Raw genomic sequence first — 121,896 nt, 5'->3', positions numbered from 1 at the left:
AAATTATGAGCCATGCTGTGTAGGGCCACCCAAGACAGACGGGTCATGGTGGAGAGTTCTGGAAAAACGTGGTCCACTGGAGGAGGGAATGGCAAACCACTTCAGTATTCTTGCTTTGATAACTCCATGAACAGTATGAAAAGTTCAATTCATGTTGTGGCATATATCAGAATTTCATTCCTTCTTAAGATCGAATAATATTCCTTTGCATGTATAGACCACATTTGTTTATCCATTCATCTGCCAATGGACACTTGGCTTCTTTCCACATTTTGGCTATTATGAATAATGCTGCTATGAGCTTTGGTATACAAGTATCATTCTCTACATAAAAGCCAGAAAAAATTTTCTAAAATGTAAATTTACTCAGTCCCTTCCTTCATAAAAACCTTCTCTGGTAACGGTGAATTGAACCACAATGAGATACCACAGAATAACTACAGATAGCTAAAACGAAAAAGATTGACCATTCCCAGTGTTGGCAAGGATGCAGAAAGTAAGAAACTCATATGGTGTTGGTGGGAGTGTAAAAAGTTACACTTTGAAAACAAGTCTGTTTTCACCAAAGTTACTCCATGACTCAGAAATTCCATTCCTAGATACTTACCAAGAAAAATTAATGCATTTATTCACAAAAAGATTTATACAAAGGCATCCATAGCAGCTTTATAATAGGCAAAGGGAAAAAATTAAAATGTCCATCAGCAGATGAATGGATAAATAAACTGTACTGTGTTCATACAACTGCACACTGTTGTTAAAGAATAATTTTAAAAATCTAGTTTAATCAAGCTCTCACATAGATATAAAATGAATGTATCAAAGGTTTTTATTAATATTTAAGTCATTAATTATTGAGACCCAGGAAGATATTAATACAAAGTTCAAAGAAAAGTTCAAAGTACTGCAGGCAGGCACATAATAAATGAGGAATAATGAAATGTTTTACAAATAGATGCAAAACCTGGCAGAACTGATCGAACCCACAGTGCAGTAATAAAATACATTGCACTGAACACAATTTGCATTTCTATACACAATAATAGATCTTTAAAAACACTAAGTTATTTCCATGATGATGAAAGGTATGGAACACTCAAGTCAAATATCAAGTCAGGTATCCCAGAAGGGTGTGCTAGCAGCACCATGGTTTCACTGGATACTCAATTTTTAAACCATTTCAGAGCTCATGTTTTTAGACCATTTCAAAATTTTTCAGTTTTCCTCTACATTACACAGTAATAAAAGAGAATGAACTACTGGTACACAGACAGGTGAAGCTTGAAGATACTATGTTCAGGGAGAAAAAGGGTAGAAATTAACTCCGCAATGGAAGTTCCACAAGAGAATCTTATGGGGTGCTGGAAATGGTATATAACTTGAGTGGTGAAGATACATTTATTTATATATATGTATAAAGTGATATACATATATATAAAATCATTGATTTTACCTAAGAGTAGTACACAAACGTCTCCCTATCTCTCTTGCCCCCAAAACCAACAATTGTTATTTGTCTTCAGAGTGAAGTCCAAACTGAGGTGTGTCATCTGTTTCCTCTAATGTGTAATTTCTATTTTCCCCTTTTCTGATAGTTTCTTAAAGCTACCTTACATAGTTTTTCATCTCCTGGCCTCTGCCTACAGATCATACATGCTATTTATCACTCAGCTATCAGCACACCTTTTGAAATCCTCACCTAACCTGACAAATCTGCCCTCCTAGGTACCTCTGTAACATAGGTCAGCATTGTTAGCGCTTGTGTTGTTGTCATAAAGTGTACAAGTGTCTGCCTCCTCAAAAGATGTCTAAAAGAATGTATGCTCCTCAAGGACACTCTCCAGGGCCTGGCACAATGCCTCGCACTGGAAAAGAGCACAAAGTTGAAAGACAGTGAAGAAAAAAGCGAAGGAGAATTCAGGCAGTGTGTGGTTTAGGTGATTTCAGCTGAGGGTCAAACTTTATTGAATTCTGAGAGAGGATCCTACTTGTGGTACCCTTTGAATTTAAAAGTTAACGCTTTATTCTTTTGGTAAATTATTCACTCTTTGTTCTTTATCCCTATCCTGCTTCCTGTTTGATCATTTTGCTATTAAAAGTCTGCTTAGCTGACTCTGCTTTTGCATTTTTTTCCTAGAGTAATTCAACAGTGATGTGTTCTGATTGTCCCATTAGGCTTTGTTTCTGAACATTTGAAAAACAGATTTAGATAGCTAAAGGGAAGCTGCTGTATCGCATAGTGAGCTCAACTCTGTTCTCTGTGATGACCTAGAGGGGTGCAGTGGGGGTGGTGATGAAGGAGGGAGATTCAAGAGAGAGGGGATATATGTATACATCCAGCTGATTCACTTCTGTTGTACAGCAGAAACACAACATTGTAAAGCAATTATACTCTAATTTTAGAAAATGGAAAAAAACCTAGCAGATTTCAATCACAAAATAGGACTGAAACAGATTTTTCAGTTTTTTTTTTAAAGGACAAATAAATTCATTTCTTTAGGGAGTAAAGAAAATCTGGCATCAGAAGGCCCACAGTTTCCTGATGAAAAAAATCACTTGGAACCTCAGCATGGGTTTTCACTCAGCTACTGCACATATCCCTGCATGCATCTGAGTTTGACACCCTTTTCTCCATCAATAACAATTTCCAGTTGCTCACTTAGAACATACTGTGTGGGGTAGAGGCCAGCGTTACCAAGCAGGTGGAGAGGACAGGAGTTCAAGACTCAGAGACAGAACCAAAAAGACCGGGGCGCAGAGCCTTGGCGGGGCCTATGGGAACTCAAAAATCTCAGGCTCCCCTTAAACGCGGGGGTTTTCAATTCAGCCACAGTCGTGTTCCAGGAGCCTTTCTCACTGACAGCCTTTTGCAACACACTTTTTAACTCACTAAAAACAAAGGACTCTGCCAAGGCCGGAAGCCCGGGGGATTAACTGTAGTCACCTGACCTCGAATTCCGGGCTTTGATTGGGCTTTGCGAATACGTGCCCCTCTCGGCCCTGTACGCGTATCCTGCCCCAGCAGCCCATGGGGCGGGGGACAGGTGCCACCGAGGGACAGTATTGGTCGGCTTCTTCGGGACGCAGCCAATCGGAATCTGTCGGCTTCCGGCGCGAAATGAGCTGGCGCGCGGCCCCGGGGCTGTGGCAGCGACGCGGGTAGTTTAGATCCTGGTTCCACCCGCTTCCAGACTGTAGGAGAGGTGAGTTCCCGCACACGCCGACTTACGGGTTGTCCGCCTGGCCCAGCTCCGTTCCTGGCCATCCGGCCCAGGGATGGAGAGGGAGGCCTCTCCGGTTCCTTCCGTTGTCTCCCTCGGTTCGGCTAGGCCAGAGTCCGGAGTCCTCCAGTCCCGCGAGCGGCATGAGAGAAGATCCTCAGATGCGGAAACAGAGGCCCGGGGGCGGGGGCTAACTTTACCAGGCTGTCCCAGGGCGTCGGGGGCAGAGCCGGCCTGGCACCCACTATGTTCTTGTTCGTGTGCTCCAGTGCCTGCCCTGATGCCTGGCACAGAACAGTCAACTGTCTAGATTCCTGGCACTACCCCGTTTCTCTACCGAGGGAAAACCAAAACACTGTACGTTTCTAAATGGCCTTCCACAATCATGAGCCAGGCAGTGGTGTTTTGAGTGCTGTGTACCACGTGCCCGGCACCCCTTTATCTTAACTGTAGCTTACCTCCAGCAAAGGGAAATGGTTAAGGGCACAGACTGTATCAGATTTCCTGAGTTCAGATGCCAGCCTCTGCACATACTAGGACTGTGGCTCTCCAACTCATAAAGTACCTCAGTTTCCTTCTTACATGAAGGAGATGACCTATTTTACGTCTTGGAGTTTTTGTTAGTATTGAACCGACTTAATGCTGTATATGCCAGTAAATGCTTCATAGAGTACTTACTACTTAGTAAGGATTCTTTTATCACCACCCAGAGAACTAGGTAGGATTGTTCTCACTTTAGCCATTGAGACTAGAGCACAAACACGTGTCTTTGTGAAAGGGCATTTGTAAATGCTAGAGATAGGATTTTAATTAAGAACTGCCAGACCCCAAAACACCTTGTACAACCGGGGGATTCTTCATGTACCCCTTACTTGCCCTTAGGTCACTTGCAACTTTGGATGTCTAGTGGCCTGAAATGGTACCTGACAGCTTGGGCTTCCCTCGTGGTAAAGAATCTTCCTGCCAATGCAGGAGATGTGGATTTGATCCCAAGATTGGGAAGATCCCCTGGAGAAGGAAATGGCAACCCACTCCAGTATTCTTGCTTGGGAAATCCCACGGATGGAGGGGCTTAGCTTGGCGGGCTACAGTCCATGGGTTTGCAAAAGTCAGCCACAAGTTATGGAGAAAAACAACAGCCAGCTCCTGGTGCCACCAACATGGATAAATAGCACTCCTGTGCCCCTGTCAAGAGTAAGGAGCAATTTATGTAACTGATTCACTTTATTGTACAGCAGAAACTAACTCAACATTGTAAAGCAATTAGACTTCAATTTAAAAAAAAAGGTTAAGGGACATAGTGAGAAAGCCAAAATTGGAGAAGGGAGAGGCAGAGTATTCTGTGTGAAATAATAAGTAGAATTAAATTGAAACAACATTTAGTTAGCCAGGTTGCTAACTGTCAAAAAGTAACTTATAGTCTAGTAGGAGGAAAGGAAATTTCTGGATCTTGAATCATTTTCAGCATCAGTCCCCATGATAACCACTTTATGCATAATATTTCTCATCCTCCCAGCAACCGGAAGCTATTGCCTTCATTTTACTGATGAGGAAACCCAGGATTTAAAAATTGGAAAAAGACTGTAGTGTTAGATGTGCAGTAAAAGAATAATGTGCAGGGAAATTATACACATCCACTTTAGGATAGTCACAGTCTCTGGAGAGGAAGATAGGGGAAGTGAATAGGATTTTAAATATATCTGAAACGTTTTATGCCTTTAAAAGAGAAATAGGATAGAGTTTGGACTTTCTTGGTGGCTCTGTGGTAAAGAATTCGCCTGCTAATACAGGAAATGCAGGTTTGATCCCTGATTCTGGAATATTCCCCTGGAGATACCTACTCCAGTATTGCCTGGGAAATCTCATGGACAGAGGAGCTTGGCGGGCTACAGTCCATGGCTTCTAAACAACAACAGGACAGAACTTAGAAATTCTTAAATTTGGTTGGTGGGTACATGGGAATTGTTCTATTTTCTGTACTTTTCTGTATGTTTGAAATATTTTAAAAAAGTTTTTAAAGGAAATATATAGTACAAAATTAAATATAAACACTATATTAAATATAGTAGTACTAGTTGGAGAAGGAAATGGCAACCCATTCCAATACTCTTGCCTGGAAAATCCCACGGATGGAGGAGCCTAGTAGGCTACAGTCCATGGGGTCGCAAAGAGTTGGACACGACTGAGCGACTTCACTTTCACTTTCCTACAAGGAAAGTGCAGAGTCTTAACCACTGGACCAGCAGGGAGTAGACCTGTTTGTCTTTCTCTCCAAGCAATAATTTATTATTTTTCTTGCATATGTTAGTAATGCCCTAATTTACTTCTAAGGTTAGGAGAGAGACCTTTGATGTAGATAGTAGGTATTTTGGAGAAGGCAATGGCAACCCACTCCAGTATTCTTGCCTGGAGAATCCCAGGGACGGCGGAGCCTGGTGGGCTGCCGTCTGTGGGGTCCCACAGAGTCGAACACGACTGAAGCAACTTAGTAGTAGCACTAGTTAACTATATATTTTAACATGTAACATTTTCCTTTGAAGTATAGGTGATTTACAGTATTGTATTTGTGTCAGGTATACAGCACAGCAATTCGGTATTTTTGCAGATTATACTCCATTAAGTGTTACTGCAGGATAATGGTCGGAGTCCACTGATATCGCTACAAATGGTGGAATTTCATGTTTTTTATGGCTGAGTATTATTTATTTGTGTGTGTGTGTACACACCACATCTTTTTTATTCATTCATCTGCTGATGCATTACTTTGATGTTTTGGCTGCTGTAAATAGTGCTGCTATGAACATTGGGATGAATGTATCTTTTTGAATTAGTATTTTCATTTTTCTTAGATATATGCCCAGAAGTAGAATTGCTGGATCATATGGTAGTTCAGTTTTTGAGGACCCTCCATATTGCTTTGCTTGCTGGCTGCACCATTCCCATCAATAGTATACAAGGGTTCTCTTTTCTCCACTTTCTCTCCTATATTTATCGTCTGTAGGCTTTTTGATGACAGCCATTCTGACTGATATCTTGAGTCAGATATCACTAATATTATGAGGTGTTATCTCATTGTTTTGACCTGCATTTTCTCTCACAATTAGCAGTTTTGAGCATCTTTTCATGTACTTGTTAGCCATCTGTATGTCTTTGAAAAATGTCTGTTTAAGTCTTCTGCCCATTTTTTGATTGGCTTTTTGTTTACTCAGCACACTTGTTGAGGAGACTCTTCTCCGTTGTATATTGTTGCCTTCTTTATTATCAATTAATTGATCACAGGTGTGTGGGTTTATTTCTGCGCCCTCTATCCTGATGCACTGATCTATGTGTCTGTGCTTATGCCAGTACTGTGCTGTTTTGATTTCTGTGGCTTTGTAGTATAGTCAGAAGTCTCAGAGAGCAATACCTCCAGCTTTGTTCTTTTTTCTCACAATTGCTTTGGCAGTTTGGGGTCTTTTATGATTCTGTATGAATTTTAGAATTATTTGTTCTAATTCTGTGAAAAATTTCATGGGATTGCATTACAGCTGTATGTTACTTGGGTTGTATTTTGTATTTATTCTGTTTAAGGGAAGAAAGGATAGAAAAAGAGGTCCATGGGTAACTGCAGAGTATTTTGGGGAGCAAAATGGGAAAAGCCATTGTGGGTCTCCATTGCTTGTAGCTTGATACATGAGGCCTTTGAACAGTCTCTTCTAACCCTTGCTAGTCCACACCAGTCTTTGCACAAATAGTGCATTGACTACTCTTCACAACTTCCACCCTGTCTGAAAGGTTCCAGTTGTCCTTCAAGATCCAATTCAGTATTCTTTGGAAAGCTGCTCTGTGATTTTCCTGAATTTTACCTTCATCTGGGAAGTCATAAGACTTGTAAGAAAAGACTTTACAAGGACTTTGTAGGACTTACCCCATTCCATTATAATTATTTATTGGCATGGCTATTTCCTACTCATCTAGAAGCTCATTGAGGGTAATAATTATGTCTTGCCTATCTCTGTCCTCTAGTGCTTCCTACAATCTCTGGCACAGAGTGAAAATACAAGTTAAAAGCAGCTAGTGGAAGTTCTTGGCATTATGACATAGGGACTTTGTTCTTAAAGAATAGCAAGGAACTATTGAGTTTACTTTATCTAAAAAGTCCTATATCTTAATGAACCATGTTCTCAATATCAAGAAAAAAATTTTGCAGTCATAATCTGTCTTTCACTCACTTCAGCTGTTTTTATTTTCTCATGAAATTTAAATTTTAAAATTTCTAAATAACCTTTGTGTATTCATAATTTACTGTTTTTTTCCCCAGTTTTAAGTTATTCCACGTAGCTTCTCAGTCTTTGTGGTTGTCATTTATCTTGTAAATTATCACAGTATTCCATTCTTCTTCTTGTTTTAATAGGTGTGAAATGTCTCATGGTATTAATTATTAGAAAAGTTGAACATTTTTCCATAAGATTATTTTGTATGTGTATATTCTGGTTAACTGTGTATTTATACTCCCTGATCATTTGTTCTTTGGAGCTTTATGTGTTTTTAATATTAATGCTTTATTTGTTATTTGTTGCTGTTTTTGCAAAAAAAATTTGTGTGTGAAAGTAGATACATTTTTTAAGTACATTGTGTGTGTATATATACAATAAAGAATATAGAGTTTAACTTTATATTAAAATTATGTAAATGTAAAGAATAATTATAAAACTGTAATTACATGTAACTGTCACCCAGATGAAGAAATATAACATTATCAGTACCCCCAGTACCCCCTGTCTGCACGTGTAAGTAATGCAGTTAATTCAGTTTTGCCTGGTTTTGAACTCAGTAAATGGCTTGATGGTTTGTTTCTACTTTGTCTTTCTTCTTCGATTCAATGTTACGTTTGTGAGACTCTTCCATATTGTAGATACAAGTTTTCCTTTTCTTCTTTAATTTTTTGGCCATGCCCTGTGGCATGGGGGATATTAGTTCCCCCAGGGATAACTAATAGGAACCCTTTAGCCCCAAAACGTCAGCTTCTCAGAATAAAAGCAAGTGTTAGTGCCCCACATAGGCAGAAGGACCTTATTAGCTTAAGGGATCGCACCTGTGCCCTCTGCAGTGAACACATTGAGTCTTTACCATTCGCCCACCAGGGAAGGCGCAGATATAGGTTTTCTAATTTTTTAAATAATTTAATGATTTAGAATAAAAGCTTATTTTGTTGCCATAGAATATCCTGTTGTCTGATTGTGCCTCAGTTTATCCACCCTGCTTTTGATGGCGTTTGGGCTGGTTTCAGATTTTGGCTATTAATGTTGCTCTGAATGATCTTGTATATACTCCTGCTGCAAACGTTCTTTAGTTTGTATATAACTAGGAGTAGAAGCACTGGGTCTAAGGGTATGTTTAGGTTTTACTTTTTGATCTGAAGCCAGATGGTCTTCAAAAGTGGTTGCACTCCTACGTGTATTAGACTTTTCATTACCCCACATCCTTTCTAATATTTGATACTGTGATTTTGTTTTTTGCCTGTCAAGTACGTGTATGTGTTTTCTTATGGTTTTAGTTCCTGGATTACTAATGAAGTTGAGCACCTTGTATTTATGGACTGTTTCCTCTTTTTTAAAGTGACTCTTCAAGTATTCTGTCTTTTCTGTGCAGTTGTCTTTCTTGTTTTGTAGGAGATATTTTTACATTCCACATAGTTTTTATTTGTTATACATATTGCTGATATCTTCTCGTCTGTGGCTCTTAAAAGTGGATTTAATATAATTTTAGTCAATTATTTTTAAACATTTTTATTATGAAAATTTTTTGACTTTTTATTTTACATTGGAGTATAGTTGATTAACAGTGTTGTGATAGTTTTAGTTGTTCAGTGAAGTGATTTAGTTATACACACATGTATCTATTCTTTCTCAAATTCTTTCCCCGTTTAGGTTGTTACTTAACATTGAGCAGAGTTCCCTGTGTTATACAGTTTGTCCTTGATGGTTATGCATTTTAAATACAGCAATATGTACAATCCCAAACTCTTAAGTTCCTCTCCTCCACCCTACTGTGAAATAATATACATTATATTTCATGGGGAAAAGTGTAGAAAACATCCATATAAACTGTGTTGTTGTTTAGTCGCTAAGTCATGTCCAGCTCTTTTTTGTGACCCCATGGACTGTAGCCCACCAGGCACTATCTGTGGGATTTCCCAGGCAAAAATACTGGAGTAGGTTGCCATTTCCTTCTCTAGGGGATCTTAACAACCCAGGGATCGAACTCGCATCTCCTGCCATTAGCAGGCGTATTCTTTACTGCTGAGCCACCAAGGAAGCCCATAAGCTTTGTGGGAGTAGTTAACATAGTAGGCCTGAGAATTATCCTTAGACCTGCACGCAAGATTGGCCCTTGACTGGTGTCTAGGAACTCTTGGAACCTTTTGGAACCTCTCTTAAGCTAATAAGGTCCTTTTGCCTACGGGGAGCACTAACACTTGCTTTCATTCTGGGAAGCTGACATTTTGGGGTTAAAGGGTTCTCATGTGACCAGCCCTAGATAAAGACCCTAACCATTGCATCTCTGGTGAGTTCCCTAGGGAAGAACCATTGTGCACATGTAGCTACGCTTTCCTTGAGAGAGAGCATGCTGTCTAGTAGGGAGAGAGTATGTAAAGCCAGCATGGATTCCTAGAGACTGGCGTGTCTTTTCCCCTTGCTGATCTGATGGTGTGTCTTTACCGCCTGTTGTAATGAAAATTAGCTGTGTATTGGGACTGTATGCGTGGGGGTCCTTCATCACTGAACATGAGGGAGTGGTCTCTGGGGACTCCACCAACAGCATGTTAATGACATGTATCAAAGCAAACACCCCTGTACCCATGTCCCAGGTTAGAACATTGCTAGCACCTTCAAAAGCCTCCTCTCTGCCCCAGTCTCATCCTCATCCCCAAAGAGAACAATTATCCTAATTTGTGTGCTGATCAGGACCTTGCTTGCTTGCTTGTGCTTGTTTCAGTCGTGTCCAACTCTTTGCAACCCCCTCTACTGTATCCCACCGGCTCCTCTGTCCATGGGATTTCCCAGGCAAGAATACTGCAGTGAGTTGCCGTTTCCTCCTCCAGGGGATCTTCCCAACACAGGCATCTAACCTGAGTCTCCTGCATCGCAGGTGGACTCTTGACCACTGTGCCACCTGGGAAGCCCAATCAGGATCTTATTTTTCTTTATTTTCAGATGTCAGGTCCTGAAAGTGCAAGTCGCTCAGTCATGTCTGACTCTGCAACCCTATGGACTGTAGCCTGCCAGGCTCCTCTGTCCATGGAATTCTCCAGGCCAGAATACTGGAGTGGGTTGGCATTCCCTTCTCCAGGACATCTTCCCAACCCAGGGATCAAACCCAGGTCTCACATATCACAGACAGATTCTTTACGGTTTGAGCCACCAAGCAAGTTATTTTAAACTAGTTGGCACACAGAAGATTCTTAATTAAAATGACAGTTCAGTTTTTCTTATCTTTATCTTTTTTGTTAGTGCTTTTTATATCTTGTTTGATAAATCTCTTGGTGATTATACAATTATTCTGTATTCTTTTCCAGAAACTTTATTGTTTTGCCCTTTACATTTAGAGCTGCAGTTCATTTGAAAATGATTTATGTGTGTGGAGTGAAGTAGTGTTTAAATTTCATTTCTTATGTAGATATCCAGTGCCCCAGCCCCATTTACTGAAAGACTCCTTCCCTAGCGTTCTGCAGCGCCACTTTTGTCATCAGTTAAGTGTCTGTATATTGCCTTGCTTGTGGATTCTTTAGTCTCTTTAGACCAAAGAGAAACTGATCTATTTGCCTATCCTTGCATCAGTATCTCACTGTTGTTAAAGTAGGTTTTTAGTAAGTCCTCATATGTCTGCTGGCGCTAGTCTTCTGACCCTGTAGGTCTTCAAGAGTGTCTTGGCTATTTTTGGAATTTTGTATCACCATATAAACTATACATTCATCTATTAAATTCCTTCAAGGGAAAAAAATAGAATTTTGATTAGAGTTGCATGAAGTTATACATCAGTTTGGGGAGAATGGACATCTTGATAGTGTTGTTGTCTTCCAGTCATGACTATGATTCAAATATTTGTTTACTCCTTGTGGGCTTTCTGGGTAGCTCAAACGGTAAAGAATCTGCCTGCAATGCAGGAGACCTGGGTTTGGCCCCTGGGTTGGAAAGAGTCCCTGGTGAAGGGCACGGCAACTCACTCCAGTATTCTTGCCTGGAGAATTCCATGGGGTCTCAAAGAGTCCTTTGATTACTCCTTAATTTCTCTTAATAATTGTTTATAATTTTCTGAACAGAATCATAGACATAGTTTGGTAGATTTATTTTTTGGACTTTAAAATTTTTATGCCATTGTAAATGGTAAGCTTTCTGAAATTTTCTGTTTATTGGTGATATATAAAAATAGAATTAATTTTTGTATACTCACAGTCTGCCTAAACTCACTGCATTTGTTTTCTGCTGTAACAAGTAACCACAAATTCAGTGGCTTGAAACAACACAGATTTATTATCTTACAGTCTGTAGTCCCAAAGTTGAATGGGTCTCGTTGGGCTAAAATCAAGGTATTGGTGTTCCCTGTGTTCCTTTCTGGAACCTCTACGGAAGAATCTGTTTCCTTGCCCTTTGCATCTTCTTGAGGCTTTCCCCCTCCATTAATCTGAAGATCTCCTAGTCCTTCTATATACACAGTGTGTCATTTGTGAATGTTAATGTTCTTGCTTCTTTCCAGTCCTCCTGTGCTGTTTGTTTACTGTTCTTGCTGTGCTGCTTTGGCTTAAACTTCCGGTGCACATCGTATGGAAGCAGTGAGAGTGGGCATCGCTGTAGTGTTCCTGATCTAAAAGGAAAAGCTTTCTAAATTTCATCCCACTGGATGGAGGCTTGTTTATTTTGTAATTGTATATCCCCTCTAGGGTTAGGGAAGTTCCCTTTTATTCCTTCTTTGATAAGAGTTTTCATAAAGAATGGATCTCATTGTGAATGGATATTTATTTGATTTTACCATATGCTTATTCTGCAGCTCTTGAGAAAAATCATAAGATTCTTCTGCTTTAATAATTTGATTTATTAATGTTGCCAACCATGCACTCCTGAAACAGTGCGACTTGGTCATAATATATTTTATACATGACTGGATTTGGTTTGCTAACATATTGTTTGGGATTTTTTGTGGCTACATTCATGCATGAGAATTGACTTGTAATTTTTCTTGTTAACTGCCCTTGCAGAATTCTGTACCAAAATTATGCTAGTTTCATAGAGTTGGGAGGTTCAGTCTTTCTGTACTTTGGAATCATTCTAAAATTTGGAATTTTAAATAAAGTATTTTATAATTAGAATATTCTATTGTCATAAATGCTCAGAAGAATTCACCAGCTCTTGGGTGATGATAGTATCTTTATGGGTAGACTTTTAACCACAGATATTTCTTTAATTGTAAGGCTGTAGGCTTTCTGTCTTTTTGAATGAGTTTTGATAACTATGTTTGTAAAGAAATTTGTCCCTTTCATCTAAACTTTAAATTTCACTGGCTCAAAGTTGTTCATAACAACCTATTATATTTTAATGTCTATATTATATGTGATTGAGTTTCTTCTTTTAGTCTTGATAGTGAGTTATGCATGCCTTTTCTCTTGTTTTTGATAAGTCTTTTCACAGAACAAACCTTGTTTACTGACTATTATTTGTTCATTATTTTGGCTCTTTATAATTTTCTTCTTTCTATGTTCATTGGACTTATTTTGTTTTTCATTTGTGAAAATGAAAAACATATGAGATAGAATAGTTAAGGCTGTGCATTTCCCTGTAAGTGCATCTTTAGTTGCAGAGCACAAGTTTTTATATGTAAACTTTCATTATTGTTCAGTTCAAAAATATATACTAATGCCCATTCTGTTATCTTATTTGATGCATGCTTTTTTAATAAGTATATTCCTTTATTTCCAAACATAAGGATTTCCTGGATCTCTTTCCTCCTTTCTCTATCTCTTTTTTTTACTTTGAAAAATTAAAGTAATTTTTATGGGAAAATTGTAGGATTAGTCCAGTAATAATGTATCTACTCAAGTGTGCATTTTATATTCATAAAAATAGTTCATGTTATCAACCTAAAAAATAAAATAGTTATTTTACTGGCAAAATGAACTTATTCAGGAATGGCAGAGGAATTGCAATTTAGGACATGCAAACTATAGCAAACCACAGGTAAGCCCAGAAAACATAGGAGAACAACCTTACTTTATATGGAGAAAGAAGTTGGAAAGGGATGCTCTGAACCCAAGACCATTGGAGGAAAGCACGAGTTCAGAGTGGCTGAGTTGCAGATCTCATCGACTGCGCTGTTGCTTAACAAGGAGAAAATCAGGTGATAAAGTAAGCTTCCTGCCCAGGAACGTAAAGCAAGCTATGAAAGAAGAACATGTGAGGAGAGCACCCCCTTCAAGACTTTGCAACTGTTTTCAGTGAAATTTCTCCCTTTTTTAATTTTTGCAATATGTTTGGTCACAAAGAAAACATTAGTATTTCCCCAAAAGTACAAATATTTTGAACTGTTCTTGTCATTGTACAACAAAACTAGAAATTTAGAATTTTTTTTTTTTTAAAGGCAAAGGCTCTTCATCTAGAAAATTAAAAACTTTCTATTAACATACTGTCGGACAGAAGGGAAATACAGATAGAAATAAAGGATTCTTGAAAATTAATGAAATGAAAACAACAAATCAGATTCTGTAAGACACATAATGAAGTGATGAAGGGGGGAATTTATAGCTTTAAAGCCATTATAAATGAAGGAAAGAAAATAGATGAACTAAATTGCAAGCTTGGAAAGTTAGAAAAAGGACAACAAAGTAAACCAAATGAAAGCACAAGAGGCAAAAATATAATAAAGACAGAGAAATTAATGAGATAGAGAACTGAAAAACGTGATTAATCAATCAAAATCTTGTATCTTGAAAAATCTAGCAAACTAGCAAACTACTGCCTAACTTAAGAAAATAGGCGGGGGGATTGGGCTTCCCTCGTGGTCCAGTGGTTAAGAATCTGCCTGCCAATGCAGGAGACACGGATTTGAGCCCTAGTCTGGGAAGATCCTACATGCCACAGAGCAACTAATCAGTGCGCCACAACTACTGAGCCCAAGCCCTGGAACTACTACTACATGCCTGGAGCCCGTGCTTCACAACAAGAGAAGCCACTGCAATGAGAAGCCCACGCACCGCAAGGAAGACAGCCTCTGTTCACCCCACCTAGAAAAAGCCCACCTGCTGCAACAAAGACCCAGTGCAGCCAAAATAAATCAAGTTTTAAAAATTAAAGAAAATAGGGGGAAATCGCAAATACAAAATGACAAATGGGGAAAAACTCACTGATAGAAAAGAAACTCTGGGAGTTGGTGATGGACAGGGAGGCCTGGCATGCTGCTATTCATGGGGTCACAAAGAGTTGGACATGACTGAGCGACTGAACTGATGAGATTAATTTGCATACCTCTAAACATATTTGAATATTTATATGAAATGGGTTCAGTTCAGATCAGTTGCTCTGTCGTTTCCGACTCTTTGCAACCCCATGGACTGCAGCACACCAGGCCTCCCTGTCCATCACCAACTCCCGGAGTTTACTCAAACTCATGTCCATTGAGTCAGTGATGCCATCCAACCATCTCATTCTCTGTCATCCCCTTCTTCTCCCGCCTTCAATATTTCCCAGCATCAAGGTCTTTTCAGATGAGTCAGCTCTTCACATCAGGTAGCCAAAGTATTGGAGTTTCAACTTCAACATCAGTCCTTCCAATGAACACTCAGGACTCATCTCCTTTAGGATGGACGGGTTGGATCTGACTCAAGAGTCTTTTCCAACACCACGGTTCAAAAGCATCAATTTTTCGGCGCTCAGCTTTCTTTATAGTCCAGCTCTCACATCCATACATGACTATTGGAAAAACCATAGCTTTGACTAGATGGACCTTTGTGGCAAAGTAATGTCTCTGCTTTTTAATATGCTGTCTAGGTTGGTCATAACTATTTTTCCAAGCAGTAAGCGTCTTTTAATTTCATAGCTGCAGTCACCATCTGAAATGGGTAGAGAAATAGAATTTGATAAAATGGATCCTCATAAAGATTATAAGTTAAATAGTTCAATTTCCATAGGATAAACAGTTTTGAAAGAACCATTTCATTGAAAACAAAAAGCATTAGGTGCAAATGGTTTCATAGGGAAAATTCTACTAAACTTCAAAAGTCTAGGTAACCACAATGCTAATAAATTGTTTCAGACCAATGAAGGGAAACTTCAAAAACATCTTATTGGGTGCTTCATATTACTGTTATTGATTTAGTCATCTGTCTCTTGTGCTCGTGCTCAGTTGTGTCCGATACTTTGCAACCCCGTGGACTGTAGGCTGCCAGGCTTCTCTGTCCATGGGATTTCCCAGGACAGAATACTGCCATTTCCTCCTCCAGGGGATCTTCCCAACCCAGGGATCGAACCCTCGTCTCCTGCATTGCAGGCAGATTCTTTTATCACTGAGCCACCAGGGAAGCCCCAAGTGTTATCAAACAGCTAGAGTGAAGTAAAATTCAGTCTTCTAGAGATGCTCCTTGAGTTTGCCTTTTTTGAAGCTGTTTTGTTGACCTATAATAAACTGCACACATTTGAGTTATGATTTGATCAGCTTTGATATCATCACCACAATCGGGTTAGCGAACATACCCATCTCTCCCAAAAGTCTCTGCATGCCCCGGTGTCATGCCTCACTCCTGCTCCCTTTCCCCCAGTTCAGAATCTATATATATATAATCCATATATGAAACAATTAGAGCATCAACATAAATAATGACAGGATAGATTACAACCCACTGAATAAATGAAGAATCTTTACTGATAGAAAACAAATAGGGGAGACAGGAAAGTTCTTGATAGTGGAATGCCAACTACTAAATGGTAATGCCAGCTGCTAAAGAATGGGATTAGAAAAGCCTTCATTATATAACCATATTATTTCTTCAGGTATGAATCATCAATGGATATGAAAACAGTTTTTTTTTTTCCTAGTTATCTTTTTATTGCTGATTTCGGGCTTAATTACAATTGGTTGGAAGCATGTCATTATTATTCAGTCCTTTGAAATTTGTTGAGACTTGCCTTGTGACCCAGTACAGGGTTGGTTTTTATAAATGTCTGTTCTTGAAAAGTGTACATGGTGTAGTTGTCAAGTTTGTGTTATTCAAATTTCTGGATTGTTACTGATTGTTTAGTTACTTGTTCTGTCATTTACAGAGCGCTAATTTTAAATCTATAATTACAGGCTTTTTTCTGTTTCTTGTCATTCTATCAGTTTTGCTGCATGTATTTTTGCAGTTATTTTATGAGCCATACCAATTTAAAGTAGTGAATCTTCCTGGTGAATTGAATTCTTTATCATTATATTCTTTATCTCTACTGAAGCTTTATGTCTTAAAATTTATTTTCTTTGATATGAATATAGCCATCAGCTTTTTTGGGGCAGTTTTTGTATATTTTTTCCATCTTCTTTCAGCCTTCCTATACACCTAATTTTTTACATGTGACTCTAATAATCTGCAAATATTAGATACCGTTTATTCAGATTGTAATCTTTTAATCAAGACAGTCTGTTTACATTTATTATAATTTATAAATTTTTGGATTTAAATCTACTACCTTATTTTTTCCTTTGTATTATTTTTTTCCTCTTTTATGTAGCTTTCTTACAGGTGAAAGTTTTTTTGTTTGTTTGTTTTTAATCATTTTTCCCTTCTAGATTTTAAGTTACATACTCTGCTTTTGTTCTTTGGTAGTTACCCTAGAAAGTACAAATGCATATTTATGCTCTCAAAGTTTTAAGCTTATCAACACTTATTACACTCCTCACAGACAAGACAAGGGCCTTGGAACACATTCACTGTCTTTGCCTCCCTCATTTATGGGTCATCTATTGTTGGGTGTTTTACCTATTTTTTTAACCCCACTGGACACTGTTATTTTGTACAGTCAAGGTTTGCATAGATTTAACCGAATGTCCGCCACTTTCTTTGTCCTTCAGTCTAGCTGTCATCCATCCAGGCTCACTTTTCTGCTACATGAAAGTACATCCTTCAGAATTGCATCTAATGAGAGTCTGCTGGTGGTAAACTCTTGGTTTTTGATTATCTGAAAATATCTTTATTTTGCCTTGATTATTTTTTAAAGATTTTTTTTTTTCATGTGGACCATTTTTTTTTAAGTCTGTATTGAATTTGTTACGATATTGTTTCTGTTGTCTGTGTTCTAGTGTTTTGACCACCAGGCACATGGGATCTCAGCTTCCTGACGGGGGAGCAAACCCGTACCCCGTACATTGGAAGGCGAAGTTTTAACCACTGGACCACCAGGGAAGTCCCCTGTCTTGACTTTTAAATAACAACTTTGTTAGCTGTAACTCACATACCATAAAATTCACCCATTTTAAGTATAGAATTCAGAGGCTTTTAGTATATTCACCGGTGCAGCAGTTGTCACACTGAATCTTAGAACAGCTTTGTCAGCCCAAAGAAAAACACCACACCCCTAGCCATCAAACCACAATCTAACCAGCACCCCTGCCCCAGGCAATCACTAATTACTCTATAGGTTTGCTTATTTTTGACATGTCATATAAATGGGGTCATACCATATGTTGTTCCTTGTGCCTGGCTTCTTTCTCTTAGCTTAGTATTTCAAGGTTCATCATCATTGTAGCATTTATCGGTACTACATTCCTTTGTATGAGCAAGTAATATTCCATTATATGGTTATCCACATTTCCTTTATCCATTCATTCATCAGTTGATGGGCATTTGGGTTGTTTCTAGTTTGGGGCTATTATAAATAATGCCCCAGTAAGCATTCAGATACAAGTATTTGTTTGAATACCTGTTTTCAGCTTTTTTGAGTGTATATCTAGCAGTGGAGTTGCTGGATCATATGATAACTCAGTGTTTAACTTTTTGAGGAACTGCCAGACTGTTTTCTAAAGTAACTGCACCATTTTACATTCCCGCCAGCAGTGGATAAGGGTTTCACTTCACATCCTCACCAGTACTCTGTTTCTTTAATTATGAAAAGTGAAAGTGAAGTTGCTCAGTTGTGCCCCTCTGTCCATGGGTTTTCCAGGCAAGAGTACTGGAGGGGGTTGCCAAATGGAGTGGGTTCCATTTCCTTCTTTCATGATAGCCAGTTTAAAAAATAACAGCCTTATTGTGATGTAATTTACAATTCAGCCTCAATTTTTGAACGCTGTTTTTGCTGGGAAAAGAGTCCTAGCTTACTTTCAGCAGATTGAAAGATGTTAATCAATCCACTGTCATTGTCGAAAGTATAGATTTATAATGTTGTGTTCCATTCCACTGTCTTAGGATTTCCAATTTTACTGAAGAGAAATCTATCCAAAAGTCTATCCAAGTATTGTATGATTAGGGGAAGTCCCTGGCAGTCCAGTGGTTAGGACTCTACACTTTCAATGCCAGGGCCCAGGTTCAATCCCTGGTTGCAGAACTAAGATCCCATAAGCTGCTTGGTATAGCCAAAAAAGAAAAGGGGGGAAAAACACCCCACAAATTTTGCAGTTGATATATTTTGGTGTGGATTTATTTTTATCTGTCTTGCTCGGAATATATTTCCTTTCTTGAATCTGAAGATTTGTGTCATTCATTCTGGAAACGTTCCAGCTGTTATGTTTTTAAATATTCTGCCCCAGTTTCTCCTCTTTCTGGAGCTAGATTTATGTTAGACTTTCTTACTCTATCTTTCGTGTCTTTTAACTTCTCATATTTTCCATCTGTTTTCTTTATCATTCTGTGTATGCATCTATTAAGTCAGAAACTATGAAGGATCTTAAATTTTACCCTGTTTTTCAGCTCACAAGTTAGCCAGACACATACAGAGGTGCTTAAACATGTACTAATGACACAGACACCTGGGGAGGGATACAGGTGGTTTATTATGGCAATACCTTGCATCCATTCCCTACACCCTAATTCCTACAAGGTGATGTGATAAGAGCTACATGATACCTGTGCATACAGTTGTGTGCATCCCAGGAAAGGAACCCCAAAATTCAGAGACTGTGAGCACTTGAGGGTTTCTGGGATATCTTCCAGAGAGATTACTTTTTACCTTGAGATGTAGGTAAATCTCCCCTGGCTGAGAGAGGAAGGGACCTTGAGATTTGTTATCCTGAATGTAGGGAAACGTCTCCAGGGAGAGAAAAGAAAGGGCTTTATCTTTGCTACTGTGATATATCTCTGGGGAGTGTGTGACCCCTAATTCCTCCAGAGGAATACAGCCACCAAGGCCATTTGCTACTTAACATGTCCTTTGCTCAGAAGGCTTGGACCATGCAGAAGTGTGAGAAATCCATGGAGACAGATCCTGGACACTTTTCTTCTGGTTTTCCCCCCAGGTTACTAATTTCCTCTTCTTCAGCTTTGTGTTGTCTGCTGAAACAGTGTACTGGTTCAAAATTGGGAAAGGAATACATCAAGGCTGTATATTGTCACCCTGCTTACCTAACTTACATACAGAGTACATCATGCAAAGTGCTGGCTGGATGACTCACAAGCTGGAATCAAGATTGCTGGGAGAAATATCAATAACTTTAGATATGTAGATGATACCACTTTAATGACAGAAAGCAAAGAGGAACTAAAGAGCCTCTTAATGAGGGTGAAAAGGAGAGTGAAAAAGCTGGCTTGAAACTCAGCATTCAGAAAACTAAGATCACGGCATCCGGTCCCATCAGTTCATGACGAATAGAAGGGGGAAAAGTGGAAGCAGTGACAAATTATATTTTCTTGGGCTCCAAAATCATTGTGGACGGTGATTACAGCCACAAATTTAAGCTGCTTGCTCCTTGGAAGGAAAGCTATGACAAACCTACTGTATAGTCTGCTTTTTCTGGTAGTCATGTACAGATGTGAGAGCTGTACCATGAAGAAGAAGGCTGATCACTGAAGAATCTATACTTTTGAATTTGGTGCTGGAGAAGATTCTTGAGAGTCCCTTGGACTGCAAGGAGATCAAACCAGTCAATCCTAAAGGAAATCAACCCTGAATATTCATTGGAAAGACTGATGCTGAAGCTCTAGTATTTTGGCCACCTGATGCTAAGAGCTGACTCATTGCAGAAGACCCTGATGCTGGGAAGGATAGAAAGCAAAAGAAGGGTGTGGCAGAGGATGAAATAGATAGCATCATCCACTGACTCAGTGGACATGAATTTGAGCAAACTCTAGGAGACAGTGGAGGACAGAGGAGCCTGGTATACTGTATAGTCCATGGGGTTGCAGAGTTGGACACGACTGAGCAACTGAACAGTCTACTGTTCTACAAAGTCTATCTGTTGAATTCTGAATTTTGGTTGTTGTAGCTTTCATTCCTAAAAGTTCTGTTGACAAGGTCAATCTAACAGTTGTGTTTACTGCAGATATTTTCCAGCTTGTCTTTTATTTTTGTAAACGAGGTTTAATAGCTTTATACTGCTATGTGTGATACTGTTTATTTCTGTTACAACTAGTTCTCATTCCTGGTGCCTTGTTTCCATTTTGTGCTTGACTATTTTTGTTTGCTACACATTGTCTCGTGGTAACTATTTAAGGCATAAGATAAAGGGCTTGTCCTCCAGAGACATTTTTGCATTTGTTTCTGCCAGGTGCCTTGGGGTTAGGATTGCTTTAATCTAAATTCATGACTTGAGTTTTTTTTTAAATATGTGATTGATAAAATTGGGTTGAAAAGATTTTCAAAATTTGGGCTTGTGGTTTCAGGGTCTTTCCCACTCAGCACCTCACTGATTGGTAACTTTATTTGTAGATACCTGGGGATAGAGGTGGGGTTTAATTTTAGTTTACCTTTGCCCAAATGATAGAGCCCTTTGGGGTGACAGTTTTATGGGGAAACAGTTCCCACCATGGTTTTGCCTTGACTTTGATTCTCTCCATCTTTTCCCTCCAAGGCTAGCAAAACTGATGTTCAGATTCTCAGAATTAGACAGCTGTCCTCAGGACAAAAATAACTGTCAGTATTCTCCTTACCTCTCTGGGTTCTCACTTTTGACTTGATCATTTTATCTTCTTGTCAGAGATTCACTGTATATAATCATTTCTTCTTTTTTTTAACTTTATAAAAAATTATATTGAAGCATAGTTGAATAACAGTGTTATGTTAGTTTCACCTGTACAGCAGTGATTCAGTTATACATACATCCACATGCATCCCTTTTCAGATTCTCTTCCCTTTTAGGTTACCACAGAGTATTGAGTTCCCTGTGCTATACAGTAGACCCTTGTTGGTTATCAGTTTTAAATAAAGCTGTGTGTCCATGTCAGTCCCGAACTCACAGTCTATTCCCCCCACCCAATACTTAATAATTTCTTATTTTATCCAGCACTAATCTAGTAGGATCAATTGTCAATAAGCCTTTTCTGTGAGGGGCCAAATAGTAAATGTTTTAGGCTTTGCAGGCTAGACATTCTCTGTTGTAACTTCCCAACCATGCAGTATGTGAATAAACAGGCATTGTTGTGTTTCAGTAAAACTTTATTTAAGAAACACAGGCTGCAGGCACGTTTTGGCCTACAGGTCATAGTTTTTTCAACTCCTGATCTAGAATATATTGTGTGTTCATTATGTTAATAACATTTGTTAAATATTGGTTACTTTCCTTATTTTGTTATGTTTCTCTCATTACACACTAAACATATTTTGGTTTTTCTTTTTCAAAGTTGAGTACCATGCTGTTTAAATTAGTTACACTTAATATGATTATAATATTTCTAATGCTAGTTCCCATCCGATTGTTATTTTGTATTCTTGCCTCATGCTTTTGTCAAATGAAGTGTTTTGGTTGAGTTTTGTGAAATATTCTTGTGGTATTTTAATTGGAATTTTATTAAACTCACTAATATAGAACGAAATATCTTTGCTATATTTAAACCTTTCTTTTAAGAATATGAAATATATTTCTTGATCCAAATCTTTCTTTATTCTTCCCAGTAATATTTGGTCATTTTCTTTATATCATGAAGACGTATGTCTTTTGTTAGGTTAATTGGTAGCTTAATGTTTTTCATGCTATTGTTAATTGAACACTTTTTTAAAATTATATGTTCTAGTTAGTTATTACTATTACATGAAAATACATTTGACTTTTGTGGATTTATATTTATCTTTTATTTACCCACTTTCCTGAAGTTTTAATTGTCTATTGTTAATGACTGATTTTCTTTGGATTGAGTTAGTAGTATATAATCAAATTGTCTACATGTGATGATATTCTCATCCTTTCTAGTATATTTCTCTTTTTGCATATTTTTGCATTAGCAAGAATGTCCAGCATGAGAGTGAAAATAAGAGAACAGTCTCATTTTTGCCCCTGTTTTTAATGGGTTCACCTCTATTATAAAATATAAGATATTGTATTGGGTCTTGATTTTAAGTACTTCTAATTTCATGTTTTAGTGTACCTATTAGAAATGATTTAACAGACACCATTTCAAATATACATTAATAATACATACTGTGTGAATCCATATATACGAATCAAGAAATTCAAGAACAGGCAAAACTAATCTATGGTGATAGTCAGATAGTGGTTATATATGGTGTGTATCAACTGGGAAAGAGCATGGGAAAGCATACTAATGTGCTAGAAATGTTCTGTACCTCTTCTTAAAAGCATTACTGCTGAAGGCTGGTGGCATAGGAAAATTATGTCCTTGCTGCCGTGCTTCAGAATATAACTGACTAGAGGACGCCACCCTGTGAGGAATAACCAAAGAGCAGTGTAGCTTGAAAGTAGGGAAGGATACATTAAGGTTGAGATGGTAAAGAATCTGCCTGCAGTGCAGGAGACCTGGGTTTGATCCTGGGTTGGGAAGATCCCCTGGAGAAGGAAATGGCAACCCACTCCAGTATTCTTGCCCAGAGAATCCCATGGACACAGGAACCTGGCGGGGCTGCAGTCCATGGGGCTGCAAAGAGTCCGACACAGCCGAGCAGCGAACACTACTACTGACTGCGTGCTAACTGTGAATCCACGATCTGTCACTGCAGTTACAAAATACTTAGTCAAACGTAGGTACTACCAAGATGGTCAAATATACACATCAAATCGTGCCATGGAATAATGTTAGAAATCTTTATTATAGACTACTGTGGCTAGTTTTGATCCAAAAATCAATAAAGTATGAAAATTTTGCAGAGTGATGAGACAGGAATAGTAAAACCTGAGAAGGAATGCTAGGAAAGGTTGTGTAATGATACCGTGGACCTTTTGTCCTGCTTTGTCTGAAGGCTGAAGGGCTGTGTGCCTCTGTCTCCGCGTCATTGGTAGAGATCAGTAGTGTGGCTTTATTCTGTGAAAAACTTCCATGTTGGACTGGGCCTTGGAGAAAACATACTTTGGCAAAAGGCCGGTGCTTTTAAACTGGATGTAAAATGGGGAGGTGCCTTTGGATATGCAGGGAATGATGGTCTTAAAATACTCTCCACTGAGACTCCCTTGGTGGCCTAGTGCTTAAGACTCGACCTTCCCATGTGGGGAGTGTAGGTTCAGTCTCTGGTCCAGGAGCTTAAGATCCCACATGCCTTATAGCCAAAAAGTCAAAACATAAAATACAGAAGCAATATTGGAATAAATTCAATAAAGACTTTTTAAATGGTTCACATAAAAAAATCTTTTAAAAATAAAAAAATATATACCTTCTCCACTAAAAAAAAAAAATCAGGGTGGGGAATTCCCTGGTGGTCCAGTGGTTAAGACTCTGCTTCCACTGAGCGGGGTGAGGATTCAATCCCTGGTTGGGGAATGAAGATCCTATATGTTGTGCAGCATGGCGCACACACACACATACACACACACAAATCAAGGCTCTTTGGAGAGATGCCTGATTCTGAGTCTGGGGCAAAAAACTGCCTCAAGAGAAGTCTGGGGCATCTTTTTATTCCAAATAGTAAAGAAGCTCTCAAAGCCTAACTTTATGTCAAAAGGACTGAAGAGCCAGTCCTGGTATCTGAGTGATTCCCTGGGCCCAGCAAAGGAACCAAGTTTCCAGAGACTTGAAGACAAGGGGTAACACCCCAAAACATGGACACATTTTCCACTCTACCTTCATTGGCTGAGCAACTGCTAAGAACAAAGGCCGCATCTCCTGATAACCTGGCAAACAAATCCAGTATTGCCTCACAAATTGATTGCTTCTCTGAGGTACTGACTGGTGTATTTAGGGAGAAACTTCAAAAACAAGTTGAGGAGCATCTGTCCTTCTGTGAGACAGGAGAAATTCCACAAAAGAATCTGGGTGTCATGACGGAGGCAATGGTTCAGGCAGAGGAAGCGGCTACTGAGATTACTAGGAAGCTAGAGAAACAGGAGAAGAAACGCTTGAAGAAGGAAAAGAAAAGGCTGGCTGCAATTGCCCTGGCATCTTCAGAAAATAGTCGTGCCCCAGAGGAGTATGAGGAGACAAGTGAAAGACCCAAAAAGAAGAAAAAACAAAAGCCCCAGGAGGCTTCCTTGGTGGTTCAGATGTTAAACTGCTTGCAGTGCAGGAGACCCGGGTTCGATCCCTGGGTTGGGAAGATCCCCTGGAGAGGGGAACAGCTACCCACTCTAGTGTTCTTGCCTGGAATTCCATGGACAGAGGAGCTGGCAGGCTGCAGTCCATGGAATCACAAAGAATCAAACACTTAGCGACTATTACTAACGCTAACAGGAGGCTCCTCTGGAATATGGAATGGAAGACCTGTCTGTCTCTTTTTCCAAACCCAAGAAAAAAAAATCTTTTTCCAGGGAGGAGCTGGTCAGTAGTGATCTTGAAAAGAGGTGGCACTGGAAATCTTCCCAAGAGGAAGAAATCTTTCCCCAAAAAGAAACCAGTTAGTGACCCCAAGAGTCAGGAAATAAGAGAGTCCCCAAGGAAAAGAGGACAAAGAAGGCAATGGCACCCCACTCCAGTAATTGCCTGGACAATCCCATGGATGGAGGAACCTGGAAGGCTGCAGTCTATGGGGTCGCTGAGGGTAGGATATGACTGAACGTCTTCACTTTCACTTTTCACTTTCATGCATTGGAGAAGGAAATGGTAACCCACTCCATTGTTCTTGCCTGGAGAATCCCAGGGACGGGGGAGCCTGGTGGGCTGCTGTCTGTGGGGTCACACAGAGTCGGACAAAGAGGAAATTGTCCTCCAAGGAGGGGCCTCTCAGCAGTAGACCTGAAGAGGCTACTGCCAGCAGGAGCAGTGGCTCCAAGAAAAGAAAAATCCCAGGGAAATTAGAATGGGCGTCTCCCTCATGGGGCATAATGTGTGGAGGTATTTCCCAGCCCATCCTCTAGAGCCCAATAAAAATCAAAACTAAAGAAGTAAAAAGGACTGAAGAGTCAAACTGGAAACGCTCCCTCTGAACAGTTTTGAAATAGTTTGAAAACCAATAAGGGTGATAATTATATTGAATTGAAACATACCTAATGTTTAATCCATGAATTTATAATGATACTGAGAAAAAAAATTGACCAATAGAGGTTACCAGAGAATTAACTCATTATTTTGAAAACTAATAAAGGGAAAAAAAATGCAACATTTATCCTGTCTTTCCTATGTGAGCTGTGCTGCTGGGTAAAAAAATAGTAGATCAGAGTACGTTTCTCTTGGTAGAAATAGTCCAGCTAATGAACAAAGAAGGAATGACAGAATTAAAATATGACTATTTTGAGAGGTTGGCTTCTGGAATGGTGAAGTGGGGACCCTGGGATGTGTGTGCAGATGAAACAATATTGGATGAGTTGACAGTTTTTGATAAATGTTGATAATGAGTACATAAGAGTTCATTATACCCTTCTGTCTACTTTCTGGTGTTTGCTGCTGCTAAGTTGCTTCAGTCGTGTCCGACTCTGTGCGACCCCATAGACGGCAGCCCATGAGGCTCCCCCGTCCCTGGGATTCTCCAGGCAAGAACACTGGAGTGGGTTGCCATTTCCTTCTCCAAAGCATGAAAGGGAAAAGTGAAAGTGAAGTCTCTCAGTCGTGTCCGACTCTTTGAGACCCCATGGACTGCAGCCTACCAGGCTCCTCCGTCCATGGGATTTTCCAGGCAAGAGTACTGGAGTTTATTTTGTAACAACTTTATTAAGATATAATTCACATAGTTATTCAGTGTTTATTAATTGGGCTTCCCAGGTGGTATGAATGGTAAAGAACTCCTGCCAATGCAGGAGACATCAGAGACATGGGTTTGACCCCTGGGTGGGGAAGATCCCCTGGAGGAGGGCATGGCAACTCACGCCAGTATCTTGCCTGGAGAACCCCATGAACAGAGGAGCTACAGTCCATAGGGTCTAAAGAGCTGGACATGACTGAAGCGACTTCTTGTTTAGTCGCCAAGTCGTATCTGACTCTTTGTGACTCTGTGGACTGCAACACACCAGGCTTGGACATGACTGAAGCAACTTAGCATAATTAGTTATTTTACTGAAGGCATTTGAAAGAGGAAGAAAAGGCAAACATCATTTTTTCTTCCAGGGAAGGTGGAACAAAATCAATATTGTAATCATCTTCATCAAGCTCAACACATGAAGATTTCTTCCACTGCACTTGCTTCAAAGTTCTCCTTTTTTCACTATTATCTAAAGACTTGTTAAACATAATTTAATAATTAGTGAGTGGACTGTGATACATGTAAAACTTCATATTTCCATGAATATCATTTGGTATTGTTAGCCCTTCCTCCTAAGCTATATGGCATAAAATAAAAGAAGATCTTTGGTAAAGATAAAATGAGAAAGAAGGTTATATCTCTTTGCTCAAATAAGAATTGATTACTGTCCATATATTCTGCTATTCCATCCTGATTTGGCCCCAGTAATTTTTAAAAAATTGTTTACTTTTAATTGGAAGATAATTGCTTTACAATATGGTGTTGGTTTCTGCCATACATCAACATGAATCAGCCATAGGTATGTATACATGTGTCCCCTCCCTATTGAATTTCCCTCCCACCTCTCACCCCAGGCCTCAGTAATTTTTTAAAATTTTTATTTATTTGGCTTCACTGGGTCTTAGTTGTCGCATGTGGGATCTAGTTCCCTGAGCAGGTTTTGAACCCAGGCCCCCTGCATTGGGAGCACAGAGTCTTAGCCACTGGATCACCAGGAATGTCTCCGGCCCCCTTAATTTTAAGACGGCTTAACCTACACATTGATGGTTAATGCTTGCGGGGGTGGTGCTCAGTTATGTCCAACTCTTTGTGACCCCATGGACTGTGGCCTGCCAGGTTCCTCTGTCCGTGGGATTTCCCAGGCAAGAATACCGAAGCAGGTTGCCATTTCCTCCTTCTGTAGATCTTCCCAACCTAGGGATCGAGCCCGCATCTAATCTCCTGCATTGACAGTTGGATTCTTTACCACTAGCACCACCTGGGAAGCCTCTAAGCTACATATTATCCCAGGAATTAGCTCAGCCGTGTCACAATTTATATGCTTGGTAAAAGTATTCTTTCAGGTTGAGACCAGATGATTCCAAAGCACAGCATCTTGCTGGTAAACCATTGCTCTCATTGACAGTGCTCATCCTTCTTTTCCGATTTCCCCTGGGGCGGAGAACTCAGTTATTCCTTTGTTCTTTGGATTTTCAGTGTGCTTTGATCATTTTCTCACACTTCTCTCCCCATTTGCCTTCCCTCTATTCTTCAGACCTAGGCCAGGTCCCCTTTTTCTGCAAGCCTTTTCCTAATAAGCCCTTCCCTAAAAATATCTTTTGTGCTTTTTTTAGCATTGGGGGAAAACCAGGTCATTTTGCTATAAGTGAGCTTTCAGTTAGTTAAAGATTATGTATTTCAAATGTCACCTGTTTTAAATGTCAAAACAGTTTTTTGTCCAAAAAAAAGTCTCATTACTCTGGGCACAGTTGGAACAGTAAATATTGTGATTAATGCAAAGCGTGTAATTCCACTGATATTTTTCTCCCTCATTTTTCAGGATCATGGCTGCTGTTCCTCAAAATAATCTACAGGAACAACTGGAACGTCATTCGGCAAGAAAGCTTAACAATAAATTGAGTCTTTCAAAACCGAAATCTTCGTAAGTACTTTAGTTTGCTTTCATACAGGCACCAGCACTCAAGTGAAAAGAAACATCTCTTACAACTCTTTCATTGTAGAGATGAGAAAATGAGAGGGTCAGTGGTTTTCCCACTTGCAAAATAATAATAGAGCATCTTTTAGCAACACCAGGTAATGAATTGTTCAGCACCTTTGCACAGTTTCTAGCACGTGATATTTGCTCAATGAATATTCGTTGAGTGAACAATGAATCTTGTAAATATGAGCAAATTGGTATTTTTTATTTAAAAAAATTTTTTTTTGGCAGTGCTGGCTCTTCATTGCTGTGTGGGTTTTTCTCTGGTTATGATGCATGGGGGCTGCTCTCTAGTTGCAGTACACGGGCTTCTCCTTGTGGTGACTTCTCTTGTCGTGGTTCCTGGGCTCTAGAGTACAGAACCAGTAGTTGTGACAGCCGAGCTGAGTTCCTCCCTGGCACGTGGGATCGTCCCAGACCAGGGATCGAACCGATGTCTCTTGCATTAGTAGGTGGACTCTTTACCACTAAGCCAGCAGGGAAGACCCAAATCGGTGTTTTTAGTATCTTAATATAATTTTATGTCCTTTTCGAAAACCATCTGTAAGGAAACTATAGCTCTCCAGTTCTGTTCTTTCCTTCAAGCTGTACTCCAAAGTCCTTCTAACAGACCTAATGATGTAGAGCCCTCATTGTGCCCTTAGCAGGTTCTAGGCACATTCTTTGTGCTTGACTTTAAAGTTACCATTGACCTTCATGTCAGTAAAGCCAGCAGATGTCCAGGGCCCTTGCCCCTTTCACTTGTCTTTCAGATTTCAGCAGAGCTGGAAGTTTTTAATTCTTTTCCCCATAAAACTTTTATCAGAGTCGCAACAAGTAGTCACATTTGCGTCTTTTCTCTTCTTTGCTTCTGCTTTCCCCCTCTCTGGAGAGGTTGTTAATTAAGGACTATGAGCCTGAGAGGCAAAGTAATGGGAATGGCCTGGATAGTCTCAAAGCTGAGTAATGAGCTCCTGAATAGGAAGGATCAGAGCATACAAAGCATAATGTAAGTTTCCTTACATATTTTAAAGTCAGAGAGGCATATAGATTCTTTGCTCATTTGGGATACAATGAAGGTAAGTCATTATATAAATTAGTAAAAAAAAAAATCAGAGTTTTGTATACTTTCTGGGTTTGTTAAAATGAATCCATCTAATTCAGTTTTTCAATTCTTTTTCAGAGGTTTCACTTTTAAAAAGAAAGTGCCTTCAGCCAACGATGTCTCTGTAACTAGTGTGTCAGTGGCAAAAACACCTGTGTTGAGTGATAAAGATGTTAATATCACTGAGGCCTTTTCCTTCAGTGAACCTTTACCCCACACCACCAATCAGCAGACGGGGATCAATGACTTTAAAAGTGCTCCATCCGGACCGCAAACTAAGAGAGTTGGTTCAAAACCATTATTGCCAAGTTTGTCGCAGGTTCCCCAGGAAGTTTCATGTACGGCCCAGAACACACCGGTTATAAAGCAATCCCTCAATGCTACTTTCAAGAAATTAGAATTTAGTTCCTCATCAGATTCTCTTATTGCCTTCAATGATTGGGATGATATGGATGACTTCGATACTTCTGGAAATTCTAAAGCATTTGTGACACCATGTAAAAACCACTTCGTAAGAGTAAGCACTGCTCAGAAATCAAAAAAGTCTAAGAGGAACTTAGTAAAAGCGCAGCTTAATAAAACACATACAGGGGAGACTGATTTGGCTCCCTTCTCCTCTGAGAGCAAGCAGGAACATTTGACTGAGAAACAGAAGGATGACTCAGAATGGTTAAGTAGTGATGTGATTTGCATTGATGATGACCCCGATCCCGAAGAGCTGATAAATGAAGATACTCAGGAAAATCACTCGTTAAAAACTCATTTGGGAGCGGAAAGAGGTAAAAATTATTATTTCATTTCAAAAGGTTGATTGTATTAGTTTATTCAAAGCTAGACATTGGGAAGAGTCACAAATATGATTTAACTTTTGTCCTTAGGATATATAGAGGTGCTTATTGAACCATCTGTGGGCCACGTTCTTGCATACTAAGGAAATGAAAGATTTTATTCTGCTAATATAGTTTTTATATTAGCAAGGATAGTTCTGTGATTTTAAATACAAAGAAATATGTAGAGAATATAATGCTTAATGGAATAAGTCAGAGAGAGAAAGAAAATTACTGTGATATCACATGTGGAATCTAAAAAATAATAAAAATAAGTATACAAAACAGAAGCAGGGACATAGAAAACAAACTTATGGTTACCAAAAGGGAGAGGGAAGTAGAGGGGGGGACAAATTAGAAATATGAAATTAATAGATACAAACTACTATACATAAAATAGATAAGCAGTAGGGATTTATTGTGTAGCACAGGGAGTTATACCCATTATCTGGTAATGTCCTGTGATGAAATAAAATCTGCAAAAAACTGAATCACTTGGCTGTACACCTGAAACTAACCCAATATTGTAAATCAACTATACTTCAATAAAAAGAAGAGAAGTTTCCATAGAAGTTCAAGTGGCTTCATGATGGTGTGCTAACTAGTTGGTAGTAGAATTGGGATAAAACGAAGCCTTTGTGTTATGATTCTTTTATGATTTGCACTGCCTAATACTGATGAATAATACAATATAATCATGCTATTCAAGTATTATAAATTACATTCAAATAGTTTTCTGTTTAGGTCTCATAGTTATTAGATGTCTAGAACTTAATAGCTGAGATCAGCCATATGTGGAGGTACCCACATTATGAAATAATTGTAAATATGAGACTAATATTTTTAAACACCGAATCCCATCAAGGTTACTGCAGGGTAAGAGGGGACTGAAAAGTGACTGATTATAAGCAAGACTATAGTCTAATCAAATGTGTTATTATTTATGAAGAGAAGATTTGGCAAAAGGTAAACTAGAGAGCAACGATTTGGCACTGTTTTCCCACATAGTTGAGAGAGACATGTATTCTGGGAGACTTAAATAACTAAGACGCCTTTGGGATAAGGCAGACATAGTTTATCTGTATCAATAATGGTACTTGTATAACCCTCAGGCTTATTTACTGTACTTTACCCTTATTTAAATATGAATGAAAAATAGAAATGAAAGGACTGATACTAAATATGAGTTTCTTAATTTGACTGGAGACAGTCATGAAAATCCTTAAGCAAATCATCAGCCTCAGTCCAGCTTCTGGTGGACTTAATCCAGTTGATTCAGTCCTCTTCCATGAAGAAACAAGCCAACATCAACGTGTGAAAGGAGAGAACTCATCAGTACAAAGTGCTGCGAATGCTTTTACCTTGTCCAAAGCACTCACTTTTAAGCGCTCACACCCTGTTCTTTCTGGCTCGTTAATATTAAAATAACCTACACTTATCAACTATTTTACTTTGTTTTTTAAACTTTTTATTTTGTATTGGGGTGTAGCCAATTAACAGTGTTGTGATAATTTTAGAGGAACAGTGAAGGGACTCAGCGATAGACATCCATGTATCCATCCCACCCACCAACTCCCCTCCCATCCAGGCTGCCACATCACATTGAGCAGAGTTCCCTGTGCTGCACAGTCGGATCCTGTTGGTTGGGGAGTTTGGGGTGGCATGTACACACTGCTATGTTTAAAGTGGATAACCATCAATTGTTTTACTTAGGTAATTGTGAAAAGAAGAAAAACTTGGAAGAAACAGAATTACGTTCAGTGGAGAAGTCTTCATGTATTGAGCTTGACGAAGATGATTATGACATAGATTTTGTCCCACCTTCTCCAGAAGAAGGAATGACTTCTACCTCCTCATCCTCTTTAAAATGCTCTAGGTAAAATAGTTTTATTAATTAATAAACATTGTTTCTGAGATAGCTGAAATAATTTTAGTTGTGTAATGTCACCTCAGAATTGACTAATTTCATGCTAATGCAGTTTGTTTTGTATTCAAATGAACACATCAAGAAATTCCTATTTATATAAATTTTATTTAATTGTTGGCATTCTAAAACTATATAGTCCAATTATCATTAATTACATGGCACCTCCAAATGGTTTTATGTAGTTGATCTTGATATGTGGAATGTAGTCCTAAAGATACTGATTTCCTAGACCTGAAATGACCCCAAACTAACACCTTCTTTGCGAAGTGACTTTTACTAAGTGTCCTTTCTTCTTCTTTTAAAAATTTTTCTTAATCCAAATATTAATAGAATTGACCATTGGTATTTGTTATTCACTGAATTTTGATAAATTTGTGACATGATTGTGATTAATTGGTGGTGTTATGGCAAAAGAGAGAATCCACATAGTTCATTAATAGCTTAAAATACTAATAGTCGTTGTTACTGCCATACTGGCTCCAGCCTAAATCCACTCAGTTGAGAGGTCTGTTACATACTATGCTGCTAACCATATTTTGATGAGAAACAAATCCCTCTAGTACATCACCTGAAGGAAGGAAGGCAGACAGGAAGGAGGTGTTTGTCTACATAAGCTGGTTTCTCTGGGTTTTTGTTTTAACAGGTGGGTTGAGATGTTTACAGAGGTGGGAGAGGGTGAAGCGTGATTGCTATTTGACAACAAAACAGAAAAACTCCAAAAGTTCCCCTCTTTCATCTCCCCCATAAAAATGCAGACAGAGTTGTGGGGAAAAAACTCAGCAAAAGTTCACATAGCATTATTCAACAGCATTCTTATTTCTCAGGTGAAGGAGTTGAAGCCTAGGGAGGAACAGGGGATTGTCTAAGATGACGTCATTAATGGCAAATGGGCTAAGATCCAGTGTAGGGTTATTTCAAGTGTGTATTGCACAGATAACACTGTAGCCACTTTAACAGGATATTGACTGATAGTCTTAGAGTCCAACAAACCAAACATTTTCTTTATCCACATTAAGTTTATTTATTTATTTATTTATTTTTTAAATTGCAGTATAGTTGATTTGCAATATTGTGTTAGTTTCAGGTGTACAGCATAGCGATTTAGGGTTTGTATTTTTCTTTTTCTGATTATACTCCTATATAGATTGTTAAAAGATATTGAATATAATGCTCTGTGCTATACAGTAAATCCTTGTATGTTGTCTATTTTGTATATGAAAGTGAAAGTGTTAGTTGCTCAGTCATATCCAGTTCTTTGCGACCCCATGTACTGTACTGTCCATGGAATTTTCCAGGCAAGAATAGTGGAGTGGATAGCCATTCTCTTCAGGGGATCTTCCCAACCCAGGGATTGAATCGAGGTCTCCTGAGCTGCAGGCAGCTTTTTTATGAGCCGCCAGGGAAGCCCAGTTTGTATTTGCACCCCGTCCTCCTGATTCGTTCCTCCCTCTCCCTGTCCACATTGTTTTGTTCCTTCTCTATACGTGTGTATGATTTTTACATTGCCATAATCAACATGTTGCTGTCATTTTTCAATCTGCTTTTCTTTTGACATTATTTTTAAAACGTTTTCCATATTGCCGCATAGTCATTATTTTTATTCCTCTTAATGGCTACATAATTTATTGAGTTGTCATACTACAATTTAGTATATTTTACCTAGATATTCAGCAGTTGGAAAATGGTTCTTTCTAAGGTGGTTTCTGAGATAAATTCTCTGTATATATTTTCAACTGCAACCTTGTATACATATTTGTATATATTATAAAACTAAAAGAGGATTTTCACAAATGCTTTATGTGCAGTGCACACTTACATTTTGTTATATTTTATTACATTTTAAAGTGCTGGTTGTGACTTCTGAACTTATTTCAGAGATGTAATGGTTAGAAAATATATAACAAAAAGGAGAACATATTTTTGTATCTCCTGTATTCCTATACCTCTTTAGATGGCCCTCAAAATCCTCTCTCTGCAGACCCCAAATTGTCTTTACAGCTTTATCTCCAGTTATGTTCCTATGGTAACCCTGAGCTCTATTGCCTAATGAGAGTAAACTGACAGTCTCCCTCCTTCATAAGCTTTAGCTTTCTTCGGATTGCCACAGTATCCTCTCTCTAACACTTAGTTAATACTAATTTATTTTGTTACTTTAAAGTATTTTTTATATCCAGCCCGAATGACCATGTTTATGTGTGTTAATATCAGGGCCAAAAGATGGCAAACTTTGAGGGCCAGCTAGGGCTTCCCAGGTGGATCAGTTGGTAAAGGACCCACTTGCAGTGCAGGAGACGAGGGTTCGATCCCTGGACTGAGAAGATCCCTTAGAGAAGGAATGGCACCCACTCCAGTATTTTTGCCTGGGAAATTCCATGGACAGAGGAACCTGGTGGGCTACAGTCCATGGATTCACAAAAGAGTCGGACATGACGTAGCAACTAAACCACCACCTAAGAGGTTTTACAATAGAGATACAGAGACATGTTTCTCTTTTCTGTTACATAGTGTCTAACCAGTTGTGGGAAATATTAGAGGGAAAAGTATGCATTTGGTCTAGTCTGTACTCTGATCAGTTTAATGTTTTTTTAATTTGTAGTATGTTGAAGGATCTTGACACCTCTGACAAAAAGCATAGTCTTAGCACATCAGAAGACTTGTCAAAACTCAAGGAAATGGCCACACAACAGCCTAATCAAGAAACCAGCACAAGCTGTGAAGGTACAAAAGAATTTTAGACGTAACACATGTTGTAGCTGCTTACTTTTGAAAACAAAGTAAGGTTGTATTCTCAGCCTGTGACTGTATAGTATAAGATGATGAATCTGTAGTTTCTTTTGATCTAATAGTGAATCATTCGTAATAACCAACCACCAGCATTTGCTCAGATAACTCTGAAACTCAGAAACTTGTTTTCTCACCAAATGACTCTCTAATAAGTAGTGTTTTTAGAATAGAGGAGGAATTTTTTTTCTCATACTGCACCAAAATTTTGCCTTCCTGTAGCTTTAATCTTTGTGAGATAAATGTGAAGTGCCTAGAGCTAAATATTAGATCTTTTACCTCTTTTTTATAGGTACTGATTTCTAGACCATCCTCCAAGTTCTCTGGGTTCGGTGTTCACTTAAAGTTTAGTACTTTTTGTTTGCTTGATTTATTTCTAATTCATTTTTAAATTTTCTATTAAATATCTAGTATAAATAATCCAGTAGCACCTAAAGGCTTTGAAAAACTGCTTTGTCTCCTTCCCACTCCTGATTTCTGTTTCCCAAAGGCTTTTTCAGACTAGAAATTTGTTTCCTTCTAGTCTGAATGGAGGAGCCTGGTGGGCTGCAGTCCATGGGGTGACCCGCTAGGAGTTGGACATGACTGAGCGACTTCATTTTCACTTTTCACTTTCATACATTGGCGAAGGAAATGGCAACCCACTCCAGTATTCTTGCCTGGAGAATCCCAGGGACGGGGGAGCCTGGTGGGCTGCTGTCTGTGGGGTCGCACAGAGTCAGACATGACTGAAGTGACTTAGTGGCAGCAGTCTGAATTTTTCCTGGTATTATTTCTTTTTGTTTTCTTCTTTTTGTTTCCTCTTTTCTCTTTCACTCTTCCCGGAACTTCAGCTATTGGACCATTAGACCTCCGTTAATTAACTTTTCTGATTTTTATCTCTTGCCTTTTTTGCTTTCTGAGAGATGTCCTCGGTTTTTAAATTAACTCTTGCATGGAATTTTTCATTTTTATCAGATTAATTTCCAACAGCTGCATTGTAATCTATGAGTATTTCTGTAATGTTTTCTATTCTTATTTGATGGGTATTATACTTAGGGGGTATGTGAATGTGTGTTTGAGAGTTGCTGTACTTACGGTGTGTGTGTGTGTGTGTGTGTGTGTGTGTGTGTGTGTGCGCACATACATGTGCAGTGGTCTCTTGGTGTGGTTCCTGTTTCCTCTGGATTTTTGTTTATTTTCGTCTCTGAATTTATTGTTAAAGATGCTCCTGAAATACCTGATGTAGGCACTCTTCCAAGTGCATTACAACATTAATTAATTTAATCCTCACAATGATCCTTTAAGATAGTTTCTGTTATCCCATTTTACAAATAAGGAAACCAAGGTACGAGGTACCAGAGAGCTAAATAATACTCATGGTCATAGAGTTAGACAGCAGCAGAGCTAGGATATGGACCCAGCAGTCTTGAGACTCTTGAATTTGCACTGGTAGCCACTGCACCATACTGCTCCTGCATCATCAGGTTTCACTGATGAAATGGTTGGCTAAGACGAGAGCAAGGACAGAGTCCTACACAATGTCCTTAGCGGCCTCCCTCTCAGCTGACAGCAGTCTGTTCATCACCACCTCGTGTTCATCTTGTTACAAATCTGCCTTCAGACTGTGTTTCTCTCCCTTGTCCCTGGGGATACGAAAGACTCGCTCAATTGACTCCAGAATTTGAAAGTCTGAGGCAGCGAGAGGAAAAAGGTGGGCCACTGGCTCTAGAGCAATGCTGACCTTGTGTGCAAGCCTCCCTCTTCCCACTCCTGGCTGGTGACTGTGCCAAAGTAGTTCAGCCTCTTTGGACCGCAGTTTCTGTTCCTTCTGTTAAATGAGAATAGTATCTGCCTTGCCTGGTTGTTGTCAGGGTTCAAGGTAAAGTGCCCCTTGCACTGCGGGCCTTCAATAAATGGGGGCTTCTGTTATCTGCCAGTCTAGTGATCCTTTCAAAAAAGGAACTACGTTGAGATGGCTGTTGTATTTTTATGAACTCTTGCGAACTCTGTAATTGTTTCCTCTTTTTCTTAGAGCTCACAAAGCAGCCATTTGATAACATGTTCTAGAATTTTGCCTTGAATTAACTTTAAGAACGCCAGCCTGTAGCTTTTGGCATCCCTTTAGAATTTTTTTGAAAATTAGAACAATGTTTGACTGTCTTCACTCTCCCTTCAACTCTCCTATTAACTAGACGCCTCATGTATTAGTGAGATTTTCTTTTGCAGGTTTCGTTTGTACTCTGAGGTGTAATCTGTCTAGACAAAGAGACTTGAGCTCCTTTCCAATAACTGTATCTCTGAGCCTGTCTTGGTTTTCATTTCCTTTGGACTGTTGTTTATGCTACTCTTTCCAATCCAATGCCCGTTCTCCTTCCAGAGAAAACAGATGTCAAACAGGAGCGCGGTGAGTGCACTTGTACCACTTCATACTTCGGGACCCTGTTTACGTCAGTCACTAGTGAAAGTCCTCACTCCCACATCGTTTTCACATGGACATGCGGGTCCCCTCACGAGAGTCGTGTCCACACCCCCATGCTCATCTGTCCTCGCTTCCTCTCCTTAGACCCATCAGCTGGCTCCCTTGCTCAATAATTTCCCAGTAGCCGCCGCCTCTTCTCTGATTGTCTCTGAGAACACTGTTGCCTCTGTAGCTGCCTAAACTGTTTATTTCACCTGAACACCTTAGGCCCCAGGGGTCGGTAGGCATGTTTCTTGCTTCCCATTGCTCCCCTAACCCATTGTTTTTCCTTTGCCTCATCTAAAGCCATCCCTCCTCTATCTATTTCTTAGTTATACAGCTGAAATGTGAAAGTGTGGAGTGGGCTGGCTGGATCCACATGTCTGTACGGGTGTTAGCAGGCATCTCTCTCTCACACCTGCCTCTCACGTCTCCCCATCTCAATCTTCCGTTTCCCTCCATCTCTGTTTTCTGCTTTCCCTTACCTTGGCCTTATTTTCAAGCTTGTATTTTCCCTCAGGGTGGCAGAGTTGGCCACCTGCAGCCAGTCCAGCTTGTTGAAGAGAGAGGTCCTCTTTTCCATTCAGTCAAAAAACTCTCAGATCTAATTCTCATTGAACTGCCTCATGTCACATGCCCACTGAGGAGGTAGGGGTTGGGGTGGAGGGTGGGAGTGGTCTCCAAAAGGAAAGTGTAAGTGCCGTGCTGTTAGGAAGCTCTGGTTGGCAGGCAGACGAGAGCAACAAGTGGAGTTCTTACCTGTCCAAACTGTATGACGTATTCTGTGTGGGCATGGTGAGATTTACATCTGAAAAAGTACAAAAAAAACCCATAAAACTTTACTATCTTACCGCAACCTTGGTTACCTTATAAGAATTAGCAGGAAATGAAACGATAACAGTTTTTAGCTCTCATGATACAGATTAGAGCCAGTCTGATTTCAGATGATTTCAGAGGCAGATAACGGAGAATATATTATTGTTCAGAATCCTGTTTTTAAACTACTTCAGGTGTTACATGCAGGGCTTTCAAGATTTTAAGTCTTTTTTTGTTGGTGGTGAAAAATATTCATAGCATAATTACTTTACAGCTAGACAGACAAGTTTACAGCAGCAGCTTATCCGTGTGATGGACCGAATCTGTAAATTAGTTGATGCTGTTCCTGATGATGAGCTGAAAGCTTTGGATTGTGGGAACGAGCTGCTCCAGCAGCGGGACATAAGGTATCTTGACTTTTCTCCTTCTGGATCTGATTGCATTTCCACCGACATTGTAAGTGTCAAAGATACAGGGCAAGATTTCCAGGCATTCTGCCCCACAAATGGTGTAGCATACTTATCACTGTCATTTTTTTTTTTTAATTCTATGATTGGAATATAGTTGATTTACAATGTTGTTAGTTTCAGGTATACCAAAAAAATGACTTAGTTATACATATACATGTATCTATTCTTTTTCGGATTCTTTTCCCAAATACGTTATTACAGGGCTTCCCAGGTAAAGAACCTGCTTGCCAGTGCAGGAGATGTAAGAGACATGGGTTCAATCCCTGGATCGGGAAGATCCCCTGGAGGAAGAAATGGCAGCCCACTCCAGTATTCTTGCCTGGAAAATTCCATGGACAGAGGATCCTACTGGGCTACAGTCCATGGGTTCTCAAAAAGTCAGACATGCCTGAGCAACTGAGCACACACATATGTTGTTACAGAGTATTGAGTAGAGTTCCCTGTGCTCTGCATTATGTCTTAATTTACTTTTTCAAACTGTTCCTTTAGCATTTGTATTCAGATTTTTAAGGTTGGAAATATTTTGCCAGTTCGGCATGAAAATTAAATATAAACTTGTGTGTACCCTACCATTGCCAGCCTGTTGTTGTTTAGTTGCTAAGTAATGTCCGAATCTTTGCAACCCCATGGACTGTAGCCCACCAGGCTCCTCTGTCCATGGGATTCTCCAGGCAGGAATACTGGAGGAGGTTACCATTTCCTCCTCCAGGGGATCTTCCCCACCCAGGGATCGCACTTGTATCTCCTGCCTGGCAGGCAGATTCTTTATCACTGAGCTACCAGGAAAGCCCACACCATTGCCAACTACTCATTGTTAATTTGGCATCCTGTGTTCTCTCTTCAGAAGGAAACTCCTAGCTGAAGCGGATTTTGATCCCAGTGATGCCAGTGTTCTTAGCGCCATGTGGGGGTGTAGGCCTGATCCCCTGGAGAGCCCTGTGAAGGACTTGGCCTCTGTTTCCTTACCTTACGCGTTTCGGAAGGGTGACTCCTGTCTTGCAGGGAATGCTGTGAAGGAGTTTACTCTTCCACACCTCCCCTCAAATTCCATGTCCACCCGGGAACGTTTACTGACTCCTCCCCTAGGAAAGACAGGAGTCTTAGCCACCACAAAGAGTCCCTTTGAAAGACCGCTATTCAGTTCCCATTTACAGAAGTCCTTTGTAAGTAGCAACTGGGCTGAAACACCGAGGGCAGAGAAAAGAAATGAAAGCCCTGATTTCCCAGGAAATGTTCTCACAAGCACGGCTGTGAAAGATCAGAATAAATATACCACCTCCATAAATGACTTGGAAAGAGAGCTCCAGGCTGCTTGCGAGATTGACAATTTTGACATAGATGACTTTGACGATGATGATGATGACTGGGAAAATCTGATGCAAAATTTAGCAGCCAGCAAATCTTCCACAGCTGCCTACCCACCCATTAAGGAAGGTCGACCAGTTAAATCTGTGTCAGAAAGACCCTCTTCCGCCAAGACAGACTGCCTTCCAGGGGCATCTACCACTCAAAATAAAAACTTCTCAGAGTCAATTCCGAATTACCCTGGTAAGTTTACAATAAATGGAATGCTTATATTTTCTTTGACAACAAAACTGTCCAAAATAGGAATTGTACAAGAGAAACCATAGCAAATCATCATTGCCTGAGAATGACATTGTTTCTATGCAAATTTCTGCTGATAATATGCATTACAAATCACAGTTTCAGAAGCAAGTTGCTCTTTGTCTGGGTACCAGCTGTAGTTTTATAAAATGTGTAATTATAACCTATTGTAGTAAAGCTCCAAAAGTCGTTACAAATGTGCTTTGCCTTTAACGTTTTTTAGTCCCTAAAACAATAAAGCTCAGGAGGGCCAACTTTTAACAATTTGGGGGATGGATAAAAAGCAAAGCTGAATTTATATGTTAAAAATGTCGTTGTGTGTATTTTTAGAATCCTGGATTGATAAGAAATGATGTTTATAAAGCTGTGGAACAGGTTTTATGTCAAAATACTAAAATTTACAGCAACCTAAGAAACCTAAGAAGTCAGAAATTTCTTAAGTCAGTCAAATCATTTTTTTGGTCTAGGATCATTTTAATCCGCTCAGCAAATATTTCCTGAGTGGCCACCATGTGCTATGCTCAGGTCCTAGTGATAGATGGATAATGAAGAGTTCCTACCTGCTTGGAGCTCACAGTTTAGTGAGAGAACTTTTTGGAATAGTGAAATTAGCCATTGTAAAGGCTGCAGAGAAAAGCCAAAATTGATTTTAAAACCTTTCATTGACCTTATAAAGTTATCAAAAGGTGGTTTTCTTTTTTAAGTTTGTATGTGTATGGTGTAAAGTGCATTCCTCCCTATTTTTGCCATTGATGACTTAATCCCACAGAGGTTGTTCTTACAGCTATGCTATTGACCTTTAAAATAACCATTAATGGATTTATTTCTATGTCATGTTTGAGTGTGTCATGCCTGGTGTTCGCAGTTATCTTTGAGACAGTTGAGGGCTGGGGTAAAAGGAACTGCCAGAGCTGGAGTGAGCACTTTTTGCACTCTGTGGGCACCCACCCAGAGTTGCGACAGCGAGGGGGCGGAAGTGGGGGCAGAGGCGAGTGGCATGATGGAGGGAGATTCATAGGGAGCTAGGATGACTCTGAGCTTTCAGACCCGGTAACTGAGAAAGCTGTGACACCGTGAACAGAAAGAGAAGTCAGGAGGCAGAGGCAGATTTGGAGCAGAGCTGAGGAGGGCTATTTTAAGGCTTGCTGAGCTTCAAGTGTTGGGAAGTCATTCAGGTGGAAGTATCTTGCAGACAGTTGGAGGTGCGTGCAGCCCTGGGACTTAGGAGGGCGTCAGTCTAATCTTGAGAAAGAGATCTGGGCATTCTGTGCACATCAGCGATGTTTAAGGTCAAAGAACTAGGAAAATTCCAAAAAAGAATGTCTACTGAGCCCAGTCCCAAGTGTCAGAGACTCCCACATTTCAGGGACAGATGGAAATGGAGCCAGGAAAAGGAAGTTAAAGTGAGTAGAAAACCCAGGACTGTCTTTTTTTTTTTTTTTAATCTGTATGTATGTATTTGACTGTTCCATGTACATGCATTGCATGGGGGTCTTAGTACCACATGCAAACTGTTAGTTGAGGCATGTGGGATCTAGTTCCCTGAGCAGGGATAGAACCCTGACCAGGGATAGAACCCCGACCCCCTGCATTGGGAGTACAGGGTCTTAGCCACTGGAACACCAGGGAAGTCCCCCCATGATTGTCTTGAAGTTCAAAAGAGAAGGAGGAGAGAATATATAGGAGGGGTAGGTGCTGTAAAAAAAAATCAAGGAAAAATTTGAACTTGGCCCTTAGGAAGTCTCTGGTGGCCTTGACACTGGGCAGCAAGGAGACCCCGATAAACAGGTAAAGAAGGGTGTGCTGTGGCAAACCGCACACCAGCGCTTCTGCAGGGCAGTGGGCTCAGATGCTAAAGCTTACTGGTTACAATAACGCCCCGATTTCTCTTAACATTGATTATTTTCTTAGACAAGATGGAGCAGAATTTAGCATCCAGAAATCCGAAACATGAGCGTTTCCAGAGTCTTAATTTTCCTCATACAAAAGAAATGATGAAGATTTTTCATAAGAAATTTGGCCTGCATAATTTTAGAACTAATCAGCTAGAGGCGATCAATGCTGCACTGCTTGGTGAAGACTGTTTCATTTTAATGCCCACTGGTATGTATTTTTAGATATGAATTGGCAGGAATCCATTGGCAGATGTTAAATGAAAGCCCTTTAATAGAAATAAAAAGAACACCTACACCATATTTCTATCATTTAGGGGCCTCTGATCCTCCCATGCCACAGTTGGGAAAGTATATTATTTCATATCCTCTGTTCTGGTTGTTGACATGATAACATTTATTGCCCTTTAAGATCCTCACCTCAAAGCTCATTGTGTTGAATTGATCAAGGATTTTCCTTTGGGAATTTTTCTTTTTTTCTAGTCTAAATTAGCCTGGAACAAGAACAAAAAAATTACTGTCAGAGACCACAACCCCTTCTGGCAGTTTATTTGGCACAACCTCGTGTGGCCTGGTGGTTGAAATCATTGGCTCTGGAGTGATGCCCTGGGCTCAAAGCACAGCTCTGCCATTTATTAACGGTGTGGCTGTGAGCAAGGCACTTCATCCCCCAAACCCAGGCTCCTCGTTTGTGCAGTGGGAATAATACCAAAGCACCCACTTCACAGAGTGTCATGAGGATTAAGTGAAAAGCCTGGAACATAGTTCTTTCTTGTCTTCAGTTTTGAAGAGATCCAAGACTTTTCATTGTGCTGTTAAAGTGTATAACAGCTGTCGAGTGATTGATGTACAGTCATCCAAATAAGAATATTAAATTAGCCATTAGGATAAGAAGCAGGGGAGCATTGTAAATCACCTATGCTTCGATTAATGAAAAGAAAGCACGCGGCAATGTGGGAGGTTGGGGTTTCATTACCAGACGAGTCTTCCCTCTGCCTCTTACTTGCCTTAGTTGTGACCTCCAGCAATCAGGTGTCGCCATCGTCATTAGTAGCATTGACTGGGCGTCTGAATTTTCTCACACTGACCTTACACTGTAGATGCTGTTGGTTTGTTTAGTCAGCAGCTTTCCATACTTCTATTGCCGTTCAGTGTGTGTCTTCTGTTTTGACTCCAGTTTGGCACTGCAGAACTAAAGCTGGAGAGGGAGGGCCCTGGCATTCTCCTCGTCCAGCAGTCTGAGGCATTGGCAGTTCGGTGGTGGAATTCTCACCCTCCTCATCCAGCAGTTTTCATTCAAGGCTTTCCAAGACCCCCTAGGGTTTCGAGGGGGCATTTTTCGGGGTATCCTTCTCAAGCAGACTTTTAAAGTATTTCTGATGCATTTAAGTTTCCTGCCCTGATGCTTGCTTTTGCTGTCATGTATACCTATGTAAGATTGTCCTAAAGATAATTTTTATGCATTTAAGTTGCCCACATACTTTGGCTCATTCAAATATGGCGTATTTTGGCACCGTGGAGAATATCACTTGGTGTCCTATTAGTTACTTTAAATTTTATATGTCATTTGCATTGTACATTTTGCCTTCATGCTCTCAACATAGAACTTGACGGATTTTTTTTTTTTTTTGGTCATTTCCTTTAGGAGGTGGTAAAAGCCTGTGTTACCAGCTTCCTGCCTGTGTTTCTCCTGGGGTCACTATTGTCATTTCCCCTTTGAGATCACTTATAGTAGATCAAGTCCAAAAGCTGACTTCCTTGGATGTAAGTTAAAACACTGCCAATTATAATAAAAATACTACGAATAGCATAACTTAAAAACAGTTATATTTTAGTACTCTGGGTAACCTTTTTTATTAAATAGTTCATGAACTATATGACTAAAGCACAGCAGTTATATTAGGTTGTTACATTTAAGTACAAGTCTTTGGGAATTCTGGTACAGATGACTTTCTAGAGTTCAATCTGGTTTTACTCTGGAAGAACACATTTTAGTATGAACCTTTAACCTGTATTGCTGATGTAAATTTGTTTTTTCTAATATGGAAGAATTTCTTTTTATACTACTGTCAGATCAGCTTAGTTCTCACTCCCTTAATATCTTAAAATGCACACACATGTGCATGCCTACACACGTATGTCCTTTTTCCTCCTGGCTGAGGTTAAGAAAAGTTTATGAATGCAGTCTATTAAATCCTACATACTGTGACCAAACAGAACTCTTCTCAGGGTTATGAACCATCACCCATCAACAAGACCACTGCTTTGATTTTTCTTCCCAAAGATGATGTCTCAGTACAGAGATGGTAGCCATTGTTCAGCCATTCATGAGGTTGTGGTCCTTTTAGTGTCGTGGTGCGTTAAAACCCAGAAGATGCATTTACTTGAAAAAATAATATGGCCATACATTAGAATTGGAATCTCTTAGATGATGAATTCACATTTATCTTCCTTACAAATCTGAAGAGCTAAGAAAGTAAAGAAACAGGGAAAAAGAAAAGGAAATAAACAGTGGGAAGACTATTTGACTTACAGTTAACAAGGGTTTGTAAAAAATATGTACTGATTATTATGTTGAGATTCTCTTTTCCTTTGACAGGTTTGATATGTGACTTATAAAATATTTATAAAACCTAAAGATAAATGTAAGCTTGAGTCAGATTAATGTGTAAAATTTAAATTGTTTACTACTTTTATGCTTAGATCCCAGCTACATATCTGACAGGTGATAAGACGGACTCAGAAGCTACAAGTATTTACCTCCAGTTATCAAAAAAAGACCCAATTATAAAACTTCTGTATGTTACGCCAGAGAAGGTTTGTATTTCTATCATTATTTTAAAATATGATATTACAGCTAGTTTAGAAAAGCAACCCAGTTCTCCTTTACCAAGTGAGGAAATACTGAGTCTTTCCCTCCCGTGTTTCTCTCCTTTACTTCTCACATAGAATATTACACGCTAGTCAGCAAAGATACGGAGGTCTTTGCTTCCATCAAGTGGTCCTCTGTGACACCAGCTAGGGGTCCTACAGTTTAACTCAATTCTGACACTACCTACCCAGAGATAGTGTCGGACCCCACAGGTTAAGGGCTCAGTCTCTCGAGATTACCACCCTGCTCCAGGTGCCAAGCCACAGGTTACCCACAACTTCCGTCTGACTTAGCTGCAAATCTGAGGTTCCTGTGACCTCCTCCTGCTTGAATTCAGTGACTTGCAAGAGCAGCTCACAGAACTCAGGGAGACATTTAGCTACATTCACCAGTTTATTGAAGGCTGTGGTAAAGGCCTTCAGATAAACAGCCAGATGAAGAGGTATATGAGGCGGGTCCTAAGCACAGGAGCTTCTGTCCCTGTGGAATTGGGGTGTGTCAGCCCCCAAGCACGTGGATGTGTTTGCCAACCTAGAACTTCTCTGAACCCCATACTTTTGGTATTTTATGGAGGCTTCCTCACATAGGTATGATCAATTATAGTCTCCATTTCTACACTGACTCCCTTCTCTGGAGGATGGGAGTAGAACTCAAAATCCCAAGCTTTTAATCCTGGTGTAGTCTTTCTAGCGACCAGTTCCCACCCAGGAGCCCAACCAGCGTTGCCTCAATAGGATCAAAGGTGCTCCCAGTGCTCTTGTTGTTCAGTCGCTCAGTCATATCCAACTCTTTGTGACCCCACGAACTGTAGCCCGCAGGCTCCTCTGTCCATGGCATTTTCCCAGGCAAGAGTACTGGAGTGGGTTGCCATTTATCCTCCTCCAGGGGATCTTCCTGACCCAGGAATTGAACCCCTGTCTCCTGAATTGTAGACGGATTCTTTACCACTGAGCCACCAGGGGAGCCCCAGTGCTCTAACCACTTAAGAATTTACAAGGGTTTCAGGAACCCTATTCCAGGAACTGGGAGCAGGGACCAGTATATTTTTTCTGTTATCTCATTAAAGCCCACTAAAACACATGTTTTTAAATTTTTGACATAATTTCTGATGCGTGTAGTATAAGAATTCCTCTATAACTTTCACTGAGAAACCCACATGGTAACGTTTTATTGTAACTGCTCTATTATTCTTTCTCTGTTTTTCCCTTAAACATTTCAGAGTAAGTTGCAGACATGATATCCTTTCAACCCTAAATACTTCATTGCATGTCCTAAAAACAAGGAATTCTCAGTATAATTAACAAAATTGGAAAATATTAATTGCTACAATACTGTTACTTTATGAAACCTTATTCTAATTTCACTAGTTATCCCAATAATATCCTTTATAGCAAAATAAATTCCTACATTATCCATTTTCTTCATGTCTCTTCAAACAATTTCTGTCTTTCATGGTCTTGACAGTTGAGTGAAAACCAGTTGTTTTGTGGACTGTCACACAATTTGATTTTATATTTCCTCTTGATTAGATTTGCATTGTTCATTTTGGGGAGAATATCACAGAAGTGGTGATATGTTCTCAGTGCAGCTTATCAGGAGGCATTTGATGTCAATTCATTCTATTATTGGTATTGTTAACTTCGATAATTTGGTTAATATGGTGTCTGCCAGATTTCTCCACTGTAAAATTACTTTTTTTGTTGTTAATTATTCATTACAAGAATAAATGTAATTTTTTTGTAATTGTAGATCTCTTATTGTGGAATATTCTGAAACTGTGTACATATCCTATGTCTGGTGAGACTTTGACTTGAGTTTTATTGTCCCCACCAGTTGTTATTGTAGTGAGTGCCAAGTGATGATTCTTCTAATTTAATTGGTATTCTCCTGTAAGGACAAGCTTTTCATTTTACCCACATATTTATTTATATCAATATGAAATCATGAATTCTTAAGTTAATCAGTGGGTTATAATCAGTTACCATTGTGTGTTTTGATGTTTTAATTGTTCTAGGTTTGGCCAGTGGAAAAGCTCCATCACACTGGCTTCTGTGTCCTTCCAACATGTCTGTCAAGACATGGGTGCCAGATATGGTCACTGCTACTGGGATGTCATTGTTTCTAGACCCAGTTATGGACTGAGCTATGAAATATACGTACATACAGGCTTGTACGTACAAGCCACGCATATACAGGCTTCCCAGGTAGCACAGTGATAAAGAATCCACCTGCCAGTGTAGGAGACATGAGACGCAGGTTCCATCTCTGGGTCTCGAAGATCTCCTGAATGAGGAAATGGCAACCCACTCCAGTATTCTTGCCTGGAAAATCCCATGGACAGAGGAGCCTGGTGGTCTACAGTCCATGGGGTCATAGAGTTGGACTCGACTGAGCATGCACACATGTGTGTATATATTGTACATATGTTTGTATATGATTCCCCCAAACAACATGCACACATGTAACACGTCTGTAACACTGTCACCCGTATAAACCTGTGGTGGCTCCCAGATACACTGAGGCAGAAAAATTGTTTTAGAAGCACTGACCTAATACATAACTGTTTGCTAAATGTGGGTGAACATTCTAGAATGTCTCATCTGCTATTTTCTATTACTTTTTCTAATTCAGTTCATAGATTGAAATCAGAACCAATTTTATGTGGTTTTAATGCAACTTAAGTCACAGTGGAACTTAAAGACAACCAGATCCTTACGGTGATGTGTTCAAATGGTTTTAAATGTCTGACTGACATACTTCCCGTCTAGGTCTGTGCGAGTAACAGGCTGATCTCTACTCTGGAGAATCTGTATGAGAGGAAGCTCTTGGCACGTTTTGTCATTGATGAAGCGCACTGTGTGAGTCAGGTAAGTACCGTTCTCTACATCTTGACATACCAGTAAATACATACCGCCAACAGTATTTAGATTTTGAGTGCCAAGAGAAGAAATATTGATTGAATTATTCTGCTATGTCACTGAAGAATAATGTGGTTCTTAATATGTGTATTAAGTGTATGCTGTATATAAAGAAGATCCGAGTAATCTGAAAAGCAGTAGTGTTTTGTTTTGTTTTTTTTTTCCCCAACTAGTGGGGACATGATTTTCGTCCAGATTACAAAAGAATGAATATTCTTCGCCAGAAGTTCCCTTCTGTTCCAGTGATGGCTCTCACTGCCACGGCCAACCCCCGGGTACAGAAGGACATACTCACTCAGCTGAAGATTCTCAGGCCTCAGGTGTAAGTTGTCAAAAGTTATTCGTTTTAAAACCTGGGGGCCATGGTTCCCCGATTGTTGCACAATAGGATCATTTGTGGAGTCTTCAAAAATCCCAGTGCCTGGGGTGCATGCGTGCTAAGTCACTTCAGTTGTCTCTAACTCTTTGCAACCCTATGGATTGTAGCCTGCCAAGCTCCTCTGTCTGTGGGACTCCCCAGGCAAGAGTACTGGAGTGGGCAGCCGTTTCCATCTCCAAGGTGTATTTCCATCTCTAATGCCAATTACATCAGGATTTGAGGAGCTGGGAGCCAGTATGTATTGTTGTTGTATTTAAAAAAAATTTTTTTTAATTCTCAGGTGATTCCAATGTGCAGGAGAATTTGGGAACCAAGACCCTGGGGCTTTTAGTCAGTCACTGAAATTAAAACTCTCATCCCAGTACCAATTTTGGAAGTAGGGATAAAGTGCATGCCATACTTGTTAAACCTTAGGATGGTCTCAGAAATAAATTAGCTTTTATTTATCCAATTTTGGCTCCTGTGTATTCTAGAACAGGGGACCCCAACCCGGGGTCGCAGACTGCTACTGGACTGTGGCCTGTTAGGAACTAACAGGCTGCACAGCAGGAGGTGAGCCGTGGGCAAACAAGCAAAGCTTCATCTGTATTTACAGCCACTCCCCATCGCTCCCTTTACCTTCTGGGCTCCACCCCCTGTCAGACCAGCGGCAGCATCATAAATGTAATGTGCTTCAATCCTGAAACCATCCCCGCCCCCCAGCTCCTGTGGAAAAATGGTCTTCCAGTCGTCTTTTCTGGCACAGTCCCTGGCGCCAGAAAAGTTGGGTGGGGACTGCTGTCGTAGAGTGTATATAATGAAAGGGACAGATGATACTGCTTTGTCATTTTCCTCTGAAGTCCCAACTATATCCAGGATGTTGAAAGCAGTCCAGAAAGTGTATGTAGCAGCTTTTTTTTTAACTTTGTTTTCATCTCAACAGCAAAGTGCTTCTGCTTGCCACCATTTGACCATAACTGTTCAATAACAAAAACTTCTATAAGAAAATATCCCCAGTATAGGTTGCACTGAGTTGTTTTGTATCTCTGTATGACTTTGTAAAGACAAGTACATTCTCTCACAGGTTCCATTTACTCAGCAAACATTTACTTAAACAGCTGTTGTCTACCAAGGTTAATGTATTTTTTCCTTCTGATTTATTAGTGGGTGCTTTGAGGAATATCTGAGGGAATAATGGCTGCTAATGTATTGGGGTGAATTTTTAAAGCTTGACTCACTTGGAAATAAAGAAAATAAGCTGGCTCTGTAAATATTATGATCAATAAAGACAACAGCAGCATTTTGGTGGATTATCAGAAGAACTCTTTAAGTGCCATATGTGGGGACGGATGTGAAGATGGTATTAGTCACTCAGTCATGTCCGACTCCTTGCAATTCCATGGACTGTAGCCAGCCAGGCTCCACTGTCCTTGAAATTCTCTAGGTAAGAATACTGGAGTGGGTAGCGTTCCCTTCTCCAGGGGATCTTCCCAACCCAAGGATCAAACCTAGGTCTCCTGCATAGCAAGCAGATTCTTCACCATCTGAGCCACGAGAGAAGCCCTAGTGTGAAGGGGTTTGAGATTAAGATAGCTTCAGAGACCTTTTGCAGATTAAACTGGCATTCATAAGCCCAAGAATTTTAGAGTCTTCAGAATTTTGTGCAGGTAATCACAAAAACTGGAATGCAATATTTTAATTTCACTTGCAGAGGAGTGTTTATAAAATTTGGGAGAGAAAAAGATTGTTTCTTCCATAACTGATTTATATTACAACATTTTATATTTAAGATGTCTTATAAGTTTAGGTTCTAGTGAAGAACCCACATGCTGGAAATTTGTTTCTGCAAGTCTTCCACTGGTTTAAAAAATCCCTTTTAAAAATAGGCAGTGTTTGTAGCATTTTTCCATCAATAGATATCAGATGCAATCTACTATTCTTTTAAATCAGTAATATTAATTACCAAACGTCCATAATTAAGAGAAGTGATGCAAATTCAATTCACCTTTTGAATAGCTTTTTGGAAGTATCGAATCTGTGTTCTTTGAGTAAGCATTGCACATACAGGCTCAGAGGTAGACACCTCTAATATGTCCTCCCAAGGATGTGTGGGGGAGATCTTGGAAAAGTCATGGGTTGTACGTTCCCTGAGTCTAGCATGTGGTGCCCTGTGTATACTTGGCACTCGGTAAGAATGAATAAATGAAACGTATGGAAGAATTTTGGTAAATGTGGGTAAAATATGAAAATTTGGGCAGGTCTGTTGACTCCTTTAATATATTTGGTGCTTCTATATTTGGGAGAATTTAAATCCCTGAGTTGAAAGTAAAAGATTTTAACCCCCGGCTGATCCAGGGTATTCAAAGCGGGGACGGCGTCGGCGACCTATTTATTTAAATATTTTATCAAAGATATAAAGAGTAATAGGATGAGGATAGCTCAGTAGGAAAATTCAGTGGAGAAAAGAGGCTGAGTAGCTTGGTTTACGCGGGAGACCAATAAAACTTCAAGACAAGAAATTTGCACCACTTACGTAGGCCGCAGGCGTCCTTCCGTTCTCCCGAAGGAGAGGAGACACTGAGGCCTCCCCGGTCGGATCTTAGAAGCCCAGGCATAATTAGTAAGCATGGCGGGTTCCGCGCTCCAGATGGAGACTCAGCCAGAGTGGGAGAGAGAGCGACATGGGGAGACCAGTCTTTCGAGAAACCGATCCCAATTCTTTATTTTCCATGGTCTACTTTTATACACTGAGATGTTATGCAAAAGTCACGTGGGGTCAGCAGTCCTGACTTTTATCAAAGTCAGGTGCTTCATACAAATGTATACAGAGGTCTTAGGGGTGTTACATCATCTTCTGGCCAGGGGGACCTGCTGACAATTTATGACCCTCTCCTTGTGACAGCGGTCAGTCAACCAGGACACATTTCTCCAGGGGTGATTATTCTTAAAACAGACGCCACCCAAATAAAGTTACATTCCTATAGGGTGAGGGTGTAGTGGGTTTTAGTTAAGGAAAGAATTGACTTAGCCTAAGGTCTAACGTGATTAATATCAAAGGTTAATACTTATTCCTTCTATATATTCATTAATGTGTGTAAGGGCAGGAGATATGGAGACTTAGCAACAAACATTGGCTCAACAAATGAAAAACCCTTCACCAACACAATTTCTAATTAGCCCACTATACTTATAGTTTTCTAACTTCTCTAAAGAACCTGTTTTTAGAGGGTTTAAAGCATCTCGTGCCTCTCACGGTTGGGAGGCTGTGAGCAATCACATGTGGCCCGACGAGCCTGTCAGGCAGGCTAGAGAACCTTCAGAGGAGTTTGTAGGTTAAAACACTCTTGTCACACCCAAGAGTTTTTATTGACTGGAGCTCTAGGTTAACTCCTTCTCCGAAAGAGGTGGTGGGGGACAGCCCCCCGTAAAGTCAGAGGTGTAGGTAAGAGCACAAAGTAGTAAAGTAGGCAGGCTCTGGTTATGGGGGTAGACGCTCGAGGATTTCCAGGGGGACTCCTGAGGCTCTATCCCGCCTTTGTGTATGTCGAGCCTCCTTCCTCATGACCTTTGCCATGGGCGGAGTACCTCACTCTGGCCCCCAACATTAACCAACATTTTCTGTTACTTTTTTTTTTTTATCTTCTTTTCTGTCCATAGACCCCTTGTTTGGATTAAATTTCCCCACTGCTGTGGTGTCGTGGCCCTAGTGAAGACAGGTGCCCCTAGGGTTGAAGCCACGGTCCCTGCTCTTCTCTCCTCCTGCCAGTCTGTGATAACATTCTTTGTCTTTGGGAAATATGAGGATGGAAGTAAAATTGATTGGCTTTATCCCTTTTCTTCAAGGCCTTATAATATGAACCGAGAAAGAAAAATAAGAGTTAGACATTTATGCAGTTAATATAAAAAAGAATACTGTTTCTCTTTCAATTTCCCCATAGAATTTTACCCTAAGGTAATGTATTTTTATGCATGAAGTCTTATTGCTTACTCTGTCATATTTACCTGAAAGAAAAACATGTATATAAATTAATTGTTTTTTTTTTAATTTCCTATAGTAAAATTTTCTTCCTAACTGAAAAAATGAATTATATATAACATTAGTAGTACATGACTGATAGAACAGCTTAAATACATTTTTGAAAATAATTCTTAGGGATAAATTTTGATGGGGAATGTGTAACTTAATGAGCTAGGACTTTTTTCTCAGTACATTTATCTATGGATCAATCAAGTCAGTTCATATTTCTTATTTTTAGAGGTATATTTTATAGCATTGAGAAATGTTGCTCATATAAGCATGTAGATAGGAATGGAAAGCATTTTATTCTACATTAATGCTCAGTTATTTGAATTCCTCCTGATATATATGCCAAAATTATATAATGATCTGTCATTGAAAATTATTTGTAATGATCTCTCAGCTGACATCTCAATTAAGTCCTCCAAATTTTGTGAAAAGGAAAGAATTTGGAACCATTTGGCAAAATAAGTCAGGTCATTATTTATTCACTTTACTTTTTCTGGGAAATATACCTTTAAAAATATGCTTTACCAAACTTTTCTAGTGGCTATTAGATATCCTTGTTACTCTTTTCATTCAAATGATTCCTTTATCCAGGAGTTAGGGAAATCAAAATACTATTAACTTCAGTACATCTTTTCTAGTGTATTTTTGACATGTTTTTATTCTGTGATATGCTTTTAAATAATAGTTTTGTCAGAACTTTATGGCTGCCAATTAGCTCTTTCAAACAATGAGACATGACTACCATGAAACCTAATTGGCAAAGCCAGTTTTCATTGCCAAAACAATTGGCCAAACTAGACTTATTTTCTTATATAAAAAAAAAAAATTCTGACTTTGTTTTTCAACTCACATAAACTACTTAGGACACATGCCCATGATGGTGGCTCGGTTCCAGAAGCAGAGCCGAGCACAAACTGATCCCATTTCCTAACGTCACTTAGCATGGCTAGAGCTTGACACCCTGGACCTAATAATATTTACCATTTCAGTGTCTACACCAGTATTCCCTCGGTGAAGATATTTTGGGATCCAAAGCTTTTTTAAAAAAAATATTGAGACACATTTGACACACCACCGAATTCACCCATTTCAAGGTTAGAATTTACTGGTTTGTTTGTACTTTCACAGGCTGTGTACCCATCCCCCAAATCTAAGTTTAGAACATTTTTATCACCCCAGAAAGAAACCTAGTACTCAGTAGTCACCACCCATTCTCTCCTTCCTGTTTCTGCCCTGCTTCTTTCACTTGTTTTCAGGGTTCATCTATTTTGTAACATATATCAGAATTTCATTCCTTTAAAAAAAAATCATTTATTTTACTGTGCCGGCTCTTAGTTGCAGTATACAGGATCTAGTTCCCCAACCAGGGATTGAACCTAGGCCCCCTGCATTGGGAGCACAGAGTTTTAGTCAGTAAACCACCTGAAATTCCTTCATTCCTTTTTATGGCGTAATAATCTTTTTTGAATAGGCATTTCACATTTATTTATCCACTTATCAACTGATGTGAACTCTAATTAGAGTATCTGTTAATTCCAAACATCCCATTTCCAACAAGCCAAGTAAGATTTGTTATATGTGATGAACTCTTTAAGAGATTTAACTTTTTCATTATAACAAATTGTGTGAATACAGTGGACCCTTGAGCAACATGAATTTGAACACAGGCATAGTAACTTCCCATACATGTTTTTGTGTGTACCTGTGTTTTCAGTTCTCTTGGGTATATCCCCAGAAGTGGAATTGTTGGGTCGTATTGTAACTATTTTTAACCTTTTGAGAGCTTTCCAAAGTGGCTGCACCATTTTTCATTCCCACCAGTGATATAGTGGATTCAACAGCATGTGCTTTTATCTCCCCTTTTTTGACCCAAAACTTTTTTGCTTAATGCATAAAACACCGTTCTGAAATTAAATGTAATGTGTAAAATGTAGGGGAAATCAGTAAGGTCATTCTTGTGTATAATCATTTCAGCATTCCTAGGGAGACTCACAGAGAAGGCGATGGCACCCCACTCCAGTACTCTTGCCTGGAAAATCCCATGGATGGAGGAGCCTGGTGGGCTGCAGTCCATGGGGTCGCTGAGGGTCGGACACGACTGAGCGACTTCACTTTCACTTTTCACTTTCATGCATTGGAGAAGGAAATGGCAACCCACTCCAGTGTTCTTGCCTGGAGAATCCCAGGGATGGGGGAGCCTGGTGGGCTGCCGTCTATGGGGTCGCACAGAGTCGGACACGACTGAAGCGACTTAGCAGCAGCAGCAGCAGCAGCAGCAGGGAGACTCACATGGCATTCCCAGCTTAAGCCCAAATCATACAAGTTTTTAAATTATCTACATCATTTGTATTCCTGGGCAATTCTTTTTATGCCTAAATTTTATCAAGACTGCAGTTTCCTTTGCTGTGGCAGTGATTATAAATAATTAATTGAGAACAATCAGAATAGTCTGTGGGTGTATCAAGTCTCTCATCTACCGTCTTGCCGCAGTCTGCCACACATTCTTCTGCCATCTCAAGCTCTGAAAGATCTCTGAGTGCTTTGTACGTATACATGGTGTCTTAAGAGGAGTGGATTCTCAGTATGGTTTAGCAGTCATCTCACAAGACGCTGTGCATAATGCATCTCATGACAATAGGAATGAAAGCGGCCAATGTCATAAAGTGAGCATCAGCTTCTCTGCCGCCACTTTCCTGTCAGTGTATCTGAAATCAGATCATCCCAATAAAGGCCACAATACTTTTTTCCTGATGTTTACTCTTAACAGAAACGTGTAAAGCACTGAGAGACAGGAAGCCCCACCCGGGGTCTCTGGTACTTAGATTAGAGAAAGTTGTACCTACACCCATACTGCATTTCAGTCGTTTTGTTGGGAGGTTTTTACATCTGGAACAATGCACGTGGTAAGTTTAGAATGGCTGAAAAGTAAAGTTTGTTTTTCAAAAGTGAGAGACAATTGTAAAAGGGAAAAAAAGGGGCAGGAGTATCGAGCAGAAAGGGCTTCCCTAGTCGCTCAGCGATAAAGACTCTGCCTGCCTTGCAGGAGATTTGGGTTCTATCCCTGGGTTGGGAAGATCCCCTGGACAAGGAAATGGTAACCCGCTCCAGTATTCTTGCCTGGAGAATCCCATGGACAGAGGAGCCTGGTGGGCTACAGTCCATGGATTCGAAAAAAGAGTCAGACACAACTTAGCAACTAAACAACGATGAGCAGAAAGTCCTGATTACCAGCATTCTCAGATCCATCTTTTCTTGATTGTTTGTCTTTAATATTTGTTTATATATTTGGCTGTGTCAGGTCTTAGTTGTATCATGCAGGATCTTTTGTTGTGGTGTGCTAGGGCTCAGTAGTTGCAGCTCAGGGGCTTAGTTGCCCCACAGCATGTGGAATCTTAGTGCCCCCACCAGGGACTGAACCCATGTCCCCCGCATTGGAAGGCAAATTCTTAACCACTGGACCACCAGGAAGTCCCTCAGATCCATCTTTTAGGGAAAAATTCATACATGTGAAAACAGGATCTGGAAATTGATTCCTGTAAGATTATCTTCGCTCATGTACCTTGAGAAAATCTTTGTGAACCCCTAGGGGTATACATCAGAGAAGGCAGTGGCACTCCACTCCAATACTCTTGCCTGGAAAATCCCATGGGCGGAGGAGCCTGGTGGGCTGCAGTCCATGGGGTTTCAAAGAGTCGGACACGACTGAGCGACTTCACTTTCACTTTTCACTTTGATGCATTGGAGAAGGAAATGGCAACCCACTCCAGCGTTCTTGCCTGGAGAATCCCAGGGATGGGGGAGCCTGGTGGGCTGCCAACTGTGGGGTCGCACAGAGTCGGACACGACTCAAGTGACTTAGCAGCAGCAGCAGCAAGGGTATGCATACCCCAGATTTAGACCACTGATTTGGAAGAAGTTGAACAGTGGTTTAGAACTCTGAAAAGAGGTCTAAGGTGGGAGTGAAGTTGGAACTCGCAGGTATGATATTTGGATGCTGTTTAAAGCAGTGAGAGTGCAGTCCCTGAAGAGGATAATACAGGGGAAGAAGAAAAGAGCCAAGCGTTTCGGGAGCTGATTCTCCTGTAAGTGGGGAGAAACCCCCCAGGTAGAGGTTTTGGTAAGACTAGCAAACAGCAGACGGTGACAAGAAAAGGTAGGAGAATGAGGTCTGACAGAAGACCAGGCAGATACCAGATGCAGTTGATTTCTGCCGCCTGCTGCGTGGCCATCTTATCTGCATAGCAGTCCCCTCAGGAACATGCCCGCCTCACATGTGAAGCATTCTTTAGTCCTAAAATTAAGTGTGTATCTTGATATCAATGGCAACCAAACCTGGACCCATCTAGCTTGAACTTAGATACAAAAACAGAAAGGCAGTGGTTTTAGTCCCCATCTTTCCTTCCTCTGATCCCTACCCGCTGTGTATAGACCACCTCCTTACCACAGGTTATTGCAGTTCACCATCTTCGTTCCCTTCCATCCACCCAGGCACTGAGATGTCTTCATTCTCTAACTTTAACTCCTTACTTCATGTTCTCACTCCTTCCTGGGGCCATGTTGGAACCTGGCACAGATTCAGGGGCTCCCCAGGGCCAAGGACCCTATAACAATTCCATCATCCTTCTCCAGATTCTCAAAGCTCTGATAAAGCAATTTTGGTAGAATGGTAATGCCAAAAGCCAGCTGGTTGGGGGCACAAGAAGATTCTGAGAAACCTGCCTTTGGAGGGAGAGAACAAAGTGGGACGCTAGCTGCAGTGGAACGTATGATGGGTCAAGAGAAGCTTTTGTTGTTTTCAGGATTGGAAGGTCCAGGTACCTACACAGAGATAAAAGGGAAGAATTCACAGAAGAGACTGGAGCACAAGAAAGGAGATAATGGAGAGGCAGAGCTCACAAAGGAGATAGGGGACGTGGGGGACCAAGAGCGAAAGGCCAGAGGACGAAGAGTGTATCCATCTCAGAGTCAGTCACGCCCCCTCTGAGCACAGAGCAAAGGGCAGTGATCAGGGTCTGCAGACTTCACCTCCTGGGGCCTTGCAGCCAGCTCTCCACTCTTTGTGTGCATGCGTGCCTAGTCACTTCAGTTGTGTCCGACTCTTTGCCACCCCATGGACTGTAGCCAACCAGGCTCTTCTGTCCATGGGATTCTCCAGGCAGGAATACTGAAGTGGGTTGCCACGCCCTCCTCCAGGAGATCTTCCTGACCCCGGGATCGAACCCACGTCCCTTGGCATCCCCTTCATTGGCTGGCAGGTTCTTTGCTACTAGCACCGCCCGGGAAGCCCCCACTCGTCTGTGCACAGTTAGAATTGGGGGATACTGGTAGCCTAAAGTTATGTATGGTTTCTCTATGAATTTCTCATCTTTTACATAATATTTTAACCATCTCTGCTTTTAATCTACCTTGTTTTTGGAACCTGGACTCCTGTCTTTTCTGCATATTTTTTTCTTTGGCCCTCCTTCTGATTGTCATAGTCCCATAGACATACCTTCCTTATCACCATCCTTAATCTTTAACCTAACTTCCAGCTGTGTTTTATTATGTAAGTTGCCAGTAGTTATATTCACTTTAAGACAACTTGATGATTAGGTTTGCATTGTAGAAAACCAGTGCTTAATTTTTTTTATTTTATAATTTTGTTCATTTACTTATTTTGGCTGTGCTGGGTCTTTGTTGCTGTGAGAACTTTCCTCTGATTTCGGGGAGTGGGGGCAGCTCTCTAGTTGTGGTGTGCGGGCTTTTCGTTGCAGTGGCTTCTCGCTGTGGCGCACGGGCGGGCCCTCGGGCGCCTGGGCTTCTGTAGTTGCAGTTTCCGGGCTCTGGAGCACAGGCTCAATAGCTGTGGTGCACGGGCATGGTTGCTCCGAGGCGTGTGGGATCTTCTGGACCAGGGATCAAACCGTGTCTCCTGCATTTGCAGGTAGATTCTTTACCACTGAGCCACCAGGAAAGCCCAATCAGCGTTCAGTTTTTGAAGGTGGCTAAACCTATATTTTCTCATAATAGTGAAATTTTTATGTTTCTGACTTCTTTTAGGTTTAGCATGAGCTTCAACAGACACAATCTAAAATACTACGTGTTACCCAAAAAACCTAAAAAGGTGGCATTTGATTGCTTAGAATGGATCAGAAAGCATCACCCACGTGAGTACAGCCTTGTGATGAACTATGTCTAGAAGTGATGAGTAAATGTCTTTTTAGTACCATGGTTGAATATATAAAATCGCCTATTAAGCATTTCTTTTCTCATCATGGTAGCACTAACTTGCTGTTTATAGCACAGAATATTGCAACTCTCTCAGTTCTGAAAATTAGAAAACCTCATTCGGTTTGCTAGCAATAACCCCTAATAAAAAGCATATTAAATACCGCCTCCTACACACCTGTATTATTCGTGGTTTCAGTCTTTCTTCTGGCTGCTATCAGTGTGTGAATTATGCAACTCTGTTCTAGTGCCTTCTCCCAAGTGTGTCTGCCTTTGAGTCCTGTTAACTAGAATGAGATTCCGAGATTCATGGTAGTTTTCCATGTAACCTCTTAGCTACTTTTCCATGGAGCATTTGTTGTTGTTGCTGTTAAACATCTCTATTTTATTTTTTTTAATTTGTATACAAATTTGTTTCAGTAAATCAGACAATACAGAGATAGATCAAAGAAAAAGTCAGTAATTTCCTTTCCCATACCCCCACCCCCAGCCCCCGCCACCCAGGGAGCTAATATAAATAGCCTTCTGTGTGTACCTGTATCTTTGGCCCTTCCACAGAGAGATGTCTTTTTCTTTACTGCCTTTTATTGTCCGATTTTTAAAAATAACATACATACAAACAGCAGCAAATATAATACAGTGAAGAGAATTTAGAAAGGAAGGGAAGAAAGAATCAAAGGACAGACCTTACCATAGGACAAGTTAAGTTACTCTTACCATTTTGGCTTATTTCCTTCCAGTAATTTTTGTGTGTATTTTTCTTTCCATTAGCCTACTGTATATACAGTGTTTTCTACCCTTTACCTCTTTTAAATCTTAAACATTTTCTCGTGTCTTTTTAAAAACTTAGAAAACACTGAATGATTGCTTATAATTTTCTTTCTTAATTATGTCCTATGTTGGCCCTTAAATTTTTTTTTTTAATCTTAAAAACTATAGGGCCTTCCCTGGTGGTCCAGTGGTTAAGACTGTGCACTTCCACCTGCAGGGGGCCAGGGTTCAGTCCCTGTTTGGGGAACTAAGATCTTGCATGCTGCACAATGTGGCCAAAAATTATAAACAGAACTTGTTAAATAAGTCCTTGGGACACTTTATTTCTTCGATTTGTTTCCCAGAAGGAAACTGAGTCAAAAGGAAGGAGAATTTCTAAGGCTCTTGATACATATCACCATATGCTTTCTACAAAGTCTGTGTAGGAGTGCCTTCCTATTGTATAGCAGTGAGAAACGGAGCCAGGGCGCCTCCAGGTCCATTTGGAGGAACAGGATTGCAAGTCAAATCTTGTCATTTCCAGCACATGTTACTCCTTGCTTGATTTATTCTACCTATGTGATTCTCCTCTGCTGTCAGAAAACTGAAGGTTTGTTTACAGTTCAGACAATTCTGAAGACATCATGTAAGTCATGTCGCCGTTTATGTTACGTGTCCTCATTTCACAAGACTGTCTTGGTTTCTTGGCAGATGACTCAGGGATAATTTACTGCCTCTCCAGGCGAGAATGTGACACAATGGCTGAAACGTTACAGAACGATGGCCTTGCTGCCCTGGCTTATCACGCCGGCCTCAGTGACTCCGCCAGAGACGAAGTGCAGCACAAGTGGATTAATCAGGATGGCTGCCAGGTAACATCTCTTAACATAAAGGAAACAATGCTTTATAGTATATAAGCCACCTTGGGTGGAAAATTGTTTTTACCTTAAATAGTAAACATCAAAAGAAGGCGGATCTAAAAGTAGATCTTTGAGACATCTAAAGTTGCTTTTTCTTTCTTAAATTAAAAAAAAAATTTTCTTATTGGGATGTAATTCGCATACCATAAAATTCTCCCTCCCAGAGTTTACAAGTCAGTGGTTTTTAGTATATTCACAAGGTTGTGCAACCATTACCACTGTCTAATTCCAGAACACTCCATCATCCCAGAAAGAAACCGCATATCCACTAGCCATCACTCCCCACACCCCCCAACCCCCAGTTCACTAATCTATTAACTACTATTAATCTGTCTCCGTAGAGTTTCCTATCCTGGACATTTCATACAAATGGAATCATAGAGTATGCATTCTTCTGTGACAGATTTCTCTTACTTAGCATGTTTTCGAGATTTATCCACATTGTAGTGTGTATCAGTACTTGACTCCTTTTTGTGTCTGGATAATATTCCATTGTATGAGGTACCATATTTCTTATCTGTTCATCAGTTGGAAGGCATCTGGGTTGTATCCACTGTTTAACTCTTATGAATAGTGCTTCTGTGCAAGTTTTTATGTAAACATACGTTCAGTTCTGTTGGGTAAATACCTAGGAGTGGAGGGACTTCCCTGGTGGTATGATGGATAAGAATCCCCTTGCCAGTCCAGGGGACACGGGTTCCATCCCTGGTCTGGGAAGATTGCACATGCCGCGGAGCAACTAAGCCCATGCACCACAACTACTGAACCTGTGCTCTAAGCCCTCAGACTGCAGCTGCTGAAGCCCTCGAGCCTAAACCTGTGCCCCACAACCACAATGAGGAGCCCAAGCCCCACAGCGAAGGACAGCCCCTGCTCGCCACAACTAGAGAAAACCTGAGCACGGCAACAGAGGCCTACACAGCCAAAAGTTAATTAATTTATAAATAAAAAAATACCTAGAAGTAGAACTGCTTAGTCATATGGAAGCTCATTGTTTAACTTTTTAAGGAACTGCCCGTTTTCCAAAGCAATTATAAAGTTAGACATCCCAGCAATGTATGAGGTTCCAATGCCTCTACTTCACCAACACTAATTATTGTCCTTTTTTTAAGCTATATCCATCCTGGTGGATGTAAAGTGGTATCTCATTGTGATTTTACTTGCATCCCCTAATAACTAGTGATGCTGAGCATCTACTTCTGATATGACAGATTTGTCACCCAAGTGGATCAAGAAAGAAGCCGAGAACACTCTAGGCATCCCATATTGTCACTTGGATAGATCCCTCTACATACAAGGATGAATCTGAGAATGACTAAACTTTTTTTTTGGAGCCCATGAAATTTTCAGCTCATAAAAAAAGAAATCATTACCCTGAAGATTCAGAAAGAAAATAACTTTTGAAATTATTTTCTGAGGGAAAATAAAAGGAAGTCTTAGAGGATATCAACTTAATATCCTTAGAAAGATTTAAGAAAACTTGTATGAACTAGAAACAGTTTGCCATAAGAAGATGATATGAAAAGGCTGACATGAAGGGAAAAATAAAAATTCCATGTATGCAAACAAGAAAATGCAAGAAAAAACAAAACAAATAGAATTATATATCAAGACACACACGGTTCAATTCAATGCAGACATTTGAATCAATGATGTAGTGAATAACTTCAGACTGTAAAGGGAAAAAGAAACATACGAAAATTGAAGGAATAAAAAACAAAGAAAGTGTGGGGTTTTTTTTTGCCAAACAGAAAAATGTTTGGCAACAGGGAGTAATATTCAGCCTAAAAATAATAAGTGTACCCAAGAATGAAATCGGGAGAGTTGAGATTGATAGAATAGTCAAATGTATTATAAATAAATACATAATAAATATATAAGAAATTAAGAGTCATCTCAGAATCACTAGGGAAAAACTTAGATAATTCAGAATATTTGTTTGATTTACAAAGTTGAAAGATTTAGGAAGCATCACTACAAACAAAGCTGGTGGAGGTGATGGAATTCCAGTTGAGTTATTTCACATCCTAAAAGATGATACTGTGAAAGTCCTGCACTCAATATGTCAGCAGATTTAGAAAACTCATCAGTGGCCACAGAACTGGAAAATGTCAGTTTTCATTCCAATCCCAAAGAAAGGCAATGCCAAAGAATGCTCAAACTATCGCACAATTGCACTCATCTCACACGCCAGCAAAGTAACGCTCAAAATTCTCCAAGCCAGGCTTCACCAATATGTGAACCGTGAACTTCCAGATGTTCAAGCTGGTTTTAGAAAAGGCAGAGGAACCAGAGATCAAATTGCCAACATCTGCTGGATCATGGAAAAAGCAAGAGAGTTCCAGAAAAACATCTATTTCTGTTTATTGACTATGCCAAAGCCTTTGACTGTGTGGGTCACAATACACTGTGGAAAATTCTGAAAGAGATGGGAATACCAGACCACCTGACCTGCCTCTTGAGAAACCTATATGCAGGTCAGGAAGCAACAGTTAGAACTGGACATGGAACAACAGACTGGTTCCAAATAGGAAAAGGAGTACATCACGGCTGTATATTGTCACCCTGCTTATTTAACTTATATTCAGAGTACATCATGAGAAACGCTGGGCTGGAAGAAGCACAAGCTGGAATCAAGATTGCCGGGAGAAATATCAATCACCTCAGATATGCAGATGATACCACCCTTATGGCAGAAAGTGAAGAGGAACTCAAAAGCCTCTTGATGAAAGTGAAAGAGGAGAGTGAAAAAGCTGGCTTAAAGCTCAACATTCAGAAAACTAAGATCATAGCATCTAGTCCCATCACTTCATGGGAAATAGATGGGGAAACAGTGGAAAGAAACAGTGTCAGACTTTATTGTAGGGGGGCTCCAAAATCACTGCAGGTAATGATTCCAGCCATGAAATTAAAAGACACTTACTGCTTGGAAGGAAAGTTTTGACCAACCTAGATAGCATATTGAAAAGCAGAGACATTACTTTGCCAACAAAGGTCTGTATAGTCAACGCTATGGTTTTTCCAGTAGTCATGTATGGATGTGAGAGTTGGTCTGTGAAGAAAGCTGAGCACTGAAGAATTGATGCTTTTGAACTGTGGTGTTGGAGAAGACTCTTGAGAGTCCCTTGGACTGCAAGGAGATCCAACCAGTCCATTCTGAAGGAGATCAGCCCTGGGATTTCTTTGGAAGGAATAATGCTAAAGCTGGAACTCCAGTACTTCGGCCACCTCATGCGAAGAGTTGACTCATTGGAAAAGACTGATGCTGGGAGGATTGGGGGCAGGAGGAGAAGGGGACGACAGAGGATGAGATGGCTGGATGGCATCACCGACTCGATGGACATGAGTTTGGGTAGACTCTGGGAGTTGGTGATGGACAGGGAGGCCTGGAGTGCTGCGGTTCATGGGGTCACAGAGTCGGACACGACTGGGCGACTGAACTGAACTGAAGAAATTGTATTCGTTAAGATAAAGAAATAGGTTACTCTACAAAGAATGAGAAACAGATTTGCCTGAGGCACTGTCACTAAATTAAAAAAACAGAACCAGACTATCTCTAGAAGGCTGGGACTGAGGGGCTTCATGCTCAGCTTATTGTTATTTATGTTGAAAACAATGGAACGGCTTTCTCAGATATTTAGAAGTTCAGAAAATACTGGTTTGTCTTCACAGACATAACTATAGATGGCATTCTTTCCGAATTAATATTTAACTAATAAAAATTGCAGTTTTTTTTTCCTTTGATGAACTTTTTTGAAAGTTTGCCTGGATGAACATTCAAGTGAAAATAACCAAAAGAATTTGGCAAGAAAATGATAACTCATGAACACTGCCTTTGCAATACATTATAGATCAATGAAACATAAATCCAAAAATAGACTAGAAACATGTAAAAACAGTATATGATAAGGAAGGCATTTAAAATTAATTTGGGAGCTTCCCTGTTGGCTCAGTGGTAAAGAATCCGCCTGCCAGTGTAGAAGACATGGGTGGTCTCGGAAGATCGCACGTGCCATGGAGCAGCTAAGCCAGTGTATCACAGCTACTGAGCTCCTGTGCTGCAGCTACTGAAGCCTGCATGCCCTAGAGCCCATGCTCTGCGGCAAGAGAAGTCACCACAATGAGAAGCCTGTGCACCGCAACAGGGGAGTAGCTCTCCTCTCCACCGCTAAAGAAAAGCCCGCACAGCAGCACAGACCCAGGATAGTCAAAAGTAAATAAATTAATTAAAATTTAAAATTAATTGAGAAGCCCCTGGAGAAGAAAATGGCAACCCACTCCAGTATTCTCACCTGGAGAATTCCATGGACAGAGGCCTGGCGGGCTATAAGTCTATGGGGTCGCAAAGAGTCAGACACGACTGGGCACTCAGCACAATCAGGAAGGGAAGTTTATTCAACTTGTGGCACTGGCTACCTGATGGGGAGAATTATCCCGAGTCCTCATATCAAAAGTAATTACAGGTAGGGACGTCCTTGCTGTCCATGTTGAGACTTCATGCTTCCAAAGCAGGGAGCATAGGTTCAATCCCTGGTCCAAGAACAAAGATTCCACATACCACGTAACCAAGAAAAAAATTACAGGCAAATACAAGTACTGATATTTTTAAATGTGGAAGAGAACCTAAGCTTAGAAACAAACCCCACAGGAAGTAACTGCTCCAAATGATTAAAAACCTAAACAACTAAACAGTTCTGTATCTATAACAAAACCAAAAGGCAACAGCAAACTGGGAACTATATCTTCAAAAATAAAACATAATGAAGACCTTGTAAAAATGTAATAAGAGAAGCATGAGTCTCAAATAGTCAATTACCTGAGGCTGTCAGGAGACTATCGGAAAGGAAGAAACCACAGAGGGCTAAATACAAATTTATTTTAAGTGCAACTTTACTAATAATCGAATTAACATTTAAAACAGAGATTTTTACCTTCTGTATTGGCAAACATTTGTTAACTGACGGGAACAGCTTTGTGAGAGGCAATTTCCTATAGTAATCCTGAGACCTTTTCTGGAAAACAATGTGATGGACTACACTCAAATCTGAAACAGGTGTGGAATTTACTTTAGTGTTATTTTTAATAATAAATGTTCTGAGACCATGATTGGTTATATTGCAGTACATTCCTGCCATTAAAAGTGGTTTATGAAGAATTTTTTAATGGTATGAAAATGTTGGAATGTTAACGATAGATGAATGCAGGAAAAAATATAATTCAAAAGTGTGTAATCTCAACCATAAAAAAATCGGATAGAAAACTGATAAGAAAAAAGAAGTAAGTCAATTTGTTTAATTTCTTTAATTCTTTATATATATGTACGTGCTCAATTGCTCAGTCATGTCCCACTCTTTGTGACCCCATGGGCTGTAGCCCGCCAAGCTCCTTTGTCCATGGAATTTTCCAGCCAAGAATACTGGAGTGGCTTGTCATTTCCTACTCCCGGGGATCTTCCCAACCTAGGAATCGAACCTGAGTCTCCACCATTGCAGGCAGATTCTTTACCACTGCACTACCTGGGATGCCCCGTTATATATAGTATATTCTACAGTATACATGTTTTTATATTTAAACACTTTGATCAGTTAACTCAGTTTTTTTAATCTAATTGTTTCTGCCTCAGAGCAGCTAATCCTCATAGTCAAGGTGTAATCACCAACTGGGCAGCCTTGATCTTAATAGATTTGTGGGACAGAATAAAACTTGGTTGTTTTTCTTCACAAAGAAATGATGGTTCCCTGAAATTTTGAAAGCCACACAGATATAAAGAAGGAATTATCAGTTCAGCAAAGCCAGTGTTCCCAGTTACTAGAAGAAGAGAGGCTCAGGAGGAGTTGGGGTCACTGTCACCTTATGAGCCTGCGGGCTCCCTGGAAGGGCTGTGCTCAGCAGACCCTGGGAGGTGCACCCAGGCTTCCTGGAGACCTGTGGGCTGGCACAGCTCGCTCCACAGCCTCTCCACCTGCTCTCCCACCTCTCTAGGCTGCGGTAGACCTTCCCTTTCCAGGGGATTCACCTTTGATCACAGTGCCGTAAATTTCAGTGGATGGATAAGCTGAAGTACAGCCATCAGTGCTCCTGGTATGGATGAGCACCCTGTCTGCCATCCGTGTGCTCCGTGCTGTGCTCTTCCCGGGTCTGGTACTCACAGTGACTGAAATCATGTCATTAACCTCAGTCTGGCTGCCACATCGTCCAGTTGTTTTTTGAAATACTCTTCTTGAAGTTGCAATTCATCTTTTTAGGTCCTAAAAAAAGACTTGCAGCTTTATTTGTGTAACATAATTTTGCCTGGAGATACAGTGTCTTCACCTGGGTTATAGGCTCTAAATTTGCCACTGAAACAGATAGGCTTGAAGATGATTTTTTACCAAAAACTGATTTATCAGGCTCCTGAAATTTAAGTGCCAGTTTGCTTCCACTGAGTAACTTGATAGACAAAGATCCACAGTCTCTAGTCTTTTTTTCTTTTTTAGTATAAACAACTCTCAGACTTATTGCCCATCTGAGTTCCAGTAAAAAAATTCACAAATTTTGACTCTGAAACCAGCTGATGAATATAAGGAACCGGTGTGTGATCAGCTGGAAAAATGGTTAGTAAGCCCTGGAGTAGGTGAGAACACCACTATTCCTGAGCCATTGGAAAAGCTAGCAGCAGTGACCCCGACAGCCCCAGCCCTGGAAATACCCAGAGCTTCAGAGCAACACGGTTATCCGGGCATTATGGATATCATGGCTGTGTGAGCACCACTCTTGCACATCCATGTCAAAAAAATGAGAGAGCAAATAGTGGCAACACATCGAGAGGCAACTGCCATTGGCCTTGGCTCCCGTGGTGATAACACTTAGTCACGCAAGCACGGGCCTGCCACACCAAGCTTCTCCCTGCCTTCTTGGGTCTGAACAGGGTTGCAAATTAACAACATGAAAATCTCTAATTCAGTTCAGTTCAGTTCAGTCACTCAGTCGTGTCCGACTCTTTGCGACCCAGTGAGTTGCAGCACACCAGGCCTCCCTGTCCTCACCAACTCCTGGAGTTCACTCAAATTCATATCCATCGAGTCGGTGATGCCATCCAGCCATCTCATGCTCTGTCGTCCCCTTCTCCTCCTGCCCCCAATCCCTCCCAGCATCAGAGTCTTTTCCAATGAGTCAACTCTTCGCATGAGGTGGCCAAAGTGCTGGAGTTTCAGCTTTAGCATCATTTCTTCCAAAGAATGCCCAGGACTGATCTCCTTTAGAATGGACTGGTTGGATCTCCTTGCAGTCCAAGGGACTCTCAAGAGTCTTCCCCAAGACCACAGTTCAGAAGCATCAATTCTTCGGCACTCAACTTTCTTCACAGTCCAACTCTCACACTCATACACGACCACTGGAAAAACCATAGCCTTGACTAGACGGACCTTTGTTGGCAAAGTAATGTCTCTGCTTTTCAGTATGCTATCTAGGTTGGTCATAACTTTACTCCAAGGAGTAAGCATCTTTTAATTTCATGGCTGGAATCACCATCTGCAGTGATTCTGGAGCCCAAAAAAACGAAGTCCGACGCTGTTTCCACTGTTTCCCCATCTATTTCCCATGAAGTGATGGGACCAGATGCCATGATCTTCGTTTTCTGAATGTTGAGCTTTAAGCCAGCTTTTTCACTCTCCTCTTTCACTTTCATCAAGAGGCTTTTGAGTTCCTCTTCACTTTCTGCCATAAGGGTGGTGTCATCTGCATATCTGAGGTGATTGATATTTCTCCTGGCAATCTTGATTCCCACTTGTGTTTCTTTCAGCCCAGTGTTTCTCATGATGTACTCTGCATATAAGTTAAATGAGCAGGGTGACAATATACAGCCTTGACGTACTCCTTTTCCTATTTGGAACCAGTCTGTTGGTCCCTGTCCAGTTCTAACTGTTGCTTCCTGACCTGCATACAGGTTTCTCAAGAGGCAGGTCAGGTGATCTGGTATTCCCATCTCTTTCAGAATTTCCCACAGTTTATTGTGACCCACACAGTCAAAGGCTTTGGCATAGTCAATAAACAGAAATAGATGTTTTTCTGGAACTCTGTTGCTTTTTTGATGATCCAACGGATGTTGGCAATTTGATCTCTGGTTCCTCTGCCTTTTCTAAAACCAGCTTGAACATCTGGAAATTCATGGTTCACATATTGGTGAAGCCTGGCTTGTAGAATTTTGAGCATGACTTTGCTAGCATGTGAGATGAGTGTAATTGTGCGGTAGTTTGAGCATTCTTTGGCATTGCTTTTCTTTGGGATTGGAATGAAAACTGACCTTTTCCTAATTAGTCATGCTCAATAATGAAATCAAGTTATTAGAATCTTGTATAGAGTACATTTCAAAGTAAAAGAGAGGAAGACTTCCCTGGTGGTCCAGTGTTTAAGAATCCACCTGCCAATGCAAGGGACACGGGTTTGATCCCTAATCTGGGAAGATTCTATGGGGCAGCTAAGCCCCTGCGCACCTACTGAGCCCGTGTGCCATAACTACTGAGCCCGCATTCTAGAGCCCAAGAGCAGCAACTAGAAAAAGCCCAAGCATAGCCATGAAGACCCAGGGCAGCCAAAAATAAATAACAAAATTACTTTTTAAAAAATTAAGTAAAATAGAGGATGAAGGTTTTCAAAGCATCTATTATTAAAATGTTCCTTCAGATGCATTAAGAGCCTCACTGGCTTTCGCTTGTATGGCAGGTCATCTGCGCGACAATCGCCTTTGGAATGGGCATCGACAAACCGGACGTGCGCTTTGTGATCCACGCCTCCCTCCCGAAGTCCGTGGAGGGTTACTACCAGGAGTCTGGCCGAGCCGGAAGGGACGGGGAGATCTCTCACTGCATACTCTTCTACACCTACCACGACGTGACCCGGCTGAAGAGGCTTATCCTGAGTAAGCTCGGCTCCCTGGGGGACTGTGCTGTCCCGCTCAGTCCCATGACTGTCGTCCACCCCTGCAGTCATGGTGCTTTTGGTCCAGTGTTCTTAAAATAGAGATGCTTATGTAGATATGGAAGTTTTATTTTAGGTCATCTGTATGATAAAGATGTTGTTCAACATGTTGAAGACTAGAAAATTTCCAAACCAGGCCTTGTATACAGTCCAATCCTAAGAAATAACTCCAGTTACTAATTTCCTTTGTATCCTTCTAGGCCCATTTTCTGCCTGGATCCTTGTATATAATGTATATTTCAGACATGCAAAAAAGTAAAATGGAAAAACTAATAAGCTATCGTGTACCCCCATCCAGGTTAGGAAATAAACTCCCTATAGAGCCTCTCATATCCCATCTCTTGACTTCCACATTGGAGTTAAACAGTATCTTTTTATTTTTAATAATTTTTTAAAAATTGGGGTGTGATTGCTTTAAATTTGGGGCAGTATTTTATATTTGATATTTACGTTCCCAAATGCAGGTATTTCACAGTATAAATGCTATTATGTGTGTCGTCCCCCCCCACCCCCACCCCGCTGAAGTATTGTTGAGTCATTCAGGTGTACAACACAGTGATTTAAAGGTTATACTCTATATATGTAGTGAAAGAAAGTCAAGTTGCTCAGTCATGTGCGACTCTTTGTGACCCCATGGACTGTAGCCTACCAGGCTCCTCCGTCCATGCATTTTCCAGGCAAGGGTACTGGAGTGGGTTGCCGTTTCCTTCTCCAGGTGATCTTCCCGACTCAGGAATCAAACCCAGGTCTCCCGTATTGCAGGCAGATGCCTTCCTTACCCTCTGAGCCACCAGGGAAGCCTACTCTATTTACATACAGTTATTATATAAATGTGCTTTTTTAAATATATATGTATATTGACCAGATTTTTTTCTAGTCAACACCAGGGTGTGACTATGATTCCAACAAGTACACATAGCTTGACTATATAGAATTCTATAGAATCATATTCCTTGTTTATTGAACCAGTTCCCTTTTAATAGATAAGTAAACTTGCCTGTTTTGAGACCACTTTTGAAGGAACTCTGGCAAAGATACTGAGTGCGTGAAATGACGCTTACCAAGTTCTGTGCCAGATAATGTTGACCTGTTTTGCTCGTAACCGGTAGCAAGGGCAGGGTCCTAACCATTGGACCGCCAGGGAATTCCCAGCCACTGGCTTTAGAGATAGAGTCAGTCCCAAGAGAAAAGTGAACTTCAGAAAAGTTTTATAACTTGCTCCCAATAGCAGCAGCAGCGGTAGCAGGGGGAGTTGTCATGGTAATGATAATGTTTCCTTAGCACTTACTTACTGTATGCCACTGTCTGGAATGCTTTACGTACATCACTTAATGTTCACAAGATCCCTAAGAGACACTACTCTTACTCTTCTCATTTTACAGAAGAATTTCCTCGAAATACAGAGCTAGATAAGTGGCAGAGCCCTGGTGGAATCCAGGTTCATCTGAATCCAAGATTCACCTCCCTTGCACTATACCAAGATCATTCTCAGTGAAAAAATGCAACTTTTAAACTTAGCGTGTCCAAAAAAGTGAAACTTTTAAACTTAGTGTGTTTTTGAAAAGAACCTATATTAAGTTAGGTCCAAATAATTTAGTAAGTATTTAAACCCTAAATACTTAGAAGCCATCTGAAAAAAATAATACTCATAAAGCAGAAAAAAAAATTTTTTTTAATTTCCTTTTTAACGAACCACAGTTGCTTATGAATGAAAATTATGAACATGTTGTTCTCAAACCTTGGAATCAGAGTACACGCTACCACCCTCATTTCCTGTTTCAGGTTGATTTTTTTGGAGGTAAAGACATTTGAAAAGACCCTGATGCTGGGAAAGATTGAGGGCAGAAGGAGAGGGGATGACAGAGGATGAGATGGTTGGATGGCGTCACTGACTCAATGGACATGGGTTTGGGTGAACTCCGGGAGTTGGTGATGGACAGGGAGGCCTGGCGTGCTGCAGTTCATGGGGTCGCAAAGAGTCGGACACAACTGAGTGACTGAACTGAACTGAGCTGAATTGTGTTCATGATAGCAACTGCCAAAATTTTAACTTCACAGTGGCATTTAGAGGGACTTCCTTGGTGGTCCAGTAGCTAAGACTCTACGCTTCCAATGCAGGAGGTGAGAGTTCGATCCCTGGTCAGGGGACTAAGATGCCGCATGCTGCCTGGCACGGGCAGGAAAACAAAAAAAAATTAAATAAAAAACAATAACAATGTCATCAGAAGAAAAGTAGCACATCATGAGGGCTTCCCTGGTGGCTTAGTGGTAAAGAACCCACATGCCAGTGTAGGAGAGGCAGATTCAATCTCTGGATCAGAAAGAGCCTCTGGAGAAGGAAATGGCAACCCACTCCAGTATTCTTGTCTGGGAAATCTATGGACAGAGGAGCCTGACGGACTACAGTCTGTATGGTCACGAGAGTTGGACACAACTTAGTGACTAAACAACAAGCTCATTGTGAACTAGCTCAATCAAGTTGTGTATGTGGAGTTCAACATGTGTTAGGTGTTGCTGTGTTTCGCTTAAATTTAAAATACCGACCAGCAGCCGTGTGCATTCATTGCAGCACCCACCCTGGCCCAGGAGGTCCTTCGCACACAGTTTCAGAACCAATGGCTTCACCACTTTGGTCCCAAATACTCCAGAAGATGCACAGCCCACTGCCACGGCCCGTCTCTGCTCACTCTGGATGCTAGGTTTAGTTCATGCTTGTCTTGATAAATGTAGTAAATATAGTTGAGATAGTTATCATTAGGAATAATGAAGATATGCAAAATGTTTTCAGCTACTCCTGACAACCTGTGTTTATTCCCATAAAACTAAATTCTTGGTTGTTGTTGTTCAGTCCCTCAGTTGTGTTTGACTCTTTTCAGCCCCCTGGACTGCAGCATGCCAGGGTTCCCTGTCCTTCACCATCTCCCAGAGTTTGCTCAAACTCATGTCCAGTGAGTCAGTGATGCCACCCAACCATCTTGTCCTCTGTCATCCCCTTCTCCTGCTTTCAGTGTTTCCCTGCATCAGGGTCTTTTCTAATGAGTTGGCTTTTAGCATCAGGTAGCCAAAGTATTGGAGCTTCAGCTTCAGCATCAGTACTTCCAATGAATATTCAGAGTTGATTTCCTTTAGGATTGACTGGTTTGATCTTGCTGTCCAAGGAACCTTCAAGAGTCTTCTCTTGAGATAAATCTTGGAGATGAACATAAACATTCAGTTAATTATAATATAAATATTTAGAATTATAGGAATCTGTTTGAAATACTTCTGTGATATATTCAACGTTTCTACTTTAATAAGTATGTTTTACTATGTTCTTCATCTCTTTTAGTGGAAAAAGATGGAAACCGTCATACACGAGAGACCCACTTCAATAATTTGTATAGCATGGTACATTACTGTGAAAATATAACAGAATGTAGGAGAATACAGCTTTTGGCTTACTTTGGCGAAAATGAATTTAATCCTCATTTTTGTAAGAAATACCCAGATGTTTCATGTGATAACTGCTATAAAACAAAGGTAAAATAAGCAGGTTTTAAATTCTTTGTAATAAGGAAATTGCCAAGATTTTTTTTTTTTTTCTTCTCTTAATTTAGAATAGTTAGATATAGGTTAGACTGCAATCAAGTCGGCCCTAAGGAGTTTAACAAGGGAACAGTGGCTTCCTCCCCATGTTAATTGGAAATAGAAACATTTTGATAATAATTCTGTGACATACCCTTAGAATTCGAAGCCTGTTTAAAAAATATATACTGTACCTGTTTCAGCAATTATAGGATACTTTAGAAATGTCGTTAATCTATAAATTTCCAAAAAGATCCAATATGGGCAGCTAGAATAATTTCCATTCAATTGTAGTTACATTTAAGCATCCCATTCTCAAAAGGGTTATAACTAGTATACTTATATGTTTGAATTCAGATCAATTAGATTACTCTGTAAATTGGTTTTAAACTATAAAGAATAATGGCAATAGCTTCAAGATGAGTTTGCTATCAATTTTCGTAAAAACAACCTTGGGAGGTGGTTAAATTCAATCCTTGTCTTCTCTACTTCACAGTTTATGGAGCATTTTCTTGTTTTATGTATTACTTGAAATGTCTGTGCAAGGTGCTAGGGATTCACAGACAGGAGAGAAAGACATGTTTGTATTCATATCATTGTGATACTGTGTTATAAATCCAGTTACAGATAGGCAGCACTAGCCGAGCAGACAGCAATTTACTCTGTCTCTGTGGATTCCCAGCCATCTCCACCCATCGCGCCCCACTCTGTAGATGTTCCTAATCTGTTCACTCATTCAACAAATATTTGTTGAGTGCCTGCTCTGTGATAGACACTGTTCTAGGAGTTTGGGATATATCACCGAGCAACATATGAAGATCCCTAACTCTTGTGGAGCTCACTTTCAAGCAGAGGAAGGCTGAATAAAGACAACATACGTTATAAGTACATGTGAAGAGGGAAATTGTTGCTGTTCAGTCGCTCAGTCATGTCTGACTCTTTGAGACCCCATGAACTGCAGCATGCCAAGTTTCCCTGTCCTTCACCATCTCCTGAAGTTTGTTCAAACTCATGTCCATTGAGTTGATTGTGCCATCCAACCATTTCATCCTCTGTCGCCCTCTTCTCCTCCTGCTCTCCATCTTTCCCAACATCAGGGTCTTTTGAAGAGGGAAGAGCCTTGGTGAAAAGTACAGCAGTATAAGGAGTCAGGAATGATAAATGAGATTTAGGAGGCAGTGGCCCTAGGAAGTCCTATTACAATGATGTTCAATTCAGTACCTCAGTCATGTCCGACTGTTTGCGACCCCATGAATCGCAGCACAACAGGCCTCCCTGTCCATCACCATCTCCCAGAGTTCACTCAAACTCACGTCCATCGAGTCGGTGATGCCATCCAGCCATCTCATCCTCTGTCGTCCCCTTCTCCTCCTGCCCGCAATCCCTCCCAGCATCAAGTCTTTTCCAGTGAGTCAACTCTTTGCATGAGGTGGCCAAAGTACTGGAGCTTCAGCTTTAGCACCAGTCCTTCCAAAGAAATCCCAGGGCTGAACTCCTTCAGAATGGACTGGTTGGATCTCCTTGCAGTCCAAGGGACTCTCAAGAGTCTTCTCCAAGACCACAGTTCAGAAGCATCAGTTCTTCGGCGCTCAGCCTTCTTCACAGTCCAACTCTCACATCCATACATGACCATAGGAAAAACCATAGCCTTGACTAGATGGACCTTTATTGGCAAAGTAATGTCTCTGCTTTTCAATATGCTATCTAGGTTGGTCATAACTTTCCTTCCAAGGAGTAAGCATCTTTTAATTTCATGGCTGGAATCACCATCTGCAGTGATTTTGGAGCCCAAAAAAACAAAGTCTGATACTGTTTCCACTGTTTCCCCATCTATTTCCCATGAAGTGATGGGACCAGATGCCATGATCTTCGTTTTCTGAATGTTGAGCTTTAAGCCAACTTTTTCACTCTCCTCTTTCACTTTCATCAAGAGGCTTTTGAGTTCCTCTTCGCTTTCTGCCATAAGGGTGGTGTCATCTGCATATCTGAGGTGATTGATATTTCTCCAATCTTGATTCCAGCTTGTACTTCTTCCAGCCCAGCGTTTCTCATGATGTACTCTGAATATAAGTTAAATAAGCAGGGTGACAATATACAGCCTTGACGTACTCCTTTTCCTATTTGGAACCAGTCTGTTGTTCCATGTCCAGTTCTAACTGTTGCTTCCTGACCTGCATATAGGTTTCTCAAGAGGCAGGTCAGGTGGTCTGGTATTCCCATCTCTTTCAGAATTTTCCACAGTGTATTGTGACCCACACAGTCAAAGGCTTTGGCATAGTCAATAAAGCAGAAATAGATGTTTTTCTGGAACTCTCTTGCTGATGTGATGAGACCTCAGCAAAAACTTGAAGGGAGTTTAGCTGAGCAGCTCTCAAATATGGGTATTCTTGGCAGAAGCCAAGACAAAAGGCCCTGAGGTGGGGATGTGCCTGTATGTTTGAGAGATAGCAAGGGAACTCACAAGCCTGCCCTGGGCTAAGAGTTAGTCAGGGGAAAGGTAACAGCCAGCCATAGCATTATCTGGAGGGCGGAGAGACTGGCCAAGTAGAACAACCCTCAGCAGAGGAGACCTATTGGCAGGGAAGATCAGGAGTTCGGCCTGGGGCACAGTGAGTTAGACACTCTTATCTTAGATTCAGGAATTCTGGAAGGAGGCTGGTGATACCATAGCTGGAAGTGCTTGGCCCGGGGGTTGAATTGAAAGTCATAAAAGCAGGTGAAACCTTCAGTGGTTTCTGTTTACATGGAAGAAAAGAAAATGAAAGACCGAGCCCTGGTGCTTCAAAAGCCTGAGGAGAAGAGGGAGAATTAGGAAAGGAGCCCAGGAAAGAGAACAAGTGAGGTAGGAAGAAGAGCAAGGCAGCTAAGTGTGGAAGAGCTTCAGGGAAAAGGGAGTGCTGCCTGGTCATACACTGCTGCCAACCCCATATCATAAGGACCAAGACGTCCCCACGAACGTAGCCCTACAGAAATACGGGACCTGGACATGACCAGTTACAGTGGAGAGGGGCAAAGCTGGAGGCAGTGTGCTTATGGAAAATTCTTTCAAGTTTTGTTTCAGGGATGAACAGAGAAACAATATCTGCCAGGAGAGCTGGAGTCAAGAAAAGATAGGAGAAATGCTGTAGTTGTGTGCTGAAAGGAACACACCTACAGAGGATGGAAACTGATGTGTGAGGACAGGAAGATGTGCTGCAGCAGGGTCCCTGGGGTGGCGAGGGGGGCTGGGAGCTCGTCGAGGGCACCAAGATGGGTTCAGACAGTAGCCTGGATAGTTCATCTGTAATAACAGGAAGGAGGAGAGAAAATGTGGGAGAGGCGCTGGTGACAGATGTAGTGGAGGGAGTTTGCGAAAGTTGCTTCTCATCGATTCACTGTTCTCAGCAAAGTAGGAAGCAAGGTGTGTGCAGGAAGCAAGAGTGTGAAATCAGACAGGAGTCCACAGGCTTACCTTACAGGGCCAGAGAGCAGACATTCCAGGCTTTGTGGGCAGTCTCTGTCCCAGCTACTCAACTCTGCCATTTTAGCCCAAAGGGGGACATAAAGCACAATAAATACATCGATTTTCCGTGGTCGTATTTTGATAAAATTTGATTTACAAAAGCAGGTGTATAGCGCATGGGCCATAATTTGCTGACTCCTATTCTAAGAGAATGGAGGAAGATAGACCACACACCTGTCATGATCACCAAAGGGTGCACTTGAGATCTGTGGCCCTGTGTTGAAAGTGAAAGTCAGTTCTGTTCAGCAGTCGTGTCTGACTCTTTGAGACCCCATGGACTGCAGCACGCCTGGCTTCCCTGTCCATCACCAGCTCCTGGAGCTTGCTCAGACTCATGTCCATCAAGTCAGTGAAGCCATGAAGTCGAAAGTGAAAACAGCTCAGTTGTCCAAGTGTTTCTCCAGCCAGGTGTAGCTACAAAGATACAGGCATGAAGTGGTGGAGAATGGGATGTAATGTGTTTGTCAAACTAGGAGACATAAGGGCAAGGGAGTTGAAGCTGTTCTGTGAAAGGTGGTGTTACAATTTTTTTTAAAAAGCGAGAGATTGGCTCTGGGATATCAACTGAATATCTTAGTACTTAGAGAACATCTAAGAGGGTGGGTCAATGGCTAGGCAGTCCCAGAGGATTGTTGGAGTCAGCATACTAGCTGGCCTGATTTTGAAAGGTAGGAGGTGATGGTCAGAGAACAGAGTGTTGCTGATATTAGTAAGACTAAGGTAGTGGGCGTGACCATTAGAGTGAGTGGCCACATTTGTGGAGAATGGGATCACTAGAGCACAGGAGATCAAGTTGCCCAAGGCCAACATGTGGGAGAATCATTTCTGTGTACTAAGTCACCAAGAATTAAGACAGGAGTCAGGTTGGAGAGAGCAATGGGGGCACTCTCTCGTGACAATGCCAGGTAGAGCCTCAGAATAACTACCAGTTGTTAGTATAGGATGAAAAACCCACCTGTCTTCAGGACTGTGGGGGTTGAGCAGGGATTAGCAGGTAGAGGGACTCATATACAGAAGCACGATGCCACTTCTGAGAACTGCAGGTGCTCAGCAATCCTGTGATGTGATGATAGTAAAGCATCACATAGTAATGGGGACTTCCAAGAGGAAGGCAGAGGGACTTCCCTGGTGGTCCAGTGGCTGAGTCCACCTGCCAGTGCAGGAGACTCGAGTTCAGTCCCTGGTCCAAGAAGACCCCACATGCTGCAGATCAGCTAAGCCCGTGCTCCACAGACACTGAACCCTTGTGCTGCAACTACCAAAGCCCACACGCCTAGAGCCTGTGCTCTGCGACAAGAGCAGCCACTGCGATGAGAAGCCAGCACGCTGCAATGAAGAGGAGCCACCCCCTCACCAAGCACAACTAGAGAAAACCCACAATGAAGACACAGCAGAGCCAAAAAAGAAAATAAAATAAAATTCAAAGAGCAAAGGAAAAAAATGGTTGGCAGAGTTTGGAGACACCTGAGGGCTAAAGGCAGAGGAACCAGCGATCAAATTGCCAACATCCGCTGGATCATGGAAAAAGCAAGAGAGTTCCAGAAAAACATCTATTTCTGCTTTATTGACTATGCCAAAAAGCCTTTGACTATGTAGATCACAAGAAACTGTGGAAAATTCTGAAAGAGATGGGAATACCAGATCACCTGACCTGCCTCTTGAGAAACCTATATGCAGGTCAGGAAGCAACAGTTAGAACTGGACATGGAACAACAGACTGGTTCCAAATAGGAAAAGGAATACATCAAGGCTATATATTGTCACCCTGCTTATTTAACTTCTATGCAGAGTACATCATGAGAAACGCTGGGCTGGAAGAAGCACAAGCTGGAATCAAGATTGCCAGGAGAAATATCAATCACCTCAGATATGCAGATGATACCACCCTTATGGCAGAAAGTGAAGAGGAACTAAAAAGCCTCTTGATGAAAGTGAAAGTGGAGAGTGAAAAAGTTGGCTTAAAGCTCAACATTCAGAAAACGAAGATCATGACATCCGGTCCCATCACTTCATGGCAAATAGATGGGGAAACAGTGGCTGACTTTATGTTTTGGGGCTCCAAAATCACTGCAGATGGTGATTGCAGCCATGAAATTAAAAGACGCTTACTCCTTGGAAGGAAAGTTACGACCAACCTAGATAGCATATTGAAAAGCAGAGACATTACTTTGCCAACAAATGTCTGTCTAGTCAAGGCTATGGTTTTTCCAGTGGTCATGTATGAGTGTGAGAGTTGGACTGTGAAGAAAGCTGAGTGCCAAAGAATTGATGCTTCTGAACTGTGGTGTTGGAGAAGACTCTTGAGAGTCCCTTGGACTGCAAGGAGATCCAACCAGTCCATTCTAAAGGAGATCAGCCCTCGGATTTCTTTGGAAGGAATGATGCTAAAGTTGAAACTCCAGTACTTTGGCCACCTCATGCAAAGAGTTGACTCATTGGAAAAGACCCTGATGCTGGGAGGGATTAGGGGCAGGAGGAGAAGGGGACAACAGAGGATGAGATGGCTGGATGGCCTCACCGACTCGATGGAGAAGAATTTGGGTGAACTCCGGGAGTTGGTGATGGACAGGGAGGCCTGTTGTGCTGCGATTCGTGGGGTCGCAAAGAGTCGGACACGACTGAGCAACTGAACTGAACTGAGGGCTATGATAAAGGAAACTGACTGGAAATAACAAAAAGGATTGACTGTGGCACCAAAGACCCAAAGGACATCAGAACTCATACATTTGCATGGTTAGACAGTGTTTTTCATTCCAGAGGTCACCATACAGTAAGTGACAGAGAAAATATGAAGGATTTTGGGGGAAAAAAATGTTTCTACCCACAGAGTGCTCTCCGGTAACAGTCTGTGAAACTAATGAAATAGAGCAGACTGCTAGTTGTTCTAGACACAAGATTAATATAAAAACTTAGAAAAGAAGGACATTTGCAACTTCCTTAGTTTTTGCTCTTGGTTTTAGTGTGGGAATGGCGTGTTGTGGGACTGTTTCAGTTAGTATTAAACCCTAGCAATCTAGGTATTGTTATCTTAATTATAAAGATAACAGTAAAAGCTAATAAATATAAAAAGGTAATCTCTTTTTATTCATAGGATTTTAAGACAAAAGATGTGACTGAAGATGTGAAAAATATTGTAAGATTTGTTCAAGAACACAGTTCATCTCAGGGAACAAGAAATATAAAGCATATAGGTCCTTCTGGGAGGTTCACTATGAACATGCTGGTTGACATTTTCTTGGGTAAGTCAGCTGTTTTATCGTTTGAATTACATCAATTAAATTTGAACATTAAAGAAGTCATTACAGCTACATAGAAACACCTCTATTGTCGCTTTCTTAAAGAATTTAAGGGCTTTAGAATAAAAACCTTTTAGAGTAATAAAGGAAAAGCCATTTTATGCATTATAACAGTTATTTTTATAGAATTTATATAAGTCACTAAAATCAGTTTTCACAAATGAAAAAAAAAGAAAGCTCACGGAGTTTCATCTGAGTGAGTGAGCTTCTAGTTTGGGACGGCAGCTTGAGCATTAAGTATCTGTCTTCTTTTTTCTTCCTTGAGGCCCTTTTAAAATAGTAGCAAGGAAATAGAAGGAGGATTCAATCCATAACAGCATAAAGAACCAGGAAGAGACCATCATCGGATTAGAAGTTTTAAAAATCTTTTACAAAATGGATGAAAGCATATTGATGAATGGAATGAAATTCAATAAATCACAGAGCAAATAAATGTAGGAGAAAGTTACAGCCAAGGGACTGTCAACCAGGCGGAACGCCATTGTCCCCAGGCCCCGAACCTGGAGTCATAGAGACCTAGGGGTAGAAGTGAAAGCAGGGGAGCTCCAAATAGGAAGGGACAATTGGAAGAAAGTCTGCTCACAGAAGAACTGCATGGAGTACCAGCCTGCAACTCGTTCTAGAACAAAGATAAACAAACTGCTTGAGGAGCAGAAAGACAGCCAAGTTGGGGGCTACCAGCGCATTTACCCTAAAACAAACCTGATAACTGGACATTACATTTTAAGGGAGAAATTTGGGGGGAAACAGACATTGATACAAAATAATAAGAAATCCACTTAAAAAGTTTAATCTGGTCCCTGAAGAGTAAATATAAATAGACGATCAAGAAAAGACCAGAGACTTCCCTGGTGGTCCAGTGGCTAAGACTCTGTGCTCCCAGTGCAGGGAATCCGGGTTCGATCCCCGGTCAGGGAACTAGAGCCCACTGCCCTAACTAAGAGTTTGCGTGCCACAAAGAAAAATGAGAGAAAGGCCAAAGAAGTAACATATTTGATCCTGGGGATAGAGGTAATTTAGAAAGTAGGCAGTACTTCTGGGGAGACAGGAAGGGGAACTCTTCATTAGTATCTTCACAAAGACAAACAATAATAGAATGTTACGGTGTCTTGGATGGTAAAGAATCCACCTGCAATGCAGGAGACATGGGTTCAGTCCCTGGGTTGGGAAGATCCTGTGGAGGAGAGCATGGCAACCCACCCCAGTATTCTTACCTGGAGAATTCCATGGACAGAGGAACCTGTTGGGCTGCAGTCCATGGGGTCACAGTCAGACATGACTAAACAACTTTCACTTGTATGGAAAAGAAACAAAGATGGAGAAAGAGCTTTTAAAATTTTTAAATGATTAACAAAGTAAATTTAGTAGAAAGGCTGGAAGATAACATCAAGAAAATTTTCTGAAGACCTCAGCAAAAATATATGGAAAATGTGAGAGAGAAAATACAGATCAATTCTTAGGAAATGTAAAATCTGACAGAATTTTGAAATAGGAAATAAACCAACAATAAAAGGAAATTTCTCCGAAAAAGAAAAAAACCTTAATTGCCCACTGGGGGAGTTCCCTAGTGGTTAGGATTCGGCACTTTCACTTCCATGGCCTGGGTTCAATCCCTGGTCAGGGAACTGAGGTCCCGCAAGCTGTGTGGTGTGCCAAAATTTAAATTAAAAAAAAAAAAAGCCTGCTTAATGCCAAATAAATGCTTTATAAGATGAGGTTTAAGAATACCAAGAGTAAAGCCATGTTAGGGAGGAAAAGCCTTTTCTCTTGTAGTTAGGGGAGGCAGATTAGCAAGAGAAAGGACAGATTTAATCAGATATGTAATGGGAATTCATGGAAAATGTGACTCAAAGGAGCCATTAGAATCTGAGGCTTAGCTACCATTTTAAAGGGGAAGGAGAGGCAGGAAGGGTTAGGAGGAAACAAATGATGTGGAGGGGGGGGATCATAGGGCCCTTAGGAGAAAGATGGCGGGGGAGGGGAGGGGAACACGTGGTCATTTTTGTAACAGTGTCTGGGTGTTGTATGGAAAGTTCTCATCTCCGATGATGTGAGTCAGTCTTCTGGTTGCTCCGGGGCTGGGGCGGGGGCTAGGATTTAAGACAATTGAGTTCTTTGGGGAGTGTCTGCTTTTTGGCAGATAGATTTCAGGAGCTCAGATACCTTCTGCTCAGAATAGTTTTGATGCCATTGTGGCATATTCTGAACCCCTTCAAAGATACTCCCAAAAGCTTTGGAAAGAAAAAGACAACCAAAACCAAAGGACATCATATTAATACCAGCAACCCTGGAGACTTGTAGGCAAAGAATATGATGTGATCTATACCATAAACAGGAACAGACCCATGGGTCCAGGGAGAAGAAATCCCAGAGTCACAGTAAGCAGTCTTTACATGCATGCTCAGTCAGTCAGTTGTGTCCAGCTCTTTGCAACTCTGTGGACTGTAGCCCTCCAGGTTCCTCTGTCCATGGGATTCTCCAGGCAAGAATACTGGAGTGGGTTGCCATGCCCTTCTCCAGGGGATCGTCCTGAAGCAGTCTGTAGAAATTGTTAACAGAAAGTCGGAAAAATAAGTCCCATGCAATATAGAGAAAGAACAAGAAATGAATTTTTTTTTTTTTCTTTTTGATGACAGAAAAGGCCACAAATGTTACTTCTCAACAACAAAAGGAGAAAGGCACTTAGAAACTCCGGGGAAGAGATTATACAAGAGAGCGGAGGTCAACTAGAAAATGAAGGAAGTGGCCACACCGTTTTGCGTAATTGATAAAATGTACAAAATAATCTGTCTGGATACAGTGAACATCCTCCTTAGTTGCACAAGAGTCAGGAGTTCTGAGAGGGAAAGGAAGCTTGTCCTAATCTAAACACTGCTGATAAGCAGCAGAGTCAACTTATAGACTTAAACGTGGTTAGAGAACAGGACAGGATATAGTGGTTAATCCTGGTGATATAAGAATGCAAGTAGAATAAGTAAAAATAGGGATTTCCCTGGTGGTACAGTGGGTAAGAATCCACCTGCCATGGCAATGCAGGGGACATGAGTTTGATCCCCGATCCAAGAAGATTCCACATGCTGTGGAGCAACTAACTCAAGCACCACAACTAAACCTATGCTCTCGAGCCCTCAAGTTGCAGCTATCGATCCCATGTTCGCTAGAGCCTGTTCGGGCCCGTTAGGGCGTAGGTTCACCTAGAGCCTGTGCTCCACAAGAGAAGTCACCACAATGACAAGGCCATGCGCTGCAACAAAGAGTAGCTCTGCTCGCCGCAACTAGAGAACGCCTTCGCAAAACCAATAAACAGATAAAAATAAAAGGGGAGTATACAGATGGCTTGAAATGACAGCAGAAGTGTGGGTTCCATGAATGGTAACCACCAGAAGAGCTGAAAACAAGCCATTTAAAAAGTGATTGCCTTGGGATTTCCCCGGAAGTTCAGTGGTTAAGACTCCACGCTTCCATTGCAGGGGGCAGGGGTTTGACCAGGGATTGGGGAACTGAGATCCTACATACTGCATGGCACAGCCAGAAAAAAAATTGAAATTTTTAAAAAAGCGATTGACTTGGAAAAGAGTGAGACTAGGGAGGGGAAGGGTACAATAGAGGAATGTTGCTTTTAATTACAAACCCTCCTGTACTGTATTTTTCCCTATGTGCATGTATTACTTTAATTTAAAATCTAAAGCAGTTAAACCACGAATAGCCTCCACTGGGGAAGGGAGGTGGTTTGCTCAGTTTCTAAGCTGCTGCTTCTGGATCCACACATTTCTCAGGACAAAGTAGCTTTTAATGCTGGACCCCCTTTCTGGATTCTTGCCTTCTAGTTTGGGAGCATAAAGGGTTGTAGGTTAAGCAGTTTATTATAAGAATGATACATAATCATTCTACATTATTACATGTAGAGAACTGAAAAATACAAACTCCAGAAAAAAAACTACTAATATTTTAATGCGTTTGCTCACAATTACATATTTATCATATTGAATGTATAATTTCTATCATTTTTATTTAATAATATAAGCACTTTAAAATTTTTTTACTCTCTTGAAGTAGTTTTTAGTTTATATTTTATCAGGTTGATGAAATATGTTTTAATAGCTTTATTGTAGGACATATTGGGTTGGTGAAAAAGTCTGTTAGGGGTTTTCCGTAACATCTTACAGAAAACCCCAAGTGGACTTTTGGCCAACTCGCTGTTTTCCTATTCTGTTTTCACATTCTGTAGAATGTGTGATAAATAGCCTTTTAAGTACACCTTCATCTGCATCTCTGTAGCTTTCACGTAGGGTCCTAGAAAGATCGCTAAGTCAGACATTTTTCTGACACATACTTCAGTTTCTTATCAGCTCTCGTATGTTTTTAAGAAAACTGTTTATGTTCCATCCAGCTTTCTTAGTTACCCTCAGCACTAGCACTGGGTCCACGTCACCAAGGCCTTTACCAGAGCAGTAGTCCTTTATGTCCAGATCACTTGAAGAAGTAAAACTTGCATCATTCAGCATCTGTGACCAGAAGCCATCTGAAATTTACAGTAACATAACTATTTGGAGCTCTTACAATAGAGCTAAAGCCTTACAAAATATAGCTGTTAATTCTGATTATAATCAGTGTCACCAACCTTCTTAAGTGGTGGTGGTTTAGTTGCTAAGTCTTGTCTGACTCCTGCGATCCCACGGAACTATAGCCCATCAGGCTCCTCTGTCCATAGCATTTTCCAGGCAAGAATACTGGAGTGGGTTGCCATTTCCTTCTCCAACCTTCATAAATAGATTGCTATTAAAGAAAAAAATAACTGCTTATGATTTAAAAAAAAACAGACACTTGTCATCACAGCAGCTGGGATGTGAAACCAAGTATCCAGCCTTCTGTGGAGCTCTCAGTCAGCCCCCTGGGGGAGGAGGGAAGTACATGGCCTCCTGGAATGCTGTGCTCTTGTTTTGGAGTTTATATAGGTTTCATCTGTGAGGATGACAGAATGTGTAGACTTAAATGCTTTGATTGTAAAGGAGTAGCACTTTCATCACAGGATCAGAGATATTTATAAAGTTGATTGTCAAAAAAATTTTTTGGAACCAGATCAACAATACATAGTTATCCTAATACAGCAGCAGTCATGTGAAGCTATTAAAGTTGACATAAACTTTGTCTTTGATTTGTTTGCTGTCATATAATTTTATAAGCTGTACATGCAGCATCCTAAAATGACCAACTGAATTTTGTTGCTGTGTTTGGTCAATGCCTGTTATATAAAGAGAAGTACATGAAATTATTTTAGAATTCTACTCAAATATTCTTACTTGATGGAAATGAGTGTCTGTTTGTGCCATAGGTTTTCCTGAAGAAGAGTTGTCTATCCCTTTATCCAGACCTGTCCATAAATGACTTTTAAATATATATATATATATATATATATTTGGCTGCATTGGGTCTTAGTCGTGGCCTGCAGGCTCTTGATTGTGGCTCATGGGCTTCGTTGCCCCATGCCATGTGGGATCTTAGTTCCCCACGCAGGGACTGAACCCATGTCCCCTGCACTGGAAGGCAGCTTCTTAACCAATGGACCATCAGGGAAGTCCCCATAAATAACTTTTTTTAGCTTCTTTTGTTACAGTTATGGTGAAAGGGAAAGTTGTTCAATCATGTCTGTCTCTTTGGGACCCCGTGGACTGTAGCCTGCCAGGCTCCCCTGTGCATGGAATTCTCCAGGCAAGAATACTGTAGTAGGTTGCCGTTGCCTTCTGTAGGGGGTCTTCCCAACCCAGGGATCGAACTCGGGTCTCCTGCCTTGCAGGCAGATTCTTTTCCATCTGAGCCACCAGGGAAGCCCTCAGTTATGATATACCTATATTTACTAGTCTAACTTCTTGTACCTTCTTGCCAGGGAGTAAGAGTGCAAAAATTCAGTCAGGAATATTTGGAAAAGGATCTACTTATTCAAGACACAACGCCGAAAGACTTTTTAAAAAACTGATACTTGACAGGATTTTGGATGAAGACTTATATATCAATGCCAATGATCAAGCAATTGCCTATGTGATGCTCGGAAGTAAAGCACAAACCGTACTAAATGGGCATTTAAAGGTATGATTTTTTAAATGTTGATTTTATTATCTCCCAAACAGTAGATAGAAATATATTACTGTGAGTTAAAGTGTCTTTTCCTAAGCTGATGAGCTGATGGACATTGAACTTACATGTACTGCCCTATATGAACATATTCTGTTCTTCTTAGTTTAGAAAGAGATCTTAAACTTGAGCCCAAGTAATGTCATACTTGTCAAAATGAATTATATGGGCTATCAGATCATTAGATCATCATATATTCATTAAGTAAACATTTATTAAAAAGCTTTTCTGTGCTCACTGGAAATGTGAAGATGGAGAATGGACAGCCCCTGTTCCCAAGAGACTTACTATCTACTTGACATAACAGAAATACCCCTACCCTGACCCCAAGAAATGTAATTAAGCATTAAATAAAGCCTCTGTTTGGCTACAAGTATGCACACACCCACTCTTGTGCTCTGTTTTTCTCTCACAAAGGTAGACTTTATGGAAACGGAAAATTCCAGCAGTGTGAAAAAACAAAAAGCGTTAGTGGCAAAGGTGTCTCAGAGGGAAGAGGTGGTGAAGAAATGTCTTGGAGAACTTACAGAAGTCTGCAAATCTCTGGGGAAAGTTTTTGGCGTCCACTACTTTAATATTTTTAATACCGTCACTCTCAAGAAGCTCGCAGGTTGGTATGTGTGTGTCTCCTGCTGCACAGCATAAATGAATGGGCCAAAGTTAATCCTGATAAAGAACTCATCAAGAGCATAAGTGTATCTCAGTCTTTTTCATCTCTGAATTGAAAGCTCAAACAATTTTAAACTCATTCTTGAAATAAAATATATTCTTGAAGATAAACACAGTACTTTGTTCTTCAGACATATGGTATTAATATAATTTTAATCTTATACTTTGGTTTAATGCTCCATGTTAAGATATGGATAATTGTAATTGCTAATACCAGGTGTCTCTTACTTTGTGTGCATTACTTGCCTGCCTTATTTTTAATGAATTGTGCACACGGTTTTGTTTTGTTTTCGTGAGGACCTTAGCTTCACATTCCTAAAACATAAGTTCCTTATGAAAAGAGATTTTGTTTTATGTTTCTCCGAATCCAGACCTAGCACATGGCTGTGTCTTAAGTATTTTGTGATAAATACTTGCTGACCTGAATTATCCCCATGGCTTCAGATAGCTCCACCCAGAATTCTTGTAGTAAAGTCCCTGGAAAATAAGTTGGCCAGTAGTTGACTGATGATGAGTGTACATTTCCTTCCATGCTTATCCTTTATAAAAACCCATAATCACCACCTTCCCTCTTTCCCATTCCCACTCTGGCCACCATAGGTCATTATAGTATCTCATCAACTCTAAGATGCCACGTTGTTATTTTATGGACTATTGAGAAAGAAAAAAATTCTGCTAATTAAATTGTGACACAGTACTTTTATTGAAAGAGTTGTATTCTAGTTAATTTAGATTTTTAACATACATAACTGTGCCTCTGTGGAAAAACGCATAAGTCAAAGTAGGTTGATTTAACTACTTGTAAAAATTCACATTCAAAGCCTGACTCTTCTGAACCTTTTTTTTGACTCAGCTGTCACTGTTTTTCCCTCATGTCATCAGGGACGTTAGTGATACAGCCTTTTTAGCATGTTCCACTATATCCCCCAAACTTTTATCAAAATCCCCATCACCCCTTCCAATGTGATGGTGGTGTTTTCTTAATGATACCAGGAAGTTGTCCACAGATGGGCACGCATCTCTTAGCAACACAAGTCATGTAAAGCACTTGGTTGTTGCCTACAAGAAACTATGAAATTGTCATCTCCTCCAGAACAAATCATTTGCTTTGTTAATGCCACATTTATTCCCCATTACTCCATGTCTGAGCTTTTTTGCATTCACAGTCGTTTTCTTTTTTTAATTATTATTTTTTTCTTTTTGGCTGCCTTGGGTCTTTGTTGTGGCTCAACCCCACAGCATACGGGATCTTAGTTCCCTGACCAGGGATTGAACCCGTGTCCCCTGCCTGGGAAGGTGGATTCTTGACCCCTGGGTCACCAGGGACGTCCCCACATCATTTTCTCAGTGCTCATCCCAGTCTAGTCTTTTTGAAGACAGTTCATGTGCAGTTAAACTCAACTTGTGAGGAACCAGCACTGCAGTGGTGCTGTTGACTGATGCTGTGACTATGTTCTCACGTGCACAGGCGGTGACAGCCGCTGGACAGCTGCCATCTGACCATCTGCACTGGTAAGACGCAGCTTGACCTCAGGAATGCCAAAATGCAAAAAAAAAAAAAAAAAAAGTGTATGTCTTAGAATCAATAAAATACTGTATTTCGTTCCTAGGTTCTCACTGAAGTTTCTTAACTGGACTCCTTAACTCCAGATATAAACATGATACTCATTTTAATCTTCTAAGTACTCTTTAAAGCTCCAGCAGTTCTTCAGATAAAGTACAAACTCTATCAGGGATTTGCATTTCTTTTTTTTTTTTTTTGGCCACACCCCGAGGCATATAGGACCTTAGTTCTGTGACCAGGGATCAAACATTAACCACTGGACCCCCAGGGAACCTGCAGGGATCGGCATTTCTCCTTGCCTCCCTAACTTTATCTTCTGCTAACCCCCTGGTCTGTCCCACAGGTCTGTTCTTTTTCCTCTAAATGTAGAAATGATGCGAGAATCACGGATTTGAAATCCACCCTTTGCTCAACTCAAATATGTGGGGAATACTCACTTGCTCCCCATAGCCAGTGCATCAATAAATCCTACAGACCTAGCCTCCAAAACATGTCCGAATCTGCTGCTTCTCTCCATCTAGTTCACAGTATCCTCACTTGCCCCTGAGCAGCTTCCTCAGGGCTCCAGTTTCTCCTCTTTCCCTTGCAGTCCATTTTGCATACAGCAGCCAGAGTGGTATTTACAATGACAGACTTGTCTAGCTGTAAGACTCACGTGCCTTCTGTGCTCAGAGGACTCTTAATGGCCTACTTGCCTCGCCCATGTGCAGAAAGGCCAGAGGAAGGACAGGTTTGGGTTGAGGGGGGAGTGAGAATTCATTTGAGGCCTTACTGATCAGTGGATGCAAGTCAGGAGTGCAGGGGAAAAGTCAGAGGTGGAAGGAAGCACACATGTGGGCCTTCTCTGCAAACAAAGGATCCCCATAATTGCAACTAGACTCGTCTTTGTAATGTGAACAGTGGATGAGAGCAAAGACCGGATACCCCCCTACTCTGCTCGCCCCAACGTCCTCGACCCCCTCCTATTCTCTGCCCTGACCACACACCTTTGCTGCTGGAATGCGATGGTGGGCGCCTGCCCTCTGGGCCTGTCTGCTGCCTCTGTTGGCATTAGCTGCCTTTGTAGAAAATTGGCCCGTGTACCCAGCGCTCTGCAGTCAGTTGGCACTTAACACACAGGCGCTGAATGGGTGAATGAGCATAAATCCAGTGGGTTTTCTCTGGGTGGTAATTTAAATTTCTAATTTTATGCCCATGTACAGAATCTTTATCTTCTGATCCTGAGGTTTTGCTTCAAATTGATGGTGTTACCGAAGACAAACTGGAAAAATATGGTGCTGAAGTGATTCCAATATTACAGAAATACTCTGAGTGGACATTGCCAGGTTCAGTATACAGCCAAATACGTGTTTTTCCAAAAGCCTCTTTTAATGTTAAGCAGTGCCTCTCACTGGATGAGAGTTGTGTGGTTTCTGGGTTGTGTCACTGCTTCCTACACTTCGTCACACTGACATCCAAGTGCTCCGAGCAGACCCCGGTGGGGTGCCAGGCACTTCATAGAGAACACTGGTGCTTAGGTCCCCTGGGGGTGCCAGTTAGCAGACCTGCTAATAGGACCCAATGGAGGGCCTATGGGCCCAGCATTTGTTGATTCTGTTAAAGCAAGCGCCTGAGGACCCTGGAGCCCCCGGGTGCCGGTTGCAGATTGGTCAGATTGATCCCCCTGTGTGAACCTTGGCAGGCCACGAATAACCTTTTTGTGTTTCACTTTCCTTATCTGAGGAAGGAACGTGTTATCCGAAAAGCATGTCTAAAGATTAAGTTGAAATGTTTTGGAAAATGAACATGTAACTGGAACGCGAGAGCCTCTACTGTCGCTAAGCGTTGAAAGGCGCTGCCTGAGCAAGTGCATCCTTATGGACGTTCCCAGAGGCTGCGTGAGGCCTGTCGTGTAGCACCTCTGATAACAGAGCTCATCACGATGGAAAGTGTGGATGCAGGGAAAATGGAGAACAAAGACTGCTGTGGGCGATAAGTCAGGTGCAGGAGTCAGGTGCCTGCCTCCAGGGTATCGTGATGCATACGAGCCAAGAGAACTGTTCTGTGACTCCAGTCCTTCCCAGGGCTGAGGGAAATGGTAGTGGGATGAGAAACGAGCAAGTCGCGTTCTGTCTCTCCACAGTCGTTTTTATCCCTTGGCACGAAGAGTCAGGTTCTCGTTAATTCTTCTGTACGGTAATTATTCCATAAAAGCCTTACTTCAGACACATTGAACTCTTGGTGGGAACTTAACGCTTGGTTAGTGTAGCACCTTGTTTGGGAGGGTATTTACCCACGTCAGACAGGGCAGCTGTGCAGAAATCGCCGTGATGACCACCCCACTTACTGAGGGAGAGATGCTAAGTGAAGAGCTTCGCCCGTTTGGTGTCATTCAGTCCTTCCTGTTTTATTTTTGACCACGCCGTGCAGCTTATGGGATCTTAGTCCACTAAGCAGGGACTGAACCCAGACCCACGGGCAGTGAAGGGCAGAGTCGTAACCACTGGACCGCCAGGGACTTCCCCACACCCAATTTGGAGGTGGACAGGGGCGAGGTTTTTCATTTTCCTAAAGTCCCACAGCTGGAAGGACTGAGCTCTTCGCCCTTCCCAGCACGCAGTGAGGCAGGGTAGCCCGAGGGTAAAACCAACCAGGCCAGCCCAGAAGTACCTTCAGAAATGAAGACCCAGTCACTGTTGGTGGGGAGATTTCAGGCTTTGGGAGTGCCTTGGCTTGCAAATACCTATGGAAATTACCATCTTCTTTGCAAATGTGTGCTTTGTACAGGCCCATTTCCTGCACAGTATGTAAACCATTCACAGCTATTATGCAAAGAAAAGTAAAATACAGTCTAGAATTTTCCGACACTCACTTCTAAGTAACTATCTCTCTGAAGATGTTCAGCATATGTAAACTAATAAATTGTCTTTTAGTTAGCACTTTCTACTTTTCAGAGAGCTTAATGGGATTAATGGCACAAACAATAGCAGGGACTTGGGCTGCAGAGAGTGAGCTAATAAACCTGACTCTGGTTATTTTCTTCATGAATTCTGACCCCCCATTCTTTAAAACTGAATTGCCATTGATGACTTTGGGGCTTTCTGAAATAAAAGAAGAGCAGGTTCTTGTGGGATGGTTGAACCCAAGTGGCGGGGTGCTCCAGGAAAGCAGCAGGGCCTCGGCTGAACTGCGCCCTGTGCTGTGCGTCTGCACGTAGACTGTCAGCGCGGCATCGCCAGTAAATGTCTGTATTGTCCTTTGTAGCTGAGGACACCTCCCCACGGAGAAGCCCCTCCAGCAGCAGAGGCACCAGAAAAAACACTCCTGAGGAGTCGGATGAGGGAGCACCCATATCTTCTCACTACTTTGCAAATAAAACCAGAAACGAAAGAAAGAGGAAAAGGATGCCAGCCTCCCAAAAAGCCAAGAGGAGAAGAACTGGTTTCAGTGGTTCCAGGACGAAAGGGTAGGTTATGCCACCTTGTCTGCAGTGTCGGGTGGAAGGGAGGATAGAAGGGAGCAGGGCTGCCCTGCTTTGCTTTGCAGTGTTCACTAAAATAAGCCGTTGTTCAGTGTTGCCTGGTCCAACTCGTGGAGTCAGGATTAAGCTTTGATCCAAAACAAAAATTTTTTTTGTTGCGGATTTTTATATCTGCTCCTAGGTTGACTATCACTGAAGTTTTCTAGTTTGTAAAAAAGCTCCAATTTTGACCTTACCTTCAAGGGGGGAAAATTTTTTTTTTTTTTTTTTTTTTACACTTGCACTGAAGAGACTTTTCCACCTAAAATACTGTAAACCATATTGTTGTTGTTTAGTTGCTAAGTTGTGTCCAACTGTTTGCAACACCATGGACTGTAGCCCGCCAGGCTCCTCTGTCCACGGGATTCTCCAGGCAAGAGTACTGGAGGTAGGTTGCCATTTCCTTTTCCAGGGGATCTTTCCGACCCAGGGATCAACCTGCATCTCCTGCTTGGCAGGCAGATTCTTTACCACTGAGCCGCCAGGGAAGCCCGTAAGTCATTCGCTAGCTGAATAAACAAAAGGCTTTTGTTTCCTCATGACTCTTATGATCCCGCCAGTACTTGCTACACTGCTTTTATTGCTGCAGCATCTGCAGGGCGTCCACCTGGAGGCCCCGCACAACCCCTGTCATTCAGTAGCAGCCGGGAGGCCAGCCTCCCGACCTTAGCAGGGTAGCAGAGAAGAGGTGAGGACTGGAACCCCGCAGAGGTCAGTGCAGCCCTGCCATCTCCCTGTTCCCACGTCTGCCTGGCCCCCGGGGCTGGGATGCCCCAGCACTGGGGTGCTGTCTGCTCACCAAGGCGGAACAAAGCATTGTCGTCAGGTCCGGGGTGATGATCTGAAGAGCGTTTTTGTCTCTTCATCATTGCCCTGCTCTTTCCCATCTTCTTCAAGAACGTCCTCTGCCCTCACCGTCTAGGTCAGGTCTGGTGGGATGGCGAGCATCCGTCGGTGTTGACAGAAACATAGGAAAAGGGAACTCAGTAAACTTGCACAGGCTATCGTGTTTTCCTCTTGCAGTTTTTCTACCTCTGTTCCTTCCGGGTTAATAAAGACCAAAAATTGAGTGGAGAAGAGAAAAGAAGGTAGTGTTAACAAGCTGTCATTTTCTGCTTAAGTCTGCAAACAAACATCTTGTATGTGCTAATCCTTCTGTCGGGGGACAGAAATTAAAGACATTAGTAAATATTAGTTTAACTTTGTGGGTTTTATTTCTCTATTTTAATTCTATTTAAACTTTAAACTTCACCCATTTATCCTACACCCCACCCCATCCATGCCTTTTGCAACCACCACACCAGTCTGTCCTCTGCATCTATGAACTTGGTTTAAATATTCATATGTACTTAGGTTCCATCTATGAGAGAGATCATAGAGTATTTGATTTATTTCATTTAGGCTCACTCCCTTGAGGTCCACACGTATTGTAACTAGCAGGATTTCATTCATTTTTATGGCTAAGTAATTTCTGTGGGTTTTGATGTGCAAGTGACCCACCAGTGCCCTTCCGTGGGGACGTTTTCTTAATTTCTTCACTTGTTTCCCCATTTGGGGAAAGACTCATTTGCTCAGGCACTCACACAGAGTAGAAGACCTTGCAAGGCCTTTGTCCCACTCCCTGGGACTCACGCTGAGGACACGGGGGCTTCCTGAAGCTTCCCCTGGGAAAGGCCTGTGTCCCCTGGCCTGGCCCCTGTCTCACAGGTGGGGCTGGACACTGGCTTGCCCAGGCCTGCCCAGAGCACTTGCACTGCTGCACGTGGCCCGCGGAGGTTCCATCATGGCCTCCTCTTGCTGCGCTTTAGAACAAAGCAGACCGTTGTCTCCCTTAGTGCTGTCGCAACTGTTGTTTTTCGGAGGGAAGCACTTTGCCCTGTGGCCTGGAACCTAAGCTGGTAAGGGCCTTCCCTGGTGGCTCAGTAGTCAAGAACCTGCCTCCAGTGCAAGAAACGCAGGTTGGATCCCTGGGTCGGGAAGATCCCTGGGAGAAGGGATCTCACTTCAGTATTCTTGCCTGGAAAATCCCATGGACAGGGAAGCCTGGTGGGCTACAATCTGTGGGGTGTCGCAAATATGCCTTAGTGACTGAACTCAGCAGCACAGAGAAACTCACACTTGTCCCAAAGCCAGCACAGTTTTGATGCTGGTTTTTAATTAGCCTGTGTGTTTACGGCAGGGTTCTTTGCTAGTCCCTGCTGGCGAAAAGCAGCAGTTGTGTAATACTGCTTTACCCTGCAGCAGCCTCGCTGTCTCCGTGCCCAGTTCTCCACATTTCCACTGACCCACTCTGCAAGGTGGTGGCTCCCCACGTGTCCGGGCCGCTCACCTGGCTGGGGCCCCGAGCGGCCACGGGATCAACATGGCTCCCTGCCAGTGCCCTCACCTCCCCACCCTGCCCTCAGAGTTTCACATCTTCCGAACAACACACAATGAACTGGTTGTGTTCTGGGCCCTGAGTGGCAGTGAAATGGATGGCTCTGGTGAAAATGGAGGCTGCAGTTGGCAGATTCATTCTGTAAATCAATATCAGCAGCAGGTTTTCTCTCGGGGCTTAATTTCTCAGCAGGAAATCAGCATAGGGAGATTTAAGGCTGCTTCTCTGCTAGTTTTAGCAGATCTTTACCAGTTCTGCAGTAAAACTGCCCTCGAGCAAGAGTTTTAAAATGTTGAAAAACCACTTTTCACTCAGCCCCACCAAAATATCATCAGCAGACTGATGGCCCTGACACCGGGCCACTTGGGTGCCCTGATGACCAGAAATTAACACGGGGCAGGAATTCAGCCTGGCTGCAAAGCGACGGGAAATACTGGTTTAGGGACAAGCTTCTGTGGCAAATGCTGCCTGCTGTTAGCCTTGTAAACACACTGGCCCTGTGATTTTTTTTTAACAGTTTATTCGGTGGGGAGAGAAAAGCTGTTATCTTCAGATCAATGGGGGAAGTGAGGTGCTGGAAGGCCTCTGTAGTAGACTGTGGCAGGGGCTCCTCAACCTGTTTTAAAGGTAGCGAGTGGAAGGTGAGAGCAGGCAGACCTTGGAGTGTAGACAAGCGAGCGACCCACTGGCAACAGGGTCCTATGAAGACATGGCAGCCCTAAGCTGCTCCCGCCCAGGAGCCATGTCTGCAGCCTGCCCGAGACTGGCGGGCCCCCTGCTCCACGCCGCCTCCGCCCACCCACAAAGCTCCCTTCCTCTGGGCTGTGGGAGTGCAGTAGTCCCACCACGCCTGTCATCCAGGCGCTGGGGCCTGAGACGAGGTGCTGTCACCTTTCTGTGTGGTTGGAGTAGGTGGGGAATGTGAATCTCAGCTCAGATGTCTGGAGGGGCGGGTGGAAAGACTGGAGAGGAGAGAGAAGGCAGCTGGGGCTGGGCTCAAGTCAGAGAGGCCTTGACATTTTAGGAAGACACGTCTAGGACAAGTGTGTGTAAAGGGCAGCAGTCCTTTATTCCTTGAATTGCAAAGGAAACTTACCTTACCCCAGGGCCATCATAGGCCAGAAATGGAGAGACATGTCACACCAAGGAAAAGCATGGATTATACAGTGCATACAGGTTAAAGGGCTTCCTTGGGGGCTCAGTGGTGAAGAACCTGCCTGACAAGCAGGAGAAACGGGTTTGATCTCTGGGTCAGGAAGATCCCCTGGAGAAGGAAATGGCATCCCACTCCAGTATTCTTCCCTGGAGAATCCCATGGACAGAGGAGCCTGGTGGGCTACAGTCCATAGAGTCGCAAAGAGCTGGGACATGACTGAGCAACTAAATCACAATAATGCAGGTTAGGATAAAAATGACTGTTCGCTTTTGGTTTCATTTGACATTTTACTTCTCTTTTCTTTGTCACATTTTAGGGGGTCCAACACATGCCGAAGGATACCTTCTAAAACTAAACCCTCCAACATAATCGGACCCAGTTCCACTTCGCATAGTTCTCAAGCAGCATCAGGAGTCAGTAGGAAACTGGGGATTATGGCTCCACCAAAGCCTATAAATAGACCATTTCTGAAGCCTTCATATGCATTTTCGTAACAACCAAATCTCAATGTACATAGATCTCATTTCTTGTTTGTCAGCATCTGACCATCTGTGAATATAAAGCTGTTAGTTTCGTTATACCATTTGTAAATTTTTACCCATATCTATTAATATTTAAATAAATGCTCGGGGTGACAGTTCTGGCTTTTTACAATAAACATTTTCTTATTTTCTTTTGAAATACATGCACAATTTGCTGCCACTGCAAACGCTGTGGCCGTTGTTTCTCAGAATGTCTGAACCAGCAGCTGAATCATCTCATTGAGAGAAATCTTAAGCACGACATGAAACACAGAAGCCAGAGGGAAAGATTCAAACGGGACAGCTTGAAACTGTAAAACTTTTTGTAGAAGACAACATAAACAACATTAAAATGTAAATGACAGAAAAAAGGGAAGAAAACGCACCACACAGGGTTCATATCCATAATATATAAAGAGTACCTACAAATCATTAAGAAAAAAAGACGAGCTAGTAGAAAAATGAGCAAAGGATGTGAATAAGCTGTTCTCAGAAGAGGAAATGCAAACAGCCCACAAATATGTGAAAAATGCTCAATCACCCTTGTTTAAAATATCAGTTAGAACAACAAGTTGCCATTCATTTGCCTATGAAATTGTCAGCCCTAGATGATAAATCTGGGGTCTGCAAGAGAAGGGTCAGAAGTTCTGTGTGAAAACATGTATTAATACTGGTGTCTTCCTTTAGCATCAAAGAAGCCTTACTTGTCAAGACCCTCCCTGAACTGGCTGATCAGCCAGAAAGTCTTACAGTGGGATTTTGGCACCTCTTCTTGCAGTTCCAGCCCCTCATTTTTGGAGACATCTTTTCTCAGCTATCGTGTAATCTTGGTGACACCTGTTGGGTACCCCACTTCTTGTCCTTTGTCAAGAGGATAGAGCTGGGGAGCCCTTGCCTGGGCCAAACTTGTTAAAGAAGGAGTTGGCTGGGAGTCTGCGGCCTTGGCCCGAAGATGACGCTGAGGCCGACCCTGCACCCACCCCAAGGGGTCACCCTCGGAGCTCCATGCCTACCCCCTGCCACTGAGGCCTTGGGCCTTCGTTTAATGGAGGAGACTGGGAGGCAGAAGTCTGCTGAGGGCCATGCGCTGTTAGATCCAGATGCCTCCCGGAGCTGACCTCTTCAGAAACCACTTTTCTGGCAAGTCCTGATTCAGGTGGCGGGAAGAGCCTCCTTGGGGTGAGAGGAGGAAGTGGAGAACAAAGTAGCCAGTGGTCTGGACTGCAGGGTTCATGTTGCTGGCCTGAGGCCTCCATGGAGAGCTGACCATGCACCTGGGCATCTGGCACCTTCCGCCTGCAGCAGCTCTGGCTTTGGGGACAGAGGGAATGTGGGGGCAGCCTCCATGCAGAGTGTGCCACACACTGGACTGCTTCCCAGCTCTGACCGCACTCATTCAGTCCTCTACTGGGCACCTCTGTCCAGACTCAGCTAATTGTCCTCTCCACAGTGCCCACTCTGCCTTCAGGGGCTCCCAGGGCAGTGGAGGGGAGGGGGCAGGCAGAGGTGGTGCCTGGGGGCCCTGGGGTGAAATGCAGAGGATTTGAGCAGGGCAGCACCACCCATGCCTGTCATCAAGCCCAGAGGAGGCACTCCCTGCAGGAACCTGGGGCCTGGAGACCTCAGGCTAGCCCGGGGTCAAGGGGCAGAGGCAGGTCCCACACCCACCTCGCCACCTCGTTCAAAATGCTGGGTTGGCACAGGTTCTGGTCAATTTCTCAGTCCCCAGGAGCAGCCGCAGGAAGTGCAGGCAGCCTCCTTAAATTCTTCCTGGACCTCCCAGAAAACAGCTGTGTTCATACAGGGCAACCTCAGAGAACAGAAGTACACAGGCTTTCTCAGCCAAAACTGGGACCTCTGGCAGAAAGCAAAGCCACTTCAGGCCAGGTGCTGGGAGGGGTCCTCCATGAGTACCAAAGACCACCACCTGGGAGGAGGGGAGGGGACAAGTCCACAAGGGAGTTGCCGCCTAGGACCCTTCACTGGCCCGCCGTCCCCAGGTACAGGTCGGCCTGAGGATGGGGCAGTCCTGGGGCCGCACTGTCACCCTGCGGGAAGGCACAGCGAAGACTGGAATCTGACTGTCCAGCTGCATGCACGCCTTCCCTGGCCGCTCCCCACGAGAAGTCCCTCCAGAGAGTGACAGGTCCCTGCTTCCCTCCGAGGACAAGGAGCCCCCTTCCTCTCTGAAAGAGAACAAACGGAGAGCCCAGTCTATGCTGAGGGCTGTTCAGGCATTTTCACATAACTTAATGGCCTCCTTCAATCCCTCAGCTCCGATACTGTGGCCACCTGATGTGAAAACAGCCTGATGCTGAGAAAGAGCAAGGGCAAGAGGAAAAGGGGACAGCAGGGGACGAGATGGTTGGATGGCATCACCAACCCAATGGACATGAGTTTGAGCAAACTCCAGGAGATGGTGAAGGACAGGGAAGCCTGGTGTGCTGCAGTTCATGGGGTCACAAAGAGTTGGACAGGACTTACCAACTAAACAACAACATTCCCTCCACCAGCCCTGGGAGGCAGGCACACAGGATCAGCCTTTATGCAGAAATTGGAATTCAGAGAGGTTATGTAATTGCCCAAATGCACACAGCTCAGAAATGCTAGTAAGTAGGGTAACATATGTCTCGGTTTGCCCTGAGGAGTCCCAATTGGTATCTGCTGCCCTGGTGTAATAAGACAACTCCCTTTCAATTCTTGAAAACGCTCCAGTTTCGATGCTAAATTATAAGGAATCCAGGTCTGTACTCTTTCCCTGGACAATCCAGCTTCCTCTCCCAGCCCGTTTTCCCTCCCAAAGCCCCAAGGACCACCCTAGGGCTCAAAACTTCAGAACCTTGGGGCAGGCTCGAGGCACAGAAGCAGCAGAGCTTATCAGCCAGCACAGCTGAACTGTGGTTTTTCTCCAGAAGAGAAAGCAGAGGCTGTGGTCCAGGCCCCCTCGTTCTGCTCAAGACACTGCCTCTCTTCCTACAGCCTGGAGCTGCTCGAAGCCCCCAGGGCCCACCCTGTGCCGAGAGGCTTGCTGGGTCCCCAGCCTGGCTTTCCTCTGAGCAGCAGTCTGGGTTGATGCTGGGGTGAATCTCAGTGAACTCTGGGGCTCCCACCCTGGTGGAGGCCTCTGAGCAGGGGGCCATTGCCCCTGGGCCCTCAGTGGAGACCCCAAGAGGCATCACTTTCCCCTCAGGACAGCAGTCATGTCCCCTACATAGCTGCACAGACAGGACTCGGAGAAGCAGGCCGGTGGGACACGCTCGGGGGACCCCAGCCTCAACCGGCCCCTGCTAGGTTCCCCAGGCCGTGGACCCAGCCCCGACTGGCTAGGCATCAAGGGCTCAGCTTCTACAGCTGTGCCAGGCATCACCAGAGCAGCTCGAACCAGCACCCTTGGCCTTTAGAAAGCTCCTGCTTTTCAAAAACCACTTACTCTCCTGTCCTCTCCACCCTCAGAACAGCTTTCCTCAGCCAGACCTATGTTCCCTGTCGGCGAGAGAGAAAGGAAGGAGGGAACAAAATCCCATAGGGGCTGGAGTGGGCCATGGGGCCTCTGTTCTGGGCAGAGGACAGAGGACAGGATGAGAGGCTGGGCAGAAGCGGAATCTTGAGTCCGCAGACCCTCGGGCAGGGAGGCGTTTCCCAAGTAGGGAGGAGGGTCTGAGGCTCGTCCTTGCTGCTCAGAGGTGTGGGTGATGGGGTTTTGGTGTCATAACAGCTCAGCTGCATGGGTGCCCCATCCCACAGAGGCTGTGGTGACCGTCAGTGACTAGGGTGGCCCCTCAGCCTACTCTGGATATGGACGCCCCCGCAGTGGGGCTCCATCTATCCCCCTGGGTCCCCCACACACGCGGCCCCAGGGGCTCGGCCACTGGCAGGAGCCTCAAGCCCCCACAGAGGTCGGGGTCCCCGGCCCAGCTCTGGGCGGGAGCAGAGCACGCAGGTCCCCTCTGAGGGGCAGGAATAAGCCACACACCTCTGGGCACACGGTAGGCGACAGGACCTGGTGGTCTTCACTGCTCTCAGGAGGAGAGGTCTGGAACCCTAGCCTGGAAGGAGGCATGTCTGAGAAATGAGCCCTGTGGCTGGAGTCCCGCTCACACCCAGCACCCTTCCCCAGCAAGGGCCCCAAGCATCTTGTGACCCGAGGGACAGGGAACCCCATCAACCTCAAGACGGAAGTGTGAACGTCTGTGGCGGCCGTGGTTTGACAGTTACAGCTGAGAGCAGGCCGCCCTCGCCAGCCCCAAGGGCCGCCACCTGCAGCTGCACGCGCTCCGCCACGAGGGACCGTGGTGGGGGTGAGGGGCGGTGGGGGACCACCATCCACTCGTCACCGCTGGTCCCAGCTCCCAGCCCCGCGGCCCTGCTCGTTTCACACGCGCTGAGTGACCTTTGCAAGCCCCCTGGCCTTCCTGAGCCTCAGCTTCTCATCTGCATGGGAATCGTTAACAGCCGGCCCTGCCGCCCAAGGTGGTGATGGTATCCTCTGGTCAGAGGCCCCGCAAATGTTTGCCGGTCTGAAACCAGAGACCCCCGCATGGCCGTGGCTTTGGGCGATTTCACAATCAGAGAGGGAAGCCGTGCTCACTCACCACTGGGGAAGGAGAGGAGAAGCAGCACTGGGTGAACGGGGTGCCACGGGAGCCCCAAGGGAGACCTAGTCCAGCCTGAAGTTCGAGCCTTGGAGAATGAGTAGGAATTCAGAACAGGAGGAGGAGACCCCGGGGAGCCGCAGAGGTAAAGGCAGGAGGTGTGATGGAGCCTGGACCGAGAGGGGGCCGCCCTGGGGTGAAGGACGAGCCAATCAAGGGCGGGAGGTGGACGAGCCAGCCGCGATGGTCCTGGCTGAGGAGTGGGGACCTGTCCCCGGGGAAGGCTCTGAAGCCAGAGAGACATGATCCAATTTGTGTTTGAGAAATGACTCTGATCACAGGGTCAGAAAAGGATTGAGGCGGGTGAGGCCAGACGCCAGCAGAGAGGCAGGAGGCTCATGCTTGTCCAGGAAGAGAAGCAGCAGTCCTCGGGGTAACAAGTGGCAGGAGAAGCCAGATCCCACCGGCAAGGAGGGGACACGGGGTGGGGACAGGGGCTGTTGACGTGCTTTGAAGACATCCCAGAGATGGTGCTCCCACCCAGGGACACCAACAGACCCTGCCCTTCCCAGGCAGGAAGAGGCTGTGTTGCCCGAGGGGTCAGTTTGGGAGCCCCGGGTCCACCATATCCTGCGAAGTATGGGGTGTGCCTGGTGTGCGCGTGATGGTGGTCCGTGCAGCCCACGTGGCCTCCTCTGAGCTTGGCAAGTAATCCCCAAAGGCCACACCAGCACCCCACCAACAAAGCCAGCTCTGTGCTAATTTATTTTTTATATTTAAGAGCATGTAATGAACGCTGTGCTGATTGACCTAGAAAATCATTCACAGCACATATGTGAGGAGCCAAACAGGGTTCTATTGCTTTGCTGTAAGTCCCTGCCTCCGATTGCCCAGCCCGGGACCCCGGGTCCCTCATGGTCTGCAGGAAGGGCCATGTCATAGGCATAGCCCTCTTGGCATTGACATCTTAAACGACAGCTCGTTTTGTTTTTGTTATTTTTTTTTAAAGCAGGCTATAGAACAACATCGCTAGTAAAGATTTTGTCACTTTATCTGTGTGTGTGTATGTGTTTAAATAAAGGGTTGCTCACCAAAATATTAACAGTTGGTGGGATTGAGATGATTTTTACTTCTCTGAATTGCCTGATTTTTTACAAAAAAGCTCTGTATTTTTTTTTTTTTTTTTAAATTTTGAGACTTCCTTATTTATTTATTTATGGCTGGGCTGGGTCTTTGTTGCTTCACAGGCTTTTCTCTAGTTTTTGCGAGCAGGGGCTACTCTCTACTTGCAGCGCGCAGGCTTCTCATGCTGGTGGCTTCTCTCGTTGCAGAGCACAGGCTCTAGGCACACGGGCTTTACTAGCTGCAGCACATGGGCTCAGCTCCCGGGCTCTAGAGCACAGGCTCAGATGTTGTGGCACATGGGCTCAGTTGCTCCACAGTGTGCGGGATCTTCTGGGACCAGAGACTGAATCCGTGTCTCCCACCTTGGCATGATAGATTCTTTGCCACTGAGCACCACCAGGGAAGCCCTGTATCATTTTTATAATCAGAAGAAAGCAAGGGACACTTTGGGGTTCAGACACTCTGGGGTTCAGTTTTGCTCAGGAGGGCTGGGGATGGTGGGGTCGGAACCTCCAGTGGACTAGGAACGGGCCATGGGGCCAGGAACGAGCATGCCCCTGCCCAGGGCCGGCACCAGCCAGGATCAAGCAAAGCCAACAGATGTCAGTGAACTTTAACTTGCACAGGGTGCTGAGGCTGGAGTGGCCCCATGGCCTCCAGGCCGGGGAGCCCAGGGTCTGGCCATTGCCGATGGGGCCACCCTGCCCATTCCTGAACAGAAAGCAACACTTCCCCACCTGGCCATCCTTCTCGCTTCTAGGGGACAAGTGCCTTGGGCTGGGTCTCCTGACTAGGTGACAACCAGGAGCACAGTGGAACTCTGGCTCAAGGAGAGGGTGGTGCCCAGGGGCAAGGAGAAGAGGACCCCAGATGGCTTGCAAGGACCCCCACCCTACAAGTCCTGCCACTCCCCCCATAGTCCTTAGCTGAGGTCTGTGCTTTGCCCCAGACCAGGGTTCTGGCTGAGAAGACCTGGCACACAGCAGGCGCCAGATGATATTCACGCATGAGTGGGCGAAGGGGCCGATACGAAGGTGCCTGCCCAGGCTCCCCTCCCCATGGTGGGTAAGATAGCAGGATGGGGACCGGGGCCTGGGGCCTGCTGGATCTTAGAATCTCGCTGCCCATTTGGCACTGCCAGGCCTGTGGGGACACTCCCCCCTCACCACGTCTGTTGGCTTCACGAAGTGAAAGCTGCCTTCCAGTTGGCTTCAGTGGCTTCCCCGGTAGCTCAGACAGTAGAGAATCCGCCCGCAGTGCAGGAGACCTGGGCTTGATCCCTGGGTTGGGAAGATCCCCTGGAGGAGGACATGGTAACACTCCACTACCCTTTCCTGGAGAATTCCAGGGACAGAGGAGCCGGGCGGGCTATGGTCCATGGAGTCAAGGAGAGTCAGACATGACTGAACAGCTAACACTTTCAACTTTTCTCAACTTTCTTGGCCTCGGTATTCACTTACATTTCCTTTTGTATGTGTGCGTTGTTGTTTTTGGCTCTCAGTGTCTTGTTTGTTTTCAGAAAACTAGCTGATTTCCCTGTTTACTGATTCGGAGGTGCACCATTCACCGCTTGCTAAGGTTCGTACAACCACCCGCGTCTGCTTCTAGCTCCCCATTCTAGCCTCTGCACGTGGAGTTTTCACTGTCTTATGGGGAAGGCTTTGGGGAGGACCACGATGCAGGGAGGGCTTGGAATTCAACCTTCAATCATCAATATGTGTGCAGAGCTTCATCCCAGCGGAGAAGGCAGAAGCCCAGGGCAGCGGTTCTCAAAGCTTCAGCATCCCTGGAGGGTGGGGTAAACACTGTTTCTGATTCAGAAGATCTGGGCTGAGAGGCCAAAGGGTCTGCATTTCTAACAAGCTCCCTGGTGATGCTGAGGCCATCAGTCTCCCCGGGGCCCACATTTTGAGAACCGCTGGCCTCGGGCAGAGGGAGAGCCCCGGGAGTCAGCCCTCAGGGTGAATACAAACTTCGGCTGCTGGAAATGTAGCTTTGGGCTGTCGGCAAGGCAACCTCTTTCTTATCTATTTATTTAGGCTGTGCTGGGTCTTCACCACTGCCCCTGAGCTTTCTCTGGTTGTGGTGAGTGGGGGCTGCTCTCTGGTCGTGGTGCACGGGCTTCTCTTGTTTCAAAGCACAGACTCCAGGTGCACAGGCTCAGTAGTTGCAGCATGTAGGCTTAGTTGCTCTGCGCCATGTGGCATCTTCCCGGACCAGGGATCGAACCTGTGTCTCCTACATTGGCAAGTGGACTCTTATCCACAGTACCACCAGGGAAGTCCAAGGCAACCTCTTTCAGCTTTGATTTCCCCCGCAACGTCAGCTGAGCCTGTCGGGTGGGCCGGAAGCCTCCGGAGGGTGTTTAGGAATGCATGGGTGGGAAAGCCATTTGCAGGAAGTGGTCTGGCCTCATGAAAAAGCTCCTCCAGCGCCCAAGTCTGCCTTCACCAAGGAAGCAGGGACAGGAACATGGTTTCCCACAGGCAGTTTGCAGAGAGCACTGGAGGTAAAGGGAAACTTAAAAGCACTAGAAAGGAGTGTAGGCTGATGTTCCGCAGGCTTTGCCAGCCTGTGAGGTCAAATGGGGTCACATCACCACCCAAATTTGCAGGGGGAAGTGGAGTTCTGTCTCCCTTCCAAGCCAGGCAAACACCACTTCGTGATACAGGGCTGGGGGCACCAACGTGCTACAGAGGCATTCCAGAACATTACCATTTCAGCATCCACTTAGAGCCTGCTCTCCTTGCCTTGACCCCACAACATCCAAAGCCACGTCTCAGGAGAGGACAGGGCCAGTCCCCCCGCCCCCCGGCCCCCACCCCACTGGCTGTGTTTCACCACCCGCTATGAAATGTGGCTCAGATGGTAAAGAATCTGCTTGCAATCTGGGAGACCTGGGTTCAACCCCTGGGTCAGGAAGATCCCCTGGAGAAGGGAATGGCAACCCACTCCAGTATTCGTACCTGGGAAATCCCATGGACAGAGGAGCCTGACGGGCTACAGCCCATGGGGATCGCCAAGAGTCAGACACGACTGAGAGTCTAACACTTTCACTTTCATAAAGGCATGAGGACTATCAGGTGGTTCTGGAGTCAGAGTGCTTGAGGTCAGAGGCCAACTGAAACAATTTACTGTGTGACCTCGAGTAAGCTCCTTAACTTCTTTGCGCCTCAGAGTGCTCATAAGAGCATAACCCCTGTGAGATTTACTCTGATGAGTGTTTAATGAGATAATGCATGGTCGGCAGGCAGTGCCATGCCTGGCACTCACTGAACATGAACTGTTGGTACTGGGGCATGGACCCCCCCTATGTTTGTGTTTTCTGTTGCATGTATCTGTGCAGAAGTTGACTGGTGAATACACTGGACTTCGCTCTCACAGAGGGCTCAGCCACTCTCAACCTGATTCTTTTTTTCCCGTGGCTGTGCTGGGTCTTTGTTGCTGCTCAAGGGCACTCTCCAGTCGCCGAGTTCAGGCTTCTCATTGAAGGGGCATCTCTTGTTGTGGAACCGGGGCTGTAGGGCTCAGGCTCAGTAGTTGGGGTGCACTGGCTTTGTTACTCCGAGGCACGTGGGATCTTCCTGGACCAGAGATCCCACCCATGTCCCCTGCACTGGCAGGTGGATTCTCACCCACTGGACCACCAGGGAAGCCCCCCGAAACCTGTTCTTTTTTTGAAATTGCTCTCTCAGTAAAAGAAGGCTCCTTCAGGTGTGGAAGCATCCAGCCCTCTAACCATCATAAGCAGCCAGACTCTGGGTTCTAGAGAGTGGCAGACAGCACCTCCTAACATAAGAGGTCTCCATGCAGACTCTAGGAGCCCTTGGAAGATCCAGGGATGGATGGCAGAGGATGTATAAACCCCTAAAGTGTATGTATTATTTCTGTATATCTGTGCAGATTTCTGGGAGAGGGGCCAAGACCTTCATCAGATGGTCAGAGAGGCCAGCACACCTGGAAGGTCCAGAGACCCTGCCTCAGAGGCTGAAGAAGTCCTCAGCAGACTCCCTGGACAGTATAGCCCCTCCGAGGAACACACAGGGAGTCCCTGAAACCAAGACCCAGGAAGAATATGGGAGCAGCTCAGCTCTGCATCTCCTTCCCTGAGAACCAAGCCTTCTTCACAGTGAGGAGAGGACTCACCGCTATAAAATGATGAGAGCGGGACTTCCCTGGTGGTTTGGTGCTTAAGACTCGGCACTTCCAATGCAGGGGGGGGTGGGTTTGATCCCTGGTCAGAGAACTAAGATCCAACGCACTGTTGTAGTTTAGTCGCTAAGTCACGTCCAACTCTTTGTGACCCCATGGACTGCAGCCTGCCAGGCTCCACTGTGCATGGGATTCTCCATGCAAGAATACTGGAGTGGATTGCCATTTCCTTCTCCAGGGGATCTTTCTGACCCAGTGGTTGAACCTGTGTCTCCTACTTGGCAGGCAGATTCTTTACCCCTGAGCCACCTATGAAGCCCTGCTGCTGCTGCTAAGTCACTTCAGTCGTGTCCGACTCTGTGTGACCCCATAGACGGCAGCTTACCAGGCTCCCCTGTCCCTGGGATTCTCCAGGCAAGAACACTGGAGTGGGTTGCCATTTCCTTCTCCAATGCATGAAAGTGAAAAGTGAAAGTGAAGTCGCTCAGTCGTGTCTGACCCTCAGCGACCCCATGGACTGCAGCCTTCCAGGCTCCTCCATCCATGGGATTTTCCAGGCAAGAGTACTGGAGTGGGGTGCCATTGCCTTCTCCGATGAAGCCCTAGGATACTGCTATTATATAGGATACTCCTATTTTACAGATGAGAACACTGAGGCTCAAGGGCTCAGTCACTTGCCACTGGCACACAGCATGCTGTGGTGCAGCCAAAAAATTAAAAATGAGAGCAAATTAGAAAGTGTAAAACCCCAGGCAAAAATGTCTGATGACAATTGGGCATAATGACCAGCTGCCTGTGATGTCAAGGAGGAGACAAGACTTGGAGAAGAGGGAGTGGAGCTGCCCTGTCACAAACCCAGCGGATGGCAAGCTAGGCAGGCTGGCTGGGACAGCTGGGAGGTCGGGTGTGGAGAGGTGCTTGGAGTCCGTGGTGCAGTCAGACTAAAACCGCCCAAGGAGTTGCAGAGCAAGGTGCGCACAGTCTCTGGTCCTGCCTCGGGGTCACTTCCCCGTACTTGCCAGAGTGCAGCGAGCCCCATGCAAGCCCCAGCTGCCCTCGTGATTCATACACTCCCTGGGGCACCCTCGGGGGGCCACTGTCAGCACCCCCAGTTGTGGTAAGAGCTGTGCAAACAGAGGGCTGAAGCTGAACAGTAGAGGGGACTCCAGGTCAGGCGGGAGTGGGAAAGGACAGGGTGGGGGGCGTGTTGAGCAAGGAAAGAGCAGAGACATCCCAGAGAGAAACTCAGCCGCAGCTCTGTTATGGTGAATGGCGAGATTCCTTTTCAACTCCTCGCAAAAATACAAAAAACAGACCTCCTGTTCTGAGCTCAGGAGAGCACCTTTACAGAAATCTACCCTCCCCACCACCTTCGAGAGAGTCCTGCTTGTCCCTGAGGCAGGCGGTGGAACCATCAAAGCAGGCAGGGTTGGGTCCAGATTCTCCCCAGGCTGCCCGATGTCATCAGGCTGGCCAGAGTCCCAGGGAGCATGCGAATGTCCCAGGGAATATGTGAATCATGAGGGAGGCCGGGGCTTGCACTGCGCTCGCTGCGCTCTGGGAAGTACAGGGACGTAACCCCGTAGCAGGACTCCATCACACACAGGGCGCCCGGGGAGGAGGTGCCAACTCGGGCTGCACCAACACAGCTGCTGCTGCAGCCAGCCTTAACCACATCACCCTGTGCATGGGCTTCCTGGCTCTACAGCAAGCCCGGGAGGAAAAAGGCCGGGGGCTGATAATACCCAGGACACCCGGCGTGGCTGACCTAAATGCCTGAGGGTCCTGTCCCATCCTTATGTATATATTTTTTTTCAGTCAAGCCACTCAGCAGGCAGGAACCTTCCCTGACCAGGAATCGAACCTGTGCCCCCTCCAGTAGAAGCACAGAGTCTTAACCACTGGACTGCCAGGCCCATCCTCTTGATGGATGGTCAAGCTGTGTTGCCTGGTCATGGCCCAACTGCGCCGGCAGCCCCTTCCCTGGGCCAGCAGGCATCCCTCCCAGAAAGGCCTGACCAGCCCCTCTCCAGCCCTCATCCCAGGTTCCCCACTTGTTCTGAGGCTGCTTTCTCACCAGGACGGCTCAACCTGCCGCCCGGCCCATGGTCCTGACCAGATCTGGGACTCATGTGCAGAGCGTGGCTTTGGGGCAGTGGGTGATGGGGTGAGGCAGGCAGGAGGAGAAGTGGGGTCACTCTTCCTGGACTGGCGGTGTGCCTCCTGGCCTGGCCACCCTCGCCAGCGATGCCCCCAGGGAAGAGCCACACCCATATCTTCTCTCCAAGGCCCCGAGGTGGGAAGGGAGCTGCTCTTGCTACAGGCAGAGACCTTCCTGCCCTCGAGGTGGGCTACCCTCTTCCCGAGGTCCCACATTTGGGATTGGCATTTCCATGTCTTCAGACCTGTTGTTGACATGCTGGGTGACCTTGGGCAAGTCACTTCCCCTCTCTGGGCCTCAGTGGCCTCATCATTAGAACGAATGATCCAATATGCCCATCTGTTAGGACATTCCAAAACTGTGATATGTTTATAGATATGTGATTTTACATAATCAGAGCCACATTCTTTTAACTTGACGAAAATGCAAATGACCCCGGTAGATGACTCAGCAGTCCTCAACCCTGGCCTGTCCACCCATTTCTCTCGGAGTGGAGAGGGAGAGGTCCCACCCAGACTCACAGAATCTGAGGCTCTGGGCCTCTGGGTGAGCAGGGCCTGGAGATCTGCGTTAAGAGGCCGCCCAGGGACCTCCCTGGTGGTCCGGTGGCTAAGACTCCTCGCTCCCAACACAGGGGACCCATCCCTGGTCAGGGAACTAGATCCTGCATGATGCAACTAAGACCCGAGGCAGCCAGAAAAATAAATAAAATAACAGTGTTAGTCACTCAGTCGTGTCCAACTCTTTGCGACCCCATGGACTGTAGCCTGCCAGGCTCCTCTGTCCTTGGAATTTCCTGGGCTGCCATTCCCTTCTCCAGGGGATCTTCCCAACCCAGGGATCAAACCCAGGTCTCATGCATTGCAGGTGGATTCTTTTCCATCTGAAGTTTCCCTGGTGGCTCAGATGGTAAAGAATAAAATAAAAATATATATTTTTTAAATTGCTTTCAAAGAGACTGCCTAGGAGAGGAGTTCAGGCTTTAGATGGCAGACTGAGAGGAGAACACAGACTCTCCCTACCCCAGTACCTGACAACGTGAACAAGAATGACAGATTATGAGAGATGAATCAACACGCTAAGAAAACAGTCTCCAGCAGAGGACTCCAGGGCCCCCCGATCTCATGGATCCCAGGAGGAGGACACAGGCCTGGCTGGCCAGAGGGGGTCTGGGGTGCAGGGTATGTGAAGGGCAAGAAACAGAAGACCCGTGCCTTGAGCAAGGGGGGCCTCTCCCCCAACCCCTGCACACTTGGGGCTCCCAAAAAACTGAGAACAACACAGCCCTCAAAACCATCCTTCCAGGGGAAGGCAGCGTGGTTCCCGAGTGAGAAGTGGACCATTTGCAGGAGATGCTTGAATTAACTGAGCAAGATGAAAAGAACTTGCAAGGCCACCCTGCCAACCACCAGGAAAGGGAAGGAAATCACATGAGGGCATGGTTGGAAGGGGATGGGGCCGAGGATCAAAGGCAGCTTCCTTGAAACTAATAGCTTGAGGAGAGAGAAACGTCAGTAAGATGAGTGGAGTGGAAAAAGAGCACAGGAGTTCGTTCTCCAGTCTGTGAGTCTCTTTCTGTTTTGTAATGAAGCTCATTTGTATCACTTCTTTTTGAATTCCACCTTTAAGGCATGTCATTATGGTGGAGGATGCTGGGGGAGAGGGGAGGAAGCGACAATTAGTGAGTTTGGGATGGACAGGTACACACTGCTACATTTTAAATGGATAACTAACCAGGACCTACTATTGAACTACAGGGAATTCTGCTCAATGTTGTGTGGCAGCCTGGATGGGAGGGGAGTTTGGGGGAGAATAGATACATGTGTATGTGTGGCTGAGTCCCTTCACTCTTCACCTAAAACTACCACAGCGTTGTTAATTGGCGGCACAGTGGTAAAGAATCTGCCTGCCAATGCAGGAGACAGAGTTTGATCCCTGGGTTGGGAAGATCCCCTGGAGAAGGGAATGGCAACTCACTCCAGTATTCTTGCCTGGAAAATCCCATAGACAAAAAAAAAAAAAAAAAATCCCATAGACAGAGGAGCCTGGCAGGCAACAGTCTGTGCATGCGTGCTAAGTCTCTTCAGTCTCGTCCGACTCTTTGCGACCCCATGGACTGTAGCTGGCCAAGCTCCTCTGTCCATGGAGATTCTCCAGACAAGAACACTTGAGTGCCCTCCTCCAGGGGATCTTCCCCACTCAGGGATCGAACTTGTATCTTTCATGTCTTCTGCATTGGCAGGCGGGTTCTTTACTACTAGGACCATGTGGGAAGCCCTGGGCTGCAGTGCATGGGGTTGAAAAGAGGCAGACACGACTGAGCAACCAAGCACCCACACACGGCCCAAATGGAATCTACTCAACACATCTGCCCATGTTCCAGAAACTCCAGATACTTGTTACCCTAAAATAACTACTTACCCTAAAATAACTCATGACAGCCCATCCCTTAAGTATAAATAATTTCCTTTCTTGTGTCAGAGTCCAGCCTTGTGGCTTTTGTCTTTACAAGCCCCCAACTCTTCCTCTTTCCTGAACACTCAGTTTTACCCAAGTCTATCTCTTCTGACTTAAGCTTCTTAAGACCCCAAATAAACTCTTTTCTTACTTGTAGTCTTCCCTGGGTTTTTTTGGTTTTTTTTTTTTTTGGTTGACAACCTCAGATTCTTCCACAGCAACGTTCAAGACCAGAAGACAAGAGAGCTGAGTGTTCACAGTGGTATGGAAAGGGGAAACCAAGAATGTTACACCCGCTGGGGTTGTTTCGATTTGTAGACACCATGGAAATAGTATCCTTGAGCCTTTTTTTTGAAGGAAAAAAAAAAAAAAAAACGTAGTCATGAATCCAGCTAACTGTTAGAAGTGTTCATTTTGGGGAATTCCCTGGCAGTCCAGTGGTTAGGGCTCAGTGCTTCCACTGCCGTGGCCCGGGGTTCAATCCCTGGCTGGAGAACTAAGATCCTACCAGCCATGCAGAGTGATACCCTCACCCAAAAAAAGTGTCCATTTTTTCCAAAGGTAAAAAAACCAAGGATTTCCCTTGTGGTCCAGTGGTTAAGAATCTGCCTCACAATGCAGGGCACGCCGGTTTGATCCCCCATGCCATCTGAGCCCCCACACCACAACTAGAGTCAGTGCGCCACGACTAAGACCCGAAACGACCAAATAAATAAATATTTTTTTATTTTTTAAAAAGGGTAAAATCATGACTCTCAGACAATATAAAATGAACACATGTCGAAATTTTTATTAAACTCATTAAGTAATGAAGAACAAGCAATACTTTCCAACTAGTTCAAAGGAAAATTGGAACAACACACACACATATATAGGCAGATAAATACTGAAATGAATTTACATGTATGAGCAGGAACTGCTCAACGGCCACAGACAGCAGTCAATTGCATTCCACTGGACAAAACCAATTTGCATTTCTAGATACAGGACACCCACCAGGCTTTTGTTGTTTTTGTGGGTCCAAATTCAAAGTCTTTCACAGGTTTTACTGATTCAACCGGGAGATGACTCCAAACGCAAAATTCAGGGACACGATGTGCTCAAAAGAAAGAATGAAATCTATTTAAGTACAGAACTAAGCCAAAATACTAGGAGAATTATAGATGCAGAACAGAGTATAAGTGTTATAAACCCTGACAAAGTGAAAATATTAACATCAAAACCAGGAGCTGTGGGGAGTGGGAAAGGAAGAAGCAATCCCAGGACATACTGAGCCTGCCCAAAGTGAAGGGTTTATTCTTTTTCCCCAGGACTCCAATCTCTTAATGGGTTTCATGATTTTTTTCTTAATGTTTCATAAATTCATTATGAACGAATATCTCTGTGGAAAATAGAAGTTTATTTAAGATTCAGCAATTTTTTCATTTTCTTTCCATTAAACTCAATAAAAATTAAATACTTTTTGTTTAAAATAGAGCAGGTGTGATACAATCCCACGTTTTAAAATTATTTCGGCTTCCCAGGTGGCTCAGTGGTGAAGAATCTGCCTGCAAGGCAGGAGACATAGGGTTCGATCCCTGGAGGAGTAAATGCCAACCCACTCCAATATTCTTGTCTGGAGAAACCCATGGACAGAGAACCCTGATGGGCTACAGTTTATGGGGTCACAAAGAGTCGGACTCGACTTAGCCACTAAATGACAACCACCAATTTACCTTTCTACCAGTACCTCATTATCTCCCCCAAGCTCTCTGTGTACAGTTGACATTCACCAAATGTTAGCAGTGGATAATTGGCTGTATTAAGCATCTACTCCATGCCAGAAAGTTCTAGGATCTGGGAACACAGTACAGAACAGAAGAGATAAAGCTCCTGCGCTCAGGAAGTTGGCATTCTAGCCAGGGGATTTATGGCTTCCTTCTTTGTACTTTTCTAACTTGCTTATTTTGTCTGAGAAGGAGCGTGTATCATTCTTATAAAAACAGCAGTCATTACCTTCACACACACCTCAGATGACTTTTCTGAACAGTCAGAGTTGAGACCCACTACCTTGTGAGCAATATGAGTCATTAACACTTTAGTGTAAATAAGGTTTTTAGAAAGTCAGCATGAGGACCCAGAGTCTCTGCAGATCCTGACCTGGGGAACCTGACTCCTGGGAAGAGCTGAAGAGGGGAGGTGGTCCCGAGGTCTTCAGACCCCCTCAGCTGAAAGAATCTCTGAGCTTGTCTCCTGAGCCCCTCAGCCAGAAGTTCCCATCCTTGCCCTGGGATCCTAAGCCTATGAGACAGACGCCCACTCTACCCCATCCTTGCCCTGGGATCCTAAGCCTATGAGACAGACGCCCACTCTACCAGGCACCGGAACCAGGCAGCTGGGGGCCCAGCCCAGTCTTGCTAAGTGTCTGGGAAGTGCCCGGCCAGGGTTCTCCTCCCTCAGCCCTGGGGATGCCTGAGCCCCATCTGACTCCACTGCCCTCACCTCCCACTCCCACCTCTTTTTCTTTTTTCTTTTTTTTAATTTTTGGCCACACTTTGAGGCAGGCAGGATCTTAGCTCCCCAACCAGGAATTGAATCCATGTCCCTGCATTGGAAGGGCGTTTCTTTTTTTTCTTAATTTTATTCATTTTTGGCTGTGCTGGGTCTTTGTTGCTGCACAGGCTTTTCTCTAGTTGCAGGGAGTGGGGGTTACTTGCTAGTTGCAGAGCATGGGGTTCTCACTGCAGTGGTTTCTCTTGTGGAGCTCAGGCTCTAGGGTGGCTTCAGAAGTTGCGGCTCCTGGGCTCTAGAGCACAGGCTCAGTGGCTGTAGTGCAGGGGCTTAGTTGCTCCGAGGCATGTGGGATCATCCTGGACCAGGGATCGAACCTGTGTCCTCTTCACTGGCAGGCAGATTCTCTACCACTGAGCCACCAGGGAAGCCCGGAAGGTGGATTCTTAGTCACTGGACCTCCAAGGAAGTTCCACACTCCCACCTCTTGAGCGGAGCCCTGACCCCGCCCTTCTCCGTTTGTCCCCTCACTCTAGCCACCCCAACCTAAGTCCACCCTCCCCACACCACCCTGCCTTTGCACACACTTTTTTCCTCCACCAGAACCCTCTTCCTGCCTCCTTCCCTTGCCCCTAGATCCCCAGACCCCTTCCTCTGGAAGCCTCCCTGACATACCTCCCAACCCCTCAGGTCAGGCCCCTGCCCTCTGGCTGTGGGCTGAGTGCCCCCTGGGACAGCCCAGTGCCAGCCGGGCCTGCTGTCCGGGAGGCAGGAAAGCGTGTGGGTGAGACTGGGCCTTGGCCCCTTACCATCTGGGTGACCTCAGCGAGGTCCCTGGTCCTTGCTGACTGTTTCCTCATCTGAAAAACAAGGACATTGTCAAGTCTTCCTCATGGGGCACTCAAAGGGAATAAAGAATATAATTCATATTGCTTTATTTTAAGGTCTGTTGCAAGAATAGCAATGAGATATGCACTTAAAGGAGGAAGGGAAAGTGAAAGGGGAAAATAAATCATCAAGTTGGAAAGGTTTAATTGGGAAAAAAAGTCTAACTTTCCAGAGGGGACAGAGAATCCCTCCAAAGCGCACTGCCGGTCTGCAGGTCCAGGGGTTGGATGCCGTCAGGCTCATGGAAGATCACAGGCAGGGCTGGGCATCCCCGCCTGCAGACCCAGTGGGAACTTCATTCTCAGACTCCCAGCTTTTCTAGCTCAGCCTCGTTCAGAGCCCTGGGAATTATCACCCCACACAGCGTCCATCAGCTCCCCAAGAAGTTCCCTAAAACCGTTGTCTCTATCCATGTAGTGAGCTCGCCGAGCAAACGTGGCTCTGGGATAAAGCCCTCAGCGCCCGTGGGTGAACTGAGGTCTCCCCACTCTAGCAGCGCCGAGTGACTCTTGGAGCAGGCCGGGGGCGGGCGGGAGGGCTGGGGCCGTCATCCTGTGTCGCCTGATGCGCCTCCTCCCCGCTCCGCCAGGAAACGGTGGCGTGAGCTCTTCCCCTCGTCTGCTGTGGGGGCGGCCCGAGGAGCTGGGCTCAGCACCCCTGACACACACGCAGAGCGTGTGACAGGCAAGGCCACCGTCTGAGCCCCTGCCCCACCCCTGCCCACGGCTCCCCCACCTTCCCAATCCCCCCAGCCTCTGGTCTGCACCCCCATAGTTCCCAGGGAGCAAAACTTAAGTCACATTCACCCCTATTGGACTCCTACTCTGTGAACCAGGAGCTCATCTCACCTGCGAGCTGGGGAGATTGTCCCCATTCTACAGGTAGGGAGACTGAGGCAAAGAGCAGGCTCTGGGTTGCTCTAGGTCACCCAGATGAGATTGGCAGGCCTACCCGGCTCTGAGCTCTTCTGCCTCACTCTTCTGCCCCAGTCCCAGGGCTGGGCCGAAACAGGGTGGTGAGACACAGGGAGCACTGAGTGAGGCTGCAGGGGGAGTGGGGTCTCTGAGGGACATGGGAGCCTGGCTACAGGGTTTATGGCAGCCTCTGAGGAAATGGGGGGCTCCCCAGGTGGCTCAGTGGTAAAGAATCCACCTGCCAATGCAGGAGATGCAAGAGACGCAGGTTCTATCCCTGGGTCGGGAAGATCCCCTGGAGGAGGAAATGGCAACACACTCCAGTATTCTTGCCTGGAGAATCTCATGGACAGAGGAGCCTAGAGAGCTATAGTCAATGGGTCACAAAGAGTTGGGCATGACTGAGCTGCTGAGTGCACTGAGGGGATGGGCGCGAAGAAGGTACCCTCTCCCCTTGTGAGCACACTCTGGAGACCCTCATTCCTTTTCTGGGCTTGCAGTACTCCACGGAAACGTGTGCTTGCGTGCTACGTCATGTTCTACTCTTTTCGACCCCATGGACTGTATGTAGCCCACCAGGCTCCACTGTCTATGGAATTTTCATGCAAAAATACTGGAGTGGGTTGCCATTTCCTTCTCCAGGGGATCTTCCGGACCCAGGAGTCGAATCTACATCTCCTGCGTTGGCCAGGGGATTCTTTACCACTGAGTTGCCAGGGAAGCCCAGAATCCTTGATCCCTTCCCCCACTCGTGGACACGGAGGAGGTTATTTCTAGTCTTGCTAAGACAGGTAGCACTGTGATGACATCCCTCTCCGTGCCTCTGTGTGTGTCTGCCTGCGTGTGTGTGTGTGTGTGTGTGTGTGACAGATTCTCCCAGGGCTCCCTCCAGCCCCTGGGTCGATGTGGGAACCCCCCATCTGGGTCCCACAGATGGGATGGTGGGCCTCTCGCCAGGAGGATGCAGTTTCCAGGAGGGCCCCTCACTTGGGACTGACCCAAGCTTACTCCAAAGCCAGCCAGTCCCCAGGAGACAGCTCCCCAGAAAGACTGCCCAGGAACCACCGATAGCCTGTCCTTACATCAGAGGTTTGTTTGTTTGGCTGGTTGGGGTTTTGGCCAAAGGGCAGTGCTGGGCTCCAGCCCTGGGTGCTCAATGGACAGAGCTGGTCTGGGCAGATTGTTAAGCAAATCAGATGAGGAAGCCGAGCTTGGGGATCAGGGGCACTTTCCTGCTGGGTTGCCTGCCAGGGAGGAAGGGGACCTTAGGGACTCCACCCCTGCAGGAGTCCTGAGGGGTTCAAGGAAGGTACAGTGACCACCCGGACACAGGGAAACGGGTCCAGCCATCACCCCAGCTCCTGCGTTCCTGGAATCCCTCCAGAGAGCTCAGAAGCCAGTCTGGGCGGGTGCTGAGACTGTGTGGCCGTTTCCTTGCCCTTTGCCAATTCTGGCTCCTCAGATGCCTACAGAGTCCCTGGGTATTGCAGGAATATTTGATGGGGGCGCCCCTGTGCCCACAGTCCTGACCCTTCTGCACAGTGAATGGGTCTAGGTCATGGGCACCGGCACAGAGCCTGGGTACATCATACATGCCCAGTGCTCTGGCCCACTGGAAACCCTCCCAGTCCCACACTGACAGAGAGTGGGGCAAAGTCGTGTCTGGCTGAGGGCCCCCAAGCAGGGCCCGGCCCCAGGGAGGACAAGAAATGGGGCCCCATCAGCTCTCCGGCCAGAGGTACTAGCAACAAATGAAGAAGAGGGAGGAGGAAGAGAAATGAAGAAATCCTTTCCTGGAGCCCGAGGCCTGCGGGGTGAGGCTGGAAGAGCCCAGGCCAGCTTCCTTCAAATAATGCCTATATTACATGACGTTCCTAGATAGAGTCGTTTCTCTCACCTTCTTTGGCGCATTTCAGGAATTGTTTTTTGGCTAATTATCTTAAGGGCTCTGGTGCCTAGATTGGCGATTCTAACAAGCCTCGTTTCAGACGCAGGCTTCAGGTGTCCCTGCTCACCTCTGTTCTTGGTGAGTTTTGCCTGCATCTATGCTCAGGGCAAGCTCATTAAACAAATTAGCTGTGTCTGTTGTCTGCTCCCTGACTGTTGTTGAGGAATAGATGGCAGCATCAGAAGATGCTATGGATCTCACCAGAGAAGAGTCATGTTCAGCTCCTCTGCAGACATGCCAATTGGGAGGTGACACGGAGCCAAGCAATATTCAGTTTCCATGCACATCGATGCCTGTCAATCGATCATTAGCATGTTTTTTGTTCTGGGCTTCCCTGGTGGCTCAGTGGTAAAGAATCCACCACAATGCAGGAGACCTGGATTCAATCCCTGGGTTGGGAAGATTTGCCAGAGAAGGAAATGGCAAACCATTCCAGTGTTCTTGCCTGGAGAATTCCATGGACAGAGGAGCCTGGCGGGCTTCAGACCATGGGGTCACAAAAGAGTCGAACACAACATTGTTGTGACTAAACAACAATGTTTTTGTTTTATTCTAGCTGCCCCCATGGCTTCCCTGGTGGCTCAGATGGTAAAGAATCTGCCTGCAATGCAGGAGACCCGGGGTGGTGGTTGGAGGCGGGGGGTGTTGAACCATAAAGAAGGTTGAGCGCCAAAGAATTGATGCTTTTAAATTGTTGTGCTGGAGAAGACTCTTGAGAGTCCATTGAACTGCAAGGAGATCAAACCAGTCAATCCTAGAGGAAATCAGCCCTGAATATTCATTGGAAGGACTGATGCTAAAGCTCCAATACTTTGACCATCTGATGCAGAGGGATTGTTCATTGGAAAAGACTCTGATGCTGGGAAAGATTGAAGGCAAGAGGAGAAAGGGACGACAGAGGATGAGATGGTTGGATGGCATCACTGACTCAATGGACATGAGTTTGAGCAAACTCTGGGAGATAGTGAAGGACAGGGAAGCCTGGTGTGCTGCAGTCCATGGGGGTCGAAAAGAGTCAGATACGATTTAGCAACTGAACGACAACTCTTCATGAGTGGAGGCTGAAAAAACAGCCCATTTCAGTTGCTCCCAACGGTTTGGTCGGGTGAGGATCTGGGTCGGGCCACCTGCTACTCAATGCCTAGTGCTGACAGCAAGCCTTTGGGTCTGTACCTGAGAAGCCTCTAGCTACTATCCTTTGAAAAAGAGGTCAAATCATGACTGTCACACGTATGTAAAAATGAACATGTGTTAAAGAGTTTATTACACTCCTCAATCCATAGGAAAATTAGGAGATATAACCAGTTCAAAAGAGAAGGTGAAGAACAAACACACTTATTGATCGGGACTACTGAAGTGAATGTAGACATGGAGGCAAAACCCGGGAGGGGCAGTCAGTCCATGTTCCACAGGCGAGCTCTGAATCCACAGTATAGACCGAAGTTGGTTTGCGTCACCATCAGTTACCTAGGATCTGCGGAGCTGTAAAACAGCCTTCATAAAATGGAATCCGATAATCCCAGGGGAGTCCTGCAGAGTTGAAGTAATGCAGGGCTTCTCCATAGATAGTACAATGATTTGCCCACCACCCTGAGCACCCAAAGCCCTTCACCTGACCTGCTGAGGTCACGCCTCCCCTAGAATGCCCTCCCTGGCTTCAGACAGGGTGGGTATTATCCATCCTGCTTCCCTAGCCCCTGCAACTCCTTTTTTTTTTAATATCTAATTTTATTTATGTATTTATTTTTGGCTGTGCTGGATCTTCGTTGCTGAGAGGGCTTTTTCTCCAGCTGTCTAGAGTGGGGGCTACTTTTTACTGCAGCTTGGGGACTTATGGGGTCACACAGTATGGACTCTAGGCACGTGGGCTCAGTAGCTGTGGTTCCCGGGCCCTGAACACAGGCTCACTAGCTGTGGCCTACAGGCTTAGTTGCTCCAAGGCACGCGGGATCTTCCTGGACCAGGGATGGGACCCGTGTCTCTTGCATTGGCAGGAGGACTCTTTACTACTGAGACACTGGGGAAGCCCCGTCCGTGCAACTTCTGGTCACACTATCTCCTCCGTCGGACCACGCGATTCTCAAAAGAGAAGTTGCGTCTTCTCCAGCTCTCATTGTGCCTGTGAGAACTCAAGATACGTTTGTTGAATGAATAAGTAAAATGAATGAGAGAACAAAGCAAAAAGACAGCATCCTAAAATCAGGGTGGCTTTACTGGTGGCTCAGTGGTAAGGAATCCACCTGCCATCGCAGGAGACCCAGGTTTGATCCCTGAGTCAGGAAGATCCCCTGGAGAAGGAAATGGCAACCCACTGCAGTATTCTTGCCTGGGAAATCCCATGGACAGAGGAACCTGGCAGGCCACAGTCCATGAGGGTCGCTAAGGAGTCAGATACAACTGAGCAACTAAACAACAACAGAAACCAGGTGGTCCACAGGATGCCCCCCACCCCTTTAAGAAAGTAAAAGACTCCCGATGCAGCAGGCGAAAGTCAGGGAAAATGTGTAAGTCTCCATCTTGATCTTAGTAAGGGCATCCCAGAAGTAAGAAGTAAGACTCAGAAGTAGGACACCAAGAGCGAACAAGCTTCAAAATGCTGGGTTACACATAAACAGGTTCTTTGCTTTTTCCTTTTTTGTCACAACATGTCTGAGAGCCTCTGATATATCAGAGTGCCAGAGAATGCAGTGTTCCAGCATTTTTCATGCTTATCAGATAGTGAAGCGAATTTTTTAGATGGGGCAAAGGTGAGGGTTCTGGAGAATTCACATTGAGAAACACCAATTTAATTCAACTGGCTTGATGTATTGAACAAGATATAAATCATTATCACCTGGGTCAGAATCCTGGCTCCACCATTAGTGTTCCTGTGGCCTCGGACAAGTTAATGTCTCTACACTTTGATGTTTTCATCTGTACAATGGGACTAAACTCGCCTCAGAGTTGCAGCAGGGGGGCGGGTTAAATTATTTACTGCAAGGAAAACACTTAGCATAGAGCCTGGACAGGGTGTACTCAATAAATGTGAACCGTGTCATTATTATTTATAAAACCACGAAGGGCCATTTATTGATTGTGCCTTTGCATCGCCTCACTTGAGCCTCGCAACAAGCCTGAGGCCAGATGAGAAAGATGAGGCAGACGAGGATAAAAGACTTGAGGGGTGAAGTCCCTGGCCCAGGGCCTTGTAGTCCCAGCCACCAGCGCTCCTGGACCAGGCACGAGACCTTAAGAACAAGCTCAGGCGAGGACTTGGCATGAAGTAGTTGCTTAAGAAAGACTGGTTTCTCGTCTCCTGCCTTCCTCCCTCCTTCCCTACCAGCCGAGAGTCATGCCAGGCCCCAGCGTCTAGGTCGCCCCTGGCCAGGGCTGTGATGGAGTGGACAGTGCTCAGGCCAAGGGTTCCGCAGGACTCAGGCTAAGCCTAGGCTTCCTCCCCACCCCACAACTGAGATGCTACCTTCACTTTCTCTTCTTCATCCTGCCCACACCCCACCCCTTGACACACCCCTGAAGTTATTTGGAGACTTGAGAACCCCCAGGAGTCCCTCCATGCTCTTCCCCATCTTGGTGACACAGCTTCACTCTCAACACACAAAGGGCTTAAAATTATTCTTGACTCAATGAATGAGTGAAGCCTGTGTGCTGTGAGCTGGCTGATGGGGCCACCGGGGGCTGCCTACAGGCTAAATATAGACACAGGGACTTTCCTGGTGGTTCACAGGCTAAGACTCTGTGTGCCCAATGCAGGGGGCCTGGGTTCGATCCCTGGTCTGGGAACTAGATCCACATGCCAAAACGTAAAAGATCCCCAAGCTGCAACTAAGACCTGGCCTAGCCAAATAAATAAATAATTTTTTAAGAAATAAATAAAAAAATTTTAAAGAAAAAATAATAAACACAGACCCACACAGAGGCCTCACCCTGGGCCTGGCCTCAAGAAAGCTGTCCTGGCTGAATACATGCTCAGAGAAATGACTCAGCATGAGTGCTCAGATGCAATTTTCCACATTTTATGGACTAAAGGTATTTTCACAACAGCCGGCGTTGATGAATCAATAGCAGGCTGTAAATAGAGCAAAAAAAAAAAAATGGCCCTGGTTTAAGGCCCCACCCACACAAGGGCCTCCCAGGCTGTAAGCTTCTCCTCCATCCTGGCAAATAATAACACAAACTCCCTACCCCCACGCCCCCAAAAATTACATGGAGACTCATCCAGGCCACTTCCTTAACTGAGGAGGGAGGTGAGTAACAAAGTCGGTCCTACAGCCTCAGATGCAGCTCAGTCCTTCCGGTGCCTCTGTTCACTGAGTCTGGAAGCCAGTATCCTGGGACCAAGAATCCAAGGGCCCCGAGCTGAGCCAGGATGGGGGTGGGGAGGAAGATGACCCTCCCCCCGCCCCTTGCCCCAGCAATGAGAGTCCTGCTTGGGGGAAATGACACACGTGCTGAAAAAACTTGTTCAGTCACTCAGTCGTGTCCAGCTCTTTGCAATACCATGGGCTACAGCACACCAGGCTTCCCTGTCCTTCACTGTCTCCTGAAGTTTGCTCAGACCCAAGTCCATTGAGGCCGTGATGCCATCCAACCATCTCATCCTCTGTCATCCCCTTCTTCTCCTGCCCTCAATCTTTTCCCAGCCTCAGGGTCTGGTAGCCAAAGCATGTGAAAAACAAAGAGGGTGGTGCTTCATCCTCCCCAAGGAATCCGATGGCAAAGCTGTAGCAGGTGGGGCGGCCCTGCCAGTTCACACCTCCTACCTGCCCCGACTCATTCATTCATTCAGTCAATTATCAAGCACTTTCTAAGGCCCCACCTCTCAGCTGCACCCCAGACCTTCCCATCTCAGCCAATGACACCACTAGCCACTGTGGCCAAAAAACAAGGAGTCGTCTTGGATCCCCAGTTCTTACCCGTCAGCAGATCCCGTCCTCTCTAGATCCAATATCAATCCATTCCTTAGCCTTGCTGCTCTCCTCTGGCTTGGACACTGCAGCAGCCACCAACTGGACTCCTGACCCCTTGGCCTTGGCCTAAAATCCATTCTCCACTCCTCAGAGTGACCTCGACACAGCATCATTCTGACTCCACCATTTCCTGTCCTCAAACCCTCTGAGGGGTCCTACTGAATATTTAACCTTTTAAAGGAAATTAAGGATACCAGCTTTGGCATCGGGCTATAAAGAGATGAAATGAACAGAAGAAGGGCCCAGAGGCAGGACTGTGCATAAAGGAGAACTTGCTATATGACAAGGAGGCATCACTAGCCAGAGGGGAAAAGACAGACTCTTTTATAAATGGTGTTGGGACAAGTGGTGATCCATATGGAAAAAGTAAAATTAGATCCCCAACTAACACCACACACACACAACTCCAGGTGGATTCCAGGCTTCATGTGAAAAACAAAACGTTTAACACATTTAGGAGAAAATCTAAGAGAGTATTTTTATGACCTAAGGGTAAGGAAAGATTTCTTTTTTAAACAAACCTTTTGTTAATTACAATATGCATTTTGAAAGTGCACATTATAATTGAGCCGCTCCATAAAATTTCACAAAGTGAACCTGGCTTTGTACCCCGCACCCACGCCAAGAAACAGGATGCAACCAGCAGCTCAGAAAAAGCCTCCCTGTGCGTCTTGACAGG

At 43.7% G+C, this 121,896-nt stretch overlaps 1 protein-coding gene and 2 long non-coding RNA genes across 4 annotated transcripts; 2 read left to right on the top strand and 1 right to left on the bottom strand.

Annotated features, from left to right (window-relative positions):
* The first annotated feature begins 3,055 nt into the window (after window positions 1-3,055).
* BLM (BLM RecQ like helicase) lies at window positions 3,056-95,660 on the top strand. 2 transcript variants are annotated; one of them, XM_019983900.2, is made up of 22 exons: window positions 3,056-3,203; window positions 28,239-28,340; window positions 29,560-30,260; window positions 32,022-32,184; window positions 34,832-34,953; window positions 38,547-38,679; window positions 39,587-40,290; window positions 42,259-42,450; window positions 43,885-44,003; window positions 44,943-45,056; window positions 47,880-47,978; window positions 48,203-48,351; window positions 58,454-58,560; window positions 60,083-60,243; window positions 68,992-69,187; window positions 72,575-72,765; window positions 79,404-79,551; window positions 85,493-85,692; window positions 86,155-86,347; window positions 89,173-89,295; window positions 91,214-91,415; window positions 95,319-95,660. In XM_019983900.2, the coding sequence occupies exons 2-22, from the start codon at window positions 28,243-28,245 to the stop codon at window positions 95,494-95,496; spliced, it is 4,293 nt and encodes a 1,430-aa protein (XP_019839459.2). In that variant the 5' UTR covers window positions 3,056-3,203; window positions 28,239-28,242; the 3' UTR covers window positions 95,497-95,660. The 2 variants fall into 2 exon arrangements, with proteins under 2 accessions (XP_019839459.2, XP_070631260.1); XM_070775159.1 differs by lacking the exons at window positions 72,575-72,765; window positions 79,404-79,551.
* Window positions 9,040-39,799, bottom strand: LOC139178185 (uncharacterized). The gene is made up of 3 exons (XR_011562571.1): window positions 39,709-39,799; window positions 38,216-38,264; window positions 9,040-15,300 (listed from the first exon to the last, which is right to left on the bottom strand). It is a non-coding gene; the product is annotated as an uncharacterized lncRNA (long non-coding RNA).
* A 3,820-nt stretch (window positions 95,661-99,480) lies between the features above and the next one.
* Window positions 99,481-110,166, top strand: LOC139178186 (uncharacterized). The gene is made up of 2 exons (XR_011562572.1): window positions 99,481-100,260; window positions 105,144-110,166. It is a non-coding gene; the product is annotated as an uncharacterized lncRNA (long non-coding RNA).
* Window positions 110,167-121,896: the final 11,730 nt, after the last annotated feature.

This window comes from Bos indicus, chromosome 21, assembly GCF_029378745.1.
Source record: "Bos indicus isolate NIAB-ARS_2022 breed Sahiwal x Tharparkar chromosome 21, NIAB-ARS_B.indTharparkar_mat_pri_1.0, whole genome shotgun sequence".
Lineage (NCBI taxonomy): Eukaryota > Metazoa > Chordata > Mammalia > Artiodactyla > Bovidae > Bos > Bos indicus.
The sequence above is the reverse complement of the archived record's forward strand: the minus strand, read 5'-3'. Positions and strand labels throughout refer to the sequence as shown.

Coding starts and splice junctions, on each gene's coding strand:
- BLM (XM_019983900.2), top strand. CDS start 28,243: ATGGCTGCTGTTCCTCAAAATAATCTACAGGAACAACTGGAACGTCAT. Junction 28,341..29,559: donor CTTTCAAAACCGAAATCTTC/GTAAGTACTTTA, acceptor ATTCTTTTTCAG/AGGTTTCACTTTTAAAAAGA. Junction 32,185..34,831: donor TCCTCTTTAAAATGCTCTAG/GTAAAATAGTTT, acceptor TTTAATTTGTAG/TATGTTGAAGGATCTTGACA.